This window comes from Eriocheir sinensis, chromosome 10 (assembly GCF_024679095.1).
Source record: "Eriocheir sinensis breed Jianghai 21 chromosome 10, ASM2467909v1, whole genome shotgun sequence".
In the NCBI taxonomy this organism is placed as follows: domain Eukaryota; kingdom Metazoa; phylum Arthropoda; class Malacostraca; order Decapoda; family Varunidae; genus Eriocheir; species Eriocheir sinensis.
In genome coordinates this window covers 9,028,796-9,172,974 of record NC_066518.1, presented here as the reverse complement: position 1 = coordinate 9,172,974, position 144,179 = coordinate 9,028,796, and the positions used below count along the sequence as shown (strand labels likewise).

Genomic DNA, 144,179 nt, shown 5'->3' with positions numbered 1-144,179 from the left:
GCGTATCAGAACAAGTTAAGAATTGGCCAATGAGTGCGCAGTACCATCACCCATGCGATGATACCAAGTCCGCGAGTCCACCCCTGAAGGAAAATCTCCACCAGCTCTCTTGACCGACTTTTTTTTAATTTTTTGAAGTGGCGTATATTATTATATTCATGAGAAGAGTGGGATGGCAAATCTTGTGAATAGCAAGACATGGTCGTATAAAAGGCATTCTTGAATAGGTAAATGCAAAGTAAAGCTAAACAACTGGTGAGAATAGAGTGGGGCCATTGCTAAGGTGCCACCCCTCTATAAATGCTGCTGCTGCCTTCAAGCTGATCATATAGTATTACTGACTAAATGTGGCCTCTTTCACAGCCGCGAGTGGGCCAAGTGCCGCTGCTCATCTTCGCCTACCTGGGCTTTTCACTGTTCGTGTCAGGCTTCATCATGACAGTGTTGGCCTACGCCCCGACCGACTCTTACCTTATGGTCATGATTCAGAGCATGGGCGTCATGGGCTTCCTCGGACCCATCGTCCTTGTTATCGGCAGTAAGTTTTGGTTTGCTTATTTTATGTGGAAAACCACAGTCATGCACTTGATATCTGAAGCACATCTCTTGCATATGACTCTTCAAGGAAAAAATGCTGACGACTTTCATAAAAAAAGCAATGCCTTTCATCCAACAAAAATAATGATAACTTGAATCTAACGAAAAAGAAAATCACTACATGTACATAAAAAAAAAACATTAAAAAGGTCCTCTATGTGAAGGAAAATCAGTTTATTTAAATCAGTAAAAAGTGAGATAAAAAAAAAAATGGTGGTATATCGTGTACCTTCAAGAGGGCACAGATCAAGGCATATATCTACAAGAATCCTAAGGGGAATGCGACGTAGAGGCCACTCAGATGATGATGCCTTTATTTTGAAACAAATGTATTCTGTTGAATGCAGTGCATTTGTTAATTGTTCAACACTCAAGAAAATTATAAAGCAACAATTCTTGGATAGGATACACTGGTACATGGTGGTGGATAGCTCAATGTATACCTGTCATTTTTCAGGCATCTTGCTGCTCGTGTCAATATTCTACTGCCTTTGCACTTCCAACGCTGACGACTATGACGACTATGGCCAGTGATGGACAACCTTGCCGAAGCTACTTTGATTTTGGAGCTAAATAAGGGTGAAACTATGTGCACATACCATAAATAAGTAAGCAATACATGAAGTTATGTTCAGAAAACTCAAGCTACTCTTGAGAACATCATCATGCTTACTCATAGCAAACCAAACGTCTTGTTCCAGTAGATTCATGGGCCCTCAAAAATGACTCTTTGTATCCCAGCATTTTCCACATTAAAAACTGCTACACTTTGAAAGTATAGTTTGTGGCAGATGGATTAGTAATTTCCAAGACAAAATAACAATAATAATAATTAATAATAATAAATCAAAATAAAATTGACAGCTTAGTTAATTCTTGATAACTACTCTATGGAAAGTTTTGTCTGTTCACATGAAACTTAAATTAGCTTTATAGTCATCTGATACTTATTTTTAGTGACAAATGTTATGTAGTATTGTAATAGTATATATGTTCAGTGATGTTCATGTGCTGGTCCATTCTAAACTTTAGATTAAAGGAAATGTATAGTTGATTATGGCGAATGTTATTTTTACAATATTTTTTTATAAGCTATGTTACAGTACACTATTAGGTAATAGCTTTAAGTACAAGAGACATATCCCTAAAGGTGGGCTTTGTTCAGGAAGAATATTAAACAAACTTGGGGAGTCTTTTCTAATATAACTCAGATTTTTTTTAATGAAATTATTCTTTAAAATCAACACAAAATGGTTTCAAGCTGATAAGTTTCTTCTTCACAGAGATAATATGGGATCCTTATTGTGGGCAAATTGTTAAACATTGTACTGTTACGCTCATACGTAGCCTATACCACAAGTATAAAAGTATGGTAATCTGAAAGCAGAGTTATAATCCAATAATATATACCAATGCTGGAGTGAAATTTTACATTCTGGAGAGTTCACCACTGGGGTGGACTGTAAAATGTCTTCATGCTGTTATAAAGTAGTACCTATACGAACATCCAGGGAAGAAAATCTTAACCCACACCAAAGTAGAGACACTGAGTCTTTTAGCCATAACACAGGGAAATATCAATATTAATCATTTGTACTATTAATTAATAAAATGAAAATAAGAATAAAAGTATTTTGACAAACACAATTATAATCAACACCATCTCCTGGATACTGGCAATCAATGAATCTGGGATTCCCATTCCCAGACACATAAGATGGATGAAACCCCTTGCTACATCTACCACAGCCAACAGCATCCAAACCTGATGGTGGTTGTTTACATCACAGGATTTGCCATGTTGGGGCTAGGCTTGAATGGCTTCCAGTCTCCCACGACCACGAACTGACACTTTAACCCAAACCACAACTGTGAAGCCAGTGTAAGGAACTGCACACCCCCGGCAGCCAGGCTTGGGACGAGGAGCAGCACGGATGATGGGGCAGCAGAAACGCCGCACACACGCCCTGTCACTTCTCTCCCTTCAACTGCTCGTCACGAACTCTTGATTCTGACACTGCACCGAAAACCCCTCCTCAACACGCACGTGGGTGACACACATGACATAAAACTTAGCGCTTTCTCACCTCCTCAACCTATTCTGTTGACCCTGCTTGTGGCTGTGGCTCTGATTTTGCCCCTTCTGACGCCAGCGCTACCTCAGCCGCTCTTCCACTGGCTGTCTTTGAGAGCCAACCATAATTATGCTTGCTGCAATCAAAATGGTCTAGATAACTTCTCTAGACCTTGGCTGCTATACCAGCACCATCTCTATGTGGTTTGTCTCACAAATTAACTCCAGCAAATCCTACTCACACGGTAGCCTACATGCAAGTAACCGAAGCTGTCCGTTCTTCAGTATTTGAAAATACGCTAGTTGGGAACCTTGTGGGTCACCGGCGAGGGTTTAGGGTGTGTTTCGCAGTGACCTTGGAGCAACATTTCATTCTGGGCTCAAGTTAATGAAGAAAAAAAAAATATGAGTCAAAAAAGGTTTCCAAATATTGCATCACTATAACATTAGCACTTTCACTCCTATTCTCTAACGCTTCGTGCCTTCGTCGGTGGATAGGATCAAGGATTATATAATAGTATATAATCCTTGGATAGGATCTTCTCTCAGATGGATGTGCTCCACTCGAAGCTTAGAAATCGCCTTAGCGTTTGAAGTGCAGATCGAAGCACTTTTACAAATAAAATATTGTTACACCACCGGCCCGCACACCGGACTCCAAGCACGGGCAGGCGGTGTGCCTCTACCCCAGACCACCACACAACGGGCCGTGAACAACCCAGCAGCAAGACACACCACGCCGACACTACCCAGGGCCGCCAACACACCACGAGCGGACTAAGCAGGGCAAAGAGGGTCACAGTGCAGGTTTTCCACTTTACTTAACATCTCTAACACGTACAAAACACTGGTTTACAAGGCACAGAAACTCCCAATACTCAGAGGAGGGCACGGACACTGCACAGAGCTCACAGAAGCTGGCAAGGCACGCATGGGCAGCACGCACGGCCCTCGTCTCTGTCAGCTGGGCTCTCTCCGTTCCCGCGACGGGGCTCGCCTCCTTCCCCACCCGTCGCGATGCACCCCACGCCGCCGGCCATCCAGACAGCCCTCCGCTCCCCAAACTAGCACCCCCCACACAAATAACACAAGCACACCCCAAAATATACCCCCTGGCGTAATAATATGGACTAAAGCTTCAGGCGCAAACATGTGTAAACTTCGAACCCACAATTAACCCCTTCCCGGCGGAGGATCTATATATATAGACGTTTCGAAATTGGGACTTTTTGTCGGCGCGTCTATATATAGACGTTTGCTCTCATTTGCCCACACTAGATTGTAGCATTGGTGTATATATAGACGATTCCTTACTACTAACAAAATTAACAAAATAAATCGTTATTTGGCATCTCAAACCCCCTGACACTTACCGACATTGCCTCTCAAGGACAGTCACCCCTTGTGCTTTGTCGGTGACTCGGTGGAAGATGTGCTATGCACATCAGCTAACACTGGGAATTTATGCATTTTTTTTCCTATTTTATTTTATTATTAGTCTATCATATCAAGGAGAAAGAGACCTCTTACGACGGAAGAAATAACTTCTTTGGTATAGCTGAGGATATAGATGCTGATTTTTTTGGATGATTTTGATGATTCTGACTCATCTACTGTCAGTGATTACACTGATACAGAATCTAAACCTTCATATAAATATATCAATATACACATAACCAATCAAACTTAAATAACATCTATATAAAGATTCAAATGTTTGTTCAGTTTTGCGGCAGAGTCTATATATAGACGTCAATCTGGAATGCCCACTTGCGGGGAATCTATATATACACGTATGGATGAGTGACATGAGTCTATAATATAGAAACGATTTATTTTTTGGTAGTACATACATCTGCCCTGCCGCCGGGAAGGGGTTAAGTGATATTCTAAGGAACCTCAGTGCAAAAGACTTAACAGCTCATGAAGATAATGTGGAGGAAAAAATGGTAACCCTGGAAGATTAGAGAACTACTGTAGGTGGCTATACACTATCTCATACCTTCAGTCTTCATATATGCTTGGGTGTTTTTTGTTTTTTTGTTTTTTTGAATATGTATTTTGTGGGATATCATGTGGAAATCTGAGATGACTTTATGGGAAAATTTGGGTGGATGCGTGGGAATTTCTATTTTTAAAGTGGCAACACTGCTACCATATGGTCATGCATGGAGGGAAACCATCCTGCCAACCCAACAAGCTTCTTGGTTCGCCTTCAGTGAATCCCTCGATTTCTCCACTTCAGTCGCCAAATGTTGTCATTAATTTTGTGCTGTTTCAAGGTGACTGACTGACTGACTAGTTCCAAGACTGATTTATCGTGGCTGGCTAGTTTATTGACTGACTGATAACTTGACTGTCTGATTGGTGTATTGCATGAGGTACTATAAGATGGAATAATTGGGCCACATTTTTTGCTTTTCGGGGGGTTATTGCAAGCACAAATAGAATCAGATACATTATAATTATAACTATAATTAAATTAAAATTCTTCTTAATCAAATCATTACAAAGGATGAACAGACTATTTTATAGGTTTGCTAAAGTTGGCAAACTGAAAGTAGAGGAAAAGTCTACACTGGTGTGATTTGTCAAGCTGAAATAAATAATGAAACATTCGGATCAGCACCCTCTGTTAACACTTGTGCTGGCTCGTTTTCAGATAGATAACTATTATGTCATTGCAGTAACTTGCCTCACCATCAGTTCTCTTAGATGCCCAACAAATATTGATTGTTGCACTCAAAGGTCCACACCTTGGTTAGGGAGTTTGTCTGTTGAACTTACCGCAAAGCAACCGCACATTACTTTTCCAAGTCAGGACCTTGATCTTTGAACTGCCTGTAAAATTATTAGTGAACACATAAGGAATTAAGGCTTTAAGGAATATGGAATGTAATACGACAGAACCATTCTCCTTGATTTATTATGTAATTCTGTTTACAAAGCTAAATGTCAACAAATATATAATCATCTATCTACAAAGATGTTTGCATAACATTTAAGAAAAAATTCAGGTACAAATTTGATGATATATCTGACAATAGGAGTGCCCAACTCACTGTTTCTTCAGCCTATTATAGAAGCAACTGAATGGGAAACCTTAATGCAGTAAGTTGAGATAAATGCAATAAAGTACAGCTGCTACTTAGAGAAAAGATTTGAGAAACAACTTTAAATAGGAAAATATAGAATTGTGAGAAGCTTAACCAACAATGTTTATCTACAGGATTAAATTATTCTTAGCCATTTTTTAAACACTTATGCCAAATGCACACCAAACAGAGTAAACATTTTTACTGTACAGTGTATAATGTAACTAGTGGTAGAGATAGGTAGCACTGTCTGGAAGTATATATTGAAAACTGAACACAGTTATTTACAAGCACCAAGGAATGCCATGTATGTAGTACAGCATGGCACTTCAGAGTAATAATAATAAGCTTTCATTACATGAGTTGGCACAACAAATTTGACTGCAATTTTCCTTTGACATGATTAACCAGAGCTGACCATCATTGAAATATTGCATTTCTTCTGACACACACACACACACACCATGAGTGGTCTCGGTCCTACCCAAGGATCGGTACTACGAGCTCTGTGCTCTTCTGTAGGGGAACGGCTGGCTGTCTCGAGAGGGACCCGCAGCAGACCAAGAGGTGAATTACATACACGCAAGCACACACACACACACACACTTTTACTGGGAACTAACCATTTGCATTAAAAAGGGATCTGAGTAATCTGGCCTCACCGAGCCACTATCTGGGTCCTGATTTGCTTAGTCTTTCAAGTTTTAAATGATGCAAGACCTGCCTTGAGTAATATAGGATATCACTTTGGATGATTATCAACCTTTGTAAATGTTGTTTAATGCTCTTCATTGATAGAAAATTACTTACTACAATGAACAGTCATAAGTAGGAAGTTATGCACAATACTTATACTTCCTATTCTAACTCCTGTGAATGTATATGAATGACACAACTGAAACATTTCCTATTAGGTAATTATTGTCTCATACCACCGTGTGGTTGACAGTAGAAGCATTGAATTTTCAAACTGTCAGTAAACAATAAGTTTAAAGTACAGGTAAACATGAAAATTACAGAAAATTAGGGATACTTGTAGACAGAAAGCAGTTCTTTAAAATTCAAACTTTGGTGGAAATATGTTAAGCAACATATGGACAATGATTTCATGTGTCTATTCAGAAGTGTTCTGTTCCTTCAAATGAACTACAGTCTCAACCAATCAGACAAAATTAAACAAAAATATATCAATACTCCACTTATTTTTCAATTGCTGATGTTCAGATTACAAATCTATGCCCAGTGCACTGTGGTCATGCAGAATTGCTAAAGTTACAGTAACTTTTGACACCAGCAATTAAACAATCTTTGGGACAGTTTGTTCTGGAGAATTGACAGAGGATGTGCATAAATAAGTAACCACTATTGAGCAAAATGTAGGATAAATTATCCTCTGTAAAATTATTCTGCCTAACATAAAATTAGTAACCTGTCTAAATTTAGGCAATATACATAAACATTCACAGCTTTAAGGTGTCACTTTGAAAGCCTATCCTCAAATTAAATGTGAATAACTAGTCAATGAGAAGCAAAGACTTGCAAACACCCCAACCCACACTGTCTGCACGGAAGGGTGTGGAGTCTTGAAAATCTCAAGAAAAATATAAAATGTTTTAGCTACAGTGAAGGAAAAAAGATCACCCTGTGTTAGGGAAATTTAGGGACATTCGTATGACTTATTTTTGGTAAACATACTATATTGCATCGTTTCTGAACTAATATGTCTCCTATCCTTCTCCTCAATTCCTTTTGGATCTATGTCCAGAGTATCAATATAGAGGGGAAGCTTTGTCTGATATCAGTAGTACAAATATGATTTTCCCTTTAAGAATGTACAAAGTGGCTTACTTGCCTCAAGAAACATGTTTTCTATTATGAACTACTTGCAAAGAGTAGATCTGGGATTGTTGCCGTCATAATAATAATTTGGGTGTGGATGTAGATCATAAAAGGAGCTGACGGTGGCAACGCTAGGCACAAGGACAACATTGAGCAGCAAAGGCTTTAGGGAGGACAAGCAAATCTATTTTTTTATCCTTTAGGGATAGCAACAAAGTGAAAACAAAAAAGTGAATGTTCAGTAATGGAACAACGCAGTGGGCAAAGTGAACTAGGCTCAATTTGTAGACACTTACATAGGCTTTGCAGCTCTTTGTAATGAAGCTTTGTACAGCAATATTAATCACTGTACACTTTTTATAAATGCACCGTTAATTATAACTATCATAAGAAAAATATTCAATCAGTGTCTATACCAAGTATATGAGGCATCTGGAGGTAAAGAGGTGACATCGCCAAAACCTGGTTTTGAGTAAATCTCATTCAAAGTTTAGCGATGTGTACTGCACTTTCCTCTTGCTTACCAAGTTATTGTTTGTATTCATTTTAATTGTTTGGTCTAGCTGTATCATAAGAACAATTTTGTTTTCTTTTTTATTGAAAAATAAATTAATTTTATTGCTAAATTGTTATATACCTATTTGGAAATTGAATATGATAATTGGAATATCCATAATGTATGTGGATTTTAAAAATTTATGTTGTTCACCAAAACTCCGGTATGAACCATTTAATTTTAAACCAAAATGCCGATTTGTTAATGAATTTTTATAATAATAATGTGAGGAGTCCATGACGACAATGTTTACTTCCTGGGCTTTAACTCAGATGCTCTGCCTGGTGGGCAGCGCGGCCTGTGATTGGCGGAGCAGTAGGTAGCGCAGGAGAACCAGCTCCTCATTGGTTCTCATGCTGCTGTCGATGCCGCCTCTTTACCTCCGACAACCACTACATGATAATAAGGAATTCTGCTCGCACTTATTACTAGTACACCCTCGATTCTCTTGCTATACTGGTCAGTATACCTTGCACTAATTTTGATAATCATAGAAAATGTGTGCCTATCACATGATACACTTAGCTAAATATGCCAGATCTGGTGATGTCACCCCTTTACCTCCAGACGCCTCATATCAGTTTTCTCATTTAGCTGTTTTTTATACAATTCACCCAACCCAAAACTCCTTCATAAACTCCTAAACCTAATATGTACATGCAAGGCTGAATATATATATATATATATATATATATATATATATATATATATATATATATATATATATATATATATATATATATATATCACACACACACACAGTTTGAGAATCTTTTATTCAGAATTCTGAAACCCAAGACAAAATATTTTCAGTGTTGACATGGTGCATCACAAATAAAAAATTACAAACACCTTGTTTATAACACAAGTGAGAAGAAATTTCTAAAGAGTGGTAAATGATACTCTGAGCTTGCCAATTAGTGAGGTATAGCAAAAACAATATCAAACACAAGCAAAAGAGACCACAGCACACTAGCATCAGAGTTGCCTATTGTTTTTATAGAGGGTGACTCCTCTTTCAAACAGAAGCATCCCTTTTTTATCCTCCCCTTCTCTGGATCTCCCATATGCTCTGGTAAACTCTTACTTCAGAAAAGTAAAAATTTCCATTTCTGTGCTGTAATATTTTTTTGTCAAATTATATCCGTCACACAATATTATTGCGCAACCCTCTTGCGCACGATGACGCATTTCACGTCATCAAGGGTAAAACGTCCTAACGCACGATGATGCGAAATGTGTCATAAAAGTTTTAAAAATTGATTAAAAATTAAGTTTTCGGTGAAAGTGCGGCAAATTTGGGAGCGTCATTTGTTGGGATAAGTTTCTTAATGGTAACATATGGCAACCTTACTAAAGAGCATAGATGAGGAGCATCTACTCTGTAGATTATTTTGAAGAAAAAAAAAATACAGTTTCCTTGGTGTAACTCGGGAACTAATCGGCGTATGAGGATTTTGAGGATACCATAAGAATCCTCACTAAATTCCACTTCAAAACATATATTTAGCTAAAAAAGTTGGCCCACAAAATTTCGAGCTAGCGAGTGAGGAAGAGGATTTATTGTCAACAATACTCTATACAGACTTGAAACGAGTTTGTATTGTTTATTTTCCTCTATTTTTATTTGCGCGTGTTCTAGTACAAGTCTTTATGAAGCCATTGATACCAAATTTATTGGGGTACGATATATCTGTGAGGGTAAAATACGTCTGGGAATGTAGAGTATTGCGGTGGCAAAAAAAGGCCGGTTGGGCCTGAGAAATGCATGGTGAGTGGAGCAGAAATTTATTGGAAACATATGGTGCGCATGAGGGTTAAAAGTTACAGTTTCAGGTAAAAAGTATTTCTGGGGTCACTTTAGGTGGCCTGGAATAGATTAACTGAATTTGAATTATAAATACAATTTTGCACCCCATAAATTTTTGCATACCTCACACGTACCCAATTATGTGCTAAGACCAGGCTAACACTGTAGGTCAAAACCAGGAAAATCCAAACCCAGAACACTTCTGGTTCCAAGCTTTCTGAATAAGGGATTCTCTCTCTCTCTCATATATATATATATATATATATATATATATATATATATATATATATATATATATATATATATATATATATATATATATATATATATATATATATATATATATATATATATATATATATATATATATATATATATATATATATATATATATATACATACACACAAATATATAATCTCAAAAGTTTGAGTTAATAAGACCGAGGAACTAATTTAAAAGATTGTAACAAAAAGTGCAGTTGAATTTTAGTTCCACAACATAAACAAAAAAGCAAGGATGGCCAACAAATGTTGTTAACATGATACAGCTCTTTAAGTACAAAACTAATATTTAATGGACATGCACTATATACATTTTTGGAAATAATCATCACAACCTGATACAAATAACATTCACGAATATCATCTACGGTAAAAAAAATGTACTGATCAATACCCGAACCAAGTATATTAATAATGCCTCAAGACATTTACAACACTAAGAGTAAGCCAGGCATTTGGCAAACCTATGTAAATACTGATCAGCAACAGTTATTCTTTTATCACTATCACTAAATCACCCTGCAGTTTGCAAAGCCATCACACCTTAAATAACACTCACAGCCACATTTCTAAACATGTGCGACTAGAACACAGCGCACAGACTGTGTGAATAAACACATATGTAGTAGAAGCCACGATATCCTGCAGTACTTTTGCTTCAAACACTGCACAGACATGGCATAAAGATGCTTTTAGCCAAGTTCAGTAGTTTAGTGTAACACTGAAAATTATAAAACTTCATTGCATCAATTAATAAATGACTGCAATGTTTATGATACCTTTCAAGATATATTTTGTTTACATATTTAACTGTTACCAGACAACAAATGTGTTGATATGCTTCAACTATTTAGGTAGCAGAACATTTTTAGTGTAAAGGCACGTGACCAGGCTTGACATATATAATACATTTTAAGAAGACTTATCTGTAGCATTTAATTTAGAGCAAGTAAAATGATTGAAATTTGCTGCAACATACCATGTTTGCCAAGACGATTTGATTGAAAACATGTATTGCTGCCACCACAGCGATGTTGCTCATTGTATATCCAAAGGTGCTATATATGCCTCTTATCACTGTTCCAGCAGGCATTTCTGATATGAGTTTTGAAACATTTCCAGATGAATAAGAAAACATTTTTTCACAAACTTTTAAAGAAAAACATAGCAAAGAGTGAGTCACTACAGTGCTGTGGCATAGATAAGTATCAATCATCATTCAATAAATATCAACCCTAATACTTGATGTGAAGGGACAGAGATGCCCCTCCACTGTAGCACCATCACAACACATAGCCAAAAGAAAGAGGAGGAAGACAAAAAAATTGCAACCTGCTTAACCTCATTACTTATGACTTATATTCTGAAGTAGTAATGAGAAAAAATTCAAGGATTTTTTTGATAAATCAAAAGAATTTAATATCTAATACATGAAGCTGGCAATTGAATTGATTCAATTCAACAAGAAACCACAATTCAGTACCTCAAAACTTCAGCAGCAATGGCCTACTAAGGTAAACTGGCTGACTACAACCTTAGAAGACCTATTGAGCAACACTCGGCTACATAGTGCATCTAGGAACCCTGAATACTGGGCACTGACCAGAGTACCACTATGGAGAGGTCTACTCTGCAGGCTCATCACCATCATCATCATAGTCAACATCTTCGTAGAAGTCGTTTGTAGACACACCGAAGTGCCTGAGAAGAGGGAATTTTGTGTTTATTACAAAAAGACACACACACCATGGTCCTGGGCTTTTCTAATCTATATTTGTTTTCCTCATTCCTCACTGAATTTTTATTCAATTTTCCTTGATATAGACAGGATGAGTGGTCCATGAACCAAAAAATCTATATCATGAGTCTAATGGATTCTCATGCAATACTTGCAACTGATAAAATTTCCTAATACCAATTACCAACCATCCACAAGGCTTCTTCCAATATTTACCTGGTTAGGACGTAAACAACACCCTCGTAGGTAGCCATCATAATAGCTGTGTTGGGGATCTGACGCACAAGCTGTGTTGTGAGGCCTCTATAGAGGCCATGCCACCCTTCTTCACGAAGGACAAGACCAAGGGTTTGCCAAAACCCACGGTATCTAGAGCCCTCTTCCCTCATCCGTGTTCTTGCAACTTCTGCGAGGAAAAAAAAAAAAAATAATAAATAAAATAAATAAAATAAAATAAAATAAAAAAATAATAATAATAAATAAATAAATGATTTAGAAGTATAGATATAGAACTGAGGTTATGGAATGCAGTAGCACAACTTTAATATGGTTCATATCCTGATGGCCTTTGAGTCTCTGGGATGCTACCTACTCTCTTAAATCAATTTGTTTAAAACATAGTTAATTAACTATTTCTTTGCCATGATATATCTGGTTCGGCTACAGTCATGGAGTCAATATGGTCTGATAATTCTTCTAGTATGACATTTCAATTTATTTAAAACATTAAAAGATCCTTTTTCCTAAAATAATAACAATAACAATAACAATAATAATAATAATAATAATAATACAAAATGTGGGACATGTTGATGACTGCTGAAGAAGGAAATCAAACCAATTTGTTGATGACTGCTGAATGAGGAAATCATACCAGTACCTCTTAATAAATTTACAATACACAGGAAAGAATACTATTTAAGTATTCAAGCTTAGGATATATTTTTAATTAGTTCTTCACAAAGTAATTTCCTTCAAGGATTCTTTATATCTACATCAACAATCCAAAGCAAAATCTCTGGTGTCTAATAATTTACCATGAGGATAGCAGAGAGAGGAAGCAAAAGTCTTCGATGTTGCACCAGCAAGCATGAACTCCAGGAAGTCTCGTGTAGATCGATTGTTGGGGTTCCCTTGCCTGAAATGAACAGACATTTATGATGAATACAGACCTTAGCATACCTAGTCAACTCACATGACACAGAGGATGGGAAAACTTGACCCCAGTAGCTATAGCCTACCTGTATGCAATTAGCTGGGCCTTGATGAATTCATACACAACAAAGTGGATGACAGTCTCCGAGATGCCATAGTAAGAGGCCGTGATTCCACGGTAAAATCCCCCAATGCCCTGAAAAACAAAATTATTATTATATTAATTATTTTCATCATTATTATTAAACAGCAGATGGATCACGAAAAGAGTACTAAAAGCTACTGGAGGCATCCCCTACCCACAATCTCTTCATAGTTTTCGTTATGCAAACACTCAAGTACAAATGGTGAGAGTGCTATATGGAAGTAAGACAAAGGAACATCAAAGTGATTGGTTTGATTCTGGGAGTGTGCAGAACAGTGAGGCATATCTGAAGCGGTCTATCATCATTATTGAAGGTATTTTCTCTCTAGTAACCATGAAAAACTTTTTTAGAGCCTGTATGGATTACTACCATATTTTATCAAATCAATTAAAATACTTTCTAAGGCATACACAAGAGGTTTTTATATCATGAAATATGAAAAACCTTTCTTAGTTAAGTACATCTGGTACACTGTTTCAGTCATGGGTTCTATGTGAGTGAAACCCCTACATCACCAATACATACACCTCACAGCAGACCAATGGATCTGTTATAATGCTATAGCTGTGCCACAAAAAGGTTCATTGAGAACAGAAATTAAAAGCCTACTCAAATGCTTTAGTAATATGATCTATCATCTGGCATTTATCTTTACTACACTATGGGATGGGAAAAAAAAAGAAGAAAAAAAAAAAAAGTGCTAATGACAGCAGTAAAAACAGTGGACAGGAGTGCTAGAGGATATACAATGACTGTTCTGTCCCTACTTTATTCTCTTCATCTTAGTATATAGAATACTAACATAAAGCTACTTTATCTGGGAGCAGAAAAAAAGTACACTGCCTTGCAATTATTTTCTCTACCTTCCCCACACCAACACTCACCTGCTGACGATACACTTTCTGTATGCACTCCAAAGCCGTGGTGCTCTGGCCATACAAACTATTGTCTAACTGGAGACGCGTCTTAATGAACCAAATTGGATTGGTCGCCGTGCAAGCTGTGAACCCTGCGAAAGAAGTAAAAGTATTGAAAATTAAACGAAGACAAAAATGCTCTTTCTTTGAACCAGTCTGGCTACTCATGTCAACACCTGCTCACTTGCCCACCTTGTTTACTATAAATATATATCCTGATGTGTTTGCCCGTGTTGAAAAGTGTGGACACCGTTTCTGTGAAATCAAACTACGGCAATATTTCTATGGTTTTATCATGTGTGCATGCCGTAACATGATTTGGTAGAATATCACCAAACCATCAAGTTTTCATAAGGTTTTGACTATGTTGTAGTAAACACATTAACAGTAAGCTCCCACCCTCACTGACTGCCACTATCTTCACCCTGTTTCGCTAAGGCAGAGAAACCTCAGGGTCAGTTAACCTCTCTCTCATCGAAAACTAGAAGGTCGTGCGGTCCAAGACTGTCCTCCATAAGATGCCAGGGTTTGCCTTACTACGCCTGGTGTTTCTGATGCCGTTAGGTGGTCGAACATAAACATCCCCTTCATCAATGTGCAATTTAACAGGCCCAACTTCGATTCTGACTCTAAGTTAGACAAGGATATGGCAAGAACCAAGCAAGCAGAGAAATATAGTGCCAACACAACTATAGGGCGACTGACAGTGACCCTTTGGAAAGAGCGCTACGGACCTACACTAAGGGATGCGAGTTTCGGTCCGAGTACTACTCAGTTTACTCGGTTCTTGGATTTGAGTGAGTACTACTCGGTTAACTCGGTTCTTGCAATTCAATTACTTGATCGTTTTAATCCCCCCAAAATATGGGGGATTTAATTAATCGATCGATCGACGATGATATATATATATATATATATATATATATATATATATATATATATATATATATATATATATATATATATATTTCTCTAGAAAGGCGAAGGGTGCGTGGAGACATGATCGAGGTTTATAAATGGATGAAGGGCTTTAATAAGGGAGACATTCATAGGGTTTTGTTGGTAAGAGAACCGGGTAGGACACGAAGTAACGGGTTTAAACTGGATAAATTCAGATTCAACAGGGACATAAGCAAAAATTGGTTTACTAACAGGGTGGTGGATGAGTGGAATAGGCTTAGCAGTCATGTGGTGAGTGCCAATACAATTGTCACATTCAAAAATAGATTAGATAAATTCATGGAGAGCGATATTAGGTGGGGTTAGATACACGGGAGCTTAGGGTCAAAGGAGCTGCCTCGTACAGGCCTACCGGCCTCTTGCAGACTCCTGCGTTCTTATGTTCTTATATGTATATGAGCAACACTGGTGGCGCGGAATATGTCTGTGTATTGATTAGCTGCCTCATATATTAACAGATGTCTTATAATCTGTAGGCCTTGAGCCTTCTGTTTTATTTCGAGCATGAATGTTCGAAGTACTGAACATAGCTCTTTGAAAATAAAAAGGAAAATTAATATTGTTTGAATTTCACATGGAATGTAGGACACTAGCTTATTAAAATCATTTGTCCTCTGACGAATATGAACAATTTTCATCTTTCAATCCTTTGACCTCCCCCCCTTAGCCTCCTGACCATCCCAGTACGATCTGCTGCCCGCCTAGCTGTCGCCTGAGTAAAGCAATCATTCAATACTCGGTTTACTCGGTTTTGAAGAGTATTCAAAATCGAATTACTCGGTTCGCAGAAAGTACGTACTCGGTTCCCACATCCCGACTAGCGATCACTGGCAATTTTAGGGGTTTCTAAAGGACCCAATTGGCGTCAAGCAGCTGCTGCTGTTATTCTGTGGGTATAAAATGCTCCTACGCACCATTCTCCCATCTAGCAATAGAAAACCTTGTCCAAATCTTTATGTATGCTGAATATACAGCATTTCCAGGGAAGACAACGTTACTTAAGTTCTTTGTCAGAGAGAGAGAGAGAGAGAGAGAGAATCATCACTCTTGGGGTCTCGAGAGATCATGCCAGGCATGAGTAAATTGTATTTTACGTACGTATTTTCAAAACTACGTTTCTTCAGATGACGTGTTCACCTCCTAATCTCGCATTCACACTGTGCTAATAGGATTATGTTTACCGTCCAGACATCGTGAGGCTTTGGAAGTCATGTGCGCATTAGCTGCACCAGGGGACACCAGGCAAGCGCCTGCGCGGCGGCGGCAGCCAGCCTGCTTCCACGTTACACGGACGGGATCAATAACAGCTGAGGACGACCCACCAACACAGTGCGGCCCGTGCCTGTGGTTCTCGGCCGTGCTCCGCTCATGGCGAGTTCAAGGCTGATCTCTTCCCCTTGCCTCCTTCCCTTTGTGTGATGATAGTTTGGTCTCCCTCAAGTGTGGCACACTAATAAACCAATGAAGTGGTGGCGAATTACTATTACTACTACTACGACTCCTATTCTTGTTGTTTAATTAACTGTATTTAGCATTCGACCGGATCCTGGAAGCAGGCGGTGGACGGGCATGGAGGAGGAGGCTGGGAGCGGACTGTAAACAGTGTTGAGGTAGGTCAAAACATTTACGGAGATACCTTGGTCCTGTGGTTATGTAGTAAGTTACATATCGCTCAAGTTCTCAGCAACACTGGTACTTCAAAGTGTGTGTGTGTGTGTGTGTGTGTGTGTGTATATATATATATATATATATATATATATATATATATATATATATATATATATATATATATATATATATATATATATATATATATGCCGCGTCCACTGAATATTAACTGGCGTCTACGAATTTACTTCATCCATTAAAAAGTATTTTGATGTCTGGTGCGCTTCAAAACAATGTCCCAACGATTTTCTATGTGACCTTGGCTATATCTAGGCCCTCAGAACGACTACCACACCTCGATAATAGAAAGCGTTGACCCTTATGGCCTATGTTTATAACCATGCGCCCTTCCTTCTTCCATGTGTTTGTACACACACACACTACTTGACAATTCTCGTTGTAATCTTTGATATATTATATGTATTGAACATACATGATAGCATGTGACTACTCAACCGTTAAATAATAATAATAATAATAATAAAAAAAAAAAAAACATGACACATGGACTAGTGAGACATTTTTTTCAGTAACACTGGCAACTAATGGTAGAGTAAGATGTGAAAAGTGTACAAAAACACACACGAGCCGGTGAAAACCAGACAGCAGATGGCAGCGTCCATGTAACGAGGTCGAGAGGGAGAAGAGGAGAGAGGAAAGGGGGTTCGAGGTTGTCGGAAGAGGGATGCCATGTATCATCAACCTGCGACACTGGACACCGCCCGAGGACTGCTGCCAGGCAACGACAGAGGAGAGCTGCAGGGAGGGAGATCAACGACCTACACCAACCAAACAAGCATGGCCCAACCCTAGGATAATAACACTCCCAGCATTGTCAAGGGAGGAGGGAAAGGTGTGTGTGTGTGGAGGGGGGGCGTAAAAACACGTTTGAGTGTAGAGCAAGTTAGGTTTAAAACGTTATTACACTTGTCCTGGTATCCTACGTCTACGGCGAGGAACATGACTATACCTTTAGAAACAGCGATAAAAAAGGGCATGGCTCGCGTATACGCAACTCCGCCTCGACAACTGAACTTTCTCCTGTCACTTATACGGACTGCGAGTTGAGTAATCAACTCGGGGCTCACGTGGTAACACGCGTGCCGGTGCTGCCTCACCTCATCCATGGGCCCCCTCACCACAGCCTGATGGTCGGACAGCCTCTTTTCCCGTACATTGCCCTCTAAGTGCCGTATGGTCAGAAATTAATTAAGACGCTTCCGCCTCTCATATCTACTATTTTCATACTCCCAAAGGAGTCTCAGTGGGTTCTAATGAGTGTTATTTAAGATTCAGAGTACAAAATAAAGATCAAACTACCACCAATCATAAACCTACATCTGGATATGCCCGAAACTCCTACGAAACCCTTGTCAAATATGTGTGCTCTTTAAGTTGTCCGACCCTGGTTCCAGCTAGTCATAGTATACAGTGGCAGCAAGAAAGGGGAAGCTCATTGCCGGTCGGTGCATCAACCCATACTAGATCAAACCATGTATGGCGGAGACAGACAAAAGAACCACATGAAACTGCACAAGGCGGGAAGATGGTTTAAGATGAGAACCGGAGAATGATGATGGAAGAGGGATTGTGACGAATGTTTGTTAACGGCTCCGACAAACTTTTACGAGGGGTTATTGGGTCATGGGAAAATAAAGTGACTATCATGGGAAAGGGTGGAGGGGAGAAAGCTACGTAGATGGGGCACGGATCAAGCATGAAGCCGCAAAAGGAGAGCCACACACACAAATGTCGAGAGAGAGAGAGAGAGAGAGAGAGAGAGAGAGAGAGAGAGGGGGGGGGGGGGAGGCTTTATCGAATATCCACAAAAATAAAAAGAGTTACACAATACCAAACTAATTTTCAGTCAGCACAGCCTGCTGCTAACCGGCCTTGAATTGAAACTCTAAAATCAATGTTCCTGGCTCCAGTAGAATGCAGCAGTAGACATCACGTGACAATCATTGAGCAACCTCGCCCTGTGACTATGACTTGTTATGCTGATCAAAATTCTCCTCCTCGCCAACCAACATCCTCTTTCAGGTTTCCTAGCAGGCCTGCCTAGCTACGGATCCGTGGGCTCGGGTTGAATCCCAAGTCCGGCTAGGGCTTGTCGTTACCCAGACTATACAACTACTTCTACTACGTCTATTTTCTACTCTATACACACCCTTTCTCTTTTTATCGGCGTCGCGCACGCCGATCAACAGATTGTCCATCTTTTTGTTGCTGTTGTTGTTCTCTTCAAGTTGTTTTCCTGGTTTACCCATGCATTGTAGACATGACATTGTATAACATTTGTTAGCCCTGTGATTATAAACATTATAAACAAAGTCAGCTGGGTTTTTTTTTCGTCTTGGCCTGTGGCGCTGGTAGGCCCTTATAGTAGGGCCTTATGGTCGGCCCCAGCCCGTTGTGGCGCAGGCAAGTGTTTATAGTGGCGCCATCTTTACTTTTCAGCATTTTCCATTTTAGACCCCTAGTTGCATAATATAAATTGTTGGAGGTGTGTTGAAGGGTCATGCGACGCCGATCTAGCACAGTTTTTGTGCTATTAACACTGCTTCTTCCATCACAGTAAGCGACACGTGACCACCTAACACATTTCTCGTCATCCCGCGTCCCCTCTCCCCCCCGAAACGCGAGTCACGTGGATCCAACGTGTTCGTCTCCTACGGTTCCCGTCACCGCGGCAGCTATTACTCCTCCGTCCGTGACCTTCAGCCACTGACTCAAGGTTGATGCGATGCGATGCTCCCTCCCCTCTCTCCTAGCTTTGCTTGTAGTCCCTCATGCTTTCTCTCTCACTCGTCTCCCTCCCTCCTTTCCTTGATTATCCTCATCCTCTCCTTATCCTTTCATCCCTCCACACTATTACCATTCCTTTGCTGTTGTTGGATAATACAAGTTATTTAATCGCTAGTTGCAAAGGCCGCAACGGTACACACACACACACACACACGTACCCCAGGGAGTTTGGCTTACAAAAATAGTTTGACACTTCCGACGGAAATGACTTCAAATGTATTTCAACCTTCAGACATACAACAAATGCACGTCATCCTCTATGAAAAGAAGCCCAACCACCTATTTACGTTGTAACAAACATCATTATCGTTTCGAACTTGTTGTAACACTTGTATACTGTATGTATGCATGTAAGTAGTTGCGGAGCCGTGACCGCAAATATAGCTCAACGATCTTGCACTATATATTAGCTGATATTAAAATGACATTTAATGCTAAAAGTTAATCCTCCCGCTTTCTCAAACCTAGCGAAATAAAGACGTCCTTTCCTTTGTGGTATCGTCTTATCACTTTTAATCACAAATGATAATAATTAAGCGTCATGCAACGACAAAGCTTACTCACGTTGAAATCACAATAGCCAGTAATTATTTGAGAGTATCTTAATCTTCCATATATGTAAACAAACAAAAGACACGCAGCAGCATCTACGCCAATGAACAACCTCACCCTAAAACAGTAGCGCGCCTCCTGTCCAGCCCCCCGCCCATTAATTATCGGAGAAAGCAAGCATTAGCGTGCCAGAATACCCATTGTTACTAAAACCAAATAACCTCCTTGTATCTTACTCTCTACCCTTCATTTATTTTTATTACATCGAGCTCACGAAAAACAGCTTGATATTACCCTATGTTTACCCTTGTATGTCTCGCTCGCATTCACCCACACATCATACAGAGGATGGGTACTAAGTGCTTTTACAATTAAATACTAAATTATGGTTAATCTTCACCCCCCCCCCTTCTCTCTCTCTCTGAAGGGTAAGCTCGAAAATGTTCGTCGCAGTGTGTTGTAAAGTATTCCGACATCACGATTTATTACGTCAAATAGTTGAAAATATGCAAAAAGGACAGGAAAGTAGTGTGCGCGTGTGTGTCATTAAGGATTCTAGAACACAGACAACAGCAGTACTTGGGACTGTCTCAAACACAAAAGACTGCTCTGACGGAATGTTAATATTGGATGAAGAGAAGCGAGGCGAGAAGATGGGATGAAAAGTAAATAAAGAACAGTAAAAGCAAAGATAAGAGGAAGCGGAGATAATGAAAACAGATGAGTGCTAATGCAGGGGCCCGAATGTGAAGATATAGGCAATAAAACACGGTAAGGGGTGTTAAATTATCAGAAACCAATAATTGGAGACGGTAGAGAAAGGTAAAGACTTGAATTTAGGAGAACGACTAAAAGGATGAACCGAAAAACAATAACAAAAAAAGATTGGCAGGAGTTCGGTATCGTATAAACGATTTGCTCTATCTGCAATAATTACTTCATGAAAGGAAAAATAAATAATGTATGATGAGTTTATAAGGTAGCACGGTAGAGCAAGATGACTGTGGACAAGTACAAGGGATGGCGGCACGGCACATGCATGAAAATAGAAGGCTGAGCGTGAAGGAATGGCAAGCTGTGGCCGGGGAAGGCACAGAAGGGTCTGCTCAGCTCCACTCGGCTCAGCCAACTCCCGAGGCCGACGCGCACTTCTCGGGCGGCGGCAGGGAGGCGCCCATGTCGTGACACACATGCGACCAGAATAACTCCGGGAAGAAAGGGCCCCCTCGATGTGTGTGTGTATGTGTGTGTGTGTGTGTGTGTGCGCTCAATCATCTCGTATACATATAGCGCGCACACACACATAACAGGCTGCGGCATCCACTTCCATTCAGACTTGGAGGGCAAAAAATCAGAGTTCGTTTTTGGCAGATTTTATAATTTCTAGTTACTTTCCTCCGTTCGTTCAGATATACTGTTACCCCCCCCCCCCTTCTCTCTCTCTCTCTGAAGGACAAGCTTTCACAAGTAATGCTCCTCACAAGCGTGTGGAAAGGCATCACGGCTTCCCGTACAGCACGTCGATGATTTCACGCAGACGCGGCGTGAATGAAGCTGCCGCTATACAAACCCAAGAATATTGACTATTGCGCTGTTCATGGGTGCTCCCCATTCTTATTGTTTTTATCGCTTTCACTGTGCCGGCCTGTCTTATCACTGGCCCCTCCACCCCCGTACCTTCACCAATCACCAGCTGTGGTACCTCCGCGTGAGGGCTGCTGCGTGGTTGACTGCCATCGGGAGGCCGCTGCGGTCACGGCCAAGGACGCGCTGCTCACCGCCATCCCCACCACTACGATACAACTTCATTCACGACCAAAATCTACAGAATCCAGCATCTGAGATCACTACTAAATTTATCTTACTAAAATAACAAAAACTAGCATAATTGTAGACAGGCCCAAGTCAACCCAAAGCGGCACGTAAGCTGACTTGAACTCGCGTCACTCGATCCTCTTTCTTTTTGCTGCACCATATCACGCTGTCACATCGTGTGTGTGTGTGTTTCTCCCTCCACTGTGCTACCTCCCTATTTATTTCACTACAAAACTTGGCGGTGTTAAAAGGGGGAGCTACCTACCCCCTTGGCGTTCTTCACTGAGGAATAAGAGTAAACACCAAGCTGCGGGAGGAGAGGGTTGTCTTCGTGAATGAATGCCTCGACTCATAAAAAAAAAAAAAAAAAAAAACCGATCCAATAAACGATGACTTCAAACATGTTTTTGCCTCTTGCATATCAGACATTACACTTTTCTATTATTTCTCCATCTATTTAATGCAATGATAAATTTCCAACAGCCTTGCCGACAGTACCTAAATAATGCTCTACTCCAACCTTACCCTCCTCTTCTCTTCGCCCCACGCTCTTCCCCAAGGACAACTTTTACACTTTCTACTTGGTTGGTACGAGTGTGTTCCCTCAGGGGTTCTGGTTATGTCCCTTCACGTATCACAGAGTAGTTGTTACGATTGGCAGGTGCCCAGCGACGTTTAAATCAGCAGCGGTGGTGGGCATGATGAACGACGCGTTTGGGGCGTCAGGAAGATATTTGGCAAGCACTGGTAAGGCTCTTCCTCAGTGGAAACTTCCCCTACTCGAAAGGTTTGGATATGGTGGCGGTGCTTAATTGGCACTGCTGGGTCACTGTGCCAAGAATGTTGATCTTGGCAGCCCTCGTCAACCCTAGCCATCACGCCCACGGGCAGGGCCTACTTAGCCCTTGCCATGGGGAAGAAGCTTGTCCCTGGGGATGCGGCTAGGGTGCTGGCTGCTAGCTGCACCTACACACGTACTTATCAGTATGACAAGGATGTTCAATTATCATTTGATAAGACAATCACTGCGACCTCGGACAGTTCATTGAGAATTTAAGGCGTTGTGCTGGTTGAACGATGTGCAATGATCTGCTATGGCAAATACATATGCTTGTGGTCACAACGTGTTAATATGAAATGTCAACTATAAATTCACACGCCAGTCGCAACGCAATTGTCATTGAATGAACAGTCGATGCCATAAATAACGCTTAAATAGACACGAACACAAAAGAGAAAGCGTGCCTCCACAACGCAGTAGGTGTATCCTGTTCAGCCCCACGCTCTAACCCCCTGCAACCCCTCACACCATGACAAACAACATACGTGTCTGCTCATTTCTGCACGAGCGGGACATCCCTCGCCGCACCCAATAATTTTTGTAGAGATGCAAAACAAAAGCAACAAACAAACTCATCCGTGTTCAAATATTCCTCATTCCGGAATAAAATTGTGAAAGCGCACGAGCGCGTGCGTGCGTATGTATACTTTTTTTATGCGATATATATATATATATATATATATATATATATATATATATATATATATATATATATATATATATATATATATATATATGCATACATATACACACACATTACAATGGTATTATAATTGGCTGTGCTTGTTTGCGTATATAATTGTACCTTCAGACACTTCGGAGCCCGATACCAATGGCCGAAAGCCTCAGTCTCCGTTGCTTCACAGAATTGTTTAACCATCATAACCGGCCCTAATGCCATGCCCGGATGCAAGAAGCTGAGTCCCGCTGTAGCCCCTGTACAGCTGCAGCCCACCGCTGCATCGCCGCGATACCTGCGTCGTTACTAAGGAGACGGGACACCTGGCACTGCCCCGCCTACTATTGTCAAGACGGGCGGCGGGTCGGGGAGGGGGAGACACACCTGTAAACAACATTCTGGCGCCGTCTGACGCCCAAGGTCACGGAAAACCACTACCGCCGCCAGCCAACCAGCCGCCAAGTCGAGCGCTCACAGCCGTACAGAGACCCCTTGCGAGCCGTCCCTACTGCTGAGCAAAACATGGATACCTGACCTCTCTCTCCGCCTCATAGAGCACATAAATAAGGATTATAACCGACGTCCACGCCACAACAAGGCGGCTTTATTACTGTATTATTTATAAAAGAAATGAGTTTGTTACACGGCTCATCTATGAATAATGTTTCCTCTCTAAATGAAATAACCGGTAAATCCCTGAGTGAATGCATGACCGTGCTAATGAAACGCTTTATATACGCACCGAGTGAAGGTTTGTCGCCACCCAACGGAGAACGCAGCAGCCAGCTGACTATTTGGAGACTATATCGGGACGCATTACGCACTAAGCATCAGCAAATGTGTTACTCTGGGGCTGTATATACACACATGCCCGCATTTTCAAGCATTTCGAGGCTCACACGTCCACATTTGTAGTATTTCCATGGGTGGTTTTATGCACCTATTGATAGTTTGACAAGGTTGCTGCACCATGAACGTGGAAAATACTCATGAGAACCCGACCTTTGTCCTCTATTGCCTTTGGAAATATTTGTTGTCAGACCCTAAGCCTCTGAGAATACGGGCCAGTCACTCAGCAGTAGTCTGTTACGAAGTGCAATCTTGCTAAGTGTTAGGCCTAACCTGCGTGCTGTGCTCTCTACGGGGACCTATGTTTGTGGACAAAAGCACCAAAGCATCTAACCGCAAAGCGGATCAACAAAAAAAAAAACTGCTACATATTTACAATTTAATTACACAATGACGAGGCAACTAAAAAGCTTCAAATGAATTTAAAAAAAAGTCCAAGCTTTTTCTTGTCGATCTAGAAAGAATATTGTACATGAATGATGCTTCTTATGAGAATCAGACAATATCGTTTGAACTCCACAAAGCGAAACCTGGTGCAGTTTTCAAAGCTACGCATCTCGGGATATCTAATCACATGAGACCCGATTAAAATCTTTTCGAAACACGTCCATTAACCACTCGTCCCCATCCACTTATATTCTATCAGTTCATCACAAAACAATTCATTCAGTAAGACTGAAGTCTTTTGCAAACTTATACCATATTCAACTTTTTCTGATGGAGATTAACTTCTTAACTTACGGATGCCATTAAATAGAAAACATCTCTAACAATACAAATAAAAAAAGCGTCCTACTTAGCTCTTGTCACAGTCTGTTGATAAACACAACTGCCAGTCACTTTCCACTCCCCTATCAGTGTTTGGGCTTAGGATGACATACTACCGCGATAGTCCACACCCAACCCCTACCGTCCAGCCCACTCACGCTGACCCAGTTCGAGCATCAACCATTCCCGGACCCACCAGCCCACCATAATCATCCAACACCCTCACCACCAAAGTTAACAAGTTGTCGTACTCATCATATTTGCCAACTTCCGACCAAAAAATGACGTATTCACACAGACAACGATATTCATTCATCGTTATTGTTAAAATCGTTAATTATTGATTTTCTTTTGCAATAGTTATGAGCCAGAAACCGGGAAATACTATGTTTTGAGCACGCTGCTCCCCACCAAATGGCTGTGGGGGGAGTGGCGCGCCGCACACCTATGGATTTCTGAGGCTGTTATATCGTTTTTTCTGGAATATCTCAGTAAGTATCAGTTGGATCACTATGATACTTTGCCTCAATTTGTTTCACACCCTCCGCTAATATTTGTCAGCATAGTGCATTAGCAGAGGGGTGTGGGTAAGGCACATACTCTTGAGACTTTAAGAGAACTAGCGAAATGAAATGACAGTAATCGGACAAGGCCAGCGTGACGTCATTATAACGTCAATTCCCAGGCCCCACCCACCTCTCTCTCTCTCATGGAAACACCTACCACTGGTGCATGCTGTATTCCTAAAGTATATAGATATGCGTTATGTCGTACTGTATTTGTCATTTTATATTTGAGTGACATTACGTGTAAATAAAGGCGAGGGTAGGGTAATGTGGAGGGTGATAACGAGCGTGAATGATGGCAGTCAGATGTATGCCATATTGTGCAGCCTTGGAGCCACCATCGTGTACGTCCGAGTTTATTGGACTGCAGCCATAAGCCCGTGTCACAAAAATGAAATCTCGGGTCTCCTCAAACTGCTCAACATCACCAAACTATCTGACTGTCATCATTCACGCTCGTTATCACCCTCCACATTACCCTACCCTTGCCTTTATTTCCACGTAATGTCACTCTCAAATATAAAATGACAAATACAGTACATAACGCATATCTATATACTTTAGGAATACAGCATGCACCAGTGGTAGGTGTTTCCATGAGAGAGAGAGAGAGAGAGAGGTGGGTGGGGCCTGGGGATTGACGTTATAATGACGTCATGCTGGCCTTGTCCGCTATTTCCCTTCAAGTCTCAAGAGTGTGCCTTACTCACACCCCTTATAATACACTATGCTGACAAATATTAGCGGAGGGTGGGAAACAAACTGTGGCAAAGTATCATAGTGATCTAACTGATACTTACCGAGATATTCCAGAAAACGATATAACACAGCCTCTGAAATCCATAGTAAGCTAGGATTAACACCCTGGCCCACTCGCTCTACTTTCTTATCTCCCTCTGAAGTGGTTACGTTGCTTCCAGACTGAAGTGTGCCAAGACGCTGCTTTTGTTTGTTCAAGCATATAATTTCTCCCTTCTTCCTTATTATTCACTCCAAATGTATTTCTTCTTAATCCTGTTTCTTTTTAAGCCCTCCTACGGTATTTCATTCCCTCTCTTTTATCTCACACACTCATGGGCACCTTTACTTCATACTTTCCTTCCTTCCTTACCTTTTCTCCCTCATCTCTCATTTACTCCTTTTCCTTCATCCCTCACATTTGCTAATTACACTCTCTCCTCTCTCTATTCATCTATCTATCCATGTTTTTTCGTTCTTTTATCTATCTCACACACCACTTCATCCTATCTCTCTATCTATCTATCTGTCTCGCTTTCACTTTCTTTCATCCACTTATAATTATTAGAGATGCCCATCAGATCCCCTTCCTGAGCCACCACTATACGAGCAGGCCGTCTCCTTCACCGAGTCTTACGAAGTTACGATGCCTTATTTAGGCCTAAGCTGCATCAGTCACCCTACCACGCGGCCGAGCGGGTCATGGAGTACACGCCGACTCGCCGGTAACCACAAAAAAAAGTCAGCCGTGAAAGTGCCAACTGCTACTACGCCTTTCGCTTCTTCTATTTACGGACACGTTTCAAAATGGGACAAGAAAATCAATGAAGACCTCCTACAACAGTTATCATTTACCCCAAACTAGTACTATGAATCCAACCCCCTTTTTTTCTATCTTTCCTGGTCATCACGTCCTCCTTCCTCCCCTGCCTTCCTGCCAGCACACCGAACGCTCCACCTACCACACCCTTGCGTGTACCACCGGGAACCTGCGCACAAACTTTGTCTCCAAACGATGGCTTAACTCTAAGTACACGAAAGATTCACAAACAAGGTTAAAAAGAAAAAAAAGAATTGGTGATGTTGAAAGTAATCAACAGCGTCTCCGAAATGTAATGAAAGGTATTAAATCCCTTCCACCCGTCCATTCAACAAAAAAGGAAAAAAATAGAAAATAAAGCTCAACTCTCAAACAAAAACAACAAATAAATACTTACCAGCCCAGGAGGCGGAGAGGACATGGACAATAGGAGTCTCTGGATTCTTGACTTTGTTATTGAGGAATTTCTTCATTTGTGAGTAGGAGCAGAAGTAGATGGCCCTGGAGGGCGCCACACCCACCAGGTTAGGGCCCAGGCCTCGGAATAACGCCCGGGGACCCTCAACCTCAATTATATATCTGGAGAAGAAAGATTCACGGGTGAGACTACTTCAGAGGGTAAAAGGGAAAGGAAGGTAACCGATTAAGCTGCTGACCAGTTTTATATATATATATATATATATATATATATATATATATATATATATATATATATATATATATATATATATATATATATATATATATATATATATATATATATATATATATATATATATATATATATATATATATATATATATATATACAAATATATATATATAAAATTGTGTGTGTGTCAACTAAAACTTGGCACGAAAGGCACAAACAAGAGGATGATAAAGAAAGTGTACTCTAGTTTTGATAAGTAGAAAGGATGAATAAAGTTGCATAACTAAAATACTTTTCAAACAAGCAAAAAACTCTTGAATTGCTGGTGACCTGCTACGAAGGGCAGGAATGGCCGTGGAGAGAAAAAATAATCTATACACAAACTTAAACTTCAAATACCAGCTCTTTCCGCCATATACGTGATTGGTAAACATCATCCAAATCTAAACCAATACACATACTAATCTACTGGTGTGATGTAGAAGTGTGGGAAGCAGCATGAGTGCTTCATTCTTGTGTGAAGTATGCATAGACGGTTCAGTGGAGCTGATAGGAACTAGACTGCTGGATTTCCTTAATTATGATGCAGTTCTTTTACACAATATTACTAAGTTTTCATGGTGAAGAGGCGAAGCTTGCATAGGACAGAGTTTCTGTAGATTGCCACTTTAGTTATACTACCACTACACCCTCATTTTAACAGCTACAGCACACCTTTGCCATAATAACCATTACATTATCAAACCCTCAATATAAGTAAAATAGTAGCACGACAACCATATGCGAGCGCCAATGAAACCTGCGTCCTGAACACTTACTTATTTTTTTCATTTTGATTTGGTGACAGGCACACTAAATTTGGATTATCATAATTACTATTCAATATGATTACATTGGTACTTCTACGTGAGTTCCCTGGCTCAAGAGGTTTTGAATTTAGGGTGTCTACGAGTGATATTGGTAGGTGTATAGGAAACTGCAAAATCAAGTTGAGCACCACCATCTCTTGATGATCAAAATGAGTAGATTGAGCATCCTTTTTAAACAATCAGACCTGTCACACAGCCTACAGCACACTATTAAATGCAAGAACCCCACTGAAGACTAGGGCAGGTTTGGTACCACAGTAAACTGACTTCCATAAACTGTCCTCTATATCTTTATCACTCTACAGTGTATCAGAGCAGAGTATTGAATAACATTCATTACAAACTATCAATGTTATTTAGACATGCCCATGGCTTTTAAGATATAAGAAATAGGTCAGCAGATCAGCCTTTGTGTGGAAGCTTGTGTGCTCTTAAAATAAAAAATAAAATAAAAATTGAATCTAAATTTAACTTTTTTTTTTCAAGGTGGAGAAAGACCAGCCCCTAAACTTCAGGCAATCTCAAACCTATACAAACCTCTCATATGAACAAATTATTACTAGACCTAATGTAACTTCCTTGTGTCTGGCTTAAATAACAAATTTCATTCAAGTATCCAGGACAAACTTCAAAACAAAAGTCTAAGTCTATCCCTACTGGTTTCCCACAGAAAGGTACGGGAAGAAGACAAGCCTCAGGTAGAAAAAGGGTCAATGGAAATGGAGGAAACTTTCTTGTTAGGTGTACATGAAATAAGGTTGATGCATAATTTCATACTGTCATGACAATTATTGATGTATGTATTTCACTATTATATGGTGTACTGTCCCAAGCATCTCCTAACCAAAATGATCTTGATGCAATATGTATGTTCACCTAAACCCAAGAAAAGACAAAATGTGTTACAGCCAACTGAAATTTATACTTCTGTAGTAATGTTGCATCTATAGCAAGCTTTGAATGCAAGAACATAATTTTTAAAATCACTGCATGAAGTAAGCCACTTTGATTTTTGTATGAACTCTCAGTGAAAGTAACCAAATAGTGTTTTTTTGTGGGTGAAACTGTAAAATGCACAGAGCAAAAGTGCAAATTTAGATTAGTAAATTACATACTTGATTCAAGGTAATTTACTATAATGTCCATTCATAATCCTACCTTGATGAATAAGAAGCCATGCATCTTGCTTGCCACTGCCTTGACACTATGTGTGTATAGATGTGTGGCCCATACTACTGATATATTATGACCTTGTACAAGGACTCCATTCAGTTCTTAACATTGCTATCCTGTGTTAAGGAGGAGTTTTTTTATGGTGATCATTAACAATACAATTTGCAAAATAGCCATTCATAAATAGTCAAGTTCTGGCACACAAAGCTACAGGGCCCAGAGACCTCTTGATAGACTTTAACCCACCTAAGGTGTGAAAGTGATTTACAATTTTCAAATTTGCCATGAGAACATCAGTCACACTACTCATTGTTGGGGAGTACTTATGAATGAGAATGATGAAATTTTGAAATGGCTGTTTTTTTTTTTAAATATATAATATTTATCTAGTTACAATTTAAACATGTTAATGTTAGGATTGCATGAACTAACTTGAGCATAATGAGGTTTAACATACTTGAGACAATGGAGGATGGACAGACTCTGCCTCTGTCCACCGGGGTTTGGAAGCTGCTGTGACAGCTGCACAATCTGAGTGCCTGAGGCAAAGGCAGTCATGTGCAGCCTGCGGACACCACCTCCCCCTCGGTGGTGGTGCTGGGGCATGGTGGGGCAGGTGGTGGAGCCTCGTTGTTGAGCCGCTGGTGGGGGCAGTGTTCCACTCATGTAGTTGAAGGAAGAAGACTGAAGCCTCGTCTTCACCACCTCCAGCGGGCACGTGGCCACGGCCCCCATTGTGCCACCACATCTGCCATAGAAGAGGACCAATTGAAGGAATGCATTCTGAATGCCACATGATGCAAACAGCTAAATAAATATTTTCATGTGTGAGGAAACTGATACATCAATGGCAAATTAAGTGAAAGTATGATATACAGACATGGAATTATATTCTTAATAGGGATATTTTCTCTCTCTCACTCTCTCTCTCATGTCCATTCACCCAGAGATATGAATCACCGTAGTCATTGAGAGGGGTTGTTTTGGTGTAGCCCTAGTGTGATTGCCACAAGTGTTCAAGAAGAGAGGAAGATTATTTGGATGTGAATTGTGAATTATCAAATTCCAATTCATGGTATCATTTAATGTAAATTTTCACATAATATATAAATGAAATAACTAAACTCCATCACTCTGGTTGATATTAGTGTATTCATAGTGGACCTATCATGGCTCTGACAAACAAGGCATCATATTTTTAGCATGAACCAAAGGTTAAGGAATGAAGGCCAATAGCAATTGCAAATGTAGCTTTTAAGTTGATCATGACTATAACTAGAAATAGCTTGAGAATATATTATAATATATGGATTAGGAAAAGATACAAATTCAAGTTTCAGAGAGGACAGTAGGATGAAGATGTTGGAGAGATAGATCTGATAAGATGAGAAGAGCATTAGTAGTAATTTCAATAGACTTTACAAAGGAGTACGGTACAATAACATTGAGAAAAAATAACAAGTTCTGAAGAACAATAATGTAAACAAAAAAAATTGTTTCATAGTGGGAGGATCTATATGTAAGGGACAGAAATAAGGTAGAGATAGACAAAGAAGAAAAGTTAGAAATATATGTATGTAGTATATAGCTAGTGAAATGAGACAGGTGCAGCCAACATTATTCAATCTGGTAACATATAGAATAAGACAAGAATTAAAAGTTAGACAAGAAGATGGAACGTTATCGGCAAGTAGTGTACAGGAAGCAGGTAAGAGAAAAAAGTGGAGATTATAGGTACAGAATATATATTAGAAATAAATTAAAATCATAATTTTCAATATAAAAGATAAACCAGAAAGTATGGGGGGAATTAGGATTGGGGATATTGATATATTTAGTAGCTACACAGTATTGGTAAAATGACAAAAGGAATTGTTTTTAAGTGCTTAATACCTCCATGTTCAAAATTAAGAAGCAAATTGTTCAAGGATATTATTAATTTATGCATACATGAGCCCACTTCTTCACATATAATACAACACAACTTGGTCTTACACTTGTGATTTTCTACAAATGGTGACTTGCTCCACATGTAATGCATAATCCATATAAGTAATGATGTATATGTACTCTTCTAATGACTCATCCCCAGCAGTCAGAATCTCGGCATTCTGGGGGGTTGGATATTACTCTAGAATTACAGCCAGCTTATCCTGGCAGCTGACAATCTTTTCTGGTGGATTATAACATTCTCTTCATCACTCTGATAACTGCTTCCATCACAAGTTACTTGCTTCTGAGATTTGAAAAACAGTAATGAAAGACATGATCAAGAGGCAATAGGTTAGGTACCATTTCAATGCCTCGGTGCTCATCTCCGTCACATTGGCCCTTGAGCCTGTGGTGGGATGGAGTCCATCACCCCGGGACACAGGGTCAGTGTGACACCCGGGTTACCACAGTTTACCTTAATCCAGGTTTCCCCAGGTACCCATTTATCGACCAGCCCGAAAGATAGGATGAATAGCTGGGTGAACTGCACACCAACTGCCTGGGCCAGGATTCAAACCCGGGCCCGTAGAGTAGTAGCCAGGCATGCTGACCACTAGACCACTGAGCATATGCTATCCTTAGCAGGAATATATTACTATTTTAGCGGTGATAGGTTATTATTTCAGGGGTGGTGCATTACCATTTTAGTAGTGATAGGTTACAGTGTAAGAGGCAATAGGTTATTAATTTTGTGACAATTGGTTACTAACCTTAATGGCAATGTTTTTATTTGTGTCAAGAGAATACTATTTTAGCTGCAATAGGTTATTATGTTAGCAATAATAGTATACTATTTAAATGGCGTTAAGTTACTATCTCTAATGGCTTAGGGTCACTACAAGACAGGTGAAAATGTATTTGTAACCTCTTAATGTGAAGGCTCTGTGCTCCTCAATCTCACCGACAAAACTATGTATTTTTGAATGGTTTGATCTTAACCACCCCAATATCATTACCTTATACTATTTTTTGTCAGAAAATAGTTGGTTTTCTAACATCAACCAAAACCTTAGCATTTACCCAGACTAGTTGGGGGTAAAGGGAGAGTCATGGGCAGTAAAAACTAGTGATATTTGTTTCATTAGTATCAATGGTATGTTAAATATATATTTTGTATAATCATTGAAGTTAGTCGTTTTGTAAAGCTTGAAAACTGTCACCTTTCAACTATGCAACAGGTAACACTGTACATTTAGATTGTTCTTCCAAAACAATTGGGTTGGGACTGCCTTTGCATGGCAGCCTCTCTGACCTTGAGTCCCATATTAGGCATTGCTGAACACGTGCTTCAGCTACCGCCTACACGAGTAAGCATGGCAAAGTAAAATTACTTCGATGATTGATTAGCAAAATATTACAAAAATAACAAATTATTAATAGAAATGTCTTGCCCTATTAGCGTTGTAGATTAACTCGTAACTAATGACAATTGATGTTTTCCTTTTCACTAGGAGCATGGTGACAAGTCTTGTCACAACAACCCCGTAACAGGCATGGGTGTTCCAAGAGGTCGACATGTTACATCTACTTTGTCGCTACTCCCCGCCCCTGGCCTGCCAACTACATCACCTTGAACAACTCGTGCGAAGAAAGAAAATACACGAAAGCCAGGTCAGGTACCCACTCTCCTCCAGTACGTCGCAGTGCCTGCCCGGCGGGTCGACACGGCAGGGGCGAGGCAGGCCGCAGGGGTGGAGCGGCCTGACCCCTGCCTACGTTGTGCTGGGGCCGTCACGTGTTCCTCCCCCAGCCAACACAACACTTAGAATTAAACGTGCTGGGGCCATCACGTGCTCCTACCTCAGCCAACATATCGCTGAGAAGGAAACACAACTACGCTTTAGCTTGCCATGTAAATGATCTCAGTGTAAACATAAGGACCACGGAGCCCTGCAGACGACCGCCACACAAACACACGTCCCACACACACACACACACAAACTGATGGCCTCCCCGGCACCACCACCACCTTACCCGCCAGCAAACAGGTGGATAAAAGTATCTCTATTGAAACTCATGTCGCATTAAGGTTTGATGCACAACACAGCACAGCCAGCAGCCCTTCCCCATCACTGGTTCAGACATTACTGGGAGGCGCGGCGGCCGGGCGCTGAGTGGCTTTCCATCACGTGCTCACTTGCCGCTCATTGGTCGGCCGGCGAGGTCCTGTGCGCGGATTGGCGGACGCGTTGGCTGTGTTCCAAGTGGACATGTGATTTTTGTTTACATCCATTCTAACGATGGATGCAACTAATTTTGTATATGCAGTTCTGTCTCTTGCCTAGTCATACAAAGGTACTGCATAGCGCTCATGATCTCTTTGGGTTCCTATGTGTATCTCCATGGAAGTCAATTTTTCCTCTCCCTCATCCCTTCTAACGATGCAACTGTTTATATATAGATATATATATATATATATATATATATATATATATATATATATATATATATATATATATATATATATATATATATATATATATTACGTTTCCGCCCATGGCGCCAGTAGTTTTTCTTGGCGGGGCATGATGGTCGGCCCCAGCCCGTTGTGGAGCGGGCGAGCGTTCGTACTGGCACCATCTTGCTTGACTAATGCTCCCCTCCTCCCCACTCCCCCCGGAGCTCTCTTTTAGAGAGAATGTAGAGTCCGAGTTGATAGCTGGTCTTCTGGACAGCGTGTGGATAGTCTTAGGTCACTCGGCGGTGACTGAAAAATCCCAGCTTATGGCAGTTCTGTCTTTTGCCTGGTCTTGCCAAGGTACTGATATACATATTCCTCATGCTCTCACTAATATCTGCATCTCCAAGTGGGCAGAAATTAACTTTTCTTCTCCCTTTCACATAGCTAACTTTTCTGTGTGTAAGAATAATAAACGTAACCAGGCTACCAAACAGCCTTCTCATTTTTTTTCGGTGCGTTAAAAAAAAAATAAAAAAAATCTCAAATTCTGGGAAACACCAGACATCTCCAAGTTTACGTCAGAGGTCATTCAGTGCATTCATGATTCCGTTTAAGTGTGTCTTTATGAATGAAATACTGAGCTATGTGATTGTTACGAGCCTTGTCAAGACGTCTAACTGCCCCTGCTGTTGTCTCAAGGTATAGCCTACATAAAGGATTCTACCGTAGACACCGCATGACCTTCGCAGCTATGCCCTAAACTTCAACTTTTAATAATTTATATGACTGGTACTTGCTTTCCTAGCATACGAAACAGAAAAAAACGATGACCTGAATACTTTTATACAGTTTCCTTGAGTTGAGCGGCATGGGGAGCCAAGTAGCGCGAGCGGGAACATTCGAAAGCAAGGCCGCAGGAAGATGGCTCAAGGGTGGGGGTGGGGGTGGGGGTGGGGGGGTTTGCCTAATAAGCCGGCAGCAGCCCAGGAACAGTGCACGAGAGGCTCATTTTACCGTAATGAAATAGCTTGATCATAACCTCAACTATTGTGAATGCACCCTAAATAATGATTACATGTCTGAGGTGTCTGAGGTAATTAAGCGCTGCACGGGGAAGGTGTAGTGTGGTAGCTGTAGTTGCAGATGTGCAATGGGGAAGTTGTGGATGTGGTGGCCCCCAGGTTTTGTCTATTTCATCCTCAAGCACTGAGCTGAGGGAAGGGGTTGGAGGAGGAGGGGGAAGGGGGGGAGGGCTCGCACGTGTTACTTCACGGCGTGTTTATTCGAATTTATTATTGTCCCCACTGACTGCCAAGCTGAAGTATGTTGCAAACCCGTGCCAGATATCAGTCTACTCAAGGATTCTATTTTCCACTCATTTATTATTCTATATTGCTCAAAACTATCAAATTTAGGGCTAGTCTTACAGTCCAGTACAGCACGTTTGTAAGCTCCCCAACCAAACACAAAACACGACGAAAATTCCTTGTATAGTGATTTTTTCTTCACATTTGCTACCTTTTTTTATGCCCTTGAACTGATTCCTCTGCTGTAAAAAAAAAAAAAAAAAAAAAAAAAACATTATACAAGGAATTTTCGTCGTGTTTTGTGTTTGGTTGGGGAGCTTACAAACGTGCTGTACTGGACTGTAAGACTGGCCCTTATTCCTTGTTCCCTCTGACAATGATTACTATAATTATCATAATTTTACATTCTCTCGATTTTCATTTCACTATTAACTTCGCTAATATTCCTTCAGCATAACCCATTGCCTTTGAATTCTACTTAAAATGAAAATGATATCTATGCATAATAACTTTTTTTCAACCAAAAGGTCTTCACACACAAAGATAATTATAATAGGCAAATCTGTGTCCTAGTAAGGTAGAGATATTCTTGAATATGTCGAGGGGTTGTCCCCACAGAGTTGAAGTCTTCAACTCAACAAAGAAAAGTGGAGCAATGTGCTTTGTTCTAAAGCGTTATCTTATATTTCCACAAGATTTGTATAAGTAATCCAGTATTTTTTGGTCTCACGTGTGTTTCTATTTATCGATGAATAATAAAATAATTACCTACATGTTTCTCTTATGCAGGTATTTTATCTTTAGCTTTTTCTTACAGTCAGTGCAGCTGTGCTGGACGAGTAGAACAGATACATATAACTGTTCAATTAATTTCAGTCTGCCAATACCTATCTGAATATTATTGAGGGCCACGACCCATTTCCACTATCTTATTATTCTTGGCTGCATCATCTCGACCACCTGTGCCTTTTACAGACTCAATGCCAAAACACCTAGACTTCACATCTCAAAGTAAATATATATATATATATATATATATATATATATATATATATATATATATATATATATATATATATATATATATATCACGATCAACCTGAGAAGAAGAAAGTCACTTACAAATATTCTTAATGATCTTGCATAATAATAATAATAAAAAATAAAAAAAATCGAATTCGCAGTGATCATCCGAATCAGACCGGCAGTGCTCAACAACAAAGAATATCTGGAGAGTGGATGAACTAACGGAAATTTTACCCAAATATTGAGAGGAGCAACACTTGGAGGGAAAAAAACAACACTTAATTATTGATATTTCTCTTCAGAAACTAAGCTACTAATGGAGTAGCACAGACATAAAAGTACAAGAGAGAGAGAGAGAGAGAGAGAGAGAGAGAGAGAGAGAGAGAGAGAGAGAGAGAGAGAGAGAGAGAGAGAGAGAGAGAGAGAGAGACACGTGTAAGTCCTCACGTAACTACTCAACTTATATAATCCTCCGTGTTTTTGCTCTTTATACGTGCACGGATCACTACTACAGCTGACGGTAGCTGTTACCAGTCTCTTGTGTAGGGAGCTTCTATGAGTACGGTAATTCCACTTCAGTTCTTTTGTTTACTCCTTAGGCTGTACCTGCAGTGCTATTAATGACTGTCCTTGCGGGTCTCTGGCCTTCGTGCCGCGCTCTCGTCGGCGCTTCACGTCATGCACACAAGACTGGCGAGGTAATGAATGAGCCATCTGCCGCCATCAATGCGACTCGCGCCCTATCATAAAAAAAAGGTGTCGGAGACCATCACATAATATATTCCGAAATGACACCGTGATTAGTAAACATATAGTTGCATTATATACACTTTTATCAACAATTTCTTCACATTCATCCTCAGGAGAGTTGTGAAAATATTTCAATCAATATAAAGCCACTATTATTTTTATAAAAAAAAATCTTTTGGATATATCCGAAAATTTTGTTATAAAGCAATATAGTTAAACGACTTTGATTTTACCAATACGTTTTTTTTTTTCCTGAGCCATACAAATGATACTCCTTTTCTTTAGTGCAGACATTACTTTTATATGTTTTCTTCAATAATCCTTTTCGCTTTCAAAAGTCGGACGCCAGCTGGCGGGCAGATAGAGCCAGGCGGCCGTCCTTCGCATGGTCGCCCCAAGGTGGAGGAACACTGAACAAGGCACAGCCAGACGAAACTAGATTTGTGAACGTTAAATGATGCTTAAAAAAAAGAGAAGAAGAAATCGTAAATGTGACAATTCTACTTTTTCTAAGCACACCAATCCCTGATCTGCTAATTATACTCTTTTGAATAACGATTATCATCATTCTCTAAGCTGAAAAAGAAACGAAAAATAGCAGTTAATGATTTTATAAATTAAAAATTTTCGTGTATTACTAGTAATTTATTTCCAAATCATAAATATAAAGACAGACATAAGACAGGCTGAACTGTTATGGTGAAAATAAAAACTATTAAACTAATCCACAAACAAACTACCAAAAATATGAGAACTGCTTTTCAGTCTATCCCTCTTTACTTTCCTTCTTTCTTTTTATATTTTTATTTGGCTTTCGTGTTTCCGGATGGACAGAAAAGGGTTGGTAGTGAGATAGTAGTGTAGGTTATAGTTGATGCACGGTGAGAATGGAAAATAATTTGATTGGCTGGTGGTTGTGGTGGTGTTGGTTGTATGGTTGGGGACAATGCTGTGGGTGTTGGGACGAAGAAGAGCGTGGTGGGCCGCCTTGTCAGCAGTGACCTCCCCCAACTCAGAATAAGTGGAGGTCGAGTCTCAGGTTTGTCTTTGTGGCATAGCGACACGTTTTCCGTTTTCTGTTCACGTCGCCAGCGCGCCAACAACAATTTATCTTACCGTTCTATTTCTAATACCAGCAGTAAATAAATAACGTTAGGATATGCTTGTGGGTGGCTGTGGACGGATGCTTTTATATCGCCAACCCCCCTCTCTCTCTCTCAACACACACACACACACACACACCACGCCGTGGTGTAGTTGATAAACGCTTGCAGACTGATGTTCACGCCTTGCTCAGGTTGAAAAGTTTTTCGCTGAAAACGACAGGAGTGATCACGAGTCCAGCACAAGATCAGAACATAGGCAAATGACATGCACACGAGGAAGTGCATGAAGGGAAGGTGATCCACGGGCCCTAGCCGAGGTGGGAGTTGACGGCAATGGCGCGATGCACATCTAGCAAAGCATTATTCTGAGGACAGGAGGCTCCATTATAAATAATAACCGCGGGGAGGGTGGCTACTTTGAAATACTGAGTTGTTTATAATTCAGTCTCTCGCATGACTCCTCGGCTCTTGTCATGGTGATTGCCTACAGGCAGGAATATTTATGACGATTTATCTGTCCTCATTCGATGTTCCCTGAGCATCGTGTGTTGTGTGGGTCTGTAACAGGCAATATAAATATACAGAGTCGTGCTAAGAAAGTCTTCCTGAATTCCGCAAGGCGATAAAGCTTGTCTGTGGATGATTGAACACTTAGTTCACTGCAGATCACATGTTGGTTACCAGGCGCATGCCATTGAGGGAGGACATTGCTGCAACAAGTCACTGTGCAGCAGAATGACTAACATGGCATAGCCTGCACATTGTACAACAACAACTACTACTACTACTACTACTACTACTACTACTACTACTACTACTACTACTACAACATAAATGATACCTCCACCCATGTTTATTTTCCCGACACATAATCATGGAGGGCTCCATAGTTTGGAGGTCATTAGCCCCAACTCTGTTCGCTAATGACTGTGGCATCCAACCATATTACTAATACTACCTGACACTAAATCACCTATCATCTATTACGTCTAGATCCCCCTTTCCTTCCCTACTCAAGTCACTCCCGACCCACCCTAATGTCACTCTCCACCACTGTGGCTTCATAGTCCATATTGGAGATGTTGGTGGCTTTTGGGCCAGAGTGTCTGGTGCCCCTGAGACATAGGATGGCCGACCTGAGCAGGGAGAACGAGAGGCGACACCTCATCCAGGCGACAACGTGACTCCTTGGCTGATGCTTCTTTTCTGAGATTAGTTCCGCGAGGCGTGCGCAGAAGCATTGTGCCCTGGGACCCATCCCGCCGGATGTGGTGAAGACGAGGGGGACGAAGCTGCCCTGATCCACATGTTGGATTCTTTTACCGTATGCTGTTACTTCTACAGCTACTACTACTACTACTACTACTACTACTACTACTACTATTACTACTATTACTACTACTACTACTACTACAACTACTATTACTATACTACTACTACTACTGTCGCTGCTGTTGATGCTGGTGCTGGTACTACTGCTGCTACAACTACTACTACTACTACTACTACTACTGCTACTACTACTACTAATAATAATAATAATAATAATAACAAAAATTCTATTTTTTTGGAAACTTTGACCTTGGGCGAACTTTTCGAGGTCAAGGATAAAGGTCAAGGTTAAGGCCATGCAAGGTGCGTATTTCCATGAGCTAAAATATGAACCAAGTCTGAAGTCTCTACGATGATGAGAACCGAAGTTATGGCCAATCTGACGTTCTGTGCGACCTTGACCTTTGACCTTTAACATAAGAAAATTAATGGGTTATATTCTGGATGGACACGCATCATATAGAAGCATTTGTTTCGAAGTTTAATTAATTCTATTTTTTTTGGAAACTTTGACCTCGGTCGAACTTTTCGAGGTCAAGGTCAAAGGTTAAGGACAAGGCCATGCAAGGTGCGTCTTTCCGTGAGCTAAAATATGAACCTAGTCTGAAGTCGTTACGATGACGAGAACCGAAGTTATGGGCAATCTGACGTTTTGTGCGACCTTGACCTTGACCTTTGACATAAAAAAAAATAATGGGTTTTATTCTGGATGGACACGAAGCTTCCCTGAAAATTTGGTTGAGATATCCGCAAAATTGTGCACAGAAGACTGTTAACAAACAAACAAACAAACAAACAAATAAACATACTGACCGGACCGAAAATATAACCTTCTCCAACTCCGTTGGCGGAGGTAATAATAATAATAATAATAATAATATTGATAATATAGTACCAGTAGTATTTGTACTATTGTTAGTAGTAATATTTGGTTTTGTTATTGTTGTCACTGCAGAAAGAGTATGGGCAATGATGGTGGGGTGTTTGCGCACACACACACACACACACACACACACACACACACACACACACACACACATGGAGCTTCGTGATACAGTGGTAGCGCGCTCGCATCACATCTGAGTCCCGGGTTCAACTTCCGAATGGGCAGTCTCCTTTAACTCTTGCCCCTGTCCACTCAGCAGTGAATGGGTACCGGGTGTCAGTTGGGGGCTGTGTCCCGCCACAGTTATATACAGAGTTATATACAGAGTTATAACTCTGTGGTGTCCCGCCTTTCGGGTGTGTGGGTGTGAGGTTCCAGCTGTACCCTGAGATCCGTTACTTATGAGTTCCAAGCTCATTCGGGGAAGCTGGCGATCGCGAGTCTGTCGCGAGGTTAGACCTTGGTGAGTTACACACACACACACACACACACACACACACACGCACACACCATATAAATGACAGGAGTGACGTCGTGCAGGTATATAATACTGACGTCGGGCGTAATGGGGGTTGGCTGGGTTGGCTTCCGTTCAGGATTTGACGTAAGAGCGGCGTTGGCGCGCCTGTACAAACAACGCGGCGTCGCAGAAAGGGAGGGAAGTGGAAGACACGTGCCCCGACACTTTATCAGTACTGTTGGTGACACGTGCCCGCGGTTTGTTTTTCCTCTCCATTTATATAATTCGCTCGGCGTTCATTCACTGCGGCGCCGTCTTGACCAAACCGTACGAAAATTAGTGAAGAGGAAAAACGACTTGAGAAGGGGGATGCAAACTATTTTTAAAAGGGGGAGCAGGAGGAAGCGGAGACGAAAAAGAAAAGCGACGGTATGAGAAAAAAAGTAACGAATGTGATGATAGCGAAGTAAAGTACATAAGAGAAACGCAAGCAAGAAACGAAAACAAAGGTAGAGAATATTACTTTTATTTCCACATTTTTTTCCCTTTCTCCTTCACTGATATGGATTAGCGAGTTCTAAGCATGCAATCTTGACTCCTTGCATTACTATTAACTGCGATTTTTTTTTATTTATTTGCTCCTCAAGAATTCCTTCTACCTCGGCGGCTTAAAAAAATGAGTCTAGACGGGGAATAAAAAATAAATAATTACTACTAGATGCTGATTCAACAAAACGGAACAGCAGGGGTAAAAATCAGAGCAAGCATGAAAGAACAGAAGTAAAAAATAAAGGAGGATCAAACAAAAAAAACGACTAGAACAGACACAAACAGAAAGACAACATTAAAGACTAATAAAAGAAGATAAAACGAAGACGACGAAATAATAAAACAAACAGCAGGAATATTAATAAAATGTTAAAACGAAGACAACAAAAGAAAAACACAAATAAACACCAGGAAAATTATATACCATCGTACAAAATCATGAAGGTAACGGAATCCTTATTAGCCAACGAAACAACACACACACACACACACACACACACACACACTGCCTGGACTTAGGCTTCCGTCTCCTCCTCCCCTCCCTGCTTGCCTGCTTGCCGTCCTTCTGTTGACTGCGCAACGATCAGCCTCATCTCCTGCACGGCCAATGATTTTCGCCTCCTTGGGTCCGGCCTTGCATGGGATTGTCTGGCCTGGCTGTCTGGCAAGCTGAATGCTCTATGCTTGCCTCTTATATGCTAACGGTAACTTTTCATGGTTGCTTTTGAGAGAGAGAGAGAGAGAGAGAGAGAGAGAGAGAGAGAGAGAGAGAGAGAGAGAGAGAGAGAGAGAGAGAGAGAGAGAGAGAGAGAGAGAGAGAGATACTTAGTTGGCCTTCTGCGTCATCAGAGCATATGCCAAATCCTAAAATGTTGCCACGCCTCTCTCTCCACACACACACACACACACACACACACAGGCTCCTCTTCCCCCAGTGACGTTATCAGGTGCTTGGTGCCCAACAAAAGCTGCTTCACCCCACCTCCACTACGCCCAAACCTGCTCCCCCGACTTGCCCGCCCTCACCCTCCCGCCCCCGCCCTACCTGTTTTGCCCTTCGCCCTTGCCCATTCCCCACTATATCCTGTCCTGCCACCTTGCCTCCGACTCGTCCTACCTCTAACCTGTCCTGAACAGTTTTTTGCCCTTTTATACTCGCACTTTCCTGCCAGTTATGTAAAGGTGCAAGTAATATATATATAAAAAAAAAAAAAATTCTTGTGTCCACATAATTCTGAGTTGCCAATGATCGCTGTTTGTTTCAACATGGAAGTTGGTCAACCCCGGAAAGTTTCCCTGGCGCACTTTCCCTCTTGTGATACACATTGATGCACCGTAACACCGAAACAGAAACTTGAGATATTAGAGAACATTAAGACTTAAGTTTGAGCACTCTAGTTTTCTAGGAAGAAAAATAAAAGTTTTAGAAAAAGTTCTATGAAAGCGCAGGTGCTGCAGTTGAAGTGTTTGGGTAAAGTTTTGATGATGAATTAAGACAATACCAAGACGTAGATTGCTGTATATAGTAATACTGCCGCATTAGGTAACATGTGCTAAGTGTGCCAAAGTGCGATATGAATGAAAAGCTGCAACCAGTGATCGTATTCAGTTCCCCGTGAGCACGAAGCCATGGGGTTGCCGTGCTCGCGTGGTGTGTAACGACGTAGCGGCGAGGAGAGCAAAGGGGAACATCCCAGTAAACAAACACTGGCTATCTTATCGACGTGCCCAAGTATTTTATCATGAGATACTGAGTGTTCAACGTATAAAGGATAATAAACAATATTATAAAAAAAATAACATGTACAATCATTACTTTCGCACAGTGTATGTTAAAACACTGTCATAATGAAATTTAACAATAATTTTTTCTATTAATGTTACACCGACTGCCTACGGTTCATTGGTTTGGCTCGGCTGTCTCAAGTATCTTCCTACTGCCTCCTTCTTGCTTATTGTCATGTCATAATCTGCAACAGCTCTACGGTTCATTCAGTGTTAATCTTTTCATTTTATCGATTCTAGTACTTTAGTGACGTCATGTCCCATCGTGGTCCCGAACTGGATATATCCAGAAATAACAAGGTTGGTTTGGTTTTTTAGAAAAGAAGGATGTTGCTGGTGACCTCTGAGTGAAGGGCATGACTCAAGGGAGGAGCGCAGAGCGCTCACAACCATTCCCTTCCCGGGAAAGTAGATTTGAGGTTCGCTTCACATTTTTTTTTCCTTTTGCATGTATACCGGCTTTGCATGCTTCACATATTTTTGTTTTCTGTTGCATGTATACCGGCTTGGCAGCAAATATTACAACTGAATAGAGGAAGTAAAGTGGATGATTTGGGGAACGGTGACAGTTTTTCCTTTAGATCTTGTCGTGTGGCCTTAAATGAGATGGCATTTGAGGGTACTTGATAAAAAAAATATATATGGCCCTCCATTTGCTATTTTTTATCACAGCTTGCAAGCTTCAAGTGAGATGATGAGATGCTCGGGTGACTTGAGCGATCACGTGCACACCCTCACTTCCCTCGCCCCCCATCACGCTGCCCAGTGAGTGAGCCAGCACCTCGTCCAAGGCCACGATAATGGGTTGTTAGTAGCCTGTAACTTAGTAAACCTAGAGGCAAAAAAAACGAAGCTAATAAGGGATAAAGTGACAGAACATATTCCTTTCCCAACAAAGATTTACGGTAACATTGTTTGCTCACACTCCGAGTTTCACTTTCCTTTGCCATTTCGAATACTTTCCGTTCGGCGTGACATGGGATATGGGGACGCTATTTCGAAGCTAATGGCAAAACGGCGAGCATTTTTCTTTACTACTGCGGGGTACTGACCATCTTTAGGTTTGAATGCATAAAGCTGTGAATAACGCGGAAGCTTTGTAATACCGTTTCTATCACGGAGTAGAACACATCATTATGGCATTCCTGGGCACTTTCATTACGGAGGTTACACAAATCGCTACATTAAGAGACCTTCCTTAAGTGACGTCAGTATTTCTGGCCCTGGCTTTACGTATACGTACGGATGGTGGCCAAAATGAAGCCACACAGCCTGACTATCATGACAACTCAACCTTGTGTAAGAGCTACTCAGCAAGGCAAAGCATACCCAAAAGTTCTATGTTTGACCCCGCCAACAAGAGAAAAAGTTATTATCTGCAGTATTTAGGTGGCGGTGGTGGTACATATAGTAATTCGAGGGAAAAGCAGGTTGAGATGGAGGTTGACGTGGATAACTATAGGTTGGAGGTGGTTGTGGTGATGGTGGCGCTGGAGATCATTTACAGTTCCCATGCTAGGAGTATACGTGCTCAGAATCATCTTTTGAGCTAAAACGTCGAAATATATGCTGCACACGCGCCCTCAATACGGTAATGCTGGAGGAATACTACGCACACCACAGTTATACCAAGGAATACCTATAGCTATAATTTCCTGATATATTTTACGTTTCTGTAGAGCTGGATGCACATTCAAGTTGCAATACGAGGGAAAACATAATACTTGTATCTCTGTAAATGACAAAAGGACATCAATCTTACTGCTAAAAAGAGCATTAATCTAACTGTTTCATGACAACTATCTCCCAAATACAACGATAGCCTATTAAGGAAACACCGATATCTGACGTAATGGAATCAAGGCAGAAGTCTTGTCTGCATCACACCAGCAAGTACGGTACTTTTGAGGATGGACAAGAGACGTCCTTGCCAGTTATTTTCAGGCTATTTTCATTGGAAGAACGACTGAGACAATCAGTTATTGCATGCCACGTCAAGTAAAGTGACGTGGAGTGTTACGACTGTTCCCTCGACTTCATGAGCCTGGAAGGAGAATGTGCTGTGTAATTATGATTGTAATAAACACACTCTTCAATAACTGACTTCTGGGGCCAGAAGATGTACCGAACGAGTTCAGATACATTTCAGCGTAATATATATATTTTTAATAAAAGCAATGCCAAAAGTTAAGATTCAAGGATAATTTCCCACAAGTAAGTGTTGATAATGATAAATGGCACTTAGTGTAGAACTTATGATTATCATTCAATGACGCCCTTCTCATTACTCTTATAAGCAGCAAACAATTTTAGTTCCCTATAAAAAAAAATCAGTAAGCCAGCTATTATTATAGTAAGGTCGTGCACCACTGTTGGACTGGATACTGCTCACTGCTCAGAGGGTGCCAACTATAAACCATTAGTCTCAAATGACTTAGCATGGGGAAAAAAACAGATGAATGCCACAAGAAAACCAAACGGCGAACTTATGTTACAACAGAAACGAAGTAACAAAGCTCGATGAAGAGTGTTCGGTGAACTTTATCACTCTGACATACAGCTCCAGAAGGAAACCGGAATATATATCGCTGAAATCCCAACAGTAATGAAAGATAAAGTCAAAAAAGACTTGAAGAGAGAGAGAGAGAGAGAGAGTGCACGTGTGTGTGTGTGTGTGTGTGTGTGTGTGTGTGTGTGTGCTAATGGGTGAAGGGTTTTCAGTTAAAGGCGTTCTTCCCCTCAAGACCTAGTTGTTTGAGACACGTATGTAATAGTGACCAAGCATCTGGACAGGAAATTGAGAAGCGCCGAAAGAGAGATGGAAAGATCGAGGCTGGGAATCACCGTAATGAACAAGAAAAACTGCAGATGGATTAGAGAACATACAAAACTAGGTGACTTGATAAAGACATTTAAAACAACAACTGATAATGGTTAAGACACAGGTAGGAGAGAGGACAACATGACTGGATAAACCACAAAACCCCCAAGATCCTTTACATTATCTGTCTATCTATCCATCTATCTAATTTTCATACTTTTTAATAGTTGGATTGAAAAGCCCACATGTTACAAGAAAAAAAAGGAGCACATGCCATTTTCTTTAGGTCACTAGAACATGCACACTATGTGACGGAACACAGCCAGTCGAGGCTACCAGTGTGACAAAGGGGAGCTGCATCACCACCTGAGCGATATATATATATATATATATATATATATATATATATATATATATATATATATATATATATATATATATATATATATATATATATGCCATTACGTATTTTTCATTTAACACCGACGAAAAAAAAGTTCAATATTCTTTTTCACTTTGACCTGGATGAACTGAACATGAAGGCCACGGTGAGGTGCTCGTTAGGGTGGCGCCGCCCTGATTACGAATATTCACAGGGTCCGTCACCCGGCAGAGTTGGGTGCGTCAGGGGGTTGGGGCGGTAGGGGCCTCTCGCCTTGTCTCTTGGCCGCCCTCCTGTCCCGATGTTCGGGTCGCCCTCCCTCACGTTTCCTAACACGTGCCGGGAAGCCCCCTGGTGCTGGTGAAGCTCAACTTGATAACTCGGCCCGTTGCGGGTCACCGTACGTGGTTCAGGCGGTCCGTTCATCTACACGTGACATTACCAGGCAACATGCTAAAAGCCTTTTGAACGATTATCTGGTGTGTTCTTTATTTATTTTCTTGTTAATAAGTATACTTATGTATTAGAATTATTCATCTCTCAAACGCTCACACTCCTCGACTGAAAGGTTATCATCGCGCACACCTGTATAGCATTAATCAGGGCCTCACCTTATCCTCTCACAACGCCTCCTCATAACATCATAAGTGTCCTGTAGCTTGAAAAGTGTAGATGTGCAGTCCATTTACCTGTCTCATATATTACCACGTGCATGTGACAACACATCATCTCACCTCGACCCGTTACCTACACAAAAGCATAAATTGATTTAATACAAAAAGACAAATGTTGTCTGAACTGTTATTAATAATGAGGGTTGAAGGCGTGGGGAATGCAGCATGACGCACGTGTCCTGTTCCTTGTTTGTGGTCTTATAAACTTGGCATGCAGGATGATTACAAACCTGGAATCATCACAGTGATCTTTTACCTTACCCACTTGTGGATATCGAATATAGCGCCAAGAGCGTATAATATAACTATCAGGGCCATAATTTCTGGGGAGGTTAGGGGGACTATAGCCCCCCAATGTTTTCTATATCAGCCTCAAAATGTCCCTAAAAGTGCTTATTAAAAATAAAAAGAAATTCTCTCACCTGTGCATACTTGCTTCTCTTGTCTCCCCCCACCTCATGAACCGTGATGCCCTCTAGCCTCCCCAAAAAATCTGCCACAATTACGGGCCAGTAAACTGAAAAGTAAGCTGGATATCCCCTCTGTCTACATCATATGAGCCGTGTATTATTAGCTAAAGTTAATGTATATAAAAATATAATAGAACCCGCAAAAAATATTCTTTGAGTAAGGAGTAGAGAAAACGTAAAGTTGAAGGATACACACAAGTATTGCTAAAATCATTGTCTTGAACAAACAGGACTCGCCGAAATTTATAAAGTAAATCAAATTGTCATTGATCATTCAAAACCCATTAAATAAATTATATATTAATAAATAAAACCTAAGGAGAGGATGGTATCCATGTGTGTGTGTGTGTGTGACAGTGTGTGTGTGTGTGTAATTAAGCCAAGTTTCCTTTTCATTCCAAGAGACACGCCTGTCCTCGTCGACAGACCGACTTGGTCAGCAAGGTTGACGTCAGACGATAGAGTCGGTCTGTCGGCATCCTGCCCTCGATCCCTCTCATGAGCATGTGGTCCCTCCTCGGAGGAACGTACGCGCTTGACCCTGACGGGCTCTATTATATAGCCCGTGTCCCCACCCTCGAGGTGGCGAAAAAAAAAAAAATTACATTCAGAGACACGCCACACTTCGTCGACAGACCGACTTGGTCGGCTCCGCTGACGCCAGCCGTTAGAGTCGGTCTGTCGGTACCCTGCTACGGGACGCCAGTGGCAAAGGCCCGTGCTCCCCCTATTAGGAGGGAGTCTTTAACAACAACAACAACAACAACAACAACAACAACAGTCTTCGTCGACAGACTGACTTAATTGGTCAGCTCGGCTGACTCCAGCCGTTGGAGTCGGTCTGTCGGCACCCTGGTGCGGGCCGCCAGTGGCAAAGGCCCATGCTCCCCTCATTAGGAGGGATCGAGTCTTTAACAACAACAACAACAACAGTCTTCGTCGACAGATCGACTTGGTCAGCTCGGCTGACGCCAGCCGATGGAGTCGATCTGTCGGTACCCTCTTCGTGGTCCGTCACCACGCGGAGGGACAAAATCTTCAACAACGTAACAACATTTTCATTTATATAAATTTAATAAGTAGAAAGATGTGAGTTCTTGTGTGTTTGTGCTTGTTTGTGTACGTTTATAGTGAAGTTAATTTTCCTTTACATAATTTGCATTCATAAAAGGATAATGCTTAGTGTGTGTGTGTGTGTGTGTGTGTGTGTGTGTGTGTGTGTGTGTGTGTTCAACATTCCGTCTTCGAAATAGTGCTTCTAGAGTTACAACAGACCCAGTGTCAGTATTTATTTTCCAGAACCTGAAACATATTCATTGACGACACTCCGTGAACACTTGATAACGATGTTTTAAGACGAGCTTCGACATCTTAGGACATGTAGGTTGTGTTAAGCGGAAGAAACGACCATTGCTCTGGACCTGCCAAAGTTTGGACTAACTAAACGCAAGACATCTTCAAAGTCTCATTATCGGTCAAATGACGACTGACCCAGCTAGTCTGTGGAACTTCTGTGTAAGAAATAGGATCCCTTTGTTAACACTTGGCTGCCGCGGAACGAGGCCTGTAATAAGCGAAGGCCATCTGTTTACTGATACTTTAAATTCTGTTATTTTTTTCCCGCTGCGTAATAGCCTTTAACTTTCTGCGTTTTATATTTTCATTTCCTAGATTCCTTTCTTAACACAGTGTGATCTAAACAGGACGAAGACACGTTATTTTGACTTAACTTAGAATACACAGATTCGCCCCTACAGTTCTCTCTCCACAGGCATCAAGAAGAGCGCAGCGTAGACTGAAGTTGGGGAAAACCTGCTATTGATTCGACAATAGGGTAGGAATACAAAGGGTCATTTGTTGTCATAAGGCTTACATCATCTTTTATAGCCGGAAGTGATTGATTGATTGATAGTTTATTGTTGCAGGTATATAACAAAGGATAAAGGAGGAACCTGCCATCCCAACCCCTGCAGGCAATACATAGTACAAGTGCTATATTGGAACTGATGTAGGGACAATATTTAACGGAAGCGGAGAGGGCACACAACGAATCTGATTTTAACATGAACACATACAAAATTTCGATCAGTTTTCAGTAAGTTTTCGTCTCTGTACTTCTTTATTCACACAAAATTCAGGAAGGACGGCATCAAAAGGAGGCAGAGAAAATCTCACAGCTGTTCCTCAGTACCTCACAACCGAGAGATAACAGTTCGATTCCTGGCAGAGTGGAGCCGGATGGGCAATCATTTTTCATCCGTGCCCCCTGTCCACCCGGCAGTAAATGGGTATCGAGTTTCAGCCGGGGATGGTGCCCAAAATTTCGGATGTGTAGGCGTGATGATGTCCCAGCCGTAACCAAAGATCCGTGAATATGTAGCTCCCAGCTCAAAACGAAGAGGGTACGGCTGGCAAATGTAAGTCCAGCACGTGATCAGGCTATGGAAAATGACTCCCCTGCACACCCACACAAACAAACATTCAACCCCCACAAGAGTCATAAGAGAATGCACGATCGTGATAACAAATTACGGCAGAGAGGCACAGTCAGCACACACACACACACACACAGTCATCCCCACCAATGAAGCTGCGAGGACGGCGTGACTACCAACGGCGCAGCCAACCAGTCATCTCCTGCCCGCAGCGCTGGTCGGACACATCCTATCTTCTGTTCGGTCTTCCTCGTAGGTGAGGGTAAGTGTATAATTGACTCATAAGGGGTCTTCAGGGGACGTATTGCTATTATTATTCCAAATATTAACAAGTGGCATTCACGCAACATTTGAAGTTTAGGATAACAACGGTGGTAATACTATCATTCTTAGCATTATCATTATTTTCATCATCATCATCATCATCATCATCAGCAGCAGTAGTAGTAGTAGTAGTAGTAGTAGTAGTGATAGTAGCAGTAGTAGTAATAGTAAAAGTAGTAGTAGCAGTAAAGTGGCAGCAGTAGTAGTTGCAGCAGCAGCAGCGGCAGCAGCAGTTGTGGTGGCAGTAATAGTATATAGTAGTATTAGTATTAGTAGTTTAAGTTGTTGTTGTTATAAAAGTAGTGTTTTTTGTTATTTTTGTTTGTCTTTGGTTGGTTGCTTTCATGTTGCTTATGGTATAGCAGTTGTAGATGGTTTTCTTGCTGATTTAGTGGTGGTAGTAGTTGTGGCAACAGTAGTAGCAGTAGTAGAATGTGTGGCTCATTGTTGCGGTTTTTTGTTTGTTTGGTTGTTGTTGTTGCTGCAGCTGCTGTTTGCGTTCGTCCAAGTGAAGAGATGTGATCGTGGCGTTCCTTTTACATACATGCAATCTACAGGCTGAGGGGAACCCACAAATTTCACGGCCCGGCTGAACGGACAAAAATGTGACAGCGCTGCAGTATACTTCGGGGTCAGGTTCCACTCCCTCCTGCTTGAAACTAATTGATCTTATTACTCTTTGGTTTGATTTCTCACCCACCACTCATCCTGTTGCAGTTCTGGATGGTCATGAGGCAGAAGTGTTAGTGTCTTGACATAATGCCAGGGGGTGTAGTTTTGTTGCAAGATTCTCATAACATGTCAAGACAATTGTTGTCTCTGTCTGTCTGACCTTGTTTATCTTGCTTGCCTGTTTGTTTGTCTGACTGTCCGTTAGTCTGTCTCATTCTCTCTCTAAGTAAAACCTTCTGACATGAATGAGAATACTTTAAAGAAAAAGGAAGATTATCTCTGTATTATAGTGTGTGTGTGTGTGTGTGTGTGTGTGTGTGTACACACACACACACACACACACACACACAAGTAATATATATATATATATATATAGATATATATATATATATATATATATATATATATATATATATATATATATATATATAAGATTAAATCGAAATGGAAAAAAAAAAGTCGTAGTCGCTTCTTGTTCGTCTACGTGCTCTGGTGATGTTTTCGTTATTGTCGTTGCCTCAGTGCTACTAATTGTTTAAAACAAAGATCATCACCGCGAGGCATCTCAGACCTGGTGAAACTACAAACTCTGCCTGCCCCCATCATTCTTCTTCTAAACTTTGGTAAACTATCCAAAAGAGCGTCTGGCTGCTTGCATAGTTTACAGTGTTCCACGGACAGTCTTTCAATTTTAAGTCAGTGATGTGTGAACAGGTAAAACATTTCAGCTGTTTCTTAGCTTTACTGAATTTACCAGGGGTAAAATGCTGTCAACAGAGTCAACAGTCAACAGAGTAAAACAATGGTCAACAGACGTTTGTACCGAAACTGAAATCCATATGATGGAGGCTATTATGTCTGTCATGTGGCAGCAGGCGCTGACGGCACCACGGCCAAGGTGACGTCGCTGGCACACACACACACACACACACACACACACACACACACTCATGTATTCCTTTTTAAACACTTTCATGTCTTGTTTTTCAGCTTCCTGTTGATTGAGGAAGTTCCTTTATGCATGTTTTTTATCTTTCCTCAAAACTATTTTAATCAACGGCCCCTCGCCATTTTTCATATCTTAACCTCTTCCTGCTCCTCTAAACTTTTTCCTTCCTTTTTCTCTATTTCATCATTATGTTATTCCTATAAATACATTGCCTCTCTTCCTCATCTGTTTCTCTGCTCTTAATCATTCCACTGTTCTTGTTTATTTTCTTCCCCTTCTGTTCGTATGCTTCATTTTCACATTTCTTTATACTTTGTCTGTGTACGTTCTCATTCTCCTGCTCCTACATTCCTCTATGCTTTCCCCTTATCACCACGCTGTCGTTTTCAATCAGTGTGTTCCTCATTCCCTTCGGTAATGACTTCCATCCGGTCCATGCGGACTGCCTAACTACAGGGCGGCACCGACAGAGCTCTCCGAGGGCGGTCCGCGCGATGTTTCACCTCCTCACGTGGCATGGTAATTTAATTAATGCAGATGATTCAGGTTGGGAAAGAAAAAGAAACAGAATTTACCTTAATAACATTTTTCTTATATACTGTGTGCTAGGTTCATAGAGTAAATTTTCCTTTGTCAAGTTTAGCTTTGCTAGTTTTGGCAAACAAAGAAGATGGACGTGTCATACTTTGTTTGATATCAGTGTGGCCAATGAAGCGGAACCTAAATATACGCTGAAATGTTTTCTTTATATTTGAAAAGTATACGCACCAAAACTCCGGAGGCAGCATCAGCTGTGTCTTAGCCGCAATCAGTCACCAGACGTCCTGGCAGTGCCGCTCTGAGGGGCGGGCGAGGGACCGTCCTGTCAGTATTGAGATTTTCGGCGGGTCAGGAAGGGAGGGGAAAGGGTTGTGACGCAACCTTCGCCGAGGGACCGCAGCAGGTGAGGTCAAAGTCGCCGTCAGACAGTCATGACAGCCTCACTTGGAGCAACAAGCTTGCGCATTATTGATTGCCAGATGTTTCCGGGGGGCATTTCACGAGCTGAGTTCACTGTGGCATCACGCTCCCCGATTCAGTCGCATCAAGTGCCTCAGTGAGATAAACTGTTAAGACGGAGGGCAGTGATTTATGGATGTATACGTGTTCGGCTAAATAAGCTAAGGTAAACACTGTTGAAGAGGTTGACTCGTGAGCCGCGGGGAGGGCCGGGCTGAGGGGAGCCGCGTCCCTCTCAGTCTCCGTGTGGCAGTGCGAGGGGAGTTCCGACCGGCGTTCTCCCACACCCGCGTGTAAGATTACCACCGCCCAAACCACAGGCTCCTCACCGTCCCGTGTGCACCGTCTCCTGGCAGCGACCTGTGTTTGCTACGCCGACTAAAATGATGACAGAGGTGAGACGCAGGGATGAGTGGTATCTGTGAGTGTGAACCAACAAATGTGAATACCGTGTTACTCTTCGTTACAGTCGCTGTCGCGCTACACACATAAAAAATAAACAGTATGGTGATTTTCTCATGTAACAAAGGAACTCCCACGAAGAAGAAGAGTATACATTACAGAAAACATGAAGCTCATTACTCAGGGTCTTATTCCATTACAATGCGCGTGCTGGCAGATGGAAAAGAAAGGATAAACAAACAAAGAGGTGAACAAGTAAAACAAGGAACCGTGACGGGACGGGAGTGGGTGGAGGTGTGTGAGGAGCGAGTGACGTGAGCGGGTCCGGGAAGGAAGGTCTCGGAGGCTGGGAGATTTGATCCTCAGCATCTTTAATGAGGTTGGCGACGTCATGAGAGGGGGGCGGGGGGAGGACGAGGAGATGTACATTGGTGTGATCGATGAGGGGGGTGAGGGAGTCCAGGTGAGGCAGGTGGAACAGGTGGCTTGATGGTTTGTGAAGGGAGTGGTGGTAGAGGGGAAAGGCGTGGTGGTGGTGGGAGATGACGAATGTTGGGAGAGGCACATTGTATTGATCTCGCGAGGCCTGCCTGCTCTCTCTCTCTCTCTCTCTCTCTCTCTCTCTCTCTCTCTCTCTCTCTCTCTCTCTCTCTCGTACTAGCGGGACAAACTTTAGTCCTAAGAGCCATGAACCCTCTAGTGTTTGTGGGGGGAAGATGGGGTGGAGCTGTTTCACTCGTTTTACTGTTACAGCTTGTTCTCTCCCCTCCAGTCGCAACCCCAACTACCTCCTCTCCCCAGCCTCTTCCCTAGCCTGGCAAGTGAAAAAATGACCTGCCATACTCTCCCTTACATTCCTTTCCCCTTCATTCCCTGTAACAGCATCCCCGGGGCGCCCCTCTCCCTACCCCACGGCAGACGCTGGCGAGGGGAGCACCCAGAGGGGAAAGGTTGCTGCGGGCCGGCGAATGTCAAATGGCGAACGTTTGCTGTCTTGAACGCCGGGACTGGGAGGGGCGCGTTTTGTTTCCCGGAATCACTGTCTCCCGTCCGGATGTTTGGTCTCTGCTGAAGTGCTTGCTTTCTTGTCCTCTGCTTTGCCTTTTCGTCTGCTTGTCTGTCTGCTTTCTGTTTGATTATCTGCTGTCTTCCTTTCCCGTCTGTTTTCCTTTTCATTTGCTTTCTTGTCCTCTGCTCTGCCTTCTCGTCTGCTTGTCCGTCTGTCTGCTTGCTTTCCCGTCTGCTGAACTGACTACCTGCTTACTTGTCCGCTGTCTTACTTTCTCTTCTGCTTGTCTGTCCGACTGCTTACTTTTCCACTGCATTGTTTTACTTTTTGCTTTTCTGTCCGCCCGCTTGCTCCGTTGTTTGCCCGCTTACTTGACAAAAAGAGTAGCTGGCATTTGTGTAGTGATGTGATTTAGATGCCCATTATTTCTCGCTCGCCTCCTTGCTTGAACTGAGTGCCTGAGATTGACGTAGCGGGCGTTTGTTGTTCCGGCCGGCGAATATCTGTTTGTGTTGGCAGCGTAGTGAGTGGAACGCCCAATGGGACAAATTCAATGGGTATCAATAGTGTTTGCTGATGTTTTTGTATTTTAGACGTAACGTTACTTATTATTTTATTGTTAGTTATAGACAGGAACTTAATAGGGCTTCGATATAGAGAGGGTGAGGAAAAAACTTTCAGTATTCCTAAATAAAGATGAGAAGGAAAAGATAAGTCCGTAATTTGTCCTGTTTATCTTGACGTTGGCCTTGGGTGATTCTCTCTCTCTCTCTCTCTCTCTCTCTCTCTCTCTCTCTCTCTCTCTCTCTCTCTCTCTCTCTCTCTCTCTCTCTCTCTAAACACACACACACACACACACACACACACACACACACACACACACACACACACACACACACACACTTCAATACTGTGCCCACATATTCAACCTATGTGTGTGTGTGTGTGTGTGTGTGTGTGTGTGTACCACGAGACATTCACACGGACGCACTTTGCTTCTGGGAATGAGATAGAAGCTTTACAAACACCAAAGTTGCTTAGAAACCGCCACTCGCGTCAAGCTCAATTTTTCTTCTTCTCGCTCGGATCGGAATACACCCACCCACCCACACACACTCACACACACACACACACACACACACACACACACACACACACACACACACACACACACACACACTCATTGATTATTATTGTTAGTAACATTACCTATATTTACCTTGAATGAAAATAATTTGGCATTTTCAGCTATTCGTTTTGATAACTCGGTTCCTAAAAATGTTGCTCGTGCTGAGAACCTGTCGTTGTTGAAGACTTGGGTGAACAGTTTATTAGTAGTTTATTTATTTTTTTCTTTCATGGCTAAATGTTCTCCTCTCTGAAGCTTGGTTGGGTATTATAATCATTTGAACTCTCCAGAGGGGCTGAAATGCTTGGCCAATAATACTAATACTAATACCAATAATAGCAATGATAATAATCTGCATCATCAGCCTAACAAACTGAATTGATTATTCCTCGTTACCTCGAACAGACCCTTTGTATAAATAATGAACAGTAGAGGACCCAACGCGTCTCATTAGGCAAGAAAATACTCCATAAACAACGAGTAGAGTAAAAATATAATAGAGGAGAAAGATGAGGAAAGCATGCTGGAAATGAGGAAAAAGAGCCGTGGAGGGGGAAGAAATATCGAGTCGAGGGTAACAAAACGAGTGAGGAGGAGGAGGAGGAGGATGTAGAGCGATAAGGATGAAAACAACAACAATGTGAGACGAGAGGGATGAGGAGGTGAAGGGATAGGTGATGGGGACTAAATAGGAGAGGGGCAGATAAGAACATGTGCTGAAGAGGAGAAAGAAGGGGAGAAGATCTAGAGAAGGAATAAGTGAAGAGACAGAGAAACAGAAGGGAAATTGTGAGGGGTTAAGGAGGAGAGAGGAGGATAAAGAAGGGAGAAGGAAGGGCTGTTAGGGGGGGGGGGGGGAGAAGGACAGACGGTGCACAGAAGAGGGAAAAACGTTGACGAAGAAAAGGAAACGGGTAAATAGATGGTGCAAATGAGGGGGTAAAGGTGGAGAAGGAAACGGGTGAGGGGAGACGAAAGAACACAATGGTGGGGGGCGGTTAAGAGTACGGGCAGGAGATAACAGAGCTGAAGGGTGTGATATAGGACAGTGGAGTGTGGGTAAACAAGGGACGGGAAGGAGGAGAGAAACCGAGGTGAGGAAGGGAGCGAAGGGTTGACTGTACCGGAACTGAGGGGAGTGGTGTGAGGGGAAGAGAGAGAGAAAGGGAAGGAAGGGAAAAGGAGCGATGAGAAGGACACGGGAGAACGCCAGAATATATAAGAGAGGTATTGGAAGAGATACAAGACGCTGGTGAGAGTAAAAATGAGGGAAAGGTGAAGGGGTATTGGGAGAGGAGACAGGACCAGGCAGGACGGTATCATGAGGAGAGAGGAAGGGTGGCCAAGGTACAGGTATGGTGTGGTGTGGTGAGGGGAGAAGGTTTAAGGTGCGGGGAGTGATATGCAAAACTCCCCTCGCTCCCGTCAGTGACTCATTAATGGGTTACACTTAAGATGGTTAGGTGAGTGGAGAGTTCGTGCTTCCTCTGACTGATGGCCGAAGGGAATGTGGAGAGGGGAAGGGGGTGACGGGAGATGTTAGTAATGGACTGGGAAACTAATGAAGGGGAATGAGGGGGGATGGACGTAGACGGGGGATGGTAGTATTGGAATGTGAAGCTAATGGAGGGGAATGAGAGGGGAAGGGGGTGACGGGAAGTGGGAGTCTTGGAATGGGAAACTAAAGGAAGGGGAGAATGAGGGGAAGGATGGGAGGGGAAGGGGGTGACGGGGGAATGGTAGTCTTGGAATGGGAAACTAAAGGAAGGGGAGGATGAGGGGAAAGAGGGGAAGGACGCTGACGGGAGACGGATAAAGTATTGTAATGGGAAACTAAAGAAGATTAAGGAAATATGCGGAAAAGAATGGTAACAGGAGAGGGAGACGGGGAGGGAGAGAGGGGGGAGTGAGTGAGACGGAGGGAGATGGGGGGGCGTGGTAGGGGGTGCCGAGAAGGTTTTTTTTTCTCTTATTATATATTATATTATTTTCTCTTAATTAAGGACAGCAAAACAGGATGACGTATGTGCTGTTTGTTTCCTAGAGTTTGCTTGCTTTTTGTTTGCCTAGCTGCTACTGCGTCCATGTATATGTCGCCGTGGTTGTTGTTCCTGTCGTTGTTTTTGTTTTTATCATTATTGCGGTGTTCGTCGTGTTAGTGGTAGTCATTGTCATTATTATATCACGAGTGTCAATCGATCTTGAGTAGTTTTGTTAAGTTTCTAGTATTTTTCTATGATTTAGACCTAAAGGCCCGTCCACACTATGCATCATGATGCGCGCAGTGTTGAATGGACGTGTTGAAAAACGAGGTTTTCAACACGATGCAGCGTAATGAACGCACTGATGGGCTACTGCCATTTCAATGCGACACGCAGTGTTGCACCAACCATCGTAGTGGGAGTATTGCGTGACACTCACTCCGATGGCTCAATCATCAGGTTCCGCGCATGCTTCCGCCAAACCCTTCGAGTGGACGAGGAGCAATACATTATAATATTACATTATATAAGTTCTGACGCTTCTTTCTCAAGAGCTTTTTTGCAGCACACAAAGCTACTATAGTCCGTTTCATTCCATCTGTCCCCCAACAAAGCGGGAATTTTGATGGCTGTGGCACCTGCGCATTTCTGGTTCGTGAATACGTGAAAATCAACTGTTATGATTGACATTCAAGCTTATTTCTCAATAATATATTTGAATATTTATGTGTACAAAAAACAACTCGGTCATTTGCATCGATAATCTAACATACAAACACACGAAAACACAAACTTGTATCAAATAATATAGTCACAACATACTCGAACGATCTGTGGCTTTTCAAATTCATTGATTGATAGCTCATTTCAGATATATTAAAACACGTCTGGCTCTGCAAACGCATGTAAGAGAGAGAGAGAGAGAGAGAGAGAGAGAGAGAGAGAGAGAGAGAGAGAGAGAGAGAGAGAGAGAGACTTCCAGAGTCGGATGTCACTTTATGTACCCGAATGAGATGAAATATGGGTATTTAATCAATGACTGGAGCGCGAGGATGAGTTGCGTTGTGATGCACTTCAGTCTGGACGTTCTACTATGTTATGTTCTACTATGACTTCTGCCTGTCGCGGTTGTCGTCGTCGTTCACGTCGGAGCAGGTTTCCGTCTCGCTATGCGTCGCAGGGCGCGGCGGGAGGGAGGCGTCACTCCCCTCCTCCGCTCTAATGGCCGATGAGTGTGAATATTGCATTACCTGAGCTGCGTGTTAACTATTAGCACTTAATAACACTTAATAGCCTTGTGACGCGTGACGCTCGCCGTCGTCTTACTGTAAGTAAATATATATGTAGTGTGTATACATACGTGTATAAATGCAGTATTCAGCGCGATACACTAAGCGGCTCATTGAATAATTAATAATGGTGATAAGAGTAAATTAATGCGCGTATGCGGATCACATGCAGTATTCAAGATGATACACTAAGCGGCGCTTTATAAGAGTAGACATCACTATGAATGACGCGATAGTAAATTAGCGTGCCACGTAGCGTGTTGATAAGGAGCAGTGCCTCGCACACAGGGACATTATCGTGTGGCGGCGCAGCCCTTCCAGCGCACGTTGTTACCTTGCGCGGTTTGGTCACCATGGAAACACGCCGTGTTGATGCAGGGGCCGAACCCCCGCGACCCAGAAGTGCAAAACCGAGCCTAAGGTAAACACGCAGCAGTTCCGATAAAGTGTTAGTCGGTCAGGGAGTGCAGTGCGCGGCGCCCAGGGGGACCCGCTTCACGGAGGGAGGGACCATCCTTGTCCTTGTTCTTCTCCTGTGATAATATTCTCTTCAGTGACTTCAGAGGTAAGAAAGAAAGGAAAAGTTGTTGCATACCTAAATGCCTGCTACGTGCCAACAGGTCGATGTGCCCGAACGATTGACTGGCTGAACCTTAGCCATTTTTGTTTGCCGGTTTGTGTGTGTGTGTGTGTGTGTGTGTGTGTGTGTGTGTGTGTGTGTGTGTGTGTGTGTGTGTGTGTGTGTGAGGGAGGGAGGGCATTTGTACATCCGTAAGCACGTAATTATATCCTGTCCCCTGACATGACAGCAGTGACGCACGGGCCGCCACTCACGACCGGCACTCAAGTATCGCGGCCAAGAAAGTGTGTGTGTGTGTGTGTGTGTGTGTGTGTGTGTGTGTGTGTAAGAGAGAGAGAGAGAGAGAGAGAGGTTAATCAGACGACCACATCTTGACCACCATAACCACTTCCAAAAAAAAAAATCACCACCACCTTACATAAAAACTAAATAAAACGGGAAGAGGTTGAAACAGGTGACCATCTATCTAACTAAAACACTTTACACACACACACACACACACACACACGAGCCGTTCCGTCATTGCTGCCACGCAAGCTTGTTATTTAATTTCATTAGACTCGCCTGCGACGCACTCTTCAGTAATTAAGTTGCTTTTAACTAAACATGCTTTACACGTCTTGTGTAGTGTCTGTATTTAGTAAAAGTACGAACAGAATGAATAAAATGATACGAATATTATTTTACTTTCCCTTTACCGCCTCCGTGGTGTAGTGGTTAGCATACCTAATTACGAGTCCGCGGACCCGAGTTCGATCCCGGCCTAGGGCAATTTACTTCCAGCTTACGCGGCTGTTTAATTTTCCTTTCCGGCTGGTCTATAAATGGGTTTCTGGGGAAACATGCATGGGGAAGGTAAACTGTGGTAACAAAGATGTAACCTTTGCCCTGTGTCCCGGAGTGGTGGGTTCTTAACTTATTATAACTTTTACCCATCCCAGGTTCAAGGGTAAATGAGACTGAGATGAGCATCGAGACCACGAGCAGTTTATTTTTATTTTTTATTTTTTTTATTTATTTATTTTTTTAATCAAGGGTATAGTACGAAGAGGAAGTGGGTTAGTGGTGAGGTACAGGTGGGGAATAGGAAAGACAGCCTAGAGATTCTGAGTTCGATTTCCGGGCGGAATGGAGATGGATGGACTTCTTTCATCCGTGCCGTGCCTCTGTCCACTCAGCAGTCGGGGTTGTGTACCGCCTCCCGTGGTGTGTTCTGTGGTGCTCCTTAGTGCAGTAGGAACGTTCAACTCACAACTGAGCGGTTCCGGGTTCGACATCCAGGTGGAGTGTAAACGGATATAGGCAGTCTCCTTACACCCGTGCCCCCTGTCCAACTTGTGGTGAATGAGTGGGAACCGGGCGTCAATCGGGGGTTTATGCATGAGTTAGGAGGTTCATGTCCCGCCTCTCGTGGTGTGATACAACCGAGAGGCTTCAAGTTTTCGGGGATTTCACCTTTGACCTCTGCTCCATTATGTGTTTGCTTGCTCTGGGGAGTATAGATATCGGAGTGAAAAGGAACCGAAGTGTAAGTACCAATCACGCTTAAGATATTAAAAACAACTAGCACGATAATTAATTCATGCTGATCAGATTGGTCATATGTCAAGGCTGCAGATCACCCGAAAATGGTTCAACAAAGTTAATTCCGAGTCTTTGGGGGGCTGAAGCATCCATGAGAACATCAAGATAGGTGGCTGAGTAGGTCACTGACACGAGAACAGATGGGTTTTGCTATCTTCCCCTTCATAAGAGTAGGATATGTCTTCAAAAGAGACGTGTCGTCGTTGCCAAACCTTTAATAAATTATCGAAATTTATTCTTGCTCTCATATTTGCTGAGAAACGACAGCGCACATTTCTTAGCACGTAGTACCTTTAAGTTGATAGCTTGGCAACCCTTTATCAGCGTTGAAAAAAAAAAAAAGGTCGAATTATGTGTACAGAAACAAGATGGTGGGTAGGTCAATGGGCGTAAAACAGCTTTAGAGAAAATAATACGTAACAAAGTCTTCTGGATTCTATGATGTGACTGTCAAAAGTGGATTGCCACAAGGCGGGTGTTGGCAAGCGAAGGGGCTGCCTATAGCTGGGTCTAATGATAATACTGTAGAATGAATGTAGAATGTATAGACGTGCAGTGACAACCAACCCGGAGCAGCATGCAGTGAGCGTGTTGGCGACAGAGTGCTGGGGCCGGGAGTGGAAAGTGCGCACGCCGACATGCAATAATCCTCGGCGACATGATCGTCACGAGATAAGATAAAGTTGGCTTGTGTTGGGCTGGGCGGGGCGTGGTGAGGCGAGTCAGTGTCAGTGCGTAGCGGCTGCTGCTGGGAAGGTTACACAGGCGAGGGCGGGACGGCTACCCAACAAGCACCCGCTGTGACCAGGTGGTGCTACTTTATGCAGTATTATCAGCAGCAAGGGGCGACAATACCCCAGCCAGGTCCATAAAGGTAACATCAGCGAGCTCTTCAAAACACGTATCACCACCTCATTATATTTTTCTCATGATTTATCGTCCTCGCAAAACATTAATTACGGTATAACGAGCGACAGTCATTCATAACCTCACATATTCAAGAGCGAAGTGTATTTGTCCATCATTTCACTCACTTGCATACGACTGCTGACTCGCCTGTGTTAGTAAATCGATACACGGTTAATGTTTTTGTTGCTCGCTTATCATGTGGGGGAGTGACGCGTGCACACAAGGAGGAACGAGGTGAGGTGGCGTGTCACAGATAGGGAGGCCGTGTGCGTGCGGGTGGCAGCGTGAGTTACAGCCTTGCCGACCTAACAACATCAGTGTCGGGAGTGAATGTGTCGATAATGAGAGTGAGTGAGACCGGGACAGGAGGGTTGGAGTGTGTGGCGCAGCGCTCACGCCACCAACGGGGTTTTATCGATCAGGCAGCGAGGAGGACAACGCCGACACCTTCCTCTTTCCCTCCTCCTTAACCCTCTCTCCTCCTCCTCTTTCCACCGGCTATTCTTCCAAACAATGAGTCTCTGGTATCTCCATGTACCACACCTTTACGATTTGCTGGCACACACACACACACACACACACACACACGCGCGCGTATCATGCATCATCAGAGACCGACATTTTCATTCACCTGTCATGATTCTTCAGGTGTGCATTCATGCCACCTGATTGAACAGTCACCTGTGCTGCGTAAGAGGATACGAGTAACTCTTTCAGACTTTTCAGTGCTCCTTTGATTTCGTCTCTCTCTACAGCCGGGATTTCTGTGATACCTCTTTTTACTTCATTCTGGGACGGGACATCACCGTAGAACTCTTCAACAACTTAGAATATTTTGCCTTTGTTTTAGTTGTACGTCAGTTCACAGTGTTGTTTTCTAATGGCATACATCTAATTTTTCCCTCTTCTGAGTTTCCTCTTAAATGCTTTTTACTCTGAAATCTCAACTTTGTTAATCTTCACCCCGCTGGATTGAAACTTTACATCATTTTGAGGAGGGGTACAACCAGTATAGAAAAAATATACCTCATAGCATTGTGGTGAGGGAGCACTCTCCGTCAGGCAATACTAACCGACGTTTGTAGTTTGGTTGCACCTGTAAGTCACGGCCCTGCTAGTTCTTTGCAGTACACCAAGGTGTTGAGCCCTGTGCACGAAAAATATGGTATATACATGAAAAATATCGACCATAATATATATATATATATATATATATATATATATATATATATATATATATATATATATATATATATATATATATATATATATATATATAACACACACACACACACACACACACACACACACACACACACATACAGGTACATACACACATACATGAATACATACGATTGCTAATTTTTCATGCCTGAACCTTTGTTTCCGAAATGAAAATAAAGACGAAACGATCCCACCGAGTTTTTGCTAATCCCAAGATGGGACTGTCTGGCAGGAAGATAAACAAGCCGCGGTTCATGCACATACCTGGGCCAAAAATAGCCCCGATGGGGCCCGTTTTCGTGCCCGCCCATCGACGCCTCTCGTGAGAAAGGGGCAACGTCACCCACCACACGCGCCGCCCTCTTTGGCTAAGTAAACCTCACGTTCATGGAAACAACAACAACAAGAATACATAGATTAAGAGAGAGAGAGAGAGAGAGAGAGAGAATTACAAAGAATTACATAGAAAATCAGACCACACAGACCCCATAGTCCAGACTTGGTGGTCTGTCCTTAAACCTAAGTGATTTTACATTAATCAGAAGGCTCCAAAACGTTGCATTTCTACTCTAGTTGATATTAAGTTGAAGCTACTACTACTATAACCACTACTACTACTTCTGCTACTACTATTACTACTATACTACTACTACTACTACTACTACTACTACTACAACTACTACAACTACTACTACTACTACTACTGATAATAATAATAATAATAATAATAATAATAATAATAATAATAATAATAATAATAATAATAATAATAATGATCATAGCAATAGGAGTATAATTACTACTATTATAAAAAAAAAAAAAAAAAAAAAAACCCGAGTATAAGTTTCGCAAAATTTTCATCGCAGTCGAAGAAATCACGAAATCACAGATTCTAAGGCAGCAATTCCGGAATATCGTTGCACGAATTCGGAGTGCCTTCCAGCCTCTCATTTTTTCCGGTAAAAGTTTCCACCGTGTTGATACAGCCGGGAACCCTATCGGCCTCAGTGGCTGCCTCGCTGCCTTGTTCGGAAAAGTCCGGATAACTGGAGATTGCTACGCCCAGCTCTTTGCCTTTTGCCGAAACTGTGAGCTCACTTGGCACACTTAACACACACACACACACACACACACACACACACACACACACACACACACCTTGTTTCCTCTATTATTTACCTATTTATTATTGCACGGCGCCTCCTGCTCGCCACTCCCTTTCGGCAATCTCTGACGGTACAGCTAAAGGTTCGTTTTGTCTCGGCAGTATTGATATAAGCTTAATTCAACGCCCCGCACGGGAAACAGGGCGCAGACTCGCTCCTCGCAACACTCCGCCGTCACCTAATCAAACTCGGCGGCGACCGGAAAATGTATCGCATATTTAATTAGTTTTGGGCCAGGGGAGATTAGTAGGCAGCAGCGGCAGTAGTATTGTGTGTGTGTGTGTGTGTGTGTGTGTGTGTGTGTGTGTGTGTGTGTGTGTGTGTGTGTGTGTGTGTGTGTGTGTGCTGATTTAATTCGTAATCCATAGTCATTATATAAAATTCAAGAGGGAATGGATACAGAATTACCAAATAAAAAAAAAAATACGAGCGGTCTCTCTCTCTCTCTCTCTCTCTCTCTCTCTCTCTCTCTCTCTCTCTCACACACACACACACACACACACACACACACAGGAGGGTGGCATCATCAGAGCCATCAAAAAGCCATCCACACCCTCGCCGCCTCGCCCTCCTAACGATCACAGGTCAGCCGCCCCGCCGCCAATGTCCCTGCCATAAGGGACGGGCGGCGGCGGCGGGTTTCTGGGAGTTATTGCGTGGCGCGGCATGGTATTAATTACTTAAGGGGTACGTCCGTTCCCCACCTCCCCCCACTCGCTTCCTCGACTCGACTGAACTTCCACACAGCTGCGTTATGGCACTCACAATTACTACCACTGATACTATTCGTGAAGACTTATTAACATCGCGCAAATAATACTGCTACTACTAATATTTTACTAATAATACTGATGAGTGTTAGTAGTAAGAGTTGTAGTAGTAGTAGTAGAAGTAGGGTGGTATTGTTGTTGTTATTGTTGTTATATTATTACTTGACTTGACTTGACTTGATCGAAGTTTATAAATGGATGAAGGGATTTAATAAAGGGGATGTCAATAAAATTTTGAGAGTGAAAGAGCCAGGTAGGACGCGTGGCAATGGTTTTAAGTTAGACAAATTCAGATTCAACAAAGACATAGGCAAGAATTGGTTCACCAATAGAGTGGTGGACGAATGGAACAGGCTTGGGAGCCATGTTGTGGGTGCCAATATCATAGATACATTCAAGAAGAGGTTAGATAAAGCCATGGATGGTGAGGTAAGGTGGGGTTGAGTGTACAGGAGCTGCTTTGTATAGGCCAACAGGCCTCTTGCAGACTCCTTACGTTCTTATGTTCTTCTTCTTCTTCCTCTTCTTCTTCTTATTATTATTATTGTTATTATTATTAGTAGTAGTACCACCCTACTACTACTACTACTACTACTACTACTACTAATAATAATAATAATATAACAACAACAACAACAGTAGTTGTAGTAGTAGTAGTAGTAGTAACAACAACAACTATAGTATTAATAATATTGCTACTACTGCTATTAATACTACTACTAATAATAATGAAAAATAATGATAATAATGGTAGATGTAGTAGTAAAGGTAGTAATAGTAGTCGTGATACTTACCCAGTGGGTGATCAGCAACAAGTGTTGTGGACGTGTCGTTCTCGGTAATGCATGGAATCAGGAGTGAAGGACCGGTGTAGTATTGCTGCCATAACAGGCTGCTTCATCTTTCTGGAAAATGGAAAGACAACAAAAGTGGCTGAAACTCCTGGCAGTTATGATTCAATTGTTCTAAAATACTGAAATCTAAACTATTACAGGGTGCGTACTTAGAATTAATATTTATAAACCTTTACTGGAGGAATGACACTACAAAACTGGAAATGTATATGAAAACCACGATTTTTTAAGCGAATCTATTAGTGAACTACAGCAGATGATAGAGCTAATCATGGAGAGTCTAGAAGTAAGACTGTTGATGAATAAGAAAGCCTGAAGTTAGGCTCAACAATCATGTTGAAATCGAACAAACAGTGAAATGTACACCGTCTGTGCTGCATTCAGAGCTGAGAAAAGATTCCAGTTTAACGCTCTACACCGCAGTAAGAATGACGAAATTTAGGAGTTTGCCTGGGAGGGGAGTATCGAGACACCTCTCCATCCGAAATTAACCTCTGTTTTGGCCACTCATCTCGGCTTTTTAAATAGCAGTGATTAGCGGCCTTTTTTTTTTTTTTTACTTATTTATCGGTAGGCTAGGATTTTCATACTGGCGTAATCTTCTTGATGAGAAGAAAAAAAAAACTCTTGCAGACGAAAGATGTATATTTAGCAGGCAGTGTCCATCGAAACTGTCTAGTTAAGATGCATCTTTCGTCTGCAAGAGTGGGTTTTAGTTTTATTTATTTATTTTTGTCCCTGCTTCCTGTACTGTTAAAAATAATCCTTCTGAATCGTATGTGTAGGCAATACAATGCTTCAGAGAGGGGGTTTAACAGCTAGCAGGCCGCGGTGCTCTTCCCTCCTGCAGGACACATGACATGGACAATACTAATAAACGGAATGAAGCCAAAGCGTCGACAGGTACGAGCATATTCCGCAAAATATTCCCCGTTATCGCAAGGGATCGGAACACGTTTTCGCCTCTGATAATTCAATAAATAATTGGGAACCCGCGAATTAAAACGCCAGATGCAGCAGATGACAATGTTCCGCCGCATGAATAGGGCAACCATTTTTTTTATTTTGTTATTATGTAGCTTTCCTCATTTCATTTACAAGGCTTATATTAAAAAGTAAACTATTATTAGCACATGAACACTCGTCTACTATTATTAGTACATAAACACTGGTCTGACTGTTTAGGCGGCGCATTTTTTTTTTTTTCATACTTGTTGCGCTATTGTTTGCGGGAGCGGCGAACTGGTAAAAAAAAAAAAGTTTTACTTCGCTCGTTAATTTTTTTTATATATTATCTATACTTGTGAGCACACAGGTTCTGCTAAATAATGTCTGAAAATACTCAACAAGAAGCGTAATTGGACATGGATTCACAGATATACGAAGTTACACCGAAATATTCTTTAAGACAAGAAATGATGATGATCATTATGATGACGCTGATTATTATTGTGACGGTGGTAATAATATTAGAGATAAGAAATTTTCAAAATGATCATCACCTCCGTGTTTACCCGAGGACAGCTTCGAAAACCAAGAAAATATTTTAACTCACACGTAAGGACACATAATCCATTGACGTGATCCACCCAATATCTTCCTACCTACGAAGTTTCCATCTAGGCCAGAGGTTCTTAACTTTTTACTAAAACGCCCCCTTTAGAAATTGACTTTTCCCTCCACGCCCTCCTTGCATATTAGCCTATGGTCCTGTTAACAAAATCACAAATATTCCAACAGAAATTCCAACTTCGCCCCCCATCCCCTTGGAGGTTACTGACGCGGTGCCCCCCAGTTTAAGACGAACCTCTGATCTAGGCGCACCAGAGAAAGGTTATATACCCTAGGTCCATACTATTAAACATCTCGGCGGCCAAGCACACACACACATTTGACAAGGCTTTCGTATGATTTCTTTACATTTCCATGGGTACTTTTATGCCCCTTGTGGTACTTTGATCCTTTTCCTGTACCATGAACACAAAGAAACACTGAAGAAATTCCGATTAATCTCTTCCTCGACCTTTGGAAATAGTTGATGTGAGAGGTGAAAGCGCCTGAGAATACGGAGGAGTTTACCGTGAAGGTTCAACGTACCGTCCCAGAGACTCTTGGAATAGTTACAGTGGGTTACGAAGTCAGGCATGAGGAAGACCGTGAAAATTGATAACATTTGAGCTGTAAAAGAATATCACACCATCCCAGCAACACACACACACACACACACACACACACACACACACACACACACTATCACACGAACTCGGTGTTGTCATGGCAACCTGGTACCCTTCCTACCGTACCTTCCCCTCAATCCACCACTACTTTAACTCCATTCGCCGGATGCTCTCACGCTCCTTCCCAGCCTGTGACTTTCACATCAGCTTATCTGCGGTGGCCTCCTCCTCCCTCCCTCTCCCTGTCTCACTATTAACGCCCTTCCCGTGATATACAAGGGTAACAAGAAGATATTGTAGTTTCAAGGAAAAAAGGACGTATATATTCATTGATTTAGGCAGCCTTGTAATGATCCGTCTTACACCTATGGATCTCGACCACAAAACGGCGCTCACTCATGTATCTATCATATATTCCTTTATTTATTATACTTTTCGGTGAATATTCTCATACGGCAATCTTTCATGTTAGAGGAAATCAATAAGACGTTTCACACAAAAAAAGCACTGCCGTGCGAGATGAAACTCTCCACCCTTCCATTTTAATCTTTAATTTTTATGATATACTTATTATTAAAATATCTGTAAGATGAATATCAAATTTATAAATATATACATTATTTTTGTTTACACATTTTTTTCTTTTTTACGGGGGCATGAATGAAGAGTACGGCACAGATGAAGCTGATTCAGTGTGCCCCGCATGGGTCCCACTAAAGAAATGGATGGGTAGACAGTGTGTGTGTGTGTGTGTGTGTGTGTGTGTGTGTATACACAACTGTGTAAATATAACACACACACACACACACACACACACACACACACACCACTCCGTGGCGCAAGTGGTTAGAGCGCTGCGCTGCCAGGCTTCACAGCCTGACTGGGCGGCGGTTGGAGCCCGCTCAGGCCGGATTCTTTCCGTTGACTAGGAGTGGTTACTGTCCTCCCTTAGGGAAGGGGGATGGGGTGTGTGGTGTGTGAGGTCCTGGCAGTACCCATAGATCGACTATAAAGAGCACTTGCTCATGTCAGGAGGGTACCTGCTGGCTATTACGAGTCCAACTCGTGATCAGGCCGTGGTGAATTACACACACACTTCAAAAGGCATTTTTAGAATTCCTCATGAATGGTTAATGTGGAAACTGAACACACAGGAGGAGTCCAGGGGAACCTAGTCCACCTGAATCCAGTAGGAAAGTACTCATTTTGGAAAATTGTAACAAGTTGTGTCTCTCAGGGTTCAGTGATGCAACAATCATGTTTCTGGTATATGCAAATTATGTAAATAATAATATCAGAACAGAGGTACATAATATGTTTGCTAATGACGCCGAAATACAAAGAACAAAACTGTAGGGTACATGACTCTTGTAAGGAATTATTAAAGGATATAATACATCTATATTAAATGAGTCATAACTGGCAGATTGAATTTAATGCAGAAAATGGCATTTAATAATATTTGGAGAAAGTGCACAAGAGCTTGACTGGGGATACAAATTAGAGAGTAATGTTTCCAAGTACTTAATAAGGGAAAAGATTTACAAGCAGTTATCAATAACAGACTATCACCAGAAGACCATACAAGTTAAAAAAAATGTCTGTAGAGAAGGGGTTCTTAACCTTTTGATGATCCCAGACCACCATTGGATTTCTCAGTATGGTCACATACCCCCTTCGCTTGACTGCCAAAATCATCATTGAATATATAATATATGAAACTAATCAGAGATAGAGTTCCTTACCCCCAACATTTGGTTCTCATACCTCCAAGGGGTATGGATACCCCCGATTAAGAACCCCTGGTTTAGAGAATAGGAAAGTAGCCCCTACATACATCAGTAGCTGGAGTATGGAGCCAACACAATCCTACAACAGCTTAGTAATCCTGTAAGAATAAAATTAGGTAACACACACACACACATATTATTTATCTATCTATCTAATCAGATCGAGATATATATCGATAGGTATTCCAACACGATATTGATTTTTGCCATTTTTAACTAGTTTTGGCGTGGTATAGTTGCAGTCAGAACACGCCCACCACCACCTTCGTCCCTCACGTGTATGTTCTCTTCGGCAGATGACGCGGTACAAGCAACAGACAGATATGGACGACGACAGCAGCTCCATCGGGTCGGCGCGCACCGAGGAGCTCCCGACTGGCACCACCACCATACGCTACCACTTGGTTTGTACCGCCGCCACCACCACAGGCTTTAGTTATTCCACATTATTTACACAATTGTGACATAGTTTGTATAACTACCACAGAACTAATCCCCCACCCCCCCTCCGCCTCCCTCTCGACAAAAAACTTAATTCTCTAATATATACTAACATTCTTATACGGTAAACTTGTAATTATCTTACATAACTATCTTACTGGTTTCTGTACATCATTTACCTAACTGCAAGTCACCATGTCAGTGTGTTAACGAGGAGTGGTGAGGAGCGCGAAGTCGGCTGAGGCGGGGCCGAGCTGGCCAAGCACGCACCTCAGCACGGACGCTCATGGCGGATTGTTGTTCAGGGATTACAAGTCACGTCTGACCCCGTGACGCCGTATTCGCCACAATTCGGTGCGCGCTATAAGGGTGAGGGTTCGCATCACCTCTGCCAACACTTACATGTTACTATTACATCGACTGAATAGCCAGAAGGGAGTAAATTCTGAGTGGATTAACATTTCTCAGAAAATCAATTAAAAGGGTGAATTCAGTCCATTTTTGTATTACTGAGTTATCAATTCACACCGAAAATCAATACATATCCCTATACAGTATTATCAAGCCATGATATCTAGTGTCAGGAATGATAGGATATCCTTAATTAACTCTGGGGGCGTTTTGAGTCCCTTACTTTGCACAGCATTCCCCGGGTGGAGAGTTCGACAAATTGGTGATTAACACCTTTTCGATACTGTATAGTGGACGGAACTTGAACACATGTCCTCAAAAGGAGATGAGGGCGCTGAGCAAAGTGCGATACAAAAATTTGGGGTCGAGCGGTTAGCACATGGGTGTTGATAACGGGCCTGACTATACCTTCAACCACCGTTTTTCAACCACCGTTGAATGGGTAAAGATCAAACATATAGTCTATCAGCTCTCTATCAACAAACTTCGATTGTAATGCTAGTCTGCAGAAGAACTGGAGGCCAGCACAAGGCACAAGAGCAAGGAAGGCGTCATAAAAAGAAAGTTTGGTGCTGCCCAATGCTGCCCTGTGATTAAATCCATTGGTGTTATGAGTTACACACACACACACACACACAAGAAAAAAAAAATGTGTACTCAGTACTGCCCAGCCTGTTTCTTTATCAGCTGAACGGCTGTTTGCAGTTATGATCCAGATTTTATCATCGGTTTCATATTTTTATTACCAGATTTTTACAGAAAGAAGCATTCATTAGTAAATAATTCGCTTGGTATGATACGCTTATGCACCCGAAGTTGACGAGAAAATGTCGGACTTCGTGGTGAATAATGCCACTTATGATATTTTACGCTGCTTTCAGATAACGGAAATGCTTCATTAGGCACAAAGCATGCGAAAAATTGCTGTGTTATTTTGTTTTGTAGGTCTACAGGCTCCTCTTTTCGTGGGGGGCGCCAAACGTTCGCGTAAATTCACTATTCGTGGGAGTCTGTCTTCGCGACATGTTTTTTTTTTTTTTTTTTTTTTTTTTACGTCTTGGCCTATTGCGCCGGTAGGCTTCTTTCCGGTGGATCCTGATGGTCGGTCCAAGGCTTCTTCCCGGTGGGTCCTGATGGTCGGCCCAGCCCGTTCTGGCGCAGGCGAGTGTTTATAGTGGCTCCATCTTGCAATCTAGAGTCCGGGTTGATATGTGGTCTTCTGGACAGCATGTGGGTAGTTTTAAGCCACTCGGCGGCGGCTGAAAAATCCCAGCTTGGCGGCACCGGTCGGGGATTGAACTCGCGTCCTCCTGAACGCGGGGCCGTCTTGCTATCTGTTCAGCCACAGCCTACCCTGATTCAGCCACCGCCATCCTACATTTCAAAACCAGACCAATGTCCATCCCAGGTTTGTTTACCCCATGATGACATTTTTGTCATGTTATATAATAAGTTATAATAATGAAATTTACTTAATAAAATTGCACCACTTTGTACTAGTATGTATCTATGTATGTGTGTGTGTGTGTGTGTGTGTAATATATATATATATAGATATATATATATATATATATATATATATATATATATATATATATATATATATATATATATATATATATATATATATATATTCCTTTTAAGTTTACTGGAAAGCTACCTTAATATTTTTTTCTTATAATTTTTTTCAAAAATAACATTTTATAAGCCTATGCATAGTACCAGTTGGCTTTCATGACGGGGCCTGCTCGTTGGCCCCAGCCCGTTGGTTATGAGGGCTAGTATTTTTTAAAGATCTTTCTTGCTTGGCTCATGCCGCCCCCAAAAGTTCCACTTGATCAGCTTTAGAGTTTTGCTAGTTTGGGTTGATAGGTGGTCATATCTTGTAAAATTGCCTGTATGAATAGATTTCTCTGGCTTACTAGCTAGCAGTACTACTATTATTTCAACCACCGAATAGTGGATTTCTTGGGCAATTGCTTTAGTTTTATTATGTCATAAGATTTTTTTTTTAGATATTCAAATATTCTCAGACCAATGAACTCATGGTATTTTTTGGTGATATTAGTGTGTCTTCCACATTATAGACAAAGACTGAACAATTACAGCATGCAATTCATAACACACTTCTAGAGGCTGCCACACTTGTATACCCAGTCAGACTATTACTAGGGGCATAAGTCATTAACTTAATTTATTGATGATGTACTTCTGGGAGCGAAAAAGTTATTCTCTTATGTCCCTCAGGGCTCACACTGGTGGCGATCCCGTACCGGGCTGGAGAAGTGCCTGCTGGTGGGGTGTCTGGTGTTGGTGCTGCTGGTCATGGCCCTTATGGCCATCCTTCATTTCAAAACCAGACCAATGTCCATCCCAGGTTTGTTTACCCCATGATGACATTTTTGTCATGTTATATAATAAGTTATAATAATGGAATTTTCTTAATAAAATTGCACCACTTTGTACTAGTATGCTTCTGTGTGTAGGCCAAGTAATGAAATGGATTTAACTTTCACCAGGTTCGAACAGGATCTGCCTGACCCCAGAGTGTGTCATGGTGTCTGGGGCTGTGCTCAGTAACATGAATCACTCTGTTGAACCATGTGATAACTTTTACCAGTATGCCTGTGGTGGCTGGGTGGCCAAGAACCCAATTCCTGAGGGCAAGCCCATGTGGGGGACCCTTAATAAGCTGGCAGCAGACAACAATATAATTCTGCGAAGGGCTTTAGGTAAAATATGTTTGTATATTTTTTAGCAACCGGACAAAATATTTTGTGCATGTATTTGTCCTTTATAGTTAGATAGTAAAGTCAAAGCACCTATTTTTTTTTATCAGGAAGGCACCAAATTTTGCAAATATGTTGTATGAACTCTTAAAATATTTCAATATGCTATCTTTTGTGACCCATAGCCCTCAATAACTTTTATTTTGAGATAACAACAGAGTTTTAGGTGGCTCTTCCAATGTTTTCATGGTCTATGATGCCAACTGTATCAAATGGATTACGACTGGTGTTCTCCTTGGTAAATTTGAATATGTTTTAAATTATTTAGAACAGTAGTTTCTTATTGAAGAAAAAGCCTGGATAACTTGGGAGGCATAACCCAATATCATACAGCTGTTATGCTGTGCTCTCACTTTGAAGACATATCCACAGCTAAGAAAATTTCAGAGCATATCAAGGCATGATGCCATTCTCTGACACAACTTCCAAGATGTAGACAGTGAAAGATGTGTTCCTGAAAAGAAAAGAAAGAAAAAAAAAAAAAAAAAAAAAAAAAGATTAACCATATTACCCCAATAGTAGATGCCTTGGAACTATACCAAAAACATGCCTGTTTTCAGGCTGGACATGTTTGAAGCCAGGCACTTATGCCCACCCAAAGTCCTGCATCACCACCTGCCTGAGGGCGGATGAAAACAAGGACTTTTTGGACTTTCATTCGGACAACTATATCACTGATATAGGAAGCATGTTCAGAGATTATTAGCTGCCATTATAAATCAGCCTTTAACAGAACTGTAAGTGCTCGAGGGAAAACTGACCTGCACATTGTTGTGGCTGAGCTGGACAGTGTCACTACATTTTGAATTGTAGAACAACTTGTTGCATCTACCTTAGATTTCAAATATAGAAAGATTGAAGTCTTTATGCAAGTGGTTTATTTACCATTAATAGATCATTGTATTACAGAGTCTAATTCAACTTTGGAAAGTAAAGCAGAGGAGAAGGCTCGAATATTCTACAAATCCTGTATTGATGTCAACAAAACAATAGAAACGCTTGGAGCAAAACCAGTTAAATCAATTATCGAGGTGAGAAAAATTATCCTCTTTTTTACAGTATGATTACATAAACATATTGGTAAATGTCTGATGGTTCAGTAAGAGATTGTCTACAATATCAGAGCTTTAATATTTTGTTTTATTTTCTTTTGATCCTTCTGTATTACTGGTGAAGTACCAAGATTAGGGATTAGTGTGTATCAGGTTCTCATAACCAAAAAATGCTAGTAATGAAATGCTTAATGAATAATATAGCACAGCATCCCAATAAATTTAGAAGGGATTTCATTATTGTCAATAGAATATGGGTGGATGGTCCATCACTAAGAACTGGTCTACTGCCAACTACAACTTGACAAAGGATGTGATTGCCAGCAAGGTGACGTACTTTTCTGACGCACTCTTCTCCTGGAGGGTCAGTGAGGACTACAAAAACTCATCCTCTCATGTGCTCCTGGTAAATATTTATGAACATGTGAATGCTTTTGTGGTTTCAATTTTAACTATTGTTTTGTCTGTTTGAGCAGGCTTTGTGACAGCCAAAGTCTGATCTTTAGGATGCATCAGTTTTTTATTCAAACTTTGATTTACAACTGATTGAGAAAAAGATTCAGAATATGAGGGGCTGTCATACACATCCATGGAATTAAACAACAGATAAGAAATTCCACATTGCCCGAGTATACGCTAGGATGTGTAAAGGTGCTTTATCTTAACCCGGTAGCAGCGATGGGCCAAATTTGTGGCATTACTGTGTAGCAGCGATGGGCCAAATTTGTGCCATGATATAAACCCCCCAAAATAGATGATACATAAACTGATCACAAATGCTTTGAAATATATTATGAAATGGTTTGTGGGAATTATGATTTTTTCTCATTTTTCTCGCTTAGAGGGACCATTAAGAAACATGATCCCCGCTGCTACCAGATTAAGTAAAGGTTTAGCTGCCTTCAAAAGGATCTACAAATACATGTATCATTATTAAAGATTATACATAATATGTTGCATAATACCAATTCTGTATTTCAGAATCTATCACAAAATATGAATTGTGAATTTTATTGCAGAAGAATTCCTATGCTATGTGAATATCATCCCATGACATGAATTGTAATGTCTATTGTACTCTCTTAAAGCTTTCTCCTCTTTCCTTCCTAATGAGAAATTTTTTGCAGTTTGATGAAGGTGGTCTTGGCCTTCCAGCAAGAAATTATTACCTCAATGAATCAGATAAAGACGTGGTTGATGCCTATGTGGAGTATATAACACGGGTAAGCAGAATATTAGTAATCTTATGAAACTTAATTTGCCTTTACGATTTTAGTGTCATACAGTTTACTGACATATCTACTCTCCTCTGTTTTAGTTTTAATGTTTGCTCTTTCCCTAAAATGGTGGATAAGATTGCTCGTGATTCAAATAAAATATGTACACTTTCACCTTTAATTTGTCCATCTTACTAATGCCAGTATAGAGGGATATCGTTACATCCCACAATGTATATATATATCCTTGATGCTATGTTGCACCACAAATTTCCTTTCTTCTGTTTTTGTCTTCATACAGGCTAAGCTGCTTTAAGAGGGTACTATTGTGACACTGTGTGAAATGAGTTGACTTTCTGTAAATGGAATTCTTCTACAGTTCTTTTATGCATCATTAGTTGGGTCTTTTTGTATCAAACTGTTTTTATCTTAATTAGTATTCTTCCTTTCATCACACAACATACGTCACACATAAAATACATCTGCTGAATTTAAATCTTCTGTCACCATCATTGTTCTTGCTTTATTGATATCAAAAGCCCACTTCAATTTTTTGGTTACTGCTGTAGATCTTCCATTTCCTATTTGTACTTGCCTCTGCATGCCACCTGCTTTTCCTTTCATTCTCATACAACTAAACCTCTATAATACCTCAATACTTCAAAAATATTTGCATAGTTGTACCATGTAATACTTATATATAAGCTTTTAAGTAGTACTAATTCAACAAAGCTGAATGCTAATGTGAAGACTAATGATGACTCCTTGAACAGATTGGAGTACTATTAGGGGGCCAGGAAAACACTTCACGACAGGCAGCCCAAGGCATTGTTGAATTTGAGCGTAAACTGGCCAATATCTCTACCCCAGATGACCTGCGCAAGGATGATAATGACCACTACAACCCCATGAAAATTGATGACCTTTCTAAATTGGCTCCATTTGTAAGTGGCCCTTTATAAGTCACTGCTTTTTAATGTATTATGATGAATTTAGGGTCAAAAGCAAAAGTAAATTTTAGATCTGATAACATAGGAAAAGAGCTACATTGAATATTATTTTTTCAGATGGACTGGAAAGAATTTATCAACTCTGCATTTACGGAGGTGAACATTCATCTCCATGGTGATAGGAAAGTGGTTGTGTATGCTCCAGAATTTCTGAAGAATCTCACAATTATTCTCAATGAGACCAAGGAATCAGAGGAAGGAATCATGTAAGCACCATTAAATTTTCATCAGGAGCTAAAAAGAGAATTCATAAAAAATAGTTAGCATCTCCATTACTTTTTGTTTTTCTTATTTCATACTGTGATATCAGTTTAATGGCTCAATTTATAGATGTTGTCATTTAAGGAGCTTCATTAATATTCTGTACTTATATATGGAACTAGAAGTAATGTATGAAAAAACCACTTAAGACTTTAAGGATAAGTTGGATAAGAAGACATGATTACAAGACAATGAATACATGAGTAAATTCCTATACACTTCAGTTAATAAATACACATTACACACACAGTATGATATTAGGAAGTCTGAAGTGTCTGCAGGCCCTATAGCTATACAAAGTGATATGTTCTTGTCTATATAATGCCATATAATTGAATTTTAACATCACTCTAAAAGTCTTTTCACTTGTTTTACATCAGAGACCTCCACAACTACTTGGTATGGCAGGTTGTCCAAAACCACGTTGATTTCCTGTCTCAGGAATTCCAAGAAGCTGCAAAAGTGATGGAAAAGGCCTTGATGGGAGTGGTGGGCACCGATGAAGTGTGGCGGGAGTGTGTCATGCAAACGAGCAATGCTCTTGGAAAGCCAGTTGGGGCAATGTTTGTGCGGGAAGCATTTGGCAAGGAGTTGAAGAAAATGGTGTGTATTTCCATATATATATATATATATATATATATATATATATATATATATATATATATATATATATATATATATATATATATATATATATATATATAAACTTCCCTTTGTCTCTTTAGGATTATTTTACAAATCGATTTAAATATATTTAGTAAGCTCTTACTTTTCCTTTTTGGCTTCCTGTTACTGTATCAAATTTAAGGTTTAATGGAATAAAATGGATGCTGAGGAGTATGATGACACCGGCCAAACATCACAGAGATATGGATATAAATATCTCTGTAATGTTTGACTCTTTTAGGGCTGCACTTCAGCCATTTACAACTGAGGAGTGGACACAGACTTGATGTAAAAGAAAGTCCTCATTTATGCTAAGAATAATAATATACCTAGAAAACAAATATAACTGTAATCAAAGAATGGGGCACTTATGAACTTAACATTTTAATCTCTTTTGTAATTACATATTTATCTTTTACAGGCTAAAGACATGATAAACAGAGTTCGAGTATCATTTGAAGAAAATCTGAAATCAGTGACATGGATGGATAAAGAAACTCAGGACAAGGCCATTGAGAAGGCTATGGACATAACGGAGATGATTGGTATGTTCACAATTTCTTTCTAATTAGTTCCTATGCTTCAAATTGCAGATCTTAACTTAAAAACTATATACAGTGGTATACTATATTCATCTCTTCATGTTGACATTCGTGTAAAAAACAGATTGCCTCATAAGGAAATTATTTAATAGCTTATGTAACTTCATTTCTTCCACGTGTGTATTTCTACAAGTGAGGTGATGAAGGCCTTTCAAAAAATATAACAGGTTACAACAACACTATCCCACACCAATGGTACAAATTTAGGTAGTCACTGATGAAGGTAATAAAATCTTATAAATTCAGAATATTCAATCATTCTTTTGCTCTTTTGGGAATGTATAATCTAAGATATAAACAAAACTTCATATCAGTATAATATGTGGAGCACACCCACAGTCTATTCATATGTAAGTTAGTGCTCATTTTTTGTGGCATTACAAAATGATAAACTGAAACAATGAAAAATTTCACACAAATGGACTATGAGATGAGTTTAATGATTTTACCATACAATGAATAATTACCTACAATTCTACAAGGTGTGGGCTGAAAGACTGTCACATGACAATAAAATAAATAAGACATTATTATATAAAAATAATAATAATAAAAATAATAATAATAATAATAGTTACTAATTTCTCCAAAGTGCTAATTCATCCAATGCAGAAATCCCCTAAAACCCACTCTAACTAGTGAGATGACATTTTAGTCGAATGACAGTGTGTGGGCCTCTGGCCTGGCTTGCCACAGGTTCAATTCCCAGCACTGGAAATTTACACTTCTCCGTTTTCCAGACTAGATAATTTTGTACTGGTATGTGCTTCATGGCATTGAGAGGTCATGTTTAATAATGGGAAGTGCTTTTACTATCACTGCAAGTAATAAATATTTTCAGGTAGACAATGCTAAATTTGAACTTGTATTATCAGCAGACCTATAAATGAATGAAACTTAAATATATGTTGCCTGCACGTTTTTATATTGTACTACAAGATCAAATAAATTAGTAGTTATAAGACATAACAGATGTTTTGTTAGTGTGTATTGCTGCAACAATGATAGAAATTAATTTGGAACTTTATTTTATAGGCTATCCAGATTACATCCTCAGATCAAAAGAATTGGACAAAGAATTTCAATCTCTGAAAATAATGGAAAATACCTATTTTCAAAATAACATAAATATAAGAAAATTCACCATGAACAAGGAATTAGCTCGTATCAACAAGCCAGTTAACAAGACACGATGGGACATGTCCCCTCCGACTGTCAATGCCTATTACTCCCCATCCAGGTAAGCCTCTAACATACATGGCTCAGCTACACAGGTACTATTGATTCAAATGTGCAAATGTGTGCATTTTGTATGGTATCATAGCATTTCTATCATAGTCTCAAGACCAAGAGGAAAAAATACCAATACAATTATGATAAAATAATAATTACCAATTAAAATCCTGTGATTTAAAGAAGTACAATTCATAATTTGCTAACACATAATTATGTTTACATTAATACTTGAATAATTTCCTCCCTTAGAAATGATATTGTGTTCCCAGCTGGTATTCTTCAAGCACCATTTTTCCATAGCAAAAATCCAAAAGCACTTAACTATGGGACAGTTGGTGTAGTTATGGGCCATGAGCTGGTCCATGCTTTTGATGACCAAGGTGAGTACACAAATTACTATGGGACAAGGGGACGATGAATTCATTATTATATCTTATCACATGTCCAAACTATTTCAAAGTGTACCACCTTTCACTCATTCATCCAATTCACAATCCACTCCCTTTGCTATTACATCCATACCAAAAGTTTCTTATACAGAATTACTTTCTACATCCCATGCTCACTTTTCAACACTTATGGACTGGGTATTAGGCAGAGGTGTGGACAAAAGCCATAGTGTAGCATTTACTGGAAATACAAAGGTCACCGATCTTATTTTTGCTGATAATGCAGTAATCCTTGCACAGTTGCTGGAGGTTTTACAGTGGCATTGCAAAAGTAGGTGAAGTCACTGGTACTTAAGGTCCTGGGCCAAGATCACAGTAAAGGTGTTTGGAAATATACTGGATGAAACAGTACAGTCTGCTGATGCATGTGGGGAGGACACTTGAGATCATGAAAATTTAACACATTTTGGTAGAGCAATGAAGTAGGTACAACAGTAGGTCACATCAAAAAGTTTTCTGGCAGACTGGCTTGGCACATGGTGTTATGGACTTGCTCTGCATGAGTATATGGTGTTGCTGATACCTGTGCAGAATCAAGGAGGCAGTGGCTGAGTGGTCAGCATGTTGGCATGGCATCCTGGAGGACCTGGGTTTGAGTCCTGCCCACCTCTATAAGCTGACAATTTTTAGTCATCACCCAGTAGCCTAAGACTACCCACATGTTCAGAAGATTACCTATCAGCCCAGACTCTAGATTAACTCTCTAATAAGGCTCAAGAATAAGCTCCAGGGTATAGAATGAACCAAGCAAGATGGCACCACTATGGGCTGGAGTCAACCACCAGGCCCCACCAAAAAAGCCTACTGGTGTAAAAAAAAAAAAAAAAAAAAACAAAGTCAAACCTCACCATTTGCGCACATATGGGCGGTCTGAAGGTGCGCAAATGGTGAATGGGCAAATGGTGAACTTAATAACCTATGGGGAAAAATACATATGGGCGGTCACGGCCCCCCCCCAACCCCCCACACACCAGAAAAAAAAAAAAAGTCTGTTGGCAGGAAACGCGTCATACTCACGGCCGTTCTCTCGCTTTTTTCTTCCACTGTTCACATTCTTAATCACTTCCACCTGTACTATGGTCATCATCGGGTTCTTCCTGGGTTTAGGCTTCGATGACGCTGCGTGCAGCATGATGGTGGTGCAAATGTGAGACAGAAAACATCGAATAATCGCAGTCACCACGAGACGAGGAGAGGCGATCGGGTTATGGCGGGAAACGACATGTTGTGTACGTTGGCAGTGTTCTTCACTGGCGGATTGCGGACGGCCCATAGGTATTTTAACTATTTTTCCCCATAGGGTTATTAAGTTCGCCATTTGCGCATTCGCCATTTGGGCACCTTCAGACCGCCCATATGTGCGCAAATGGTGAGGTTTGACTGTTTTTACTCAATCTATATTTGTCCAGCTTTTCCTTCATTTTATGGACACTGCCCGCTTCAACAATGTCACTGCGAAGTCCATTCCATGTGTGGTAGACAGCTATAGCTCCCCAGTGGACGCCATTTTGCTGCCAGAACTGCTATAGTCTGTTCAGAGCAAGAAGGCGGTTCAGGGTGGAGCTGGTATCGTCGTTTACCTCTACCCATGCTGCCAAATCACTCAGCTTTCGTACATGCGTCTCTCTCTTATTTCCCATCCATGTGCTATTTGAAAGCGATATTTTATATATTCTGTATATAGTAAAGGAAGCTACATAGTACAATGAGTGTCGATGTTTAGGATTATAACAAGGATTTGTATAAATTCTATGACATGTGGCAGCGATTTTTTCCCATGTTGCCACGTTGTGGTGTTGGCAGTGGTGGTGGTGGTGGTGGTCGGTGTGTCCCCCTAGGTCCCTCCCCCGGGTAGAGAGGGAGAGAGAGGGAGAGAGATAAACAGGTGGGTTGTGGGTGGATAGGCCGGGAGAGAGTGCTAAGCTGATAATTGGCGGTCGAACTGGCACTCACGGGAATTCTGGAATCTGCCACGCCTTGAACCGCCTTCATGCTCCGAACATACTATAGCAGTTCTGGCAGCAAAATGGCGTCCACTGGGGAGCTATAGCTGTCTACCACACATGGAATGGACTTCGCAGTGACATTGTTGAAGCGGGCAGTGTCCATAAAATGAAGGAAAAGCTGGACAAATATAGATTGAGTAAAAACAGTCAAACCTCACCATTTGCGCACATATGGGCGGTCTGAAGGTGCCCAAATGGACGTTATAGTAAACGTCCTCAGAAGATCAGCGGACGCCATTTTGCTGCCAGAACAGCTAATAAACGTCCTCAAGATCAGCGGACGCCATTTTGCTGCCTGAACAGCTAGTAAACGTCCTTAGAAGATCAGCGGACGCCATTTTGCTGCCAGAACAGTTAGTAAACGTCCTCAGAAGATCAACGGACGCCATATTGCTGCCAAAAACAGCTAGTAAACGTCCTCAGATCAGCGGACGCCAATTTTCTGCCAGTGAGACGCCGTTACCATATCGGCTAAGTGCGCAAATGGCAAGACCACCTGCGCAAATGGTGGGATGATGGCCGCAAATTCAGGCCGCGCAAATGGCGAGGGCGCAAATGGTGAGGTTTTAATATATATATATATATATATATATATATATATATATATATATATATATATATATATATATATATATATATATATATATATATATATATATATATATATATTACCAACGGTTTCAGGGGCTGTGTTCCACTGTTTTTCGCAAATAAAACTTTAACAAAGCGTCGGACAAGGATGTTATTTTGGCAGTGGATGTTGAAACCCCGACCTAATGGGCAAAAATATGATTTGGTGTCACATGTGGATAATGAAGCACTTATAAGAGTAAATTTAGGGTAAACTTGGCTAAAAGTTAGAGGCACTGTGAGCAAGGGTAGCCCTGCCAATGACAAAGGTGTTGTTGGGTAGTTGGGTGGGGATGATTGTGTGAGGAAGGAAAGGTTGGGTATGGGGGAGGTTGGTGAACCAACAAGGGATGAAACCAGAAACTACTGCTTGCTTACATACATGCAGCGTGTACTACCAATAGTCACATTTTCCATGTAAAGGGTAAGTAATTTCCTTCGAGTAAAACCGTTTTTCCCCAACTGATAGTCCATATAAGGAACATCCATATTTTCAGTAGATTAAATATTGCTATGGTGTGTGTGTGTGTGTATGTGTGTGTGTGTGTGTGTGTGTGTGTGTGTGTGTGTGTGTGTGTGTGTGTGTGTGTGTGTGTGTGTGAAGCAGTAAGACGTAATTGCTGGTTGGTTGGATGATTACTCATACGTCAGCTAAACGTCACATCGACGTCATGATAAGATGAGTGGGGCGGGGCTAGCCTCGTTCACAGTGCCTCTAACTTTTAGCCAAGTTTACTTTAAATTTACTTTTATAAGTGCTTCATTACCCACATGTGACACCAAATCATATTTTTGCCCATTAGGTCGGGGTCTCAAATATCCACTGCCAAAATAACATCCTTGTCCGACGCTTTGTTAAAGTTTTATTTGCGAAAAACAGGGGAACACGGCCCCTGACACCGTTAGTAGGGTGCATCAAATTTGAATGGGAAATTTTAATTTAAAAATATCAATTTGGCTGGCATTGCATTTTGTTTCAATTAACATAAAAATGACTTTTGCAAAGTTTTGAGGAAATCCATTGAGATTTAGGGGTGCCACCCAACACACAAACTTTTGTGAGATTTCGAAAAATGTGCAATTTTTAGTCTAATTGCCAAAAGGTTGACCTGGAAATGTTGAGTACAGTGAACTTTTATACAGTAACATGTTCTATAGGGTTATCAAAGTAAAATTAGTTCGTTCGACCTTTGGGCAACTTGGGCATTTCTCAGAGTTCAACTTTCAAGATTCTCCATTCATTTGTCCTATAGACAAAATGAATGGAGGTCAATGGGACATGTTCACGTGGTCTTACCCTGAATTTTGTGCAGCAGTGATGGATGTCGGACACACATATAAAGTTTAATTGACTTTATTGTTAAACACAAGGGACAATACTGACACACTTAAAAGAACACTCTCTCTAGTGGCTAACTCACTGGCAACTCACAGGGCATAATGAAATGAGCTGACATTAACTAAACTTCAAACTTAATTGCTCATTCTGTGCCAGAGTCCGCTCCACTGAGCAACATCACCAGGGGGGGGGGGGGGCGAGAGAGAGAGAGAGAGAGAGAGAGAGAGAGAGAGAGAGAGGAAATGGAACCTGAACTCTGAACCTAGCCAGTGCGTCTCCCCCCAGATATATCTCCCCACCCGTCACCCAAGAGTAACCCTCCTATTCAGGGATTAGCTTGCGTTTGCAGCAGTGAAGGTTTGGCTGTTGGCTGCGGTCATGTTCAACTGCCTGCAGCACATTCTGCAGGAGCAGCTCCTTCCTTGCCACTGCGACGAAGTCGGATGTGAGCTTGACGCCATGCTCGGCACAGTCATTGACCACGTTCATTGCATGTACATTGACCTCACTTTTTTTAACGCAGTATTGATAGCCCATTCCTTCACATCAAGAGACAGAAATGTTGGATCATTGTGCAGCTGGTGCATCCCAAACCAGCAATCTGTATTGGCAAGGTCGGCCAAGCTGGTGGTTGGCAAGAGGGTGGGGAACTTTGGCTTGCCAAAGCCAGTGCCAAAGTGCTGCTGGGGGACGTGCATGGGGAGATCAGGTGGCTTGTGCTCCAAGATTGCACTGGCAAGTGCACGCATGTCATCAATGGGCACCTTGCTGCTGAAGAGAGCCAGGGGTAGCATCTCACCTGTCAGGTACCAGCGATGCTTCTCCAGTGCCTTGATCGCTGATGCTGCAATGCCTTCATCTACAGCCTTGTATGCCTGCAGGTGGTGGTAGAGCGTGAGGTCATTCCAGGCAGCATCTACAGCTTTCTCGCAGGTCATCCACCACTTTGTGTAGATGTGTGTGATGAAGTTAGTAAATGCCTGAATCTTTAGCACCTGCTGCCGTGTGGTGATTGTGCCCTGGGGAAACAATGTGATGTGCTGCTCCATCAAGGCCAGCTTGAGAGTGTAGAGCAGCTTGGCCATCCATTGTGCCTTGTGGAGCGCTCCCGGTCGTTGGAAGGTCACTGCAGTCTGCTCTTCACCATCTACATCCAGAAACACAAGACACAGCTTTACAAACTCACGGTAGTCACCTCGCTTGTAGTCAATCACTTCTTTTGCGCACCTGACAAGTTCAGCATGTAACTTGCCCAGGAATGGTTGCTCGGTGTTGCCAGGTATGTAACAGGACCATTGGCTGCTGGATCCTTGTGGTAACAGGTTCCAGTCCTCTCTCAGACGCGTGAACAAGGTAACCTCTGGCGAGTGTGAAAACCTGGTTCAGGAGGACCTCACCAGGCACCCAGACCAAAGCAGTGGTCGGCCCAGTGAGAGCTGTATGGCAATGCAGGCTGCCATGAGATGGCCGGTGTTTGACGATGTGGTGTCAAATGCCATGTTGACAACCTGGTCAGTGCAGCACCAGTCCTGCAGCAACTTGCATGTCAACCGGGCAATGATCGCTCCACGTGCCTCATTGGTCTGGTTCTTATACGCCGGGACACCAAGCATTTTCAGCCGCTCTGCATCTCCGACCACCACTGTAAGACGCTCCTCCAACTGGCGCACATTGCTGAGCATCGGTGTTAACTTGCTGTCCCAGTGTAGGGTGCACAATGGAGGTGGTGTCCTCTGCTTGTGCTGTTCCTCGCTGATTGTCTCCAGCACTTTTCGTCTTGCTCGGTCAGCTGTTGGGTAGGATGCAGAGAGATGTGTACACTCACCGCCTGACCCTGCGATCAGGCCATGCGTGATGGTAGCCTGTTGCATTGGTGACATTTTCAACCTTGTAGCCAGTGCCACGACACTTGGTCGTGTACACATACTCAACAAAAAACATAAAGATCACCTCAGTTTTCTTGAGCTGCAGTCTTTTTTTACCTCAGAGCTCTATGGCGACCATTGAGCACTGTTTACCACTTTATCCAACAAAAACAGATGTGCGGTGGCACCCCTAAATCATCATGTATTGGAAAAATATTTTGCATGTGTTGTTTCTACATATATTGGAACACTTTTAGCACCCAGCCACATCAAAATTCGAGAATTGTGTTTTTTGATGCACCCTAATATATATATATATATATATATATATATATATATATATATATATATATATATATATATATATATATATATATATATATATATATATATATATATATATATATGGACAAATTCTGATATTCAAGGTGCTTGTGCTCCCTGTCTTACTTTACAAATGTGAGAAAAGGACACTAAATAGTAACTTGAAAAGGCATTGATGATAAGTGACTGCAGAATCATGGGTATTGCTGGGATAACAATGCTAAATCAGCAATTACTCGATGAGACTCTGTCATGGCCTATTACCTGCATATATACGTGATTGCCTACTCCGGCTATATGAGTATGTGACATGCTACGCTTCGTTCTCAGAAATCGACGCTGCTCACTGGGTTGTTTTAGTAAGAGACAACCCTGAGTGGAAGATGCCTGGAGGGTCCCCCCAAATCTCATGGCTAGAGCAAGTCAATGGATCCTGCTAGGAGGTTATTCGTATGGAAAAGATGCCTGCATGGAAACTTGCTCAGAGCAACCCTCCGATATGGCATCATAGGGTGGGCGAGGCGACGCACCCCTTGGTGTATGCCCTCATTGACTGACTGAAAAGTCCATACTGTCCTCGATCTACATCCTCACTGTTCATCCACCCCTGCCTATACTCATGGAGGGAACAATATTGCACACCTTTTCTTCCCTTTTCTATCCTTGCTCATACCAATCCTTCCCACACACCCTTTTCATTATCACATCCATATATCTAGGAACAACATCCTTTTAGGTGTGTATCAGTGATATCTAAAACATCTACCATTCTTCTCTTGAATCCTTTTACAACCTCTCTCCTCCTCCATTCTTCCTTTAATTCATTCATATTGATACATACAACCCTAAGAAACTTCTCCTTCCTTCTTCTCTTCCCAGGTAAAAATGGAGACCCCTTTCATTTGCAGCTATTTTCTTTTTGTCCATCCCTTTAGAGACCACTGGCAGCTAGCAAGGCTAGCACAATGCTCATTCCTAGAGGGGCATTGTCCAGAGTACAGACACTACTGCCCAAGTCTACACAATACTAATTAAGACATGCTCTCTATATAGAAAAAAACAGACACCACTGCCACTGGTCCCTGCAATAAGTTTTATAAAAACACCGAAAAAAAGGTACCAACAGTATTTGTCCTCCCTCTTGGTTTTGCCACATGGAAAAATAAAACAAACATAAACAACCATAAAAAGATGATTAAAAAAGCTGTGGTGTACTAATGAGGCCATCATGTAAAGGTAGTGTTGGATTTGGCTACAAAACCAATGCTTACACAGAGCCTACAGGTGCAAGTAATTTCTCAAAAATCTTATGACTGGTTCTGCACAACCTATAAGTCTTCAGAAGAATGCTTGCATGATTTCATTGGTTACAATGCTATCACTGCACAAAGCTCAACCAATAGCAGAACAAAAATTTCAAGCATATTTTTTCTGTTACTCTTAAATGAAGCTTCACTATTACAATCTTTAAAATTCATAATACACTGCACATGTATTTTTTTTCTTGGAAGAATGCTATAACTGTTTTCCTTTGACTTGGTGTTAACATCAGAATGATATTAACCTAATGTTTATAAGCTGTAGGTAAACTCTGATGTATACAAACACCCTATATAACTATTTGGACAATAATACTGATTTCTACTACATTTTGTTTAAGTATAACATTTTTTCTGTCATTACAAACCATGGCAATGTGAATTCTACATAAGGTAATTATTTTCAGGGAGAAAATATGACAAGGATGGAAACCTGCATTCCTGGTGGCGAAATGAAACTGCAGAAAAATTCAATGAGTTATCCCACTGCTTTGAAGGCCAGTATTCTTCCTACGAGTTTCTTGGGGAGCATCTAAATGGAAAACTTACACTAGGTCAGTAAGATATCTTTGTATTTGCTAACTATGGATAACTACTGCATTAGTTTAAAGACTATAAATGACCATAAATTACATTATTGTGTCAGTACTACAACAATTAAGTAAAAGTCCATTAATCATAATCCCACTGGTCCAAAACTCCCATATGTCTGAATTCTGAAGTCAGGCAAATTAGAATCTGAAAAATTTTCAATTGACAATTTTTGAAGGCACTAAATATGACCCGGGAATATTACCCTAAAGGTGATAATCACTGGCATTAAAATTCAAGTTTTCTGTATTTTTTTTTTGGGGGGGGGGGCATCAGTATATTGTACAATATTTATACTTTCCTGGAGAGTAACATCAACTGTTATATGAAAAAAGTATGATTACATATTTGAACCTGAGAGAATGACTAGGATGACTGGGACTGGATTGACTGGAGTGAATACATCTGAGAGGTCATGAATCATTCAGGCATCTGGGCATATTCATTTGATGACTGCCAGGAGGCCGTACTCATTTTTGAGCTACCTCGAGATCATCATTATGAACAAGTAGCAGTGTCGCAGAACAAAAGTGGGGCATCATTGTAGTGCTCTGTGATTAGAAAGTACCAGAATTTTTTTTTTTAATGTTAGTGAATTGTCATTGTAAATTCTGCTTGAACGGGTGCATTTGCACTTACAGTATGATGCCATTTCTGGTTGATGGTGGGTCAAATGGTTTCATGAAAATATGGCACTGTTTGCATAAGTAGATCTGGTACCATTTGTCATCCTTATCCATAAATCTTTATGATATTCTTTTAAGAATTTCTATCATACACTACATCATACATCTGACTCTACACAGTTTATCCTTCACCTTATAAGTGAACCAATTCCTGTTCATTTCTAGAATCTCATATTATACAGGGGAAAACATTGCTGATAATGGTGGGCTGAAGGCAAGCTACCAAGCATACAAGAAGTGGCTGAAGGAACATGGACCTGAGGAAAGTCTGCCTGGTATTCAATCCAATGATCAACTCTTCTTCCTTGGATTTGCTCAGGTTAGTAAATGACCTTTTTTATCTTTGGAGAAATGAGTAATATAATCTGTTATTTTATGATTAGGTCAATGTATCTGAGCCTTCCCTTTTCCTTCAAAATAAGTAAAAAGGCAGAATTAGTAAGACTTCTGCCTAAATATTGCATTAAGGCAACATCTAAAGACTTTTTCACTGCTTTGTGCAAGTTTGCACAGAATTGGCAAGACCTTTGTCTAAATATTGCATTAAAGTAAGACTTCACTGCTTAATGCAAGTTTAGAAGTAAATACTAAGTTGTGCACAAAAGGGAACAAGGCCAAATTAAACATTTTCGTGGTTAATTACATATTCCATGGCATGTGGATTTAAAAAACATCTCATTCTTTTGCATGTTGTAAAAGGGACACAGATCATATGATACTAGAGGTTGAGGTTGAATGAGTCTCCCCCTCGAGTGTATTTAGGCACAGCACTCCTCAAATTTATCACACGGCTTTTGTTTAACTTCTCATACTGCCTGAGCAGGTAATGGGATCATCAGTAGTGGTAATGATGATGATGGTGATGAATTATGATGATTGGTGGTGATGAAGATGATGGTAACAACAATGATGATGATTATAATTGCAATAATAACAATAATAATAATATTGAATTAAAATAATAATAATAATAAATAATCATTTAAGGAGATAGCCTTTAGAATTAATTGTGGAGTTTCATTGAGTGAAACAGATGACTCGAGATGGTGCTTGAATCAGTTAATCACGAGGGGCATACCTTTGATCAGATTAAACCATAAGTAATGAATGTGTCAAAATATATGTTGTTTGTGGAGACAACATGCAATGTATCAATAAAATGTGAATTATGGTCTAAAGGTATATGTTTGTGTTTTCACATTCTCATAGGTATCGTACATGATTCACATTGTGCATGCAGCCTTCTTATATACATCAGAGCCCGTATGAGTTCAGGTTTAATTGATTTATTCTAAGTTGATGTTAAACTATTACTACTATTATTATTATCATCATTATTATTGTTATTATTATTGTATTACCAATTTTATTATCAAAATTAATGAGTGTTTGCTCTTTTCCAGGTATGGTGCTCAGCCATCACCAAGGAAGCTGCTCACCTAGAGATATTGAAAGACTCTCATGTACCAGGAGAGTTTCGGGTGTTTGGTTCACTGACCAACTCAGAGGATTTTGGGAAAGCCTTCCATTGTAAGAAGGGCTCAAATATGAACCCGAAGAAGAAGTGCCAAGTCTGGTGAAGCATGCAGTTCACATCCCTAGTAATGTTTCCTATGAAAGATCCTCAAAGAAATTGTCACGTTGTTATCATAGATGAAAACTTTGCAAATTTAAGAGGTATTACTTTTGTATTTTCATGGCTTCTTGTTGCAAGTGATGATTTTTAGCTAATTAGACTAATCTATATCAACAAAATTATAGCAACAGTTGATTATAATCCACCAGTACTTTCCCCTCTGTTCAGTGCAATCAATGTAAATACCACATTCAAAATTGAAAGACACTTGTGAAACAGTTCCACAATACAGCTGTCTGTTTCTCCACACAAGACAATCCTTCCTGTACGATATCAATACAGTACAAGATGGCAGTCATTCACCTGCCTTTTTCTTCACTAACATTTTCATTTTCAACATACCTTACACCTCCATTGGTTACTCATCTTTAACTTCTTTAGCTCATTAGAGAATGCGAAAAACATACTTGAATGACTATTGTCTTCTATAATCACATAGGTAATCCCTCATAAAATATTACATGATATCACATGAAAAATTGTTAGTAGATGATAACCACATCAACCTCACGTCCATGAGAAAAATCACATAGGTAATCAAGGTTGTAGTGTAGCTGCTAAAGGATGGCCAAGCCTGTGCTGGCACAGGCAGATGTTTAGAGGAATACCTTTTGGAGGCTCTTGCTACCTTGGCAACGTATCCATTCAAAGGTAAAATAAAAATCTGGATGAATTTGCAACATGCTATTGCTAATTCAGACCAGCTAATAATATGTGAAAAAGCCAGGCAAAAGTAGAATGTGAACATGAGATCCAATATCCATTCCTCACCACAGATTACAAATTGACATTCAGATATGCCTAATAATTTGTATATATGAAGCTTAATTGTCACTGTGGTTTCAGTGCCACACTGGCCAAATCTTTTTCAACACAGAAAAGCATGATCATCATTCCAAGTGTTCCATGATAGCTGTTCTCTAAGAGAACCTACTTCATGTTAAATGATGGATAATTTTATTCTAGTAGAATGCCAATCATAAAATTAATCAGTTATTCTCCCTTTACTATTTCCATCTTGGGGTTGAACAATAATGCCAGTCATCATATCTCCCATGGTGGGAATGAAATTAAATAGTAAAGCTTTTTGAAAGCTGAAATCATACCAAGTGGCATATTGCTCCTAAGTGACTGAGCTTGGTCATTAGACATTAACATAAGAGTGGATGGCTGAGTGAACAGAGATGCTAAAAGGCAAAGCATTGGCTACTTAAGTCTTAGATTTTCAAGATTATAAAGACTGAAAGTACAAAAATGAAGATATTTCGGACTTCAAATTTGTCCATTATTCAAATACTTCAGAGTCAATAACACTATTCATGTCACCATCCATGACTGGCAGTTGATAAAGTGTTGTATTATTCCATTACTGAATGTCATCTATTGGATCAAGATGGATATTAGGACTGCCATCATATTTTCTGATGACATAACCTTAGTCAGGTGCAATTTTTTATATTTTTTTTATCTTTGGGCAATAGTGTAATTTATTTCCTTTGCAAAAATTTTGTTTCATAGTTATGAATTTATAAAGAATAAAGAAGTCAGTCTCTGGCAGGTGTAGAGTGGCAACAGCTGCAGCACTTGGTGCACTGCTGGCCAGGGAAAAGAGGCCATTGAGAGATGGAAGAGGGGGAGGCTAAAATCATAAAAACAACAACTGGAAACAGTAAAACTTCTGGGAGGTAAGGGAGGGAAGACCCCCTCTATAGGGGGGCTACAAATACATATCCCTGAATTCTAGTGACAGGTAATAGCATGCTCTTCCCCATGGGAGGGCTTCAGACTGACAGTTTATTTATTCTTTTAACTTTGAAACAAAAGGTTTGTGCAATAAATAATATATATCATCCTAAAGAGGTTAAACTCTGCACCTGACCCAGAGTATGCTGTTGAAAAGAATGATGGTGGTTCTAATGTCAATCTAGACTATTTATGGTTGTAATTATTATTCTTTGTCATTCAATAACTGATGAATAATACTACAATTACACAAAGAATTTAGATATCAAAAATGTATGTGCTAAGCATTATGTGCAATACTTACTTTTGAATATTTTTCTCAAATTAAAAAGTGGCTAATCAGTAGCTATAAATAAAATTATCCTGCTTTATGCAACTGAAGTTACTGAACATTAGAAAAAAATGTCAGATGAGGCAATCATGCATATGTATACAGTATAAGTTAGATGATGACCACCAAGTCTTTCAAAAAGAGGGAAAATGAACTTAAGCAAACCAAAGGTCCACATCATGCTACATGAACTGAAGCTCATACACATTTTGAGCAAAATGAAATGTTGATTTCCTTATGTTCTTTACAAAACATCTTGCAGCTAAGACCACATGTACATAAAAGGCCATCATATATGATGGATTTCAGAAAGGAATAATTCAGCTGCTTCTGTCATAGTGAAAAAATGGGTTCCAATGTGCATGTTCCACATGCTGATCAGGTGGTTTTAAGTATGTACACTCTCCACAAAAAGTTTTTGAACACTGTAAGCACCATGCATTCTGAGATACACGGATGAAGAATTTTGAGACACCTCTCCCTGTGTTAAACGGGTGGTAGCCCTGTGTACACATGCTCTGTGTGAAAGAGTGAGATGCCAATGGCTCAGTATCACATGCGCACTGATAAGTCTTGTCGCTTGATCTTGATAATGTATTGCTAATGTGCTGTAGTGTAAAGTGAATATATCGGTTATGTTACCGTATTTTAATAGTTGGTTATATGTTGGAGAAGTTGGAATAAGACTGTTCGATGAGGGAAGGAAGTGGATACTGAATTCGATACTGTTTGCTGATGACATGGTGCTCATCGCAGAAAATGAAAGTGACCTACAAAATTTGGTCAGTGTTTTTGATAGTGTCTGTAACAGGAGAAAGCTGAAAGTAAATGTCAACAAAAGTAAAGTGATGGTTTGTGAGCGAAGTAGAAGTGAGGTTGTAGATTTTGTATGCCCATATAGAGTGGGAATTGAATGTAAAAAAGAATGCAAAATAATTTTGAATGGTGAAGAAATGGAGGAGGTCAATGAGTTTAAGTACCTTAGATCAGTTATGTGGAAGAATGGTGGTACAGAGGGAGAGACAAGAATTACATAGAAAATAAGACCACACAGACCCCATGGACATTGCATTGCATGGGCATTGCAAGGAAGAAGGGTGGTAGGGTCTTTGGGACGAATCATGAATGGCAGAAGTGTGAGCATGGAGGTAAAGAGGGATTTGAGAAATACAATAATAGTACTAACCCTCACATATGCAAGTGAAACGTGGGCCTGGAATGAAAGTCAGAGGTCTAGAGTGCAGGCAGTGGAAATGAGTTATTTGAGGAGTGCTTGTGGTGTGAGTAGAATGGATGGAATGAGTAATGAAAGTGTGTACGAGCATTTTGGAATGTGTCACAGGGGTGAATGGAAGAAGTGTGGAGTGGTGGAAAAAGTGAAGTGGCAGACTTTAAAGTGGTTTGGCCACATGGAGCGAATGGAGGAGAGTAAGATGACCAGAAGGGTGTATGTGAGTGAGATAAAGGGAGGGAATGCTAGAGGATAACCTCCAGTGAAATGGAGGGATAGGGTGCAAGAGTATGTTAGGGAGAGGAGGGAAAGATCTTTGAGAAACTTTGAGTAGGCAAGGAGGGAGTGTCTGGATAGAGAAAGATGGAAGCTCTTCTGCTGTGGCCATCCCCTGGTGGGAGCTCCTAGGAGCAGGCGTCGATGAAATGATGATGATGATGATGACCAGTGCGTTTTATCATCTGTAGAATGCCGGCATTCTGGTATTAAATAATCTATCACTGGGTCACTGACATTAGGTTGTTATTGCGTTAAAGAAATTATAGATAATTTTTTTGAGGCTGTCGTAAGGATAAAAAAAATTTGTAACCCGTTCCGCTTCAGGATGTTATCAGTCAGTTTAAATGCTGTGGCTGATGTCATTCCTATTCAAATGAGGGAATGATAATTCCAGGTGGTAGTTTGAATATAATTGCCGGTAAAAGTATGTAAAATTAAAATATCTGCCAAAATCAATACTTAAACCCCATACTGCGACATCTTGGTTAAGTGTAAGATATATAAGGATGGGAGGTATTAATTTAATAATAAGTGTATGCACTGCCTGCGCCGATTATACTGTTAAGTCTGCTTCGAAGCCTCGAGGTGTGTCACTAGTGGAGCCTGTTTCCACATATCTGTTGTGCCATAGTGATATGGTAGAGATGGACACATCAATCAGCTGTGGTGTTTGGAGACATTGAGGCCTTCAGTGTGAAGGATAATAATGATTTTGCGCCGGTCTTGTAGGGTCTCCACTGAAACTAACGTGCACATGACTTACTGCGGCCATCAAATCAACACAGGATCGAAACGTATCATATACAGTAATGGATTCAAATGCGTCATCACAATCAGGGGTACCAACCATTCCGAGGCGATTAGTCGCGATTGATTCATTTTCACATACATCGTGTCCAGGTGTTTGAGAACTTTTTGTTGAGAGTGTACCTATGCACACTTCTTGATATTTTTCCCTCTTTCCAAGAATTTTGTTTCCCTAAAACTTGATATATTAAAAAAACAATAAATGTTTGTGCTCAACTTTATCTTGCAGAACCTCCAGGTTCCAGGATCTTCTGATCTTTGAACACATGTTTTAACCTTTTGTTGAAGGCACATAAGGCACAATACAAAGCAGCAAAAAAACAGAAAAAAAAGAAAATCAATAATAAACAATACCAAGGCATTGTTGAAGCAAATACTCAAGTACTAGCACCAAGCTAAAGTTTTTAAATTATTTAGTACATATGTTTAATATGTATAACTGTTGCAGCTTTAAACTAACTAATGATGTTTCATGTGCATATTACTAGTTTGGAGTTAGCAATTATAATAGTTAATGATGCTGAGTCTCTTCCTCTTCTCTATTCCACATTTTCATTACACAAATTTATAGTAAAAATATTTTGCAAGCATGAAAACATTATCACCTATGACAACAAATATATTTCTATGAAAGATAAATGGAGGTGTGGGTAGAAATATAATTTTCCCTTTTTTTTTTCTAAAATGTTATGAAGTCAAGCAATTGGGCCAGACACTTGGCCATTAGCATGAAAAGAAAGACAGATGTACTATGAGTGCTTGTTCATTCCAACATATCACTTTAGGTTTTTGTATTAGATGTAGTATACAAACTGAAGCCAGCTTAAACTTAGACTGTGAAATGTTTGCAGAAAAACCTAATTAGATATGGCATTGAGGAAGGTGGAGAAAGAGGCATAGAAGGGAACTGTTTCATGTAATAAGGTAATGAGAGCCATACAAGGACAAACTACTCAGAACAGATAAAGAAGTGAAGATATTAGCGTGTACTAGAGGTAGGCAAAAATAAGTGAGGTTTAATTGCACCTTGTGCAGTGAACTTATAGCATGGAATTATTACCAACTAACATGGACAAGGTCACTGTTTCCAATCTGAGCACATAAAGTTACTGGTTTAAAACAAACAGAACTGTGGGCCACTGACCTTCATTACATTTTCTGGCATATCATTAAACAGTTTCTACTTTGAAAAAAAAATGCACCTAAAAAAGCACTACTGCATAAGTGTTCATATGTATTTATTTCTGGACTGGCAGGCCTCCTAGCTTCAGTCACTAGTAAAATTGTTAACGCTTGGTCTTCTCTGTGCCTGTTACCTCAACCTGGATTCACAATGCAAGTCTGTAATATCATAATTTACCAAATTGACTGAATTATATTTTGTGACTAAATAAGTCAGTCCATCCTCTTACTTTGAGATAGTATGGGTGGCATATTGTCCTGCAAAGTATGAAGCATTGAAAACCAAGTATTGAAGGGTATATTAGGTGGATACCTCACCTGACTTGCAATTTTTTTTCACAAATTTCCCTTTCGTTTGACAGTTATATTTTACACACAGGTATGTGTGTATATTGCCTGTTATTCTAGCAGAAAATACGATAAAAAGTCAAACAGTGTATTTTCTGTAGTGATCCGCCCGATGCAAAAAGTCCATAAAAACCTGCTTGGCTATGGAGACAGCTCTTTAGTTGATGGTAGAGCATTGGCTTCCCATCTGGCTTGATGCATGTTCAATTCCTGAGGTTAGAAATACAGTCATACCTCAGTTTACAAGCTTAGTGCTGAAAACAAAAAATTCACACACTAGAGCACAAATGTAAGCGGACACGAGAGCACGGGTGATACCTCTATGACTGTACAATGAGTACTGAGACCCCATTCCCATTATTTTCCACTCTGAGTGCTCGTCTTGCAGCGAACAAAGGGAACCCATGCTTGCATCTTCAACTTGTACAAACAGGATGCTTGTACACCAGGCCACCGCTCGTAAACCAAGGCATTTAGTGATTTTTTTTTTTTTCTCAAAAATAACAACACTCATAAAGTAAGGCATTCATAAACTGAGGTATTACTGTAACTATTTTCCCCTTTCTGTGCCAGATCAGTTCCTCATCTGTTTTGTGACATGTGTTTAATGATCAGAATTGGCTCCCATTACATTACCATTTGGGAACCTCAGAATAATCAGCTTACCAAAAATCACTGATTAGCTTTGAGTACTGAAAAAATCTAATGAGACAAAAATATGATGAAACAATTGATGTCGTATATTGTGTTAGACTATTATTAGCCATGGAATCAGTCTCATCCAAGCATGCACTGGAAACAGCTGATATTGACATGTAACGAGGCAAAGCACCATGACAAGGATGAGAGTGGTGGGCCACATATAGGTGAGACTTACTAAAAGCTTGACTCATTAGGCCCAAGTATCCTATTTTTATCCATCCATACAACACCAGACTGCTCATGGTCAGCACAGTGATCAGCTTTTGTTTAAGTGGCAAAATCAACTATTTCTGGTATGTGAACAGATGAGGCAACTAGCAGCTGCAGCCAAACTTGAATGCCTGAATGGCATATCAGTGGGTTAGGCTTCTCACCCTCTGCTATTCATGCCTTTGCCTCACACGTGTAGTGCATATCTTTGTATGGTAATGGCATATTTTCTAAAGAAAATTAGTGGTTTCAGCATTTTTAAAATATATATTATGTTTTTTTTTTCTGTGGGGTTTGCACACAATGAATTTGCAAAATAAAAGGATGGGTTGCACTGGAACATAAAATAAACAGACGAAGAGGTATGGCCACATCATGCCAATCACAGTCTAGTTTTAACTATACTATTATGTTTGAATGGGAAGTATGTTTACTGCTAAATCCTTCTTTTGATCCAGATATATATACGACTGTTGACTTTGCTGGGCTGCCTTTTTCTTATCATTTTATTCAGCAGCAAACAACAGTTTACTGATGTCTTTTGTAGAGGCCTAGGAGATGATATAAGGTTATTTTCACTTCAACTAGTCAATAGTTAATTACTGTACAGATATTCTTTCATTTTAAAGGAGTATTTTACATTATCATCATCATTTCTTAAAACACTCCATACTTTACTTTAAGTACTCTATAGGTTCTAATTTTGTGAACATAAGGTACATTAATGAGTGCTATTGTATGAGAGGAGGCAAACTATGTCTTATTAGCCACCATATTTGCAAGCCCATTGTCAATGCGTATTTACTATTATTTTGATGAAAATGGCCATGAAAAATGCAATTGGAATAAGTTAGGAGAATATCATTGTATCCACTGTATGTCTCTGACTGAAACTTGCTCCTCGAAACTGACTCTTTACAAGGATGAAATAGCAAATTTTCATATCTAGTATGTATACACATGAGCCCTGGCTGTCTGTAGTAATTTTAGTTTCCTTGTACTACTTATTCAGATTCTGAAGTGAATTTTCCCTTGCATTCTAGTTGAACACACTATGTTCTCCTGAATATGTTCCTCCACTAATATTTTGTCCCCATTCTATTTTGTGTAGCATATACTCATCTTGCATAGGTGACCTTAACTGCATGAAATATTTAAAGCAATTCACATATATTTTTCACTCATCAGTCACCCTAAAGTCTTTCTATTCATAATCACTAATTTATTTACTTTGCACTACACTCTTCAGCATATTTGTAAAGGTAATTATTGAGTGGTATGTACTTCAATTGCTATTTTTCTCATTTAACCTTGTCATGCTGCACTCCTGTATCAACATCTTGTTTGGTTTCTAAGACTTAACTATTCATATTTCAAATTAATACCAATGGCATAATCCATCGTCATTATCATTACACATATCATAAGTTATGCTTATAACCAATGGCAACAACACTCATTTGTTTCACACATACCCCCCCACATTCTGACAAAGCAACATCATAATTAAATGTTCAGACTTACAGAAACTACATATTTCATGTGAAAGTGTATCACGAAAAATTTCAGTAAGCTCTCAACTTTATAGTACAGTAAACCCTCAGTTATCCGGGTGCACTGTCTCCAACCTCGCCTGTATCCGGGAGTTTTCAAATATGTGAATTTTTTTCCAAAAAATTTAAAAAATTGTCTTTTTCCAAAAAATTTGTCGCGAGCCGCCAAAAATCGTAGGCTAACCCGTAACATATTTTTCTATTTTACGGCTATAACATATCGTCCCTACACTCGTTTCATATATATATATATATATATATATATATATATATATATATATATATATATATATATATATATATATATATATATATGTATGCGCGGGCGTGTAAGGCTGTCGTGGGCTTATGGGCGTGATCTTAAGTAGCTTCGTTTGTGCTGTTATATTAAATTCCGTTGGCGAAAGTTGGGTTTTCGGGTCCGTAGACTTAACCTGCACCATATCCGGGTGCCCCCGTGGCTCTATTAACCCGGATACCAGAGGGTTTACTGTATACCTGAATCTTGCTTAGCTTTCATCCTTCAACAACAACAACATTCATAAAACTATCTTCTTGACAAAGTTATTTTCATGAAAAGGTTAGAATGTTGACTAAACAAACAAACCACAAAGAAATGAATCCATATTGCCTTTTTTTCTATTCCTGATAATTCCTTTGCCTTCATTCAAAACTGTTAGGGCTCTTGAATAATTGTGATCCTTGTGACTGTGACATTCCTCGAGAGTAGCTCATCAACAGCTTTCTGGTCACTGGTCAGTTTAAGCCAGGCTTTTCTTTACTGTATTGATCAATATCTTAACAATATCACTTACTAAAGCACATCTCATCTTCCTATACAATATGTATTGTGTGTGTGTGTGTGTGTGTGTGTGTGTGTGTGTGTGCATATTTACCTAGTTGTGATATATAAGAAATGAGCCAAACTCATAGGGTCCTGTCTCTGTATCCCGATTGGTCAAACTTAGCTTTATTTAAAGTTTTGGACTGGATGATTCAGTGTATCTGTATGAAATACTGTATGTATTTTTTTCATATTCTTCAAGCACCTTTTCTTCAGTTACTTTTCCATGTCCACTTATTGCTTCCCCATCCAATACAAACAGATCTCTATCAATTTTGTCTAATGTACTTCTATCATTGCCCTGAACGCTGCAATCATGTCTCATTTTTCTCTTTTTTCATCCAAGAATGGCGGCCCCAATTTTCCCAGTCTTTCTAAGTACAATAAATATGTCGGTCTGGGGACTACCTTAGTTGCTGTTCTTTGTATTCTCTCAATCTTCTTTAGATCTTTTGTTTAGTGTAGGGAGTTTCCTGAATCAACACTTTCAGGTCCATTTCCCCTTTTATTTTTTTTATTTGTTCATTTACCATTGAATAAGTCAGTGATGGCTTAGTAATTTTATGAATTTCCACACCTGGCTCGATTCATTCATACTACCTAGATTTTCCTGCATCCTTCAATCTTTTTTCTTTTACTTTCATCAAGATCTTAGCATCATATGTGTGTGTGTGCATATATATATATATATATATATATATATATATATATATATATATATATATATATATATATATTATATATATATATATATATATATATATATATATATATATATATATGATAGCAAGTGAATGACCTTGAAAACTGGAGAAAATACCATATACTGTAATGTGCTGTGACCGTCTTTGTAATACCAAAGAAAAATATTTTTTATCAGAAAATCAATGATTTAATCTAGAATAATTTATTTCATTAGCATCTTTAAACTGCAATATTTGTTCTGTTGCTCTAGTCATTTCAGTAGTGAGAGTTCAGATGTTAGAAAAATGAATATACTATTTTTGAACTTCATGGTTAATAGGATGTTACATAAACAATGCTTCTAAATGGCAGTGTACATTGTGTAAATTATTGTAGTCAGACATCAACACAGACAAGAGTAGGGTCTGGCATGAGGAATCAAGCCAATAAGTACTGTGACTACATGTTTTAATCATGGGGTACATCTCACAAGATGACAGATGCTGAGGCATTTCAAAGAATACTTTTCATGTATGAACATATCTAAAATAATCCTCAGTGTTGCATGTGCTGACTTCTGTTTTTGTTTGAAGCTTATTCAAGCTCTTGGTAGCACTGCAACTTGATACAGAAAATTTATAACAGTGGCTTAATTGTGAACGACACCAATACCATTTTTAATATGTCATAGGGTGCTGTAGAATAGTTTGTGTATGCTAGTTTACCAATATGAGCAACTGTCTCAAAGATTTTCTAGACAAACTGTACTGATGTCTGGCTATAGCTTGACAGAATGATGTATATATTTTTGTATATGATAAATGTTAAAATTGGACACTTTTAAGAACATGATCCCTTTTATGTCCTTATTCCAGAACTTAGTCATTAAGAGAATTTGAAATTTCTGAATTAAATTTCTAGGTAAAACTTTTTTTTCTATACATGTCCAAAGTAACTGGGCATAGCTTAGAAGGACCAGAACATATGAAATTAATTCAAAGATCTCTTATGTATTTTTTGTCCATTGATTAAGTAGTATGTTGCCAATCACTTGATATTGATGAATAATAAGTTTTATGAATGGTGTTGAAATGAAAGAATGTTAGTTGTTTGTGTGTAGGTGGAAAGTCTCGTGTGTGGGTACTGGCCAATTTTAGGTCTCCCAAGATTTTTTGGTTGTTTACTGGACTGTGCTGTCCACTATGGTATTTACCCAATTTAAGTTGGGTCCATTATGTTAGCCATGGAGACACTATCCAGTCTAACTATCCATTCATTTCTCCAGGATTGAACAGCAAGGTACTTTTGGTAACATTTGGGGAAGGAAATTATAAAAACTGAATAATGTAGTGACAAGCATCAAAGTATGTACTTTGGTTAGTAAGTGGTTCAGGGATATGAGATGCTGATAAACACCACACATTAAATCCACATTTTTCTATCAATGATAAGGACATTTTTGGTGTAGCCTTTACAATCTTGCTATAGAGTGGTGTTGCTGTTATGTAAGGGACAGCTAGTGTAATGAAGTACTGTGGCATATTAACCTACTGGGGGCGATACCATCTCAGTTCAGATCATACAAAAATAATCCATTGACAATGACTTGGGTGTTCGTCTGCTCTTTCAAGAATTGCTGATAAATGAAAAATTGGGGTATATAATTGTGGCCACCCATATGGTGCAGTAGCTTTTGTATAACTAGTACAAATATAAGAGGCTAAAAAGGTCACCAGTCTTTGTATTCAGGGAAAATGAACAAAGGTCATGAATGATATTATTGTATGTATATCAAACATCAAATGGAAATGGGTAAATGACTGCTACACATGCGCAAGCCAAGAAAGTCATAATATCCACTAAAGCTATGCTCCTTATGTTATATGGCCACTGCTATATGCCTTAACATAAAGCTAAAAGAACACTTAAATTATGCAATGGTAAAAAATACAGTAAGAGATTTGTTTTATATCTTACTGTTCTAATAGAATAAGATAAATTAGTAATTCGGTTTCGATTATAAATAAGACTTTTAATGTTCATACACTATTGCGCTTACATTGAACTGAGCTGCTATTACTACATAAAAAAAAAAAGCAAAAATCTGAAAGGTCTTACCTTATAAATCACACTTTGAATCTGAGGAGTGCAGTATTCATTAATCATTTTATGTAAAACATTGTGTTCTAGACTATAATAAGTTATTATGAAAATAAAGACAGCTGTGCTAAAGGTCTGTTAAAATAAACTTTGCAAAAACAAAATTATCTTTTACACATACGCATAAAATGTTCTACTCTTACAAAACCCACGAAAAATCTACTAGGCCTACGTGTAATATAATTTTTCTTGTCAGTGGGCAATAATCTTTCAAATGAGTACTCAGTACTTTTATTCCATATGTAAGCATTACATGAACTGCCACAAAACTGCTTGTTAGTACGGACAGTCCCTGCCAAAAGTCTTGATGCTCTTTTTTGCCACAAAAACATACTACATATACCGTACTTTTTTACCATTATAATCACATAACAAACCAAAGCAGTAATTACTGCACAGATGTGTGGCAATGCCCTAGAAAGTGAGTATGTTCTTGATGCTCCAGCCTAACTACAATTATAGTTATCTCCCTACTTTATATTAATGACTTGATATTTAACTTTGCCTCATTATGAGTAAATCAAAATTAAGCATTCATAGATACCAAAACTTTCAGAAGAGACTGCAAACTAACCTACCTGTGTGAAAATTATACAAATATATTAAGATCTGTATCTGTAACATTTAGTTTATGGATATGAGTGATTTTCCTGATTTTTGTGTTGTTTTCTAACTTCATATCAGTACTAATTAGAACTTAAAATGAAGCTAAGGGATGGTGGTTTTCTTTCCACAGCAAGCATGACTTACTCCCATGTATACACTTTCATTAAAATGGTGTTAAGAGCACTGGTTGTATTTTATCATAATGGCTGGTATAGCAACTTGAATGATTAGCAGCTGATGGTGTAAACGTTTTAAAACATGTAGAAGAATGTGTGCCAACTGGTGAATTGCAGGTGAAAGTGGCAACATATGAGAGGCTGTTAAAATATATAATCTTTATTTATTGTCTTTGTTTCTGTTAATTACCTTGAGATTCTTATCAATTCCCTATATTACCTATTCAGAAAACTTATATATTAATAAATTACGTACATTATAAAATGGATGACTGCAACACAGCTAATGCCAAACTGTAAGACTATAAGTAATACCACCTCTCCTCAAGGTAAAGTTGGGGGCATACGCTGTAGCAGCGCGTGACCTTGGTGCTCATCTCCGTAACATTGGCCCTTGAGCCTGTGGTGGGAGGGAGCCCATTACCCCGGGACACAGGGCCAGTGTGACATCCGGGTTACCACAGTTTACCTTCCCCAGGTTCCCATTTATCGACCGAGAGGGAGGATGGACAGCTGGGTGAGCTACACGCCTACTGCCCAGGCCGGGATTTGAACCCAGGCCCGTGGAGTAGAAGCCGGGCACGCTGACCACTAGACCACGGAGGTGGATATTGAAAGAATGCAGAAACCAGCTGGTTGGACCGTTATGCACGTAGCCTATGAAACAAGTTTGATGAATTGACAAGGCATCGTCCCTTTGGATTGGAATATAGCTAACATAACACCGATTTTTAAGAAAGGAGACAAAAAAATACCAGGTAATTACAGGCCCATTAGTCTAACTTATGCCCCCAACTTACCCTTAAGATTTAAGGACAGACCACCTAGTCTGGACCATAGGGTCTGTGTGGTTTGAATATCTATGTAAATTTAGGGGTATTATTCTAGTGTTTGTCCATACTCCCCCCCTCCCCCTTCTCGCACAAAACAGGCCAGGGGGATTGTGGGAATGCGGGGTTTTGGGTGGGAAACACGAAATGCCTTTGAGGGGTGGGGGGTGGGGATGAAAAATACCATAGAAGTAGGGAAAATCCTTACATTCAGGGATTTTTTTACCAGTTGTGGAAACCAACAGTGCATGTTCGCCACTCTCCCCCTCCCCCAAACTAATGAACCTCCCCCGCAAAATCTGCCAAAATTACGGGCCTGGGCAAAGTTCTTCATTTGAACTCACCGCGGCTAGAGTCGTTTTCTTTGCACCGTGTTTTGCTACTGACTTTTTGTTGGCGGTGTTGCAAACTTTCGTATCGCACCTCCAAAAGTAGACGAATATGTAACACTGAAAACCAATAAATGAACACTGATATATCAGGTTACATATATTACAAAAAAAGAGCGATTGGACACAGCTCTAATGATGTTGTCTGATCTATTTACTAATGCTAAACCGATCACAAATCTACCGACAGAATCGTTCGATGGCGACTCTGGCAATGAGAATAGGCTCGTCCAATCAGAAGGCACTATTTTGAAAGTCACTGCCTTGGACCAATTACAGCACTGCCGTAGAACAGAGGGAGTTCAGGTCGGATGTCCGAGTGTGCGGGGTGTCGTGTTGAGTGTTTGGGCCGTGACGCGAAATATCAACAATAGCCAAGCCAAAAAAGAAGAGGGAGTCAGTTGATTACTTGGACTGTCACAAACTATCACAGCAAAAGCGAAGCCTCAGAGGAAACGGATTCGTCCGCTATGAAGAGCATGATTGAGGTATGATGATGATGATGATGATGATGATGATGATGATGATGATGATAATAATAATAATAATAATAATAATAATATAGTTTTAGTTCGCCCAGCATATATATATATCTATATATATATATATATATATATATATATATATATATATATATATATATATATATATATAAACAGGACTAGAAAACGAACGATATCGAACGAGATACATATAATGTGGCGGTGGCTGAATAGATAGCGAGACGGCCCCGCGTTCAGGAGGACGCGAGTTCAATCCCCGACCGGTGCCACCAAGCTGGGATTTCTCAGCCGCCGCCGAGTGGCTTAAAACTACCCACATGCTGTCCAGAAGACCACCTATCAACCCGGACTCTAGATTCTAGGATTAAAGATGAGCTCCGGGAGGGCAGCATGAGCCAATGCTAGATGGCGCCACTATAAACACTCGCCTGCGCCAGAACGGGCTGGGCCGACCATCAGGCCCCACCGGGAAGAAGCCTTGGACCGACCATCAGGATCCACCGGCGCAATAGGCCAAGACGCAAAAACAAAAAAAAAAAAAAAAAAGCTAATGTATATATATATATATATATATATATATATATATATATATATATATATATATATATATATATATAAACAGGACAAGAAAACGAACGAGATCGAACGAGATACATATAATGTTGGGTAATGTTTATATATATATATATATATATATATATATATATATATATATATATATATATATATATATATATATATATATATATATATATATATAAACAGGAAAAGAAAACGAACGAGATATATATAATGTTAGGTAATGTTTTTTTTTTTTCGTATCAGCAATAGGTGGATATGACCCAATTGGATATGTAATGCGCGTTGTGTGTATGTTATCGTCATCTGTAAGTGTGTGTGTGTGTGCAGTGCCGGATAACAGAAAGCCTCTCGTTAGCTGTGCAGGGTAAGATAATGGACAGGGGGGGTGGTGGGTCGTTAGGTGGTTAGGTTTCTTCCCTAGTAACAGGTGAATTAGTACGTGAGGCAAGTTGTTTGTGTATGTTATTTTCGGTCTGTGTGTGCAGGGTCAGATTATCTAATACAGGGGTTCCCAACCTTTTTGTTCCTCTGTACCCCTTGGGGATTTTTATAGGTTCCCGTGTACCCCTAAAAATTTAGGATAAAAAACGATGAAATTGTAATATTTTTATATTATTTTATAATGAAATCTGTATGTGTAGACTGATGATATAATTCAAATAACAGTTTTGCTTACTAAAGTGAGGAAATTGAAAAAAAAAAAAAAAAAAAACAAAACTGTGCAATTTGAATGCAGATTACTCCATGTGTATTGTACAGTAGTGGTTATTCTCTCGGACCCAATGTACCCCCTAAAAAGTGCAAATGTACCACTGGGGTTACATGTACCCCAGGTTGGGAACCCCTGATCTAGGAGTACAAGTTGACCATTTCATCATACCGTGGTATGGCGCGTTGGTGTCGGAATACTTGGTCAATAAGGCAGTTGGTTAATTAAAAACGAGATATCGGCAAGTTAATAATATTTTTTTACTCTTAGATGCCCAAGCTAAGTGCAACCGGCCCTGTATGTTAGTGTTTGTATTTAGAGTAAAGAAATACAGCTCAAGGGCACAGATAGAAAACCATAAAGCCCACTAAGCGATGCCCCTGTAGAGGCAAATAGAATTGCGAGGCCAGAAAAGGGGATCAATTTATACCAGTGCCTATTTATACCAAGAAATATTACCTTTATGACAGCCGGCGTATGTTTGCTGGTAAGTAAACGTAAGTTCCGATGGCGATCCACGGATACACTACAATAAAAACGCGGAAACAAGAGAGCCGCGTCTCCGAGCTTCGCTCACGAACGTCAGTCTCTGAACCTTGGAGGAATATTCTTCCTCTAAGCTCAGCTGATGAGTCAAGCGCCACGTGGGTGACGGTGGGGGTGCTGCGCGCGGCCCGCCTGACGCAACAAAGTAGTACCCAGCTGTTTGGTTATTATTTAGGATATTCTTGAGAGTTATTATTAAATGGCACGTGGATATAATATAAGGAAATAAAAGCCGCCGGACCATCTTCGCGTCGTCAGTAATGTAAGTAATGGCTAATGTTGAAGGGGAAGTAGGCACTTCCTTCAAAGTTACATTATTGCTTGTTTCTTGGTCACTGAATACAGTGCATTCAGTGCATTATAATAATTCTTTAACGTGCTAAATTACTACGAATAGTGGTTTGGAGTGGTGCTCCCTAAGATTAACCTTTTAAACTAACAACAAAAAATTCTACAGTGTATAGGGGAGAGCCGGTATGATTCGGACACTTTTTAGAAAAATATTTTTAGAAAAAGAAGTTTAAGAAGTAGTGTAATTTTGTTGATCTCAAAATGTTCCTCCATCATTTGGCTCTTTAGGCTGCTAATATGACACTCGTAGCTATTTCCAGTTTTCAGATGTAGGTGGTGAAAGACAAGTTTCTAAATCGTCCGAACCATCCCCACCCGTGGTAATGGTTCGGCCAGGGAGGCGGGATGGTATGGACACTCATAATACTCGCCATAATATTAATATAACTTAAGTTTGATTGGCTAATAAACAAGATTATATCTTCTACAAAACATTTGTATAAGGACAAAAGTATCCTCTTAATATTTAGAGGAAAAAATAAAAGGAGGACTACAAGAAATATCTCAAAAATTTTGGTATTATGGCTTCCCTCTCTTCTCACAAGCATAATATCTGAATATAAATCAACCAAATTAACCTTTTTTAAACCGTTGCAACACCTATAATGTTTAAATTGATATAAATTTAATAAAAATCATGAAAAAATCAACCGTCCGAATAATCACGACTCTATAAAAAGCAAATGTGTGGTCACACCTCAGAGTTATATATATATATATATATATATATATATATATATATATATATATATATATATATATATATATATATATATATATATATATATATATATATATATATATATATATATATATATATATATATATATATATATATATATATATATATATATATATATATATATATATATATATATATATATATATATATATATATATATCAAAACCACAACCACAGAGTGAGGGAGAGTGGGCTCCCCAAGATGGCTGCCGCTCCAGGGTAGCTTGCCTCACCCGCCACCAACCCCACAACACGGGAGCGCGCGCTCTAGGTGTATAACTCTGTGGTCACACTCCTTTTCCAGCACGAGAGCTGGGTGATCGTGTTATACGGCAATACCTTCGCCGTGCATCGCTGCGTCACCGAAATAATTTACATCTCGCTAATTGGCACGTTTTTGAAGTGAGAGCTCACGATACACCCTGAAAATATTACATACGAGATGCAAAAAAACATAAAATAGGACTTGCATCGAAAATAACAGCTCTAAGGGCGTGGTTGTCCCTTTGTGGGCCAAGGCAACAAAGTTTTGCACATTCACACAAAATCTCGCGGCATTCAGTTCCATACACTTTACAATAAGTGCTATGTCCGGACCATCCCACTGTCCGAATCATCACCGCTCTCCCCTACCTGTTCCAGGTTTCCCAGGTACCCATTTATTGACCAGCCCGAAAGGGTGTTGCGGTTAGGATGCCAAGCTACGAAGTCATGGGTCTGGGTTCCATCTTGGTGTCTTTAGCACACAGCGCTGGAGGAGGTTGACAATAGCTTACTCAGATTCTTGGATATTGGGACCTGTTCACCTGAGTGAAAATTAAGATCCCTGGGGCTGCATAACCTGCATTTTTGTAATTTAGTTAATGAGCGTGGGCCATTGGCCACTTAGGCCATGGCCTAACACATCATCAGCTTATGTAAGTCACTATTGTGCCACCGTTGGGCTCAGATTTTAGTGTAAGCCACTTTGATCTGTACCATAGGTGTTTCGTGGTTTGTCGTCATTTTTCTTTTGTTTAGACTTTCGAGGTTGGTTTCACTTTTCTTTTTCACTCCTCTAATAATTATATAATAAGTCACTACAGTGCTGCCTCCCCTTGCAAGGGTAACGTAAGATATAGAAATGCGTCACTTCACATATCTGCGTATCGCTATTTCTGTCGGTGCGTGTGATGTTACTTGTATTTTTTTTATTATTTTTCTGTCGACCTTACGCATCCCTGCCTATCCCCCGAGCAATGGAGGTGAGCCTCGTTAATATCCCTGGGGTCGGCCGTGATAGGAAGTTCGGCATCAGGAAATCGAAGTGTCGGCACAGGGGGGCGGATCTGTGACGCGTCCAGCTTACGTAGGGAGGGATGTGCGGGTGTAAGGTGCCAGGTGTGAGGCCTGCTGTGGGTGTGGGTGTGGTGACTAACCTGTATAATTTCGAGACTAGTTTATATATATATTTTTTTTCATCTCGTACAGCTTGCAGGCTTTTTGATTTACTGGCTCAACTTTTATTTTCTGTTTCAATGTTTTTTTTCTTGCTAGCTTCTGTTTACCCTCCAATTAAAGTTTGCATGTCCTGCTCTAATATTTCGCATGAATACAAATATGGGAATGGCATGGGTGGGGTAAGTGTGGGGGTGGGACGACAGGGGGGGGAGGGGGGGAAGGGGGGGAAAGGTGGGGGAAAATGGGTTATGGTGCTGGAGGTGGTGGAGGGGAGAATGGAACCGTGTGGGGAGTGGGGGATCGGACTGGGGCTGTGGGGGGTGGGGAGTAATGAGTTTAGATTGAGGGGTTGAGGTGGGTGGAGTTGAGAGAGTGGAGGGGGGGGGGGGAGTGCGAGGAATTGGAGATTGAGTGACTGGGGTAAAAAGGGTTGGGGTAGAGGGGTTTTGTGGGTGACGGGGTTAGGGTAGTGTAGTGAGGTAGAGGGGATGGTGGTCGGGGTAGGAAGTTAGGTGGGATCTGGGCATTGAGGTTAGGGGATGGAGGTTGGGACTGGGGTTGGATGGAGTCTTGGGGTTGAGGGATTGAGTCCGAGGACTGAGGTTCGGTGGTATGGTTTGGGGTGGATATGATGGGGGTGAGGAATGAGGTTCTGGGGTGGAAGTTGTGGGTTGGGGTTGGGGGTTGGAGTTGAAAGTTGGAAAGTTTCGTTCAGTCGGCGCAACATCTGTGGTCATATGCCGGAGAGGGACAGAAGGGGAAGGAATTATAAGAGAAGGGAACAGACACCAGGAAACGGGACACAACCACCGATTAATAGCTGGTACCCATTCACTGCTGGGTGGAGAGGGCGTAGGGAATCGGAAAAGCCGCCCAAATTTTTCCACTCCGTCCGGGAATCGAACCCGGGCTCTCTCGGTTGTGAGCCGAGTGTGCTAACCACTGCACCACGAAGCCCCCCTAGTTAGGGTTGAGGGTGGAGGTTGAGGGTTGGGAATGAAGGTTAGAGTGTGGGTTAGGAGTTAAGGATTTTGGGTAGAGAATGGGGGTTGTGTTTGGTTGGTGGTGGATGTTTGGATCTGGGAGAGGTTAGGGGCTGGAGTTGGGGTTGGAGTTGAAGTTTGGGGATTAGAGAGTTTGAGGTTGAAGTTTTGGGGTTGGGGGCTAGGGTGGGAGTTGGTGTTGAGGATGGAGGTTGGCGCTTTGGGGTAGAGGTTGAGATTAGGGGTTGGTAGGGTTGGGGGTAAATGTTGAGTATAATGTGTGTGTGTGTGTGAGTGTGTGTGTGTGTGTGTGTGTGTGTGTGTGTGTGTGTGTGTCTCTCTCTCTCTCTCTCTCTCTCTCTCTCTCTCTCTCTCTCTCTCTCTCTCTCTCTCTCTCTCTCTCTCTCTCTCTCTCTCTCTCTCTCTCTCTCTCTCTCTCTCTCTCTCTCTCTCTCTCTCTCTCTCTCTCTCTCTCTCTCTCTCTCTCTCTCTCTCTCTCTCTCTCTCTCTCTCTCTCTCTCTCTCTCTCTCTCTCTCTCTCTCTCTCTCTCTCTCTCTCTCTCTCTCTCCTCCCATGCTTCCTTCTCATTGCACTGTTTACAATTAAATTTGTAAGTAAACTCGTATACTTCGTCCTCGCGTGCATGAGGGGCATTGAAATAACAAGCAGAGGTAACGGAATTGCCTTCGTCCGGAAGTGTTTGGGACTCCTGAATTAAACACGAAGGCCGTGGAAGCGTTGCGGGGAGGAGAGGACCATTTTGATCGTGTGCGTCTGGGTGTGCAGTACGAAACTGTAATACTCAGCCTAGTTTATTGCCATAATGACAATAAACGATGACGCCACTATAAACACTTTGCCTGCGCCATGACGGGCTGGGGCCGAATACCTTCCAGGCCCCTCAAGCAAGCCTACCGGCGCTATAGGCATAGACGTAAAAAAAAAAAAAAAAAAAAAAAAAATCGTATGACTGCACGCGCGTGTTCTGTTATTCTACGCTAATTTTATTTTCAAGGTTTGTTTCCGCACTGAAAATGGAGATGGATTAACTTTAAGAGGATATATCTAAAACTTAGGACTATGCAGGAAATGGTTTTGTGGTAGCATTAACTTGTTACTCACTCACAAAAAAAGAGAATGTGTTTACTCTGCAATCTAGCGCAGTGGTTCCTAAACTCAAACGTCTAACGGAACCCCTTTTCAGTTATTGCTGCTCTTCGGAACACACACACACACAAACAATAATAATATAACGAAGGGAATCAAGTGGTGGTTACTGTAGAGCTTCGTCATTCTTATCACTTTCAGTGTTAAGGAAGGGCTTGCTTTTGGACGCAAAGGTTATCGGTATTAGGAAGATGTTGGTTAGGTGTACGCGATTGTCATGTTCTGTATCCAACTTTATGTATTTTTTAGTGGCAATGTTGCGCGAGAGACGGACTGTACACTTACACTTTGTTGTGTCACATGTTTGTGCTGTTAAGGAAAATGCTGACATCAGAGTTAGAGAGTGTTGTCTTTGTTTATTTCTCCCTTTTAAATTGTTGCACTGTTGTAAGATGATTTTAATCAATGATATTTAAAAAAAAAATCATATAATATAAATCTTGATTTAAATTAACTGATTTAAAAAAAAATATTTAAATCTTGATTTAGATCAATGAATCAAATCAATTTGATTTCAATCAATCAACCCTGCAACTTACAGATAGCTTTAGGGTCCTCACAGCATCACCGCCATCCACCCACGTGGGAAAAGGTTTAGTAGTTCAACACTCCCGTGACATTCTATACACCCAAGTCGTCTGGACCCACGCCATGCCACCTACGGCGTCTGAGCTTGATTCCGTGTTATGAAGGCCATGTTTTCTCTCCTGGGCTGACAAACATTTTTGACACCTTCCCGCCATCCTTTCCTTTGTTGCATAGTTTCCTCTTTCATTGTGCGGCGCTCCAGTCCTTTTCGCGCACAAACGGCACTCGAAAGCCAGGCATTTTATCACCATTACTTCCTAAGGTGTCCCCTCTTCTGGCAGGGTAGGCAACAAAGGCGCCTTGAATTCAAGCAAGCAAGAAGAAATGTGGCATGAAGGGAATCCGGTGCGTGGGAAAAAAGGTTATAAAGTGATGAGGGAGCGGAGGCGTAAGGGAGATTTGTAAGGGACGGAGGTGGCGAGAGAGGGGACTGGTTTTGGGGAAGCCTGAGCGAGAATGGAGGGAAGGGAATCAGAATCAGAATCAGAATGCTTTATTCCATTAAAGTACAATGTACAATGGCTTTTCTCTTGATTACTAAATACTTTACATGTAGTACAGATATCATATATAAGACTTTCTTTAACTAATCTTTTATCTTAATTACTAAATATTTACATGGGATATCATATATAGGAACTTGCTAGATATAATACATATGTACGAGATAAGTGTATATTATGTCCTTCACGCGTTCTTTAGCAAAAGCCTCCTTGAAGAGCGTGAATAGTTAGGGCTTTCTTGAAGCTCGTGAGTGACGGGAGTTCTTTTATATTAGGGGGGAGCTTGTTCCATGCTCTTGGTCCACTTACTAATAGTGACCGCGCACCATTGTCTGTTCTCACTCTTGGGATAAATAGGTCTCCGTTTTGTCTCGTTACAAGTTCGTTAATTTGTGTTACATATGGTAAGTTTAGTAGCCACTCAGGATAATATTTATGGGTCACTTTATACACCGTTATGCACTGATCGAATTTCACATTTTCTTTCATCTTTATCCACTTTAGTTCTTGTAACACAGGAGTAGCACGGTCGCGTCTTTTGTAGCCCCCAGCAGCAACTTTGGCAGCGAAGTTTTGCAGTTTTGCACTCGCTGCATGAGGGTCTCATTGGTGTTGCCCCATATTTTTAGTCCGTAATTGATTAGACTTAACACTAGTGTCTTGATAACAATCACTCTGGTGTCCTTATCAAATATGTCCTTAATTCTGTTTATGAACATTATAACCCCTATTACTTTTTTGTTGAGTTAATGTATGTGTGTGTCGAACGTCATGTACTTGTCAAAGTAAACACCCAATATTTTAACATGTTTGCTTATTGGTATATCACTTCCGTCAAAGTTGATGGTCATATCATCTGGTAAGCTCGATAACAGTTGCCGTGTGCCGATAAATATAAATTTGGTTTTGTTAGAATTCAACATAAGGCCACTTTTTAGGAAGTAAGTCTTGGCAAGGTATAAGATAAACATTTCAGGAATCTCAGGTAGTTAGTCAGACAGTCTGTATAATTCTCTCTCTCTCTCTCTCTCTCTCTCTCTCTCTCTCTCTCTCTCTCTCTCTCTCTCTCTCTCTCTCTCTCTCCCCCCCCCTCCGCATTCAAGGGGCCCCATAATTTTCTTTCCGAGTTATAAGGGAATATCTAAGAGCCTTTACTGTATTCTGATATTTGGCTTTACTTTTTCTTGCAAACTATAGCACATCTCTTATTTGGCTGGCTTGAATTTCTGTGAGGTGCTATCTGAGTCACGCTACAGTTTTATGGAGCTCAAAAAGATCAGAGAGGAATTTTCGGCAATGGATCAGGAAACAGTGAAATTTTCTTCGGCGCGACCCACACATGGAGGCAGGCAACGCACTCTGGCTAAGAATACCTGCATGCTTCCCCCGGTGCTGCGTGCATGGACAATTTGAAGCTGAGGGGCTGTAGCGTGAATGTGCTGAGTGCTGGATGTATCAGGTATGGCCAAGTAAGGGGGAGGTAGTAATGGTACTCACAAGTGTCATATTTGTTTATTACTTTTTTTGTGTGTGTGTGTGGTTGAGATGAATTCCGAGGCCACGCGCAACTATAGCCAGCAATTCTAAATTTTGGTATGAAAGTTGATATTACGAAAACGGCCCAAAGACCATTAGATAGATAAACACTTATTGACTTGGGTGTTTCATGGTGAGTTGACTTATGCTGATGGAACTTTTCGTAGGGATAACTTTTGGAAACGAACGCGAAGCATCTGGGATAAACTCATGGTGTGATTTCATAGCGATATTTCAGCGGCAAGGATGTAGTGGTGCGACGAGGGGAGGAAGCCTACGAGTGAACATCAATCGAAACGAGATACGGATTTGTGTTTGAAGAGCTTGTGAAGTGTGAAGACTGAAAACAAGCTTGTAAACGTTGTGCAGGCGGTGTTAGTGGAGGGCGAGGTGAAACATGAATATATCCCTTTACGGCTTTTATTACTTCAAGATGATTATTGTAAATGTATATGGACTCGGGAAAAAAAGTTCGAAATGAAGTAAAGGATGCAAAGGAGAGGCTGAGGAGGAAGTACTAACTCGTTTTATGGAAAAGGAAGAGGAGGGAAGAAGGATGGAAAGGAAAGGAAGGGAGAAAGGAAGGGAAGAAGGAGAGAAAAGAAGGAAAGGAAGGCACAGAATGAGAGGAAAAAAGAGGAAGAAGGAAAAGAGAATACAAGAAAAAAATGAGAAAGGAATTATAAAAGCTGGAGAATGATATAGTGGAACATGCATATTTCCATTTACGGGATATAGTACTAGATAGTTATTACATACCGTATATGGACTCATCAAACTCTGAAAAAAAAGAACTCGAAAAGAAGGAAAGGATACGAAGGAGAGGCTGAGAGGAATAATAAACGGAGGAAATATGACGCCACGTTTTTAAAGAAGTCGGAGAATGACAAAAATAAATAAATAAACACTCATTTCCTCTGCACCAATGATACGTTTTAGCTTTCATGAACCCCAAAGATGATGAGCTTGACTTTGTGCCGAAATGAACAGTATCCATCTCTAAACCCTCCTCTTTCTCTTCCTTTCCTCCTCTCCTCTTCCTTCCTTCTTCCTCTCCTCCTCCTCCTCTTCTTCCTTCCTCCTCTTCTTCCTCCTCCTCCTCTTCCTTACTCCTTTTGTCCTTCCTTCTCTTCCCTTCCTCCTCTTCTCCTCTCCTTCTCTTGTTCCTCTGCTCCTCTTCTCCTCTCCTCCTCTTCCTTCCTCCTCCTCTCCTTCCGTCTCCTCCTTCCTTCTTCTTCCCTCCTCCTCTTCCTCTCTTCCTGCCTCCTTCCCCCTTCCTCCTCTTCTCCCTCTGCTCCTATTCTCCTCTCCTCCTCTTCCTTCCTTCTCTTCTTTCCTTCCTTCCTTCCTCTTCTCCCTCTCTTCCTCTCTCCTCACTTCCTCCTCTTTTCTCTCTTATCCTTTCTGTTTATGCGAGTGCTATTAACATGTCTGCAAAAGAAATCCCCGAAGCGATTACAACAACGAGAGGAACCGCCTTAAAAGTGTACACAGTGGGTATCATTCAGTCATTTCCAACCTCGTAATCGCTAAGCAAGTGAGTTCGAGATACACGCTGATGTTACTCTGTCGAAATCGCTAAATGCCATACAGTAAAACGAAAACCAAACCAATACCGCTAATATACCACTACATGAACATTAAAGAAATATACTAATACCAGTTCTAAATGTTAAAAAAATATATATAAAAAAAATGCTTGCTACGTGAATAATAAAAAAAAAAAAGAGGAATAGGCCATTTGCATTTTTATTTTTTGAAGCAAATTAAGCCTCGTTACGGCATGCATATATAAAAAGGGCCGGCAATTTTTAATATTTTGGTCGGTTTCGTGAATTGATGATAAATGTGGTTTGAAAAAAAAAATGAAGCTAATAATACGAGAACGACCCGAAACAGTATTAGTCAGCAACGGTCTCTCTGCTCCAGCGGCGGGGTGGGATCCGGGTCGTTATGACAGGCCACGATTTACGGTCCACACTCTTGAGCACGACGGAAGGAAAGAGCAGCATATTAACATTTCCTATAAATAACACTCGAGGCTTTGCGAGGTGATGTCCCTTCCTTTGACGCCGTGAATCAGGAAAAAAAAAAAAAAATGTCGATGGAACTTAATCGACGAAGTGTGAAGTTTGGTGGTTAGGGAAGTGAAGATGGGCGAAGCTTACCTGATGACGCATATACCTTGTCTGCGATGCGTACTGACACGGGGCGGGAGAGATCCATGTTACGTAGTAGTGTTTGCATAGCCAGTGTGAGAACGTGTCCTAATGGATACAACGTGAACATTTATCTTTACGTACACTTAGACCAGTACTCTAATCTTCAATATTTAGTTTTGTACTTTTTTTTTGTGTGTGTGTGTGTCAGTGTGTTCACCTTCTATGTATGTACCTAACCGTAATATACAGGTAATGAACAACTCTCGGGGGTTTCGTCGCCATGTTTCGGTTAGTCAAGCATTTTTGTTTTTACCTAGGGAGGGAATAATCTATTTGCGTATTTCTTTGCATACATATATCTCATAGATCTTTATGCACTTTATGAATTTACTTTTACTCTTTGGAATTCTGTCTCTTAAGAAAGCTCATTCCTCTCAGGTTAACTCTCCTTCCATGTCGTGTCCTTGTGGCTATGGTGAGGAACTTTAAATAAACTTTCGCTCCACACTTTACGCAGGAACGCCTCGTAACAGATAAAACTTTGCCTTGAGGTGCTCATTACTGTTGGACAAAGGAACTACGAACATTTATCGTCCTCCATTTCACTCTCCTCAAGTCGTTTGTGTAATTTTCTTTGCTCCTCAGGCACTGCCCCTACCACCAGCTTCGTGTAGTAGTTTTCTGATATCGTCTCTAAAATAAAGGTATAATTCTTGCGGTACTTCTTTTGTATTCATGAGGTGAGGGCGCTAACTTAAGACTTTAATTTCGTTTTACTAGCGATGATGTAATGGCCCGAGTCGGATGCGTCGCGCATGAAGGTTATGCAAACGAGCGTGAGCGAGGGTGCCGCGCTTAACTTTTAAATCCAATATTCATGTCGCGGCTGGGTTCATTCACCCTGGGACGAGCCAGGATGAGAAAGGGATGGCGTCCTCCAAAGGATTCCAGCTGTTGCCTGTGTCGGAGATGAATGCAGCTTCCGGAGTAGACAGAAGCGTGCGCCTCCCGTCTCTGCATGCCTAGGACGGCGAGGGTGGCAGTGTGGAGACGGTCGTTAACCCTTTACACGCTCCCTACGTAGTCCTGCGAATTTGCAGCTGCTCTGATCAACGCTTGTACGAACTAAAGGAAGGGGGTGTATTGCGTTTTTTTGTACTAAATTCTTTTAGTGCTGGTCCCTGATGGTAGTGTTTCGGACACGTGGTCATGTAATGAAAACAAATACCCTGGTGAACTCTCCTCCCTCTGAAAAAAATGTCGTCACCCCCAAGGAGCTATAGTAACATACAGTAGATGTTAAAGATTCATGACAGGAAATGAACGTTGTGGGAGGTGGATATAACGACGACCTACACGGAACTTCTACATCCCATATTTTTTTGCTATCTATAAAACTCCATGACAAATATTTCCCTCCTAGCGAGATGAATATTAATGCGAGGATATTTAAAAAAATACCATAAGTAATGGGTCTTGAAATTAGAATTCAGAGTAAAACGGATGGCAAGGAGAGTAAAGATTGTTCACAAAACAAACACGTTTGCAGAAAGATAAGAGGCGGCGGAAAAAAGCGAGAAGCAGAGAGGAAGAGAGATTCGCGAGATGGACTGGATTAAGGAGACGTGGTCCGTGAAGCTTGCGTCTCCGTTTGATATGAAGGTCTTTCGAAATAGTTGTGAGAGCTTAAAAATGGAAGGTGGTCTAAATGGAGGCAACTTTTCGCAAATTTGTGAAATATATATTCTTGTACGAAAGCGACACTCCGTGAGATAATATTTTTAATGACTACCGCAAACAGAGCCATGGAGGCGGTGCGCGTCGTAATTCCAGCTACTACAGACGAGGAAGACACATTTTATATTGTTAAGGAAATGGCGGGAAGCATCGACAGTAAAGTAGCTTCGGAATGAAGGTTTGCGGTGCGAATGAATCATGTCGGATTTATGCAGTGGTTCCTCATCTCACGTGCCCCTCACTTTCTATCGGTTTCTATTATTCACTTCCTAACATGGGTCGGAGCTGCACGAGGGGAACAAAGTTAGCTGCAGTGTAGGGAGCCAAGTTCTGTTTCACCTGCCGCTATCAGTCCAACTCTGCACCCTGAGAGTGGGAATCGCGGTGTCTCTCCCCGAAGGGCCGGCCAGCCCCTCGCTGCTGCCTCTTGTCATTAGGCGTGTGGCAATCTCCATTTACAGAGGGAACACCGGGACCTTCCCATTCTATGACGCTCAGACAGGCCGCGCGGAGTGGCTGTGCTTACATCTTCTTCGCCTTGCTGAGTATGTGCAAGTGTTCGCGACATTTGATTTTCAGGTGCACTAGATTTCGGGTATATAATTTTATTTTAAGTATGTGACTACAACCCATATATCATTTGCACACACACACACACACACACACACACACACACACACACACACACACACACACACACACACACACACACACACGTACGTTAATAGATAGAGACTAAAAATAACTTGCTCCTTAGGCAGTTTAATATAAGCTTGGAAATAATTCGCGTATATTTTTCGAGGTCTTGTGTCAGTATCTCGTTCCTTCCATTTAGGCGCAAGAAAAAGTTATGAGTAAACTTATTTTTTTTCTCGTATAGGAAAGGGAACTGCACAGGCTAAATGAAAGACGTGTAATAGATGAACCCTGCAGAGTTTTGTTGTTGTCGTATCGGATTTTCCTTTGTAGAGTTACGCGGGTTCAGTAGCGAAGGGCTAAGTTACCGTTGCGAAGTGTGTTCATTAGATTGCTTGTTGAGATTCCTTTATTGTTGTTCTTTTACAGTAGAGAAGACTGCTTGAGAAGGAAGAGAAAATACAAAAAAAATCCTACTACAAATAAGTCCGTTAAAATAAAAGCGTTACTGTGTGTGTGTGTGTGTGTGTGTGTGTGTGTGTGTGTGTGTGTGTGTGTGTGTGTGTGTGTTGCTCGAATTTTTATAGCTTGCGTATCTTTTTTCACTTTTTCTTCTCGCTCTGTTTCGTGTGCAGCAAACATTTTGTATGATATAAATATATTTCGAAATGCTAATTATTGCACTTTCACTATTAGCTCGGTATTTCCTCTATAGCACGCATTTTGTATGATACAGCAATCTTTCTCAGTACCTAATAATAGTAATAATAATAATAATAATAATAATAATAATAATAATAATAATAATAATAATAATAATAATAATGTTAGTATTATTATCGCTTTTAATATTTAATTCTTCTGTCTTCTCTCAACTCTCACAGTCGTCTTTTCAAAACTCTCTGCCTTTGCCTCAGTATCTGCTCTTCACCTTTCACACATTCCCTTCCTTTTTCCATCACGATTCGCTCCTTCGTTCTATTTTTCTCGTTCCAATTCTTTTCTTCAGAATTTTCCCTTTTCTAACGCCTCCGCCTTTTCCCATTTTCATGCATTTCATGGCCTCCGCTCTACTTCCGCTCAACATCAGTCAGGCAGTCTTCGCAGTAAAGCGTCGTTATCCCACCTGACGGCATATGCGAACAATAGCATCCAATGCAATATCTTTATTTTGACCCGACTTGTGCCTTGCCGTTCTTGTCTAAACATAGCACGACTTCGAAAACTTGGTCCTGTAAATGAACTTTCGTTGAGGTTGATGTGATCTCAAACAGGCGATATTATAACATTTGTATCCTACTTCCTTTGTGACAGGTTTCATATTATTGATTCTATTAAATATACGAGGTAAGTGATATTGCGGTCCCATTTCGCAGCAACTGTAGCTCTCAAGGCATAGCAGTATTAAGTTCATTCATATTTATTAGTGGTAAGTGTTTTTGAAATCATGATATTTTGAGGTTCTGTCTTAAGATGGATTAGCCAGGTTTCCGAAGACGAAAAGATAGACTATTCTTAATACGGTGGAGACTTGTTGAATATAATTTCTATCGGGCAAACTCTTATTCTAAAAGCTTATAACCTCCTGACTTGTGCCTGTTGTTTGATAATGTGTCAAGCTAAATGAAATTATACATGATATCCCTGCCGTGGAAGACTTTATGGAAGGCTCTTACATTTGAATCATTGCGTTGTCCAGCCTCTTGTAGGGTATACCAAATATAATTCTTTTGCTCTTTATAATGCTGCAAAATGGGTGAAAATATAGTCTATTTTGTGCAATGGACTTTCGCTTCACAAACGTGTGGCGTAGTCTGACTAATATAGTATGCATGGCGAAAAGGGTTCCCTTCCTGGCCAGCCAGCAGCCAATTGGATTAAGTGTTGCAGATAAATTGAAATAATCAGTAGCATTGATATTGGTGTTGCAGCAATAATCACAGTTCCATGTACACTACTACTACTACTACTACTACTACTACTACTACAAATAACAATAACAGTAAATATATTGGATTTCACACACACACAAAAAATGGGGTGTTGCCATTGGCCCAGATATTAAAAAGGTTCCTGGTCTGATATAAAATTTGCTCTCCATTGCAGAGGGACTCCTCCGAGGGCGTATTCGCAACAGAGGAACTAATCTACATACTACCCGATGGTTATTTCTTTGCCGACTCATCATCTGCTCACGGGAGAAAACTCGGACCACATAGGAAGGACTGAAGTATTGTGACGGCATACAAGGACTCAGCCAGGACACAAGGAACCACTGGAAAGCATAATAATCCAAGGTAAGTCAAAACACAAGCTGGACCCATAACTTCAACAACTTGCATGCCTTGTTTCCCTTCGCATCGTGTTGAGCAACGGGGCAGCCAATCCCGACGCTCATGTCTGTCTGTCTGGCGCCACGGTCACGTTAGGCCAGGAAATCCATCTCGGGTGCTTCCGGGGCTCGTCTGAGGGAGAAAGTGAAGTCTGGTTTGGGGAACGACGTGTAAACAAGAGCGGCTAACGCAGGGATAGGAGGAGGGGAGGACGCGAGGGATCAGGGAGGGAGGAGGAAGAGTGAGGGAGGGACTTCGCTTAACCTCGCTGATCACTCGCCTCTTGAGCTCCGTCGGGTTGTGTACCTTCGTGTGTTTACTGTGTGCCTTCCAGCTACGGGTCATCAATTTTACACATCCAGTTTTAGACCTCGCGGGGAAAGGGATTACGGGATGCACGTGGGGACGCTTCGTTGGTGTTGGGTGAGGAGGGGATTGTAGTGGAGCTGGTGATAGTGGGGAGGGGGGGGATGATGGTGGTTTTGGGTGTGTGGTGTGGTGTGATGGGGGCGGGGTGGTGATAGTGTAATGGTAACGGTGGTGTGGTGTAGTGTGGTGAAGTGTGGTGTGGTATGGTGGTCTAGAGCAAACAAGGCCTAAGAGACACCAAGAAATATATATTGGGAATTTCAAAGGACAGTGCACTTCAAAAACTCATATTTCTTTATATTTGAGAGCGCGGTGTTTATTCTCCAACTTTCTGCCGGTACGGTTCCGCTCCTCGCCAATAATATCATCGACAAACACAGCGTCTCTCCGCGGGGACGTGTTTCCTTAAGGATTTCAGTTCCCACTTTTTTCCGCAGTAAAACAGTGGTGATCAAGATCTGCCTCCAGTCACTAAGACGCAGTTTTCTCAATGATTTTTTCCAGAGTTTTGCCGTAAAAATTTACGATCCCTGTTAAGACGCAGAGAAAACAGTTTCTTGGGAGGTTTCCGAGACAACAAAAGCAAAATTTCCTGGCATGAATTTCACGGAAATTTCGAGGCATTGCAAGCGATGATTCACGTATGGAGTCCACCCCTTCCTATTATCATTACTCCTCCCCCCCTCCTCCTCTTCCGCCTCCTTCTCCACCTCCTTCTCCGCCTCCGCCTCCGCCTCCGCCTCCGCCTCCTCCTCCTCCTCCTCCTACTACTACTACTACTACTACTACTACTACTACTACTACTACTACTACTACTTCTACTACTGCTACTACTGATGATGATGATGGTGATGCTATTAGTGCATATATTTTATAATTTTTGTCTTAGTATCAGGAATACGGGGCATATATTGTCAATTAACTGTGTTTCTGTGCATAAATACTGGTGATTTATGTATATTTCTTTGACTTCTATAATTTGTCTTCCGCCATTTTGACTCTGAAGACATACATGCAATGGTTTTTCGTACTCGTTTAGCAAAGAGAAAGGAGTTTATATGATTTTAATTCACCCCTGTGCTTTTAGAGTTAGTCATTCAGTTGGATATATTCTCACCTCCTCTCGTTGCTGACTACAATCCATAGCAGACCCTACGACACACCGTTTTTCGCGAATATCTCTCAAACGAAGACTCGGATAAGCACGGGGCTTTGGCACAGATTGTTTCACACACTCCGCTAATTTTTGACGTTATTGTGCATTGCCAGATGTGATTAATTATGGCGTTACTCTTGACTGTGATGGTAAAACCTGCGTGAGCCACGTGGTAAGGGTAGGGTTGGTGGTGGTGGTGGTGTTCTTGTTGTTGTTGTTGTTCTTCTTCTTTCTTTCCCTCTTCCTCTTCTTTCTCTTCTTTTTGCTGTTATTATTGGTGGTGGTAATGGTGGTGGTGATGGTGGTGGTGATATCACTTTTCAACTGATAAAACTCTATAGGAAGCAAATCAGTGAGATATGATGATGCAAAATAAAAGTGGCCGAGGCGAGCATATCATGGAAGTAAAGTGACAGGAGAAGCCAGGCAATAAAACTACTAGAAAAATAGGATGTTGGTGTTGGCGGGAGCTTTCCGATACCGAGGGATAATGAAGAGTTTAAGTGTAAACCGCCGGGCCGGGCTAATACCCGGAGAGCGGCCATGCAATCGGCCTTAATTAAGCCAACTTCGGTGGTGTCCCGGCGTCGCGCGGCGCACGGCCATCGTTTTAATCAAGAAATTGGCCTGGCTGATTTCATAAACCGGATATTATTACTAACTGTCGCTGATATATTAAATTATGTAAAGTAGGTAATTTTGTGGCAGTTGACATCTAATCTAATTCCGGATAAGTTAATGATATTTTTTTGCACGGGTGCAGCACATAACGTCACCATAACGAGAGGCGTGCTCCCCACCGTGAAGGGTTACAGTCGTTGCACGGGCTCGATCTACCTAAATATTTCTTATAGGTCAGTGAACGAAGAGGGCAGTTTTATGACCTCTTTTCGTCTTACGCCGTTCTTCGTCGTTCTCGTCCTCGTCCTCTTCCTCCTCCTTCCTCTCCTTCGTTTTCTTAAATTTTACATGTTCTGTCTACCGTCTCTCAGTGTATTTATCAGCCAGTTGGTCTTGTTCATCTGTCAATCTGTTAGTCGGCTTACCTGCATTCCTGCTCGTCTGCCTGTCTCTGCCTGTCTGTCTGTTTCAGTATGTATGCATGTATGTATGTATGTATGTATGTATGTATGTATGTATGTATGTATGTATTTATGTATATCAGTTTTGGTACTAATCTACGTAATTCATGAAAGCGTATGCGTGAACGAATCTATGTTATATTCTTTTCTGCTCGCTTCTCTATCTTTTTTGTCCTCTATCTATCAATTAATCAATCTATCTATCAAATATGTTTATCTATCTATTTCTCGTTCTCTCTCTCTTCCCCAACACACTGCTTCCACTAGACTTGTTCCTTGAGTGCCTTGGAGCAGGCGGGAGAAAGCAGGAGCACCGCCCTCTATGTGGCCACCGAGATCCGATGCACTCTATACATAATGTCATCGCCTCCAACGCAGCTATTCTCCAACACTTCGGGGCTTACGTACGCACACCCACACTAGATAAGGCTTGCATAGAGGTTGGGTGAGTGGGTAGCTTTGTTATTCGGGGCTTATACACTATTCGATAAGGCTTTCGTTGAGATCGTATTAGTGTTTTCATGGGTAGTTTCATTATGAGGCTAGTGATAGTGTGATTGACAAGGCTTCTTCTGCACCATGAGCGTGAAAATACGCTCCTGGGAACCCGATCATCGCCTCCCACGCAGCAATTATCAAACATTTTCAGGGCCTACACACACACATATGATAAGACTTTCGTAGAGGCTGTTTGTGAGTATTTCCATGGGTAGTTTTATTATGAGCCTAGTGATAGTTTGGCAAGTCCTTTCCTGCACCATGAACGTGACGAAAACATCAATGAGAACCTGACTAACCTCCTCTGTGGCCTTTGACGATATTCATTTTGTTGTGAGAGCCGAAAGCGTATGAGAAAACGGGCTTAGTTACTTTACCTGCTCCCTCGTGGCGTTTAATGTATGCGAGACAAGAGGAAGAGGGAAAGCGCACATATCGTCTTGAATAGAGGTAAAAGCTTTGAAAATAGTATCGTTTTGCTTCCTAGTTACCTGAAGTGAATGGCTCGAGTATAAAAGCCAGTAGTTGCGTGGCAGTAGTGAGTCGCCGAAGCAGATGAGTGTTGCATTTTTTTGGAGTGTGTTTGTGTGTAAAGTTTGAGTGCGGTGGAAACGATGCGTGTGATCCTACATTCGTTCGTTGGTCCAGCACTGTGATTTTAGGTTCTTTTTTTCCTCTTTTTCCAGTTCTGTTTCTTTTGTCTTGTTCTTGTTCTCTTGTTGTTTTGTTTTGTCTCTTCTTGTGTCGATCTTGCTCTTGTTCTTTTTCTTTTGCTTTCTCGTTCTTATTCTTGTTTTTGTTTTTTTTATTTTGTCTTCTCGTTTTTTTCTTGTTCTTTTGTTCTTTTCTTTTGTCTCCTTGTCTCGTTCTCGTTCTTGTTCTTGTTCTTTTTCTTTTGCCTTCTCGTTTTTATTCTTGTTTTTGTTTTCTTTATTTTGTCTTCTCGTTTTTTTCTTGTTCTTTTGTTCTTTTCTTTTGTCTCCTTGTCTCGTTCTCGTTCTTGTTTTTCTTTTGTCTTCTCGTTCTTATTCTTGTCCTTCCTTTTCTTCTTCATTCTCGTTATCGTTCTTAGTCTTTTGTTATTTTTTCTTCTGTCTCTGCTTGTTGTTGTTGTTGTTGTTGTTGTTGTTGTTGTTGTTGTTGTTGTTGTTGTTGTTGTTGTTGTTCTTAAAATACATCCTCATTAGCACGTGAATAACTTTTCTAAAAAATAGGCAAAAGCGCCGAACAATTTTTTTTTTCACACCACGGACACCCACCCATCCAATCAGCCGCGCAGTTTCCTCTATCTCATAAAAAATAAAAAAAATCCCGAGCTGAAGATTCCTTACCGATAGTGTCGACGACGGAGAGGCTGACAGGCAGAAACTTGGGGTGTGGATGAGGATAAAGTTTCAAGCGTAAGGAAAAGTACTGTTGATACCTTGCAGGAGTTTATCCAGGCCAACATCGTCGCCCCTGCTGCAACGGACGCCTCATCACCCTCCTCACCTGCACTCGATGCCCAGCCACCTTCCGAAGAAGGCACGTCACAGGGAACCGGTAGAGCTGACGCTGAATGCTTCACCCCCGTGAGAGGAGGAGCCAGACCCGCCCCTAGAGCCATTTATCCTACTCATTGCTACAACAGATTTGCCATACTGGAGGAGGAGGACGAGGAACAGAGCACCTTCTTGGTCGGTGACTCTATGATTCGCCATCAGGTGGTTGAATTCTGTGGCAGAGTCCCCCGTCGTAGGCGTAACTACTGTTATCCTGGAGCTGGTGTTGACGACATCACAGCTGCACTGGACGAGGTCTCCGCTGTGGCCTCTAATGACTCACTCTTTGTTCTCCACACAGGTACAAACGACGTCACCACGACCCGGTCTGAGGAACTGCTGGACAAGTACCGTAGGCTCATCCAGCAGTATAAGACTAAATCCCCTAATATTTTGATTTCAGGAATTCTACCACGGACATGGGATGAGGGCGACTTCTACAGTAAGGCCTTCAGCCTCAACAACCGCCTGCAGACTCTCTGCGGAGAGCTTGACGTCGAATTCTTTAACGCCTGGAACGATTTCTACGGCCAGAGTAGACTTTTCCAAAGGGACGGCATACACCTGTCCCCCATCAGGGCAGCCAGATTTGGAAGGCTCCTCAACAACGCCGTACGTAACGCCCGAACAACAAAAAACGACTCTCAGCCACGTCCTTCCATCCCGCCCGTGTAAATAGACACCTCGCACCGCAACAGACTCGTAACATTGAACCCTCCAGTACCTCTATTACCAAGCTTCAAGATAACCTAAGAGTCCTTAGTTTCAATGCGCGTAGCCTAAGAAACAAATTTGATGAACTGCGATGTCTTGCTCTGACAGAAAACTTTGACGTAATTGCTATAACCGAAACATTTATCGACACCACTAATATTGATTTAAGTTCCGAATACAACATAGATGGCTACAGATTCTTCAACAATGATCGTGTAAACCGTAGAGGGGGTGGTGTCGCCCTTTTTGTCAAAAGCAACTTGCAACCTACTGACAAAACACCAAGAAACAGTAACGTTGAACATTTGTGCGTGCGAGTAAACATTGCAAAAGTCAATTTAAATATATCTGTCACTTACAGGCCTCCGGGGCAATCACTTGATGGCGATCTTGAAATGTACAGCGTCTTAAGGCAGTCACTTAATAACAGCGACTCACTGATACTAGGAGACTTTAACCTCCCCCATATCGACTGGGCGACACTGTCGGGTACAGAAGGTGAGTCCCATAGAATGATCAAATTTCTAGAGGAAAATTATCTAAGCCAAATGGTTTCTGAACCAACTCGACAAAATAACATACTTGACCTTGTTATAGCGACCCAAGATAACCTAGTCAGTAATGTCACGGTAGGAGAACACCTCGGTTCCTGCGATCATAAACTAGTGCGCGTTGACATTAGAGCTCAAACATCGGTGACTGAAAATAAAGTTAAGGTGCCCAATTTCAAAAGAGCCAACTTCGTAGAAATCCGACGAAAACTAATAGATATGCAACTATCAGATGACGGCAATGCAGAGGACGCCTGGCTAAACTTTAAAAATCACTTACTCACTCAGCAGGACACATTTGTCCCCTTGTGCGAGAAGCGAATTACCACTAATAAAAGTCCACCTTGGTTTAATAGCGAAATTAAACACTCAGTCAAGGAGAGAAAATTGTCTTACAGGTTAAAGAAAGACCAAAGCACGCCCGAAAACATTAGACTTTACAATGATGCAAGGCGACGAGTAAAAAGATTAGTGCATCAGGCAAAGCGTAGATATGAAGAAAATATTGCAGCCAACTGTAAAATAATCCGAAATCCTTCTTCAGTTACATAAACAACAGAAAGGCGATCAGAAGTGGAATTGGACCTTTAACAAACAGCGACGGTGCACTAGTGACTGACAGCCAACACGTTGCAAACCTATTAAATAATTACTTTTCCTCGGTGTTTAATAATAACAGTCCTCCCACCACCACCACCACCACCAGTACTAATGTAAATCCCGAGCATGCATTGTCTAACTTTGAAATAAAACCCGATGAAGTCCTTAAAGCCCTCAAATCACTTAAAACAAATAAAAGTCCTGGACCTGATAAAGTATATCCAACTCTGCTGAAAGAAACAAAGAGCGAAATACTCTCCTCCCTCACAACCGTATTCAATATGTCCTTGCGACAAGGCATTGTCCCTTCAGATTGGAAAAAGGCTAACGTGACACCGATTTTTAAGAAAGGAGACAAAAAAGTACCAGGTAATTACAGGTCCATTAGTCTAACTTCGGTTGTAGGTAAGCTACTTGAGGGCATAATTAGAGACAAAATTGTGAGTTACCTTGAAAGCCACTCATTAATTGGGGACTCACAACATGGCTTCCGAAACAAAAGATCCTGCCTATCAAATCTATTAACCTTCTATAACGACCTCTTCACTGTTTATGACGTAACCAAATCACTGGACGTAGTCTATCTTGATTTACAGAAAGCGTTTGATAAAGTCCCGCATCATAAATTACTTTACAAATTAAAGCAAATAGGTATTGACGGTCAGGTAAACCAATGGATCGCGAATTGGTTGAGCAACAGACAACAAAGAGTAGTGATTGACGGATTTAACTCAGAGTGGGCGCCGGTCACTAGTGGCGTCCCTCAGGGCTCGGTTCTTGGCCCAGTGCTCTTCATTATTTACATCAACGACGTGGATGTTGGACTCAATAACCGCATTAGTAAATTTGCAGACGACACAAAGATTGGTAACTCGGTTCTCACTGACGAAGACAGGCAAAGCCTCCAAGAGGATTTGCACAAAATTTCATCTTGGTCGGATAGATGGGAGATGCCCTTTAACGTAGACAAGTGCCAGGTCCTTCAAGTTGGAACGAGGAATAAGAAGTTTGATTACGAAATGCGCGGCGTTAAACTCAAAAGCGTTCAATGCGTCAAGGACTTGGGGGTCAAAATCGCGTCAAACCTCAAATTCTCACAGCAATGCATCGATGCAGCAAATAAAGCGAACAGAATGTTGGGCTTCATTAAAAGAAACTTTTATTTAAGAATAAAGATGTAATACTCCGCTCTACAACAGTTTAGTCAGACCCCACTTGGAATATGCGGTACAGTTTTGGTCTCCCCACCATGCAAAGGATATTGCTAAATTAGAAGGTGTTCAGCGTCGGGCAACGAAAATTATCCCTTCCTTGCGCAACAAATCCTACGAAGAAAGGCTTTCTACCCTTAAAATGTTCTCTCTTGAGAAACGTCGCCTCCGAGGAAAACTGATCGAATGTTTTAAAATACTTAATGGTTTCACGAATGTAGACAGATCAACATTGTTTATGATCGATGACACTTTGCGCACGAGGAACAATGGCGTAAAACTCAGATGTAGACAAGTAAATTCAGACTGCACCAAATTTTTCTTCACCAACGTTGTAGTGCGAGAATGGAATAAGCTCCCATCATCAGTGGTCCAGTGTAACACGATTGACTCCTTCAAAAATAAGCTCGACCGTCACTTCCTTCAACTTAATATCAACTAGAGTAGAAATGCAACGTTTTGGAGTCTTCTGATTAATGTAAAATCACTTAGGTTTAAGGACAGACCACCAAGTCTGGACCATGGGGTCTGTGTGGTCTGATTTTCTATGTAAATCTATGTAAATATACATGTAGCGCGCTGCATCATTCGCCCTTTGATCGGGACACCGTATATTGGATGTCGCCCTCGCAACGGCCCTCTGGTGGAAGAAATTGGCGACCCTACTCCTGCTCCTCCTCTTGGTGAGCCAGACATATCGTTACACCAGACCTTCCCTCCTTGCTCCTCGTCCCGTAAAAAAAAAAAAAAATAAATAAATAAATAAATAAACGTCGCCAATTAGTCGAGATGATCGTTAGTTTTTTCTTCGCGTCAAAAATATCGTCGCTAAGGAGTTTCTGTGTTTACTACTGATATATTTACACGTCTTTTAGCCGTCTGTGAGAGGGGTAACTACGCCGTGCTCAACTGATGTGACTTTTTGAATGGTTAACTTTGAGTCTCTGGTACTTTTTTTTTACTCAAAGTAGATGTGAAAGAGAGGCGGAAGGGAGAGAGTTAATAAAGGTTGAGAGAAGCAAGTATGAACGAGATGGAAAGGGGAAGAGAGGGTAGTGCTTCAGGCCTAAAGAGGAGGAGGATCGGAAGGGGAAGGAAGAGGAAGGGAGTTAAGGATAAAAGGAAAAGGTTTGGAAGGGGAAGGAAGGGGAAGGGAGTTAAGGGTAAAAGGAGGAGGTTTGGAAGGGGAAGGAATGGGAAGGGAGGGGAAGGGAGTTAAGGGTAAAAGGAGGAGGTTTGGAAGGGGAAGGAAGGGGAAGGGAGGGGAAGGGAGTTTAGGGTAAGAGGAGGAGGTTTGGAAGGGGATGGAAGGGGAAGGGAGCTGAGGGAAGAGGAGGAGGTTTAGAAGGGGAAGGGAGGGGAAGGGGGTTAAGGGTAAAAGGAGGAGGTTTGGAAGGGGAAGGGAGGGAATGGGAGTTGAGGGTCAGAGGAGGAGGTTTGGAAGGGGAAGGGAGGGGAAGGGAGCTGAGGGTAAGAGGAGGAGGTTTGGAAGGGGAAGGGAGGGAATGGGAGTTGAGGGTCAGAGGAGGAGGTTCGGAAAGGGAAGGAAGGAGAGAGAGTAAGGGTAGGACGAGGAGGTTTGGAAGGGGAAGGGAGGGGAAAACTAATGGGTGTAGATTTGTAGGGAAAAGGAGGGGAAGAGAGTTGAGAGTTAGACATATTTGGAAATGAAAAAGGTGAAGAGAATTAAGGGTAAGGGTAGGAGGCTTGGAAGGGAAATGGAGGGGAAAAAGAGTCAGGAGTTAAGGGAAGCAGGTTTGGAAGGAAAATGGGGAGAAAGAAGGTTAAGGGAAGCAAGTTTGGAGGGATTGGGATGGGAAGAAAGTTAAGGTCTAAAGGGAAGCAGGTTTGGAAGGGAAATGGGGAGAAAGAAGGTTAAGGGGAGCAAGTTTGGAGGGACTGGGATGGGAAGAAGGGAAGGGAAGAAAGTTAAGGTCTAAAGGGAAGCAGGTTTGGAAGGAAAATGGGGAGAAAGAAGGTTAAGGGAAGCAAGTTTGGAGGGACTGGGATGGGAAGAAGGGAGGGGAAGAAAGTTAAGGTCTAAAGGGGAGCTTTTTAGAAGGAAAATGTGGAGAAAGAAGGTTAAGGGGAGGAAGTTCGGAGGGACTGGGATGGGAAGAAGGGAAGGGAAGAAAGTTAAGGTCTAAAGGGGAGCCGGCTTAGAAGGGGTTGGAAGGGGAAGAAAGTTAAGGGGATCAGGTTTAGAATGAAAATGAGAGGGGAAAATAAGTATAGGTTAACAAGCTTCCATCGCCTCCCCGCCACCCTCCCCTCTTCCCCTTCCCCCCTTAGAAAAGAAATCCAAACGAGAAGGAATCAACAAGTTCAAAGCAGAAATCACGTTTGACGACTCTCCAGACCTTACTTGAATTGCTCCAATTTTTCAAACCTAACATGACCGGTGCTTCAGCGTTTCCTTCCCCCTCCCTTCCCCTCCTCATCCCTCGCCTATTTCTCCTCGTCCTTTCTTTTGTCTCCTCCTCCTCCTCCTCCTCCTCCTCCTCCTCCTCCTCCTCCTCCTCCTCCTCCTCCTCCTCCTCTACCTCCTCCTCCTCCTCCTCCTCCTCCTCCTCCTCCTCCTCCTCCTCCCACATCTCGAGTATGCGGTACAGTTCTGGTCTCCTAATTAGAGAAAGGACATTGATTACTGGAAAGGATTCAACGACGCGCCAAGAAAATGATTCCAACCTTAAGGGCCCAACCGTACGAGGAACGACTTAAGCGACTCAATCTCTTTACACTGGAGAAAAGACGCTTACGAGGGGATATGATTCAAGTTTTCAAGTACTTGAAAAAGTTCGATAACGTCGATTACTCCAAATTCTTTGAACTGCAAACGAACTCAATAACTAGAAATAACGGTTTACCCATTCAGTCGAGTCGATGCAACACAGACATTGGAAGGAGTTTCTTTTCAAACTGAGTCATCCGCCACTGGAACAATCTTCCCTCAGAAGTAGTAAATGCGAATACCATCAACTCCTTCAAATATCGAATCGACCGTCATTTCGTTGCGTTAGGAGTAAACTGAACATCGAGGTGCTTTCATCTGCTCCAAGCCCCAAGTGGCTGTCGAGCAGATCACTTCACCAAAGCGGGCAACCTCATAATGAGCCAATAGGATTTCTGTTGCCTGCATTTCCATGTTTTCCATGCTTCCATGTTTCCTCCTCTTCCTCGCATTTCCCTAGCTGTGCCTGCCTTCATTCACCGTTTCCCTCCCAGTTTTTCTTCCTCTCTCTTTTTCCTTCTGCTCCACGCACATTGCATTTCCCCCATCCCTTCCTTCCTGATTTCAGCCGCTCTTCCTTTCCTTCCTAATTTTCCATTCCTCCTCTCCAAAACACACACACACACACACACACACACACACACACACACACACACACACACACACACACACACACACACACACACACACACACACAGCGCACCACATCTCCTTATCACATTTCCTTTCCTTTTCCTTTCCGGCCACACACCGCCTTTTATCACCCCTTTCAGCCTCCCCCCAAACGCCCCCCTTTCCACACACACACACGCACACATACACACACACACACACACACACACACACACACACACACACACACACACACACACACACACACACACACACACACACACACACACACACACACACACACACGCGTCGGCCATCACAACGTCCCTTTTAGCACAATTTTCAGCCAGTATTTCGTCCACCTTAACCTTCAAGAATTCATTTTCACTAAGTGGTCGAGCTGCGTGAGGGGCTTTAGGAGGAGAGGGGGGCGATGGGGAGGAATTTTTGGCACCCGGGGCGGGAAGGAAGTGTGTGTGTTGGGGGCGGGGGGCCGAGGAAGATCTAGAAGAGGGAAAATGGGCTTATGAAGAGACAGGAAACCGGAGAGAAATGGAGGAAGCAGCGGAAGGAGTAGGAGGCGGCGAGATGGAGAGGAAGGAAGGGTGGAAGCGTCGGGAAGGAACTGGTGGTCCGGGGTGAATGTGGGAGATTCATGATCATAGTAGTGTTGTGTTTTTTCGGAATTGATGGAGTGTTGTGGGATACGAGAGGAGGAGGAGGGGGGAAAGGACTTTGGGAGATGGAGATGAGATTGAACGATGTGATGTGTTTTTCCTACTCACCTTTTTTTCGGTAATTTCGTAAACACGCAATGTGAAAAAGAAAAAAAAATCAGTGAAATTTATGGCGATGAAAATGCAACTACTACATTTACTACTAAAAAAAAAAACTAAAAAAAAAAAACTAAAAATCAAAAAAACAAAAACAATGATACTAATGCTAATACTAATACCACTAATAATAACAATTGTGATAAAAAGTATTAAAACAATAATGAGAACAATAATAACAGATAGAAACAATAACAATAAAAATCATGCTCGTATACATGTAACAAGTAGCAATATCGAAAGGTCATTAAGTATCGGTCAAATGTTTTCCCATCGCCTCGTTCGGTCAGCTCATCAATAAATCTTCCTTCCTTTTAGTTTTATTTTCTGGGAGGCTTCAGGCGTCCGGTGAGTCACTCCCCAAATTGCTGCCATTACTCTTTCCATGCCCAGCGGATCACGGGGAAATCTTTGACACCGCCCCGCCGTGATATGAATGTCGCCTATTACTCACTGTGAAGGCCTGCCGCCGATCACATAGCACAACCACGCCTTAGCTTTTTCGCCGCCCATCATCAGGATCAGCAGCAAGCCACGTTCAGAGGCAGCGGTTTCTTGGCTCTCTCTCTCTAACACCTAATTATGTGGTTGCCTTTCGTCTCGTCCATTGATCTAGGGGACTTCAAAGGCCGGCTACGGTGCTTTACTATATACGTTTTAGCTTTTTCTTCAGCAGGAGCAGCAGCAGCAACCCACGCTCAGGGGGATCGGTGTCTTGGTTCTCCTCCTCGTCTATAAATGCATCTAATTCCCGTCCATAAATGTAACTAATTCATGTGCATTTAAATCAGGCAGATACTTAGCATTCTACTTAATCCAAGGAATCGTTAGCAGCGTTACTGGAGGCCCATTCCCTCTGTTGTTCGTGCAAGTTGCTCTGTTTTCCAAAGTTCACCTGTTAATTATGCCGTGTGTGTTAACCAAGACGCAGGATTTGAAGAAGACGGGATACGAGAGCTTAGTTAAGGTTGATACGAGTTGGCTGTTCATAATTAGAAGGGGAAACTTTAGTGAATGGAGTGAAGGGCGGCGGCGGGACAATGGGACACATAACGCTACTCTTTTCCCCATACACTGAGGTCGGTATTATCAGATGCTTTCGCCTCGCACACCAACTATTCCCAAAGGCCGAAATGGAGATCAATCGGGTTTTAGTAACGAGTGCTCCTTCAGGTTCATGGTACAGCAAGATTGTCAGACTACCACTAGGATCATGAAACTACCCCTGGAAATGCTTGAAACTCTTACGAAAGCCCTGTTAAATGTGTGCCTGGGCGCCGAAAGGTTTGAGAATATGGCCCTTAGAGTTTGTTGTTTAGTATCATTTATCTCTCAGTTTCCAGATCGGGATTAGTGTACCCTAGTCTCCCCCCCCTCCCACCTCACCCCTACCAACCCCCGCCCCGCCCCGCCTCGCCCCGTCCTGCCCCACCCCGTGTCCACCTCCCGTCCTCGTCCAGCCCCGCCTTGTCTCTTTCTTCTTGCAATAAAACACAAAACATACATACAGTAGCTGCTTCAAATACTCTCTGATCCCAGGTGCTTGGTGGATGATTTATGGAAAGACGAAATTGACCTCTCTTTTGGCCACTCTTCTGAACTCTTTTTTTTTTATAGGGTCAGTGTTTAGCGGGCTTTTTTTTCCCTCATTATTACTTTTGTTTTTGCCCTTGAGCTGCTTTCTTTGCTGTAAAAAGATGATAGTTCAGAGTTCCTATCATCTCTTGACTAATTGCTTGGACATTTTGGACCTCTTTCTCTCGCTTGACGTCTTGATTTGAAAATGGTTGTAAGATCTTTATATTATTTCCGTCCGTGATTTGATCCCTCGGTGTTCTGTTTCCCTCGGGCGTCCTCCTCTCTTATAAATGGTGCCGCGTCTTTTCCGCGAGATTCAAGTCTTTACCCACGCACTGCAATCAGTATTTCTTTCCCTCCTTTCCCTTCCGCCTTTGCCGTGGCCTAAATTTCTTTTTACCTCGACTTATGCATATAAAAAAAATTTTCCTTCACTTTCTTCGTGGTGGCTTTCCTCCTTCCTTTTTGCGGCTTCGAGGCGACAGCATGCATATATTTTGAGCTTATCTCTGGCGGCGAGATAACGATGCAAGGCTCACCCGTAACGAGGCTCAAGGCTTTTTAATTATTTACTTTTCTCGCGAAAAGAGAAGGAAAAGTTTTGTTGCTTTCTTTCTTCCTTGAGATGTCCTCCTCAAATTAAGACGAGAAGAAAGTAACAAACTATAATAACAACCCACAAAAACATAACCAACAATTACAAGAGCAGAATACGCCCGCGCACACCGCCCTCCCCCAACACTCACACGCGCGACTCTCAAATACAGTTTCTTGCTAATTAAGGCAAGAATCGTACCTTGGGTGGTCAAGCCAAAATTCGCAAAAAGGATATTTTCCCAGTTTTAGGACAATTATTTTTTAAACCAATATCAAGCACACTTAATGATGAGTCCTTCACTATCCTTTCCTCTATCCACCAGTCCCTTCACTAACCCATCCCCTATCCACCAGTTCCTTCACTATCCCTTCCCTATCCACCAGTTCCTTCACTATCCCTTCCCCTATCCACCAGTTCCTTCACTATCCCTTCCCCTATCCACCAGTTCCTTCACTATCCCTTCCCCTATCCACCAGTTCCTTCACTATCCCTTCCCCTATCCACCAGTTCCTTCACTATCCTTTCCCCTATCCACCAGTCCCTTCACCAATCCTTCCCCTATCCACCATCTCACAAGGCAGTAGTTTTTCAGGCTTCAGGTTTCCGGTGTTTTAGTGTACCTGACATGATTTATATATAGTTCTGTTAAATCAAGCCCATAAAAGGAGAGCAAATTAAAGTCCAGCTTGAGGTGTCGCCGGAAGGAAGACACATTGCTCAAAAGCCTGACTGTTCTGCTCAAGGTCGGGCGTCTGGCCACCCTGACTTTCCTTCACGATGGCCACTTGTCGGTCATATTGTTTTTGCTTTGCAGTTTGGATAATTTTGTATCTATATTTCCCTCGTCCTAATCTGTTGTCGCATTTACGCGTGCACACACACACACACACACACACACACACACACACACACACACACAGCCACACACACAATCACACACACTAAAACCACCACCACCAACAACAAGAACAACGCCCCAGCACCAGCTTTGCATTGACTATCGCGTCAAAACGTTAAGACCTCTTGGCAGTCCCTCACACGTAAGCATGTTTGTTATTTTCGTTCCATGTTTTTCCAGAGAGTTTTCTCGAACTTCAGCTTTTTCAGGGACGGCTCGGCAATTTGATTACTCGCCGGACGGCAGGTCATAAAGGAAGGCAGGTCCGCGCGGCTCCAAGGGAAGGGTGGGCAAAGGATTGAAGGGGGTCAAAGAGGGGTTGCTTTGGTGGCTGGGAATCAAAGTTAGTCACGGGGAAAGTTGACATGGGAAGTATTGGAAATATTGAGATGAAAGACGCGCTCCGGGTGACATGTTATACGGTTTAAAACATGAAGCGACCGTATTTCAATGCTAAGGTCGAACATCTCAAGATAAGTCAAGTTATTGTTGCTGATTCATCATCCTTCTATCTCGCCGACGGAAATCCTTCTCTTCCTCTTTTTCTTTGGCGCCGATCAGTTTAATTATGGCTATAGGCTTCATCTTGTCAGTGGTGGGTTTGAACACTATAGGTAATACGGAGACACCTACAGTGACGGAGGAAGAAAAGGGAGTGAAAGAATAAGCGAAACTGCAGAGAAACGAAGAACTAACGGAAAGAGGAGCGAACGCCGAGAAAATAAAAGGTTTGGTGTCTGAAAAGGTGCTCTGAGATATTGGTGAGCTGTGGAGTAACATTGAATTTTCGTGAGGTTTGGAATGAGGCGAGAAAATTAATGCTCACATAAATTGAAGAAGAAAAGACAGATGGTAGGATAATGTACGAGGGGGGCGAAAAGGAACAGAGAAAGGAGAGGAAAAGAACAGGTGAAAATGAGACGCATAAAGAAATGATGCAGAACGATAAAGTGTGTGTGTGTTCTTTTCTCTCTCTCTCTCCCTCCCCCTTTTCTTTTTACTTTATACAATAGTCGAGGATACGAAATTGAGAGTGCGGGTGCGACGATGATGGCAGAGTTTTTGTTATTGTTGTTGATGATGTTACTGTTGCTGCTGTTGTTGCCGTCGTTATTATTATCGTTGCTGTTGTTGGTGGTGCTGTTGGGTGCTGGTAATATTGGTGGTGTTTGTTATGGTGGTGACAAATAAAGGTCCTATAGATTGTGTGACTAAAGTGCCGATCAGATTGAAGAAATAGTTTTGTAGGACGAGTGTGGGACTGGCAACGTTGTCTGGCATGGAAATAACGCCTTTGAAGATGGAAGAACTATAGGAGTAAGTTAGATGTAGCAGAGGTGGGATGTTTTATGGATGCGAGGGAAAAATGAAGAAACGCTTACAGTCGGGGAAGAGGGACCACGAGCCTGCCGTGTGTCTCGTGTTTCGTGATTCTCGCCTTTGAAGATGGAAGAACTATAGGAGTAAGTTAGATGTAGCAGAGGTTTGGAGGTTTTATGGATGCGAGGGAAAAATGAAGAAACGCTTACAGTCGGGGAAGAGGGACCACGAGCCTGCCGTGTGTCTCGTGTTTCGTGATTCTCGCCTTTGAAGATGGAAGAACTATAGGAGTAAGTTAGATGTAGCAGAGGTGGGATGTTTTATGGATGCGAGGGAAAAATGAAGAAACGCTTACAGTCGGGGAAGAGGGACCACGAGCCTGCCGTGTGTCTCGTGGGTTGTTGGTTTTCTATGCGTCCTATTGCCACGACTAAAACAACGACGGAAATCAATAACGTGTCTTAAACTTCAAATACTGTCGCCAGATATTTTGCACGCCCTATTAGCATTTATCAGCAGTTATGTGGCTACTTCGGCTTTTTAGTTAAAGTTTTCGGACAGAGTTAGTTGGGAGTGTTGGATTTTTGCAGTTAAGTCGACATATTAAAAACTCAGGCGGAGGCGGTGGCTGAGTGGTTAGCGTGCCGGTCCCGCATTCGCCGCGTCCTGGATCATGCGGGTTCGAATCCACCGGTACCACCTGGGAACATGAAAATAACTAACCACGTCTTGAAAAATGGGTCACAAAAGACAAATCAGCCACATTACTGTTGAGAGATTTTTTTTTTACACCAAAAGAGACAGCTCAAGGGCACAGACAAAGGAAACAATAATAAAAAAAAAGCCCGCTACTCGCTGCTCCTAAAAAGAATCAAAAGAGGTGGCCGAAAGAGGGTATGCAAATACGACGTTAAAAAATGAGGCTTATATGTTGGAAGAAGAAGGAATAATATCGTAGGGTAGTGTGGCTGTGAGGCGAAGCATACACACACACACACACACACACACACACACACCTCGTTCGTGCGTTGACCCGAAACATTACCAAGAAGACGCGGCGAGTAGAGCTTACGCAGACATTTTTACTTGTAGCTAATGGATGAAGAAAGTTACCGTACGGAAAGTCCTCATTCCAGGGGCAAGCGAAGGCCATTATCCCGCCATCTCCTGTTCCTCCGGTTACATCCATCGCCTCCATCCTCCTTCCCTCCCACTCTTTGACCTTTGCTCCTTTGCGCCACCACCACCACCACCATCTCCATCACCATCACTACCTCCATCACCACCACTATCACCACAGTCACCTCCAATAACATACTTCTTTGTGACATTTATTGTATTGAACATTCGTCTTTATCGTTCTATTTACCAATGTCCTCTTCAGCGTCATCATCATAATTTTCCTCCTCCTCCTCCTCCTCCTCCTCCTCCTCCATCGTTCTCATCATCTTTATCATCACCACCATCATCATTATCATCATCATCTTCATCAGGTAAGCAAAATAAGCCATAATAAGTAATTGCCACCGTCGAGACAAACTTCTGGCGATGACAAGTTGCAGCACGGGCGAGGGAGAGGAAGCAGGTGTGAGGTGTGTTACGCAACGGTAGAAAGGTTGGAGCGAAGTGCAATTTACGTTTTTTACCTGTGTCGGGTGTGTCGGGGCAGGTAGACGTCTGGCGCTGTGGCGTGTGACTATTCTTTTTCATTTTTACTTGATTTTTTACAGTACAGGAAGCGACTCAAGGGCAAAAATAAATAAAAAGAAAAAAGAAGTCTCCTGTTCGCTGCTCCAGTTTAAGAATGTAGAGATGAGTGGCCAAGAGAGAAGTCAATTTCGGTTAATGTGTGACTTAAGTGTGTATAATTAAGTGACGCAATTAGTACTTCATATACTGATTTCTCTTTTCAAACGTATATTTTTATAGGCGTATGTTACCTGGGAGGGATAATTTTGCTCCCTTGCCCCGAGTTGTGTTACTGTTACATTTCTTGTGCTTGTGTTACTTCAAGTAGTGCATATTAGTGATGTTTATGTAATTCTCATTGTTCAAAAAGTTTGCTGCATTGTCGTTCTGTCATGTTTCGCTTTTCATTCTATATTTTAAGCTGCTGTTGGGGCGTGCCGGTATCTCTTAGTTTTTTTCTTTATCACAGGCAGTTTATCTTTTTCAATATCCCGGAGAGACGTGAGAGGAGAAAAATGTCTCCTCGAATTTCTCTCTTCATACGCTCTAATATTAGTTCCAATGATGCTCTGCTGCGGCAACTTGCTTTTCTTTCTTTACTGTATTTTTGAGCTTCAAGCGGCTCCATAAAAAAAAAAAAAAAAAATCACGCACGTGTCTGAGTGTGGAATGGATAATAAAACAATTAGATCGCCTGACTCGTTGCCCAAGAGTAACAACGGACTTTTAGCCAGTATTCCCTGCTAATTATAACTCCAATCATAAAGTTACCAAACAATTACGGGGAGCTGAAGTTGTCGGGAAGAAAAAGATGTCGGTCGCATATCCATGGTAGTGATTCTTCCTGGAGTGGATCATAATAAAGAGAGAGATATCTGTAGGCGTCATTACAGCATCCATTTTATCTGAAACGAAATAAGAATAGAATGGTGACTTGAGCTGATATTCATATATTTAGTACTAGGAAGTAAATGCTGAATTCAATAAACTACTTGTGTTGGAGAAAAGATAAAAAAAAAAATGTTCCTGATCAAACCTTTAGAACGGAGAGCAAGTCGGCCAAGAAAGCCGGTCATAATGTAATTTAGACGCAGTGGCTAAGGTCACTGAGGTAGGGATAACAGCCACTCAGAGAGAAGCCATTCCTGGGCTATTCCAAAGTTTCTCACTTAGTACCAGCAGTTTTATGCCAGATGTGACTCCGCTTCAAAGAGAGAGAGGCAGCTCGTGAACTCTTGACGTAAGGTAAAGTTGAGAGCATACGCTATAGCAGCTCGTGGTGGTGGTGGTGTTTATCTCCTGCCGGCCCATTGAGCCTGCGGTTGGAGAGAACCCTCTAACCCGACACAGGGCTAGTATAACTACATCCGGGTTACCACAGTGTAGCATCCTTAGGATTCCCCAGGCACCCATTTATCGACCAGTCTGAAAGAAAGGATGAACAGCTGGGTGAACTGCACGCCGACTGCCCAGGCCGGTACTCGGAGATTCGCAATCAGGGACGCTGACCACTGCACCACGGAGGCGTTATGTATTGACAAAATGCCGAGGCGTAAAACCAACGGTAAAATTACCAAGCAGAAAAAAAAATATGTTGGAAGAATATATTTAGGTAACTAGCAACGTCTTCTGGTTGGTGATATTTGGTTTTGTGTTACATCAGTTGGTTTAAATGGCTTGAGGAGGAAAACAGAGCCAGGTGAGTACATCCTCCTTCAATGGTGGAGCGGCGCAGTTTCCATTAATCTGTCTGGCATGTAGTAAACGTATCCACATCAGTCACTCAGAGGAAGTAGAGGTCTTGCTATGCTGAGAAAAATCACATAAAACTGTCTCGCATAGAATGTATAAAAAAATAAACTCGTTCAGGGCTTTATATTACAATGCCAATATGACATTAAAAAAGTGTCAGTGCTAGATATTTGAATATTTATCTTATGGAATGACGCACGCTCGGTGTTTAAATAGAGGAGAGATGAAGGTAACTGTCATACACGTCACAAATCTGACATAATATTATTGGAAAGCTTCAGAGCATCGTATTAAACCATACAAATCTCTTTTACCTAATATTTTGGTAATTCAAACTTGTCGCTGTTTATCGAGACAAGATTACCATCCAATTCAAACCAAGTGTCGTCGTTGAATATGAGAGAGAGAGAGAGAGAGAGAGATGGAAGGCCCCTGGGAATGGCATCAGCTGTAAGGTACGACGGCACACAAACTGACGTACTCCAAAGATACTGTGGCGTAATTCTGAAAGATAACAATGGGAGCGAAAATGTTTGAATCAATCTATCTATCTGTCTATCTATCTATCCATCTATCTATCTATATCTATCAATCTATCTATTTATCTATCTGCTTAGGGAGTGTCTGATAACCAATTTTCGAAGACCAATATTTCTAAAGTATATGTAACTTTTATTTTTTTTTAGCAATGCGTTCACTCGTTTGCCATTTGAAGTATTTCCACGCATGACCATCCCCCCCCCCCCCCCAAAAAAAAAAAAGAAAGCTTTAAGAACGTTGTTGCTTGTGCGTTCCCCAATTCTTAAAGGGCAACCATTTTAGTTTTACGATCTCATTCAGCCTGATGCAGCGTTGTTCCCCGCTCGCCACTATGACTCACATTTAAGGAGACTCGTATCACTTTCAGGGAACTTTTCCGTGCATGTCATTTTCTTTGGCTGATGCTGTTTCGTGAGTAGGATTCCCACACCGACCTCGCACACTATGGCATTTTATTTATTTATTTACTTAACCAATTTTTATTTTCTCCGTTGCTCCACTTTTCACGTCAGACGGTATCAAAATTATGCAATGTACGCAGATATTTTTAGCTCTTATGTAAAGTTTATTTTTTTATTTTTTACAGTATTGGAAGTAGTAGCTCAAGGGCAAAAATAAATGAGAAATAAAGCTCACTATCACTGCTGCGATATAAGTATAGATGAGGGGCCAAAAGAGAGGTCAGTTTCGGGTTGAGAGGTGTCTTGATATACTTTCCTCTTACAGCATACTCATACTCACTGATACAGCATCGAGGCACGAGTGGTGAGAAAGAGAGATATACAATGCATGGGTTGTAGAAGGGAGATTGCGAAAATGGGTGTAGGAGCGAGGTTATTGTTCTGTGAGCCTCTGCTGTCCCTCAACCCGCATTCTTTTTCTTCTTTTTTCCCTCTCTATTTTTTTTGGGCTATTCATCTCTTCCTCACCCCTTCATGACTGCCGCCTCACTCTCGCTCCCTCGTACTTCCATTTTTCACACCTATGCGTTCCTCCCCTTGCCGAGCTTCCCCTAGAAAGTAATTAAAGTACTCCTGTAACAACTCGAAGGAAGGTGTACGGCAAGGTGCTGAAGTTCATTGCTCGAGTTGCTTCGTTCCTACTTTTTACTGTTGTTCTTTGTTTCGGGAAAAAAAAAATATATATAAAAAAAACTTTGTCGTCGGTAGCCTTGTTGTTTTAGTTGTTTTAGTTGTTGTTGTTCTGTTTGTTTTTGTTCTCATTCTTGTTCTTCTTGTTCTTGTTGTTCTTTGAGTTCTCCTTCTTGCTGTTGTTCTCGAGTTAGTTATTGTTGTACTTGTTGTTGTTGCTGTTGTTGTTGTTTACTGCCTTTGCCGTCACGTTGCGTCTCCTCTTTAAAGCCTTCGTTACTCTCTCTCTCTCTCTCTCTCTCTCTCTCTCTCTCTCTCTCTCTCTCTCTCTCTCTCTCTCTCTCTCTCTCTCTCTCTCTCTCTCTCTCTCTCTCTCTCTCTCTCTCTCTCTCTCTCTCTCTCTCTCTCTCTCTCTCTCTGTCTCTCTCTCTCTCTCTCTCTCTCTCTCTCTCTCTCTCTCTCTCTCTCTCTCTCTCTCTCTCTCTCTCTCTCTCTCTCTCTGTGTGTGTGGACGGCGAGGCTTTAAGTATGTCGTCATTCGCCGGCTTACACGTGTTGTCCTGTTCTTTACTTGTATTCTTACTCCCCCTCGCAGTGTTTTGTTCGTGTGCACTCGTCTGAAACAAGCACGAAGATAAGCCTTGTTTATTGTCTACGTTTCTTTTTACCGCTCACTCCTCCTCTATCATTATTTTCTTTTTCTTTTTCTGTCTTCGTCTTTCTGTCTGTCTTTCTTTCCTGTGTCTGGCCGTATGTCCTTTTTTGTGTGAAGAAACGATGGACACTTTCTCGATCTTTCAGGGGTGCTGTTGTGGGAACTATCCTTTGAACGACTGGCCTTTTAATGACGTACTTTCAATAATAAGTTCTCTGGTAGCCCAAAATCTATCCCTTCTGAAATGACAGCTAAACGCTTGGTCACATCCGGCAATTAAATCATCCCAGGCCCTTGCTCTATCAGTGACCTACACACTCCGGGACTCTCTTATTGCCGCCCTCCTTCTGCTCGTCTCTCGTTGCACCCTTCCTTTCCTCTCCGCATTCCTCTGACGAATATTGATCACTTGCTCCCCTCCCGTCCACGCCTCATGCATCCATCTGTTACTGTTGCTCCTGTTTGCCTCTTCACACGGGCTGGCAGTCACTTTTTCCCCGCTTCCATCAGTTTTTTTTCCCCTCTTTGAAGCGCGCGTGTGGCAACCTTTTCCTTGGGCCAGTTTGAAAGACTCGCTTCTTCTTTTCTTTTCACGGTATTTTTTTGGAGGGGATTGCTGCCTTTCTAGTTTAAATTTAAAGTGCAGTCATCCTCCCTTTTATCCCTTTTTCCGGAATTGTTGTGGAGTTCTCTTGTTTGACGGTTTTTTTTCGCTTATCATTTTTACACACACACAAAAGAGGCTTTCAGCAGTCAACACGAATGGACTTGGAAAAAAAAAAGCTATCTCGTTCAGCTCAAGTTTTAGCGGTTTCATGGTATGTGTTAGTATTGTATGTATAGAATGATTTTTTTTTTTTTTAGCTAGAGAGGGAAGATCTAACC

At 41.3% G+C, this 144,179-nt stretch overlaps 2 protein-coding genes and 1 long non-coding RNA gene across 11 annotated transcripts in view; 2 read left to right on the top strand and 1 right to left on the bottom strand.

The window, feature by feature from the left end:
• The window catches only part of LOC126996562 (uncharacterized), a 6,552-nt gene extending 4,326 nt beyond the window's left edge, over positions 1-2,226 (top strand). Inside the window, exons 3-4 of the long non-coding RNA XR_007751259.1 lie at positions 364-538; positions 1,055-2,226. This is a non-coding gene — a long non-coding RNA (uncharacterized LOC126996562). The remainder of the gene's footprint in view (positions 1-363; positions 539-1,054) is intronic.
• Positions 2,227-10,439: 8,213 nt separating this feature from the next.
• LOC126996560 (solute carrier family 25 member 36-like) lies at positions 10,440-34,100 on the bottom strand. 4 transcript variants are annotated; one of them, XM_050857123.1, is made up of 8 exons: positions 33,933-34,100; positions 30,424-30,714; positions 27,671-27,852; positions 14,177-14,301; positions 13,233-13,342; positions 13,029-13,129; positions 12,208-12,397; positions 10,440-11,954 (listed from the first exon to the last, which is right to left on the bottom strand). In XM_050857123.1, the coding sequence occupies exons 1-8, from the start codon at positions 33,974-33,976 to the stop codon at positions 11,879-11,881; spliced, it is 1,119 nt and encodes a 372-aa protein (XP_050713080.1). In that variant the 5' UTR covers positions 33,977-34,100; the 3' UTR covers positions 10,440-11,878. The 4 variants fall into 4 exon arrangements, with proteins under 4 accessions (XP_050713080.1, XP_050713082.1, XP_050713081.1 ...); XM_050857125.1 differs by lacking the exon at positions 33,933-34,100 and adding an exon at positions 33,759-33,895; XM_050857124.1 differs by lacking the exon at positions 33,933-34,100 and adding an exon at positions 33,583-33,748.
• Positions 34,101-50,482: 16,382 nt separating this feature from the next.
• Positions 50,483-103,705, top strand: LOC126996559 (endothelin-converting enzyme homolog). 6 transcript variants are annotated; one of them, XM_050857119.1, is made up of 16 exons: positions 50,483-50,604; positions 70,448-70,555; positions 73,251-73,380; positions 73,523-73,735; positions 74,702-74,823; positions 75,095-75,250; positions 75,972-76,067; positions 76,835-77,005; positions 77,129-77,277; positions 77,713-77,935; positions 78,420-78,543; positions 79,636-79,840; positions 80,086-80,216; positions 88,176-88,322; positions 89,228-89,364; positions 90,449-103,705. In XM_050857119.1, exons 2-16 carry the CDS (start codon positions 70,448-70,450, stop codon positions 90,623-90,625), a joined length of 2,289 nt encoding a protein of 762 aa, XP_050713076.1. In that variant the 5' UTR covers positions 50,483-50,604; the 3' UTR covers positions 90,626-103,705. The 6 variants fall into 6 exon arrangements, with proteins under 6 accessions (XP_050713076.1, XP_050713078.1, XP_050713074.1 ...); XM_050857121.1 differs by having other exon boundaries at positions 50,566-50,598; XM_050857117.1 differs by lacking the exon at positions 50,483-50,604 and adding an exon at positions 53,328-53,681.
• The last annotated feature ends 40,474 nt before the right edge of the window (positions 103,706-144,179 follow it).

What these genes read in the sequence shown, in the direction of transcription:
- LOC126996559 (XM_050857117.1), top strand. An exon ending in TTTCTAAATTGGCTCCATTT is followed by an intron (nt 77,006 to 77,128) that starts GTAAGTGGCCCT and finishes TTATTTTTTCAG; the next exon opens with ATGGACTGGAAAGAATTTAT. An exon ending in CCATGCTTTTGATGACCAAG is followed by an intron (nt 80,217 to 88,175) that starts GTGAGTACACAA and finishes AATTATTTTCAG; the next exon opens with GGAGAAAATATGACAAGGAT.
- LOC126996560 (XM_050857123.1), bottom strand. Translation starts at nt 33,976, where the DNA reads ATGAGTTTCAATAGAGATACTTTTATCCACCTGTTTGCTGGCGG. An exon ending in CCTCTCCGCCTCCTGGGCTG is followed by an intron (nt 14,302 to 27,670) that starts GTAAGTATTTAT and finishes CTTCTTTCGCAG; the next exon opens with GGTTCACAGCTTGCACGGCG. An exon ending in GCCCAGCTAATTGCATACAG is followed by an intron (nt 13,130 to 13,232) that starts GTAGGCTATAGC and finishes TGTTCATTTCAG; the next exon opens with GCAAGGGAACCCCAACAATC.